The 142463-nt window shown below is 44.5% G+C and overlaps 4 protein-coding genes across 6 annotated transcripts; 1 reads left to right on the forward strand and 3 right to left on the reverse strand.

Moving 5' to 3' along the window:
* The first annotated feature begins 27158 nt into the window (after positions 1-27158).
* On the forward strand, positions 27159-71887 carry ITGAL (integrin subunit alpha L). 2 transcript variants are annotated; one of them, XM_081299821.1, is made up of 31 exons: positions 27159-27296; positions 28366-28468; positions 29152-29246; positions 29359-29426; positions 31516-31633; positions 31762-31892; positions 33082-33227; positions 36701-36833; positions 36975-37125; positions 42528-42601; positions 42695-42827; positions 45441-45592; positions 45856-45993; positions 46447-46644; positions 46762-46892; positions 49456-49616; positions 49705-49856; positions 52087-52176; positions 56327-56383; positions 56478-56548; positions 57057-57198; positions 59019-59129; positions 59520-59599; positions 59690-59776; positions 61419-61494; positions 65362-65475; positions 65710-65766; positions 66353-66451; positions 66852-66947; positions 67534-67644; positions 70247-71887. In XM_081299821.1, the coding sequence occupies exons 1-31, from the start codon at positions 27230-27232 to the stop codon at positions 70415-70417; spliced, it is 3513 nt and encodes a 1170-aa protein (XP_081155947.1). In that variant the 5' UTR covers positions 27159-27229; the 3' UTR covers positions 70418-71887. The 2 variants fall into 2 exon arrangements, with proteins under 2 accessions (XP_081155947.1, XP_081155948.1); XM_081299822.1 differs by having other exon boundaries at positions 56330-56383.
* A 5237-nt stretch (positions 71888-77124) lies between these two features.
* On the reverse strand, positions 77125-80472 carry ZNF768 (zinc finger protein 768). Its single transcript, XM_081297815.1, has 2 exons — positions 79575-80472; positions 77125-79288 (listed from the first exon to the last, which is right to left on the reverse strand). The coding sequence occupies exons 1-2, from the start codon at positions 79660-79662 to the stop codon at positions 77655-77657; spliced, it is 1722 nt and encodes a 573-aa protein (XP_081153941.1). The 5' UTR covers positions 79663-80472; the 3' UTR covers positions 77125-77654.
* Positions 80473-82403: 1931 nt separating this feature from the next.
* On the reverse strand, positions 82404-90485 carry LOC308651013 (zinc finger protein 764-like). The gene is made up of 3 exons (XM_081297649.1): positions 89657-90485; positions 89399-89512; positions 82404-88725 (listed from the first exon to the last, which is right to left on the reverse strand). Exons 1-3 carry the CDS (start codon positions 89850-89852, stop codon positions 87779-87781), a joined length of 1257 nt encoding a protein of 418 aa, XP_081153775.1. The 5' UTR covers positions 89853-90485; the 3' UTR covers positions 82404-87778.
* A 21392-nt stretch (positions 90486-111877) lies between these two features.
* On the reverse strand, positions 111878-114799 carry ZNF688 (zinc finger protein 688). 2 transcript variants are annotated; one of them, XM_081299255.1, is made up of 3 exons: positions 114293-114799; positions 113874-113987; positions 111878-113238 (listed from the first exon to the last, which is right to left on the reverse strand). In XM_081299255.1, exons 1-3 carry the CDS (start codon positions 114486-114488, stop codon positions 112721-112723), a joined length of 828 nt encoding a protein of 275 aa, XP_081155381.1. In that variant the 5' UTR covers positions 114489-114799; the 3' UTR covers positions 111878-112720. The 2 variants fall into 2 exon arrangements, with proteins under 2 accessions (XP_081155381.1, XP_081155382.1); XM_081299256.1 differs by lacking the exon at positions 113874-113987 and having other exon boundaries at positions 111888-113238; positions 114293-114632.
* Between the last annotated feature and the right edge of the window lie 27664 nt (positions 114800-142463).

Here is a 142463-nt window from a genome sequence, read left to right on the forward strand (position 1 = left end):
TATTTATTTAGTGTTGGAAAAACTAGGACTGAAATTTAGGATTCACAGTCCAGACACTTTTATGGGTTGTGATGCCATTGAACCTAGGGCCTCATGCATGTTAAGGAAAGCTATAACCTCAACTCAACTCAATGTCTGCATTGCTTGATAATCAGGCTGTTACCTTGAAAAAGTTATTTCTCTCTGCACTTAGTTTTCAATTCTGTAAAATGAGGATCATAATCTCTGCCTAGGACCTGGCATGAGAACCTTATGAAAACTTCAGCTGTGAAAAGACCTTTGCAGGGCTGTGATTATGGCTCAGCGGTAGAACACTTGCCTAGTATGTATGAGGCACTGGCTTCAATCCTCAGCACCACATGAAAATAAATAAATAAAGGTATTGTGTCCAAATTACAACTGAAAAATATAAGTTAAAAAATTTTTAAAAAGTCATGACCTTGACAAATATTTCATCATATTGTACTGATGAAATATTGCTCATATGACTAAGGGAAAAAGGAACACATTATATAATATGTGTAATTTCCTGAGTTAAAAAATGACTAAGGTCCTGCTGGTTGTTTGCTCTCAGTTTTTTGGACTTTTCCCTCTCAATTGTGATGTGTAATTATTTACTCAGGTGACAATGTCATGATTATGTCTTCCCCACTAGTTTAGAAGCTCCACACAGCAGAAGCTGCTTTGTTTTTCCATTTTATATGGTGAAATAACATTTGCTGAATGAATCAATCATTTTATGCATTTTATGTGCATGAAAAAATCAATCATTTTATCATTTTATGTGCTTTGCTGAGCACATTGGATAAGCCATGGTGCTAAACATTATGCATTGGTTGATCTTTCCATTTCATCTCCATAGCAGCCCCAGAAAATTGGCATTATTCGTTCCATTTTACAGAGAAGAAAACTGAGGGCCCTTGAAAATGAAGAGTCCCAGACAGGGTTAAAAGCTGGGAAGCATGGGCTGGGGTTGGAGCTCAGTGGTGGAGCACTCGCCTACCACCAGTGAGGCCACTGGGTTGGATCCTCAGCAACACATCAAAATAAATAAATAAAATAAAAGTATTGTGAGAAGCAACATAGTGAGATTACAAACCCGAGTCTGACAGACCTACAGACTCCTGCTCTACCTCCCATGCTCAGGGCTTTGGTAGTAATTCTAACAATCCCCACATCACACCCCTCAAGCAAGCAGGGTCTTTGTAGGCAAGGTCTCATCCATCTAGTTCCCTGATGGATAGGGCATTGCTACATGGGAGCAGTGTTCACACAGACCAGTGCAAAGAAAGTGTCAGATCTGCCATGGCCACTGACCAATCTACTGAACTCAGAAAAACAAGTTCATGTGTCCTTGTGCAAGTGATCCCTATGCATGTCCCAAGAGTGATGTTTGTGACTGTATGTCATGAGCACTGGAAAGCATCCATTTTATTCTTTTGTTTGTTTTGCACTGAGAGCTCCTCTGAACTATGTTTCTCATTTGGGGTAAAGCATGTGGGTCAGAGATTGCAAAGTTAAATCTGAGGGTGAGGGTGTCCAGGAAGACAAAGGAGTTTTCAAGAATAAAATGATCTGAGACTCAGCCCCGCATTTGTTTTTCACCCACAAAAAAAGCATTTGGTCTCTGTGCAGTGGCACACACCTGTAATGCCAACGGCTCAGGAAACTGAGGCAGGAGGATCACAAGTTTGTGACCAGCCTTGGCAATTTAGGGAGCTCCTCTACAATTTAGCAAGACTCTTTCTCAAAATAAAAAATGAAAAGAAGGAGAGGGAAGTAGCTCAGTGGTAAAATGTCCCAGTACTGAGAAAAAAAAAAAAAAGCATTTGAGTTCAAAGCCAGCTTCCTAGCTAATAAAGCGTATGACTAATTATGATAATAATATGGAGTCATAACACTTAGATTTTAAGATTCAGTACACTAATTTTTTTACTGTGGCAAAATATATATAACTTCACTGTACTTTTTTGCTTTCATTTTTGTTTGTGCTGAGGATTGAATCCAACCTCTGCAGACGCTAAACATATGCTGTACTACTGGGCTGCATGTCCAAACCAAATATATATATTTTGTGTCATGGTGCTGGGGATCAAAACCGGTGCTTTACACATGCTAGGCAAGTGTTTTTTCACTAAGCCACATTCCCAGCCCATTCCTCCCCAGTTTTTTTTTTTTTTTTTTTGGTGGTACCAGGGATTGAACTCAGGGGCACTTGACCACTGAGCCCCATCCCCAGACCTATTTTTTATTGTATTTAGAGACAGGGTCTCACTAAGTTGCTTAGCACTTGCTCTTGCTGAGGCTGGCTTTGAACTCCTTCTGCCTCAGCCTCCCAAGCTGCTGGGACTACAGGCATGCACCTTTATGCCCAGCTCTTTTTTTTTTTTTTTTTCAATTGTGAGACAGGATCTTGCTAAGTTGCTTAGGCCCTCGCTAAATTTCTGAATTTGCCATCCTCCTGCCTCATCCTCCCCAGGTGCTGGGATTACAGGCATATGCCACCACACCCAGCTTCTCAGTACACTTTTTTTTTTTTTAGGATATTTCTTTTTTTTTTTTTAAGTTGTAGTTGGACACAGTGCCCTTATTTTATTTATTTTTATGTGGTGCTGAGGATTGAACCCAGGGCCTCAGATGTGCGAGGCGAGCACTCTACCGCTGAGCCACAATCCCAGCCCCTCAGTACACTTTTAATGACAATTTTTTCCTACTATAAAATAATCCTGGTGTTTTTATAGACACGCACATCTTAGTAAAAAAGGGAAAGTTAAAATAACCTGAAATTCCACTTGGCAGAGAGACATATTATTAGTGGATAGTATTTTAGATATTTTCCTTCATGTATGTTGACACAGGCACCACCTCACACTGAGCTCCAGGGGGCGCCCTGTATGCTCTGTATTTATATGCACACTTCTTTTGTTTTTTTTTTTCTTTTTTTTTTTTTTAAAGAGAGAGTGAGAGAGGAGAGAGAGAGAGAGAATTTTTTTAAATATTTTTTTTTTTTTTTTTTAGTTCTTGGCGGACACAACATCTTTGTTGGTATGTGGTGCTGAGGATCGAACCCGGGCCGCACGCACGCCAGGCGAGCGCGTTACCCGCTTGAGCCACATCCCCAGCCCTGCACACTTCTTTTGTAGCAAAAATAGTATCTTTGTATTTTTCTCTCTCCCTCCCCCGCCTTTCTTTCTTTCTTTCTTTCTTTTTTGTATCCTTGGTACAAAAAATCCCAGGGACATTTAACCACTGAGCCACAGCTTCAGCCCCTTTTTTATTTTTTGTTTTGAGACAGTGTCTCTTGAACCTGCTTAGGGCTTTGCTAAATTGCTGAGGCTGGCTTTGAACTTGCCATCCTCCTGTCTCAGCCCCTTGAGCTGCTGGGATTATAGGTATCTACCATCATGCCTGGCTATCTCATTTATTTCTATAGTTTGAGAATCTTTTACCTAAATGCTTGGGAGTAGAATTGTTTCAAATTTCAGGTTTTTCTGGATTTTTAGAATATTTGCATATGCATAATGAGATATCTTAGGAATGGGACCCATGTTTAAACAGGGCATTCATTTATGGTTTTTTTTTTTTTTTCATTTATGTTTAAGATATACCTTATACATAAGGTGGAATGTTCTACTTGTGGTTATTGCCAATGCTCAAAAAGTTTCAGATTTTGGATTTTATTTTATTTTTTTGTACCGGAGATTGAACTCAGGGGCACTCAACCACTGAGCCACATGCACAGCCTTATTTTGCATTTTATTTAGAGACAGAGTCTCACTGAGTGGCTTATGCCTCACTGTTGCTGAGGCTGATTTTGAACTCGTGATCCTCCTGCCTCAGCCTCCCGAGCTGCCAGAATAATAAGCCTGAACCACCGCACCCAGCCTGGATTTTTTTATATTAAAGATGATCAACCCACCCTACACAGTGGGGCTCCCCTGGAATCCCAGCAGCTCGGGAGACTTAGGCAGGAGGATAGAGAGTTCAAAGCCAGCCTCAGCAACTGAGAGGTACCAAGAAATTTAGTCAGACCCTATGTCTAATAAAATACAAAATGGGGCTGGACATGTGGCTCATTGTTGAGTGCCTCTGAGTTCAATCCCTGGTACACACCCACTCCAATAAAAAAAAAAAGGATGATCAACTTGTAGTAAGAAATAATAAGAAATAAAATAATGGCCAAAAATAATCTAGCATGTTCTCTACAGTCCTACTGAATTCATTCAAAATTTTTTTCTGAAGATTTCCTCTGTGCCAGGTGTTGTGATAAACACTGGAAATATAACACAATTGGTCTGACTTTGTTACAATTTTTTTTTAAGTGCTGGGGATTGAACTCAGGGGCGCTTGGCCCCTGAGCCACATTCCCAGCCCTTTTTATATTTTATTTATAGACAGGATCTTGCTAAGTTGCTCAGGGCCTCTCTAAGTTGCTGAGGCTGGCTTTGAAGTCTCCCGAGCCACTTGTGTGCGCCACTGCTCTGGGATTGTTACAGATTATTTTTTCCTGGTTCTGGGATTAAACAACCTAGGGCCTCATGCATATCAGGCAAGATGTCTACCACTGAGCTACATCCTCATTCCCCCTTGTTAGAGATTTCAATTTGCAGTCAAACTCTGGAGTTATACACTTCTAAGGTGCTTTTCCCACCAGCCTGAACCCCCATGACCTGATCTCCAGCATCCAGATGAGGGTCCCCATTGTTGGTCCCTGACCTGGGCCTGACTCAGCACAGTCTGTTTCCAACCCCCTCCTCCCCTGTGTTTGCCCATGTGACTTCCAGCAACAGGCTATGCCTCAAGGGGACTTAGGGTTGACACCCAGGACCATGGCCTTCACACCCTCACCAACCTTCCACCAACTTAAGCAACAGAAATCTTCAGTTTGGTTTCTGGGGCTAATGCGAGAAGCTCTCGCCAGTCATCTCCTTCCATGAGAACAGAAGAAAGAGAAAAGGGATGAAAGAACTCAAAGCAATGCAGATGGACACTCAGGGAACAGAGTATACACATATTGAGAAGGAGAGGGTGGCTTTGAGGGAGGTGAGGGATTTGACGGAGGTAAAGAGGGAATTGTGAGATAATCTGGGGGAGGAGCATTTGGGGTGAGAAACGGCCTTGGTGAAGCCCCAGTAGGCCTGTGTGGCAGGTGATGAGGAAGCCAGAGAGAAGATAGGAGGTGGTGTCAGAGAGACCTGCAGGGCAAGGCGGTGCAGGGCCTTGTGGGCCAGGGGATGCCTCTGGTCTTGACTCTGGATAAGATAGGAGGGTTTAGACTAGAAGAATGACCGAGAGCCCTCTGGCTGTGGGTGGGGTCGTGGGGTGGAGACGTGGAAGCAGAGAGACAGTGAGGTCGCTCCTTCAGATGTCCTGGGCTGTGTCCTGGGGTTGTCCAAGGGTGGTCACCCTGGAGATGATGAGAGGGGGTCAGACTGGATATATTTTGAAGGGAGAGCCAACAGAATTTCTGGGTATATTGGATGTGAAGTCTGATGGGTCATGGGAAGGATTTTTAAACTTTGTATGCAAGAGAAAGGTACAGAAAGGCTTTAAGCAGGGGTGTGGCATGGTTGATTCCTGGTTTTGAAAGGTCACTCAGGCTGCTGGGTGAGAGTAGACGGGAAGGACAGGCTGCAGCGGAGATTGGGATGGCTGGAGCGAGTTTGGTAGGGGTAGAGGAAGTGGACAGAAGGCAGCATGAGCTGCTCTGTCACCTGAAAGTCCATGACTGTTTCTGTGCCCAACAAACACTATGGTCTTCAAAGCTCCAGAAAGTCCTTCCTCTGGGATCCCAAAGCTCTGAGCTTTCTTTTGTTTTAGCATTTACCATGCTAGGCTTCCTCTGACGCCTGTGAGCTCTTCATAGCTATAACTATACTTCACACAAGGCCCAGCCTGGGGTCTGGTGCAAAGAACGTCTTAGTGTTTGTTGAATGAATAAAAGAAAGAATGTGGGTAAGGAGAGAGCAACATTCTGATATTTGGAACTGTGATTTCTTTATCATTCTTTTTGATTATAAAATTACTATGTGCTCTTTATTTAAAAATTACATATAATTTTAAAAAATTACATGTAATTAAAAATTTAAATAAAAGAATAAAAATTATATATATCTCACAGAAGTTTCCCCAAACCTCATTTTTTCTACTCTAGAGATAACTCAAGACATCTCTAGAATCTACAAATAACATTTATTTAGAGTTCAGTAAATAGCCTCCTCTTTTAATGTGTACAATAAAGGCTGGGCATGGTGGCACACACCTGTAAACCCAGCGACTAGGGAGGCTGAGGCAGGAGGATTGCAAGTTCAAGGCCAGCTTCAGCAACTCAGTGAGGCCCTAAGTAACTTAGCAAGTTTTATCAAAATAAAAGAGAGAGAGAGAGAGAGAGAGAGAGAGAGAGGGAGAGAGAGAGAGAGAGAGGGAGGAGAGAAGAGAAGAGAGATATGGGACTGGGAGGTTGAGACAGACTTCCTGCCTAGTAGACAATGTGATACCCACGGCAACTTGTTTTTTCCTGCTTACATTATCATGACAATCTTTCTATGCTATTACATGTAAGTCTAACAAATTTTGTTCAAGATTGAACAGTATTCTAGAAAATAGACATATTTCATTGCTTTAACCAACATTTTTTTTTTCCAGTCTGGGGATGAAACCCAGAACCTTGCACATGCTAGGCAAGTGCTCTGCCACTGAGCCACATCCCCAGCCTCTACCAGTTTATTCTTGCTAGACTGATTTTCTTTTTTTTTTTTTTTTTTGTGGTGCTGGGGATTAACCCAGGGCCTTGTGCATTCGAGATGCAAGGCAAGCACTCTACCAACTGAGCTATATCTTCAGCCCTTTTTCTTCTTCCTTTCTGTATCAAAATAGTTTCTTGAGCCTTCTTGTTGCATGCATTTTGAGGCAGTAGATTTTAGGAGGGAAAATGGAACAGTTGTTCCTCCTAGGGTGGCCAGAGGACTTGAGAATTGGTCTTACTGGAAATTAACAGAGGATGATCAGCCTGGAAGAGAGAAGACTAAGGGTGACATGAGCTTTGGCAAGATTTCTGCAGGGGCTGTCGAGATTTCAGAGGTGCAAGAGATGCAATAGACCTGCTTGGAAACTCGTGAGCATCCTTTCTCTGAAGGTGTATAAACAGAGGTTGGTTGAACTTGTATTTGGAGGAACTCGTGTGAGGTAGAGGAGGGTGAAATTAGGTGATATTTGGAAATCCTTTCAACTTGATATTCTGGTTTTGTGTTTTTTTTTTTTTTTTTTTTTTTTTGGTACTGGGAGTTGAACCCAGAGGTGCTTTGTCACTGAGCTTTATTCCCAAGTCCTTTTTATTTTTTATTTGAAATAGGGTCTTGTTAAGTTTCTAAGGATCCCACTAAGTTGCTGAGGCTGGCCTCAAACTTGTGATTCTTCTATCTTAGCCTCCCAAGTCACTGGCATTACAGATGTCTGCCACTGCACCCAGCTCAACTCTGATAATATGTTATTAGGCCAAAGTATATACAAGATTGCACAGTGGGGAATAGGGTGGTAGCTCAGTGGTGGAGCACTTGCCTAGCCCATGTGAGGCACTGGGTTCAATCCTCAGCACCACATAAAAATAAATAAATAAAATAAAGATTTTGTGTCCATCTAAAACTGAAAAAAAATAATTAAATAAAAAGGTATTGTGTTCATCTACAACTAAAAAATTTTAAAAAATATTGCACAGTGAAGTTGTCATGATATTTTAGAGGCTTTGGGATTTTTTAGCAAGTGGTGTTGGGAAATACACATTATAGATTAAGGAGATAGAATGATCAGAGACATTGAGGAAGGAAAGTGGACATAAGGCTAATGAAAAATTTGGGTCAAGTTATGGAGTTATTAGTCAGCTTTCCATCACTGTAACAAAATAACTGAGATAATCAACTTAAAAGGAGAAGAGGTTTGTTTTGGCTCAGAATTTCAGAGGTTTTTCTTTCCATGGTGGCTTGGCCCTGTTGCTTTGAGCCTGTAGCAGCACAGTATTTCATGATACGAGCACATGGCAGAGGAGATCTGTTTACCTTATGACCACCAGAGTGCAGAGATAGTAAGGAGCTACAGTCCCAATATTCCCTTCAAGGACATGTCCCAGATGACCTAACTTCCTTCCACTAGGCCACACCTCTTGAAAGTTCCACTACCTCCTAATAGTGCCACAGGCTGGGGACCACATGGCCTTTTCGAGACATTTCAGAATAAGATTGGAAAATGGAGTATCATTGTGTTTTACCTCGGGTGACAAGTTTGATGTGTCTGCTAGCCCTATAACTTTTTTTTTTAAGAGAGAGAGAAGAGAGAGAGAGAGAGAATTTTTTTAATATTTATTTTTCAGTTTTCGGTGGACACAACATCTTTATTTTATTTTATGTGGTGCTTAGGATTGAACCCAGCGCCCTGCGCATGCCACGCGAGCGCGTTACCGCTTGAGCCACATCCTCAGCCCCTAGCCCTCTAACTTCTACTTAGGAACAACTTCTCCACTCAGGTGAGGTGTCCAGACACTGGATTTGTATAATCATGTGACCCTGTTCTTTTGGCCATAGCAGATTCCCATAAAGTGGACATTTATCTCTATCTGAATCAGTCAGATTTTCCCTCTTAAGGTTGGAAGCTGAGGCCTTGGCCTCCAGGATCTAATCAATGAAGTATGAATGAAGTTAGGAAGGACCACCATCTTCCCCCTTTGTTGAAGAGATGGAGAAAGATGGCCTGAGGAAAGAGAGAGAAGGATGGAGAAGATGCAGTGCCCTCTTCCAGCCACCTAGGAGGTCACATTGTGTTTGGATTCTTCTAAGGGTTCCATAATGTCCTTTAAACAAATTTATTCTTTTGGTTTTGGACAGCACAAATGGGTTCCTATATAGTTCCACAATATGAGCTTTAGCCAATACCCTTTAAAGTAATAGAAAGTCCTACAAGGCTTTGAAAGGAACTGTCACAGCTCCTGAAGGAGATTCGGGAATGTTCAGCAGGAGGAGATGTGGCAGAAAGAATCCAGTAGGTGGCGAGAACAGGCAGGAGGTCTTCCTATTCATTTGGCTATTGGAAAGAGGCTGTGTGCCTCTCCACAGCTTTCCACCTCTTGACAGTGACATCCTAGTGTTGCTGAAACCTTGGTCCTTGTCCCCGATGCCAATCCAATAATGAGAATATGGTTTTGAGAAAAAGGAAAAAGAAGGTATATTATTTCACTAGCAAAGGAGAAATATGGGGGCTCTTGTCCCAGAGGCTGTGATTCTGCCCATCAACAGGAACAGAGGGCTTTTAAAGAGGTGACTCAAAGGCTACAGTCCACGAGTTCTTTGTTGGAGTGGGAATTCTCTTGCTAATTTGGGAGATAGTCATTTCTGAGATCTTCTGGTACAATTCCCAAAGTCTGAATTAATAACTTCGTTCCTACGGTTGGGTGTATGCTCAAGAACAGATAAATCTGCCTGAGATGGAGAAGAAAGGTAATCCTGTTTCCCCTGAGATTAGAGAGGGGGAGAGAGGAAGATAAAGAAACATGTCTATTTTTAAAATAAGTTGCAGTGGCAGAGCTGCAAGGGCTATATTGGAAGCATAAAGTGGACCATGGTTACAATAGTAACAAATCTGCTAGGTTCTTCTTGATTTTTTTTTTAAGCACCAGGAATTGAAGCCAAGGGTGCTTAACCACTGAGCCATATCCCCAGCCCTTTTTATATTTTATTTAGAGACAAAGTCTCACTAAGTTGCTTAGGGCCTGGCTAAGTTTCTGAGGCCGGCTTTGAACTCTCAATCATCCTACCTTAGCCTCTCCAAGCTGCTGGGATAACAGGCATGGGCTACCATGCCCAGCTTCCTTTGTTTTCTAGATAGGATCAAGCTGCATGGTTGGAAGATGAAAAATGCATTTCTTTTTTCCCATTGAGAGAGAGTGGCGGTGGACAGCTCACTGTCCTTGATGTGATGAGATAAAATAGGCAGGGTTTTCCCATCCAGTGTGCAGAGCAGGCCAAATTTAAGTTTGGGTTATTTTGAAAGTTCCAGGATGCCTGAGCATGTTTAGAAAACAAAAGAGGTGACCTTGCAGAAGACCTTTTTGAGAGAAAGCAGAAAAACTATAATGAGCTTGGACCCAGAGAATGACAGGACCCCTTTCTGGGCCCTCAACTCTGGTGAGTCACCCTATCTGTTGATCAGGGAGATTAAGAGGACCCTGAAGAACAGGAAGCCAACCAGAGCACGTTTTTTTTTTTTGTTTGTTTTTATATATTTTTTTTTTTTTTTTTTTAAGTTCTCGGCGGACACAACATCTTTGTTTGTATGTGGTGCTGAGGATCGAACCCGGGCCACACACATGCCAGGCGAGCGCGCTACCGCTTGAGCCACATCCCCAGCCCCAGAGCACGTTTTTTAAAGAGGATCATCACTGGAGACAGAAATGTCTCTGATGCTTGTCCTGGGGTCAACCAGACCCTGACCCATTCTGGCAAGTGGCACCACTGGTATAGGAAAGCTAAAGAAACCAGAAGGCTTCGCACAGGTCCCTAAGAGTGATTTCTGAGGAAACTCTGTTGACTCTTAAAAATAAATAGGAACAAAGTCAGTTTTGACCAACATGGCCTTGAATATCTGGCAGGAGAGTACAGCCTAAAAGCACAGTCCTACATGGACATTTAAAAGGAAAAATAAATTCTTTAATGAACTTAGGATGTACACTTGTTTCAGTCCTACCAAAAGTAAGTAAAGCTGGAGGCTAGGGAAAACAACACAAAACAAAACTACAATGAGCCTTGACCTAGGAGCAAAGTCTTAGTTGTCAGAGGGGAATAGTGATCCTTCTTATGGTATGATAGTTATTAACTAAATATGTGTCTGGCTCAGCCTATGAACATTAATTTGGGTTCAAGAGAGGGAGGGAGGGAGGGAAAAAGAGAGAGAGCTATAAAAACCAAAAGATCTGCATCACTAGCCTGTACATGCAGAAACTCAAGCAGTAGATTTGGGACAACTTTACTATGATGTAATTAATCAAAGCAGAGAGAGCTGATCTCCCCCAACAATCTGGCATTTCCAGGGTTCAGGGTCAACAGTAAGAAGCATGGTTGTCTCTAAAGTCTTGGATTAGAACTGAAGCCAAACTAGGAGAGGTGGCACATGCCTATAATTTCAGCAGCTCTAGAGGATGAGGCAGGAGGATGGCAAGTTCAAGGCCAGATTCAGCAACTTAGTGAGACCCTGTCAAAAAATTTAAAAAATGTAAAGGACGGGGATGTAGCTCAGTGGTAAAGCACCCTTGGATTCAATCCCCTAGTGTGAAAAAGAAAGAAAGAAAGAAAGAAAAAAAAGAATAGCAGTCAAGGTATAACCCCTGGGTAGATTACACACCAGGACATGAAGCACAAGTAAAATATCACTGGAGACTTTCCACAATAGCACAGGGGATTTGCAAGAACTAGAGATCTTGTACTGGCAGATGCGGGGGTAATAAGGCAATAACAAGGAGCATGAAGGTTAATATGATACAATTTGAGCTCACAGATTGGTGATCCCTATAGAAGTCTGTGCTGTATGTGAAGGATGGCATCAACCGTCAGAGAGGGGGAAGACATCACAGTAAGGGTATTACCCATGATTGGTTCCTGAACTGTATGCTCTTTTGGCCAAAACCACCCACAAGATCAGCCTCACGCTACATGTCTTGGATACACAGCCCTAGAGTGAGAGCACACAATGGCCATAAGACCCCACAATGCCCAAGAGATGCCACCTTTAGAAAATCCCTACCTGGAGTGTGCTCAGCTCAGCCTTCCCACAGAAAATCCAGAGTGAGTTTCTAGAACTTTGGAATGCTCAGGCCCACCTGAGATCACAAGGGTCTTGGAATAGGATGGTGGCCTCCACTATGATGTCCCCTGGCCTTTTGTGACTTCCTCTCCTGTGAGGTACAGCCTCCTTCTAACCTCTTGGCAGGGGGAGGCGGAATAAGGGGAAGGAGCACTGTTGTGACCCACATACTTCTATCTCTATCCATCCTGACCAATGTGCCTGTGTCACCACGCCCAGGAGGAAGTGGTGGGTAGGGAGCCTGGGCCAGGAGGCAGCAGCTGATGTCAAGTTCTTTCTGTACCAGCTCATCTTTTTTGGTGCATCTGGGGAGAGACCTTTAGCCCTAATTTGTCCCTGGCCTTTGGCCATCAGACCTGGTGGTGTGTGGGGCAAAGGGAAGTTCCTGCCTGCTTTTCTGAACAGATCTTTTCTGCCATACACTAGTCAGAGGCCCACTGGTCCCCAAGCAGAACAAGAAACTCCCTTCTGCCACACCCTTGCTCACTCAAGATCTAAGAGCCATAAGAAAAGTTCAGTATCAGACTAGGACTGGAGAGACCATTAGGAATGGAGGCTACTCTACAAGTTATTACTCTTCCCATTTATGGATCTCCTGGTTAAGTTTTTGGAACATCTCAACATCTATTTCTCTCCATGTCTGCACTGTTCTCTTCTCACCTTTTTTTAAATTTAGTTTTTAGTACCAGGGATTGAACCCAGGGGTATTTTAACAATGAGCCACATCCCCAGCACTTTTTATTTTTGAATTTGAGACAGGGTCTTTCTAAGTGAGGCTTAGGGCATCATTAGGTTTCTGAGGCTGGCCTTGAGCTTGCCATCCTCCTGCCTTGGCCTCCTGAGCCTCTGGGATTACAGGTATGCGCCCAATAAGAGGTAGGACTTAAAAGAGGTGATTAGGCCATGAGCCCTGTACCCTCATGAATGGATTAATGCCCTTATTGAGGGAGTGAGTTAGTTACCAAGAGAGTTGGCTCCTGGTTAAAAATAAACTCAGCCCCTTTCTTCCCAACTCCTCTCACCCTCTTTCACTATGTGATTCTTTCCACCACGTTGTAAACCAGCAAGAAGACCCTTACCAGGTACAGTTCTTCCATCTTGAACTTCCCAGCCTGCAGAACTACGAGCTAAATAAACCTCTGTTGATTTTAATTTACCCAGCCTGTGGTATTCTGTTATAGCCATGTAAAACAGACTAAAACAACTAGGCAGTGGGGAGCTATTGAAGGGCTTTGAGTAGGAGGAATATGCGATCTATATGTGATCTGTGCTTACATGGAGGACAAAGGACATGGGTATGATTAAGTGCCCACTATGTTTATACCGAAGGGGTTAAGGCATTCAGATCCCCATTTTACAGAGAAGGAAAGAGAGAATGAGATGGTTTGGAGAACTTCCCAGAGTCATTCATGAGATGCCTTTGCAGTGGTGGGATTAGTCAGGTGCCAGAGTCCAGGCCTTGACATGATTGTTCCTTGCTTTGGGAAAAGGATTGTGGAAATAGATAAAAAGAGTTGGAGCTGATCAGCTCTGACTGTAGGGGAGTTGTAACAACAGGGGAAAATCGATGAGGACATGGATCAAGGTGAAGGGTGGTGCTGGAGAGACGGGGTGGGTTTAGGAGGCATTTCCTGGGTGCCAGGCTGCTCTCCCTATGACCATCCCCTCTTTTTTTAAAAATAGATATTTTTTTAGTTATACAAGGACACAATATTTTTATTTTGTTTGTTTATTTTTATATGGTGCTGAGGATCGAACCCAGAGGTCTCACACATGCCAGGAGAGCGCTCTACCCCTGAGCCACAACCCCAGCCCTGACCATTCTCTCTTAATAAGCACCCCCTTAAGTATCCCTAAAAGACATTTGAATCTCATCAGCAATGTTCCCAGTAGCTGGGCCTGAATCCCAGAAATCTCTGCTGAAGGGATCTTTATCCCTATTTATTTATTTATTGTCCCAGTGATGGGGATATCAAATCCGGGGTCTTGTACATGCTAGGCAAGCAATATACCACTAAGCTACAACCTCAGTCCAAAAGGAAAGTTCCAGAAGGACCCTCCTCTGAGTGGGTGGTGATCACCTGGCAGTATCCATTCTAATCTATTTGTTAAACTTTCATGGATCTTCCTTTTGACTCAAGGACCATCTAAATGACTGTACAAAGGTGGTCAGTTGTGGGGAGCCACTCCAAATGCACGCACCTCTAAGTCCTGATACACCACAGGGATATGAAAGATCACTGTGGTGACCTGGGCTTTTCCCTCGCTCAAATAACAAGGTGTGGCCCTAGAAGTAGGTGGCACCCAGAGGGAGTTGAGCTACACTCACCTGTTCCTTTATAATCCTACCCCTTGGGCTGGGGATGTGGCTCAAGTGGTAGCGCGCTCGCCTGGCATGCGTGCGGCCCGGGTTTGAGCCTCAGCACCACATACAAACAAAGATGTTGTGCCCGCCGAAAACTAAAAAATAAAGATTAAAAAATTCTCTCTCTCTCTCTCTCTCTCTCTCTCTCTCTCTCTCTCTCAAAAAAAAATAAAATAAAATAAAATAATCCTACCCCTTGCCTCATTTAAATGGGTTCTCCCCAATATAAGGGTTCAGCACATTCTCCTCTCTCTTTCCATAGATCCTTAAGGTCAGAGGAGCTGTCACAGGACCCAAATTAAAAGACATTTCTCTGTCTCTGTGTGATTATTTCGTGCCAGTTCACCTGGAGTGGCCCTGAGTGTTTTAGTCGAGGAACTCGACAGTCAGTGAAGAACAATGTCCCCTGAGCCCCACTGTCCCGTCAGGAGCTTCTAGTTCATGATGTCATTTAATCCTTTGAACTGAAGTTTGAGACAGTTATTGTTCCTTTTTGCAGATAAAGAAAGTGAGGCTCAGCCTCTTTATTGAACTCGCCTGAAAGGGAAGTGACCCCGACACTTGGAGAGGGACCAAGAGATCTTTATTGCTTCCGTGTCAGATTAACAGGGAAGGAAGGGGGTGGGGAGGAGAGAGAGAGAGAGAGAGAGAGAGAGAGAGAGAGAGAGAGAGAGGAGCAAAGTACACGGACAGAGAGAGAGTAAGAGAAGAAAGAGTGGGGGCGGAGAGGGGAGAGTTTTTATAACCAAAATCTAATTGGGGGCTGGGGATGTGGCTCAGGCGGTAGCGCGCTCGCCTGGCATGCGTGCGGCCCGGGTTCCATCCTCAGCACCACATACCAACAAAGATGTTGTGTCCGCCGAGAACTAAAAAATAAATATTAAAATTCTCTCTCTCTCTCTCTCTCTCTCTCTCTCTCTCAAAAAAAAAAATAAATAAAGATCATTGTTAAAAAAAAATCTAATGGGGTCTCTGGGTGTACAGTGATTGGATCATAAGTAGTTGCTAAGGGTGTCATCTTCTGCCCTTAGGGAGACCAGGCAGGGGCTAGATATGGGTTTCCTTTGCATCATATGGGTGGGGGTCCAGTGTTCAGCCTTGAGTGGGGTTGAGTGTTCAGCCTTGAGGCAAACAAGCGATAAGGAACCAGACAGATGGGGTGGAGTGTTCAGCTCACCCTGCAGCTAACATTTGTTCAGTCTGCTCTGCAACTAATCACTCATTGTCACACAGCTACCAAGTGGCAAAGTGAGGTTTTTGGGGTTTTGTTTGTTTTTGTTTTGAGACAAGGTCTTGCTATGGCTTTTTTTTTGGGGGGGGAATACCATGGATTGAACTCAGGGACACTTGACCACTGAGCCACATCCCCAGCCTTATTTTGTATTTTATTTAGAGACAGGGTCTCACTGAGCTGCTTAGTAGTTGGCTTTTTGCAGAGGCTGGATTTGATCTCATGATCCTCCTGCCTCAGCCTCCTGAGCTGCTGGGATTATAGGAAGGTCTTGTTATGTTGTTCCGGCTGGCCTCAAACTCCTGGGCTCAAGGGGTCCTCCTGCTTCAGACTCTGGGTGTAAACTGGGACTACAAGTGTGTGACACAGGTCCAGCTCAGGGTTAGGATTTAAACACAGGTATAATTAACTTCATTGTCTAGATTGGGCTTTTTTTTTTTTCTTTTCCTTTTTTGGCACCAGGAATTGAATCCAAGGGGCTTTTTATCACTGAGTCACAACCCCAGCCCCTCCCTTTTTGGTACCAGGGATTGAACTCAGGGGAGTTTAACTACTTAGCCACATCCCCAGTCCTCTTTTGTAATTTATTTAGAGACAGGGTCTCACTGAGTTGCTTAGAGCCTTGCTAAATTGCTGAGGCTGGTTTTGAACTCTTAATCCTCCTGCCTCAGCCTCTTGAGCCACTGGGATTAAAGGTGTGCTGCACCTGGTTCCTCTTTTTAATTTTTTTTTTTTTTTTTGAGACAAAGTCTCACTAAGTTTCTTAGGGCCTCACTCAGTTGTTGAGGCTGGCTTTGAACTTGCAGTACTCCTGCCTCAGACTCCCGAGTTGCTGGGATTATGGCATGTGCCACCTGATCAAGCATTCTTAAAGTTTGGCCCAGCAGCAGCAGCACCTGAGAACTTGTTAGGAAAGAATATCCTAAGACTTCATCTAAGACTTGCTGAATTGGATTTTTTTTTTCAGTACTGGGGTTTGAACTCAGTGGCACTCAAACACTGAGACACATGCCCAGTCCTATTTTGTATTTTTCATTTAGAGACAAGGTCTCACTGAGTTGCTTAGAACCTCATTTTTGTTGAGGTTGGCTTTGAACTTGTGATTCTCCTGTCTCAGCCTCTGAGCCTCTGGGACTACAGGTGTGCACGACTGCACCCAACTAGACTTGTATATTAAAAAAAAAAAAATCTCTCTGACTGCTGGTTGGAGCAGAGTCAAGGTTGGAAGCAGGGAAACCTCTTAAGAGACCATCACAAAATCCAGGCAAAAAAATAATGGTGGCTTAAATCAGGGATCACAAGTGAAGTTGAGAAGTAGCTGGACATAAAGTTGTGTGTGCTCTCTTGAGTGGGACAGAAGAAAATCCCCTTTAAGTATTTTCAGGACATGGAGACAAAATTAAGATCATTTTACCTCACTCAGAGGACACAGAGGATTTGAACAGCCAGGATGCGGGCTTCATCCTAGATGCACAGATTCTCTAAACCTTCAAACTTCCCAGTCAAGGATGTCACTTGTCATTCATTCCCCCTGTGACACCATATGATTGGGCCCATGTTCATGATCCTATATGTCACCACTCATATTAAGCAAAGCAAGGAAGCCATTCTGAAGAGAACTAACATTTGTCAGGTTCAGACTACGTGTGGCTCCTTTTGCCTCAGACACTGAGCTGGGTCCTGTGAGCCACAACCATGCAGCCACGCCAGCAGGTGAGTTTCAGACTATTCATTTGCAGCAGGCAAGATGATGTCATGTAGAAAATCCCCTACTGGGCTCTGCAGAAAGAGGACAGTATGGCCAATGCTCCGACTGGACTGGACTGTTCTCCAGGACACGTGGCCTATTTGAACACTGATGAGATGTGTGGTAGAGCTACATGTGGAGTTCAGAGAAATAATGACTGAAGGCCCTGAAAGCCACACCAAGGAGTTTGGACTTGATCTTATGTGCATAAAAGAGAAATCATCAGAGGATTTCAAGAGAAATCTGTTTTTTTTTGTTTTTGTTTTTGTTTTTTTTGGAAACCAGGGATTGAACTCAGGGGCACTTGACCACTGAGCCACATCTCCAGCTCTATTTTGTATTTTATTTAGAGACAGCATCTCACTGAGTTGCTTAGTGCCTTGCCATTGCTGAGGCTGGCTTTGAACTTGTGATCTTCCTGCCTCAGCCTCCTGAGCAGCTGGGATGACAGGCATGCACCATGGTGTCCAGCTCAAGAGAAATCTTGAAATTTCAAGAGAAATCTCTCTCTTGAGAGAGACATGCTCAGGTTTCTTCTCAAGGGTAATCTGGCAGTACCCTTTGGGGAGAAGAGTGAGCAAGGGATGAGCAGCAGTGACAATGAATACTTCCGGTGAGAAGTGGCGGAAGTTCACTCAGAAGGAATGAAATTGAGAGACACCTGAGAACTGACAATCTGAGTTAAAAGGCATCAAGGCCAGTGACTAAGGAGAATTTCTGTGTGTGGGTGGGTGTGAGAGAGAGACATCCTGCCTCGGGACTTCCCCCGTGATCCCAGCCTGAGATCTTTGCAGCCCAGTTCCTCAGGGGAATTACTTACTGTCACACATTTAAGATCCTGACTTCCTTTAATCCTTAGGCTTACTTGAATCTCATAAATTCCTTAGCCGTAAAGTTCTCAAATAGGAAAAAAAAAAAAAAAAAAGAAAAAGAAAGAAAGAAAGAAGAGGTATTTGCTGTTTGAATTATATGTTCCTCCAAAATTTATACATTGGAACTTAAACACCAAGATAATGGTAGTAAAAGGTGAGGCCTAGGCTGGGGATATAGATAGGTAAAACACATGTTTAGCATGCATAAGGCTCAATCCCCAGTGTGCATGGACATGCACACACACACACACAAAAAAAAAAAAAAAACACAAACACATACAGGAGAAATTTGGAAGGTGACTAGGGCATGAGGGATCTACCCTCATAAATGGGATTAGTGACTGGGCATGGTGGCACTCACCTGTAATACCAGTGGTTTGGGAGATTGAGGCAGGAGGATTGCAAGTTTAAAGCCTGCCTAAGCAATTCAGCCAGGCCCTAAGCAACTTAGCAAGACCCTGTCTCAAAATTAAAAAAAAAAAAAAAAAAAAAAAAAAAAAACACAAAAAGGGGTGGAGAGCCAGGCACGGTGGTGCTCACCTGTAATACCAGTGTCTCGATAGGCTGAGACAGGAGGATCGCAAGTTCAAAGCCAGCCTCAGCAACAGCAAGACGCTAACTCTTCCAGCCTCTGTCCCTTACCCAGTTTCAAAGCTGCTTCCACAGTTTTGGGTAGTTGTTAACAGTAGTACTCGACTTCTCAGTACCAATTTCTGCTTTGGTTTGTTTGGTCTGCTATAACAGGATATTTTAGTCTGGGTAATTTATATATAATAGATATTTATTTCTTATATTTGTGGAGGCTGGGAAGTCCAAGGTCAAACAAGGCTCAGTGAGACCCTGTCTCTAAATAAAATACAAAATAAGGCGAGGGATGTGGTTCAGTGGTCAACTGCCCCTGGGTTCAATCCCTGGTGCCAGAAAAATTAAAAAATAAAAAAAAAAATGGAATTAGTGTCTTCAAAAAAGGGCTCGAGGACAGAATCTGTTCCTTTTGGCTTTCTGCTACCCAAAGGATACGGTGAGAAGGAGCCATTTCTTTGGAAAAATAAAGAAAGTCCTTAACAGATATCAAATACCATAGAGCCTTATAAAGTAAGATCATTCTTGTTATAAAGGGCCAAAAAATTTGGCTGAATTGTGTTTGGGACCTAGTGTTTTGTGGAAGGCAAACTTAACAGAGATGAAATGGAATATTTAGTGAAGAAATCTCTATGCAAAGTGTTAAGGATATAGCAAGGCTCCTCTTGACTACAGTAAAATTTAAGAAGAGAGAAATGAATCAAAGGTAGAATTACTGGACGTGGTGGCATGTGTCTGTAGTCCCAGGTACTCGGGAGGCTGGGGCAGGAGGATCCCTTGTGAGTTGGAGGCCATACTGGGCAACATAGCAAGACGCCATCTTAAAAAAAATGTTTAAAACTTTTTTAAAAGACAGAATTTATAATCAAAAAAGGAAGCAGAACTTAAAGATTTAGAAAATTCTCAGCCTGGCCATGTTAAGAATGGAATACCGGGCTGGGGATGTGGCTCAAGCAGTAGCGTGCCCGCCTGGCATGCGTGCGACCCGGGTTCGATCCTCAGTACCACATACCAACAAAGATGTTGTGTCCGCCGAGAACTAAAAAATAAAAATATTAAAAATTCTCTAAAAAAAAAGAATGGAATACCATGTTTATGAAAGAACACTGAAGACATTTAAAAAGGAGATTGATATGGATAGAAGGAGACATGATATTCATCAAGACATGGAAGAAGGATTTAGAAGCCATTTCTGGAGACCTTTGATGCTGCCACTCCTATCGCATGTCTGGCCTTGAAGGCAAACTGGTCTCAAGGGAAGGGCCCAGGGTACCAATGAGACCTCAGGATTTGTTGTTATAATCTCAAGGTCCTGCTTCATGCATTCCAATGCAATTCTCCTTAGCTGCCCCAGCTGTGACTAAAGTGGCTCCAGGTGGCCTTGGCAGCATGCACAAAGTACCATATCCATGGGTGAACAAGGTGCATGAGCTGTGGGGCATGGTTTCCTCCTATCAGATTTCAAAGGGTAACACATAGATCCCTGAGGCCCATGCAGAGAGCAAGCTGAGGGACTGGGCCATTTCAGAGAGTCACAACTAAAGCAATGCCCAGGAGAGTTGCAGGGGCAGGGCTATGAAGAAAACCCCACAAGGGCAATGCCTAATGGGGCTGTGAGGGTAGGTCCACCCCTGAGAGTCCCGACTGGTAGAGCCACAGCATATTGTTTCAGCTGCTATTCCAAGAGCTGCTATTCTTGTGCCCAGCAAAGCCACGGGGCCCCAACATCCACTCCCTGTGTCTGAAAGGTGGCACATGAAGACACAGAAGAATATTCTGCCAGCCAAGCTATCACATGCCTGTAATCCCAGTGACTTGGGAGGGTCAGGCAGGAGGAGCACAAATTCAAAGCCAGCCTCACCAATTTAGCAAAGCCCTAAGCAACTTAACAAGACCCTGTCTCAAAATAAAAAATAAAAAGGGCTGGGATTCAGGGGCTAAGCACCTCTGGGTTCAATCCCTGGTACACACACACACACACACACACACACACACACACACAGAATAATCTGGAACCTTAGGAGTTAATGTTTGGATTTGCTTGGGATCTGTTTTCTCTTTTCTATTTCTTTTTTGAAATGAGAATGTCTATCCCATGCTGTCATTGTATTTTGGAAGCACCTTAATGTTAAACCACACGCAAAGAAATGACCACCGACTCTAACTTAAATCAAATAAAAGCAAGCTTGTAATTGGAGCACAGCTTTATTGCACAGAAAGTTGCAAAAAAGGGGGGTGCCTTAAGAATTTACAGATAGCAGGATTTTGACAAGCATAACACAAAGGCATGTGGTAGGTTAATGGTCTAAATGGTTCAGCACTTGGGTGATAAACCAAGCCTAATTCCCTTTTAAAATTGGAAACCATCTCAAAGGCATGAAAAGCTAATTTCGGCTTTACTATAAATTACTTCGATTTCTAAACTTGCTTGGAATGCCTGCCTGTGCCTTGAACTCACTCACCCATGCCTGGCTTTCCCTGACCAGATAACAACCCTCTCTGAAACATTAGTGGCCCCCATAAATTCTGGCTTTCCCTGGCCAGATAACCACCCTTTCTGAAGCTCTAATGGTGCCTCATAAATTCCGATGTTTGGATCTAAATTTACTCCCTAAGTGCTGGACCATTAATTTACTACCTGCCTTTGTGTTATGCTTGTCAAAATCCTGTTATCTGTAAGTTCTCAAGACAACCCCCCACCCCACCCCCCACTTTTTTGCAACTTTCTATGCTATAAAGCTCTACTCCTAGAGAACTGCGGGGCTGTCTTCTATTCCCAAGGGTTTCAGGAGAGACAGCCCCAGCCAGTGGGAATTTCAAGCTTGCTTTAATTTGATTTAAATTGGAGTTGGTGGTCTTTTCTTTGTGTCATGGTTTAACATTAGGGAGTAAATTTAGATCCCAACATCAGAATTTATGAGGCGCCACTAGAGTTTCAGAGAGGGTGGTTATCTGGCCAGGGAAAGCCAGAGTTTATGAGGTCACTAAAGTTTCAGAGAGGGTTGTTATCTGGTCAGGGAAAGCCAGGTCTGGGTGAGTTCAAGGCACAGGCAGGCATTCCAAGCAAGTTTAAAACATCAAAATACAGCCAGGCTAAATAGAAATCCTAATATTTTACAGAAAACAGAAATGAATCTTTTATAACTTGTGACAAGATGGCTCTTGATCTTAAAAGGGAGTTAGGCTGCGTTTATCACTTAACTTGTTTGATTTCACAGGATGACAGCTGCAGAGGGAATCTGCCTCAGCATGAATTATATCTCAAGTCTCACCCAAATCTGAATTAAATGACATTTAGATGAGACTTTAGAGTTAGACTGTAAAGTTGATGTTGAATCAAGTTAAGACTTTTTAGATTATTGGGATGGAATGAATGTATTTTGAAGTGAAAAGGACCTGGATACTGAGGGCCCTGGGGGTGGAACTCTTTGGTTTGAATGTTTATATCCATCCAAAATTCATGTTGAAGCTTAATCCTTCATGCAATAGAATTTAGGGGCTCAACCTTTGGGAGGCAACAGCATTGTATTGGACACAATACCTTTATTTCACTTATTTATTTTTATGTGGTGCAGAGGATCGAACCCAGTGTCTCACGCATGCCAGGCGAGCGCACTACCACTTGAGCCACATCCCCAGCCCCAAGAAGGCACCATTTTTGAAGCAGAAAAAGCCCTCATCAGACAAAATATTTTGCTACAGCAGCTGAAATGGACTGAAATAGTATTAGTTTTACATTTTGTACTGGGAATTGAACCCAGGGGTGTTTAACCACTGAGATACATCTCCATCCCTTTTTATGTTTTTTTATTTTGAAACAGGGTCTCACAAAGTTGCTTAGGGTCTCATTAAATTATTGAGGCTGGCTTCAAACTTGCAATCCTCCTGCCTCAGCCTCCCGAGCTGCTGGGATTACAGGCATGTACCACCATGCCCAGCGGCTTTTGCTTTTTTAAAATCTGAAACCAACTACGATAAATTTATAAATGAGTACACTTAGGTTAGGGTGTGGCTCAGTGGTGGAGCACACGCCTAAGCACGTGCGAGGCTCTGGGTTCAATTCTCAACACCACATAAAAATAAATAAATGAAGATATTATGTCCAACTACAACTAAAAAATAAATATTTTAAAAAAATGAGTACACTTGCCTGCTATAACATATACTTAAATTGTGATCCACACAATGGATCATTTATTGAATTCCTTTTATCCCAGCTGTCTTATTCATTGCTGCTTAAATGTTTGTAAACATTTGAAGTTAAACACTTAACATTTCTATAAATTCAGAGCCCTAATCCAAGCATTTCAAAGATGGCTTTAAGGAAAATTTTCACACTGGGGATGGCTAAGTTGACTATCAATTCTTGGTTTAGATGTTCTGTGGTGAGATCATTGCAGTTTTCCCAAACAAGTAAAACCTGTAGAGTTAACTATTAAAATGAACCTTTTTTAGTTTTCATGGAGAATGTGTGGCTCCAACTGTTAACAATGGTTATTCTTGGGACTTAGGAATGGTGTGGGGAAGGGCTTTAAAAAGTGTTTTTATCCTTTTTCTCTGCATACTTCCACAGTGTTTGAATTTTAAAATGTATATTCTTTCTGAAATTTCAGCATAGAATTTGGTTAGTTGTAAATAGGAATTGCTATACAGAAAATGAAAGAAATCAATCTGAATCATCTGATCTTTTTTGGCTTAAACCCAGAGGCCTTAACCACTGACTCACATTCCCAGCACCTTTTTTAATTTTTTATTTCGAAACAGGGTCTCACTGAGTTGTTTAGGGCCTGGCTAGATTGCTCATGCTGGCTTTGAACTCGCAATCCTCCTGCCTCAGCCTCTCAAGCCACTGGGATGATAGGTGAGCACCGGCCTGAATCACATAATCTTAACTGAAAAATTTTAAAGAGATTGACATCATTTAATTACCAGGAGGCAACTTGTCATGACATAACTAATTGGCAGTAGAGATTACAGATAACCTGTCTGCAAAACCCTTCTTTCCCCTGGGCAGTGGCCCTGCAACTAACCTTGCTGATTGAATAGGATTTCCTCATAGCACAGGGAGAAACTGAAAGTTCTTCCCATTTGCCCAATAACATATATAGTTCCTGTATTCTGTTGTGTTTTTAATATTTTTGTGCTTTTTTTTAAGAATGTAAAGCTATACATCCTCATTTAAGAAACAATTCAGATGATGTAAAAATGTATAAACCCTGGTGGTAGTGAACATCTATGATTCCAGCTACGTAGGAAGTTCAGGCAAGAGGATTACAAATTCAAGCCCAGCCTGGACAATTTAGTGAGAACCTGTCTAAAAATAAAAATTTAAAAAGGACTGGGGCTGTAGCTCAATGTTGGAGCCCCGGCCTGGCATGCACAAGGCCCTATGTTCAATTCATACACACACACACAGATATGCATAAACCTCATTCTGTAGAAACAACCACTATTTAGAGTTTGGTTGTATATCATTTTAGATTTTTAAAATACATACACATACAGCTTCATTATTATTATTACTTATTAAAATATAATTCACATATAAAAATCTTCATTTCCACTCAGGCACAGGAATGCATACCTGTAATCCCAGTGACTCAGAGGTTGAGGTGGGAAGATCATAAGCTCCAGACCAGAGTGGGCAATTTAGTAAGATTCTGTCTCAAAAATAAAAAATAAGAAGTGCTGGGTGTGTAGCATGGAGGCAGAGCAGTTGCTTAGTATGCGTGAGGCCCTGAGTTCCATCCCCAGTACAGAAAAAGAAAAAGAAAAAAAAAAAAAGAATTTCAAATTGCACAATTTAGTGGTTTGTTTTGTTTTGTTTTGTTTTGTGGGGCTAGGGTTAGAACCCAGGGCCATCTCTATGTTTCTACCACTGAGCCACATCCTTGGCCCTATTCAGTAGTTTTTAATATGTTCATGAAGTTGTACAATCATCCCCACTATCTAATTCCAGAGTATTTTATCACCTCAAAAAAGAAATCCTATATCCATTAACAGTCAACCCTCCATTCTCTATTGTCCCCCATCCCTGGCTACCACTAATCTACTTTCTGTCTCTATGGATTTCCCTATTCTGGATCTTTCTCTTAGATGAAATTATATACTATGGGACTTTTTGTGCTTGGCTTCTTTTACTTAGCCTGTTTTTATGATTTATCCATATTGTAGCATGTGCAGTATTGCATTCAATTTTATGGGTAAATAATGTTACATTATATGGATACATTATATTTTGTTTATTCATTCATTAATTGTGGCACATGAGGATTATTTCCAGATTTTTGACTGCTATGGATAAGGCTGCTATGAATAATTTGTGTATAAGTTTTTGTATAAACATGTGCCTTTTGGGGGGCTGAGATTGTAGCTCAGCGGTAGAACACTCGCCTAGCATGTGCGAGGTGCTGGGTTTGATCCTCAGCACCACATAAAAAAATAAAAATAAAAACAAATAAAGGGCTGGGGATGTGGCTCAAGCGGTAGCGCGCTCGCCTGGCATGCGTGCGGCCCGGGTTCGATCCTCAGCACCACATACCAACAAAGATGTTGTGTCCGCTGAGAACTAAAAAATAAATATTAAAAATTCTCTCTCTCGTTCTCTCCTCTCTCACTCTCTCTTTAAAAAAAAAAAAACAAATAAAAAAATAAAGGTATTGTGTCCAACTACAATTAAAAAATATTTTTTTAAAAAAGTGTGCCCTACGGGGCTGGGGTTGTGGCTCAGCAGTAGAGCGATCGTCTAGCACGTGCGAGGCACTGGGTTCAATCCTCAGCACCACGTAAAAATACATAAATAAAATAAAGATATTGTTTAAAAAAAAGTGTGCCCTTTTGTGTGTGTGTGGTACTGGGGATTGAACCCAGGAATGCTTTACTCCCGAGCTAGATCCCCATCTCTTTAATTTTTTTTTTTTTATTTGAGACAAGGACTAAATTGCTTAGGGCCTCACTAAATTGCTGAGGCTAGATTTGTAATTCCTCTCAATGGGATTACAAGTGTGAGTCACCACACCCAGCTCAGTTTTCAATTTTGGGGGATACATACCTAGGAGAAGAATTTCTGTGTCATGTGGTAACTCTATTTTTGTTCATTTTATGTTGCTGAGGATTGAACCCAGGAGCACTCTACCACTGAGCTACATACAGCCACAGCCCTTTCTATTTTATTTTATTTTATTTTATATTTTAGTGGTACTAGGAATTGAACCCAGGGGCTATCACTGAGCTACAGCCCCAGACTTTTGTATTTTATTTTGAAATAGGTCTTGCTAAGCTGCTAAGGCTGGCCTCAAACTTGGCAATTCTCCTGCCTCAGCCTCCAGAATAGCTGCACCAGGTTTATCTTTAACACATTGTTTTCCGTAGCAGGTATGTCATTTTACATTCCCATTGGCAGCGTTCCAGGGTTCCAATTTTGGCCTCACCAAGAGTTATCTTCCTCCTTCCTTTCTTTCCTTTTTTAAAAATTCTAGTCATCTTGGTTGGTGTGAAGTGGTATCTTATGTGTCTTTGATTTTCATTTTTTTAAATACTTTTTTTTGTAGTTATAGATGGACAGAATGTGTTTATTTTTATGTGGTACTGAGGATCGAACCCAGGGCCTTGAAGGTACTAGGTGAATGCTCTACCACTGAGCTACAACCCCAGTACCTGATTTGCATTTCTTTAATGACTAATGATGCTAAGTATATTTTCGTGTGCTTCTTGGCCTTTTATATATCATCTTTAAAGAAATACCCATTCAAAACCTTTGCTCATTTAAAAAAAATTGGTTATTTGGAGAAAGAATAACAAGGGCTGGAGGTGTAGCTCAGTGATAACGTAATTGTCCAACATGTAAGACCTTCAATTCAATCTCCAACGCCACAAAAAGCCAACCAATCAATTAATTTAATTAAATAAAAATAGATTACTTGTCTATTGTTAAGTTGTGAATCATATGTTCTGGATACAAGTGCCTTATCAGATATGATACATGATATGTGATTTGAAAATATTTTCTCCCAATCTCTGGATTTTATTTTTTGCTTTTTAGGACCAAAAGTAATTACTAAATACTCCATTCTGCAACTTGTGCTATCATGAACTTGTGTATCATGAACATCTTCCAATGTCGAGAAGAAAACGACCTCAAATTTCTCTCTTCATTTATCTTTTCCGCCCCCATTCTTTTTCATGGCTACATTGCATTCCATCACAAACGGTTGTACCACAGTTTGTTTGACCAGTCCTCTGCTGAGCTTTTTGAAGAGTCTTCAGTTGGTGGCTGGTGAGAGACTATGATGCATCTGTTCAACCAAACCACTCTGCTGTCTGCTTTTGGATGATGTGAAAATGCAAGTAGGCACAGGAAATGTCTCTAACCCGCTTACACTTCCTCTCTGAACCTATGAGGTTTCACAACCCCTAAGGCACCCCCTCTCACCCTCCTCCCACCCAGTGTCACCAGCCTGGTGCCTCTGTGAGAAGGTTCCACTGCAAGAGGCCCCTTAGGCATTATCATTTCCCTCTTTCACCCCGTGGAGGTTGTCAGCAAATCCCAAGAGCCTTCGGAGACTGAGCCTGGACCTGGGGGGCCCTCCAACATGGGAAAGATGAAGAATTCCTGCATCATCGTAATGAGGCTGCTGCTGTCTGGACCCTTTTTCTTTGGTAGGAAAGTAGGGAGGGATGGGGGAAGGGACATGTGTCTGTGACCAGGGAAACTGAAAGAGTTTGTGGAAGGGGGGTAAAGAGGAGTTGCTCTAAGGGTGGGATTGGCCATAGGTAATGTGGGACCCAGGAATCTGAGAGGGTGAGAGGGGAAAAGAAAGAGAAATAAGGCCAAAGCCCAAAGTATGAGCAAAATATGGAGACAAAGACAGAGAGAGGTGACAAAGGCAGTCCAGTGAGAGAGGAGGAGAGTGCAGCCTTAGAAAGGGCATGTTGGGTTAAAAGAGACGGTGGAATTCAGTTGCTATGCCTGGTCTTCTGCAAATCCTTTTCCCTATCCCTTCATCTAAACAAAGGTACTAGCCTCCCTGACATCCCAGGATGCTGTGAACTAGTTCTGATGCCCGAAAGTAAAACAGGGTGGGAAAGAACCATTTGGTTTGCAGATGATGCCAAGTTGCCTGATATGGGAGATGGGCTGGGGGGGAATCTGAGACAGAGCATTTCAGGAAGAGACCCATCTCTGGTGGGGTTGGGGAGCTTGAGATGAGTGAGGAGGCAGCCTCCCAAGATTCAGAAGATGTTGAGTTCCTGAGGCTGGTCTTTCTTGGGTACCTGGGGCCCCTGATCATGGGAGAAGTGGGTGTGTGAGGAGGCACAGCCTACTTTGGGAAATCCCCATCTTGGTTCCTGCCTAGAAGCCTAGGCACCCCTGTAACTTGGGGCCTCCTTTGACCTGCTCCTCTCTCACGGGCCTCAACCTCTTCATTCTTCCTTCTTTGCTGATAGGCCAAAAGGGAAGTGGTGTCCTTCTCACGCCTTGGGAAGAACTACCAGAACTCTGGGTGGCAGAGTGTGCTGCTTTCCTGTTCCCCAGAGTCAAGGACTTTGAGGGAAAGTCCAAGAACATTTTCTAGTTCTGTCTGGATATTGGTGGCCTGGGGAAGGTGGTCCGAGTTTTGGGGACCAGAAGTATGATCAGTGGCCAGTCAGTTCCTAGGCTCTTGATGTGTGGGGGACATTGTGGGAGCCCCGGTCAGAAGCAACTGAGCACCCTTGCTTCCCTTAGCTCCGGCCTCCAGCTACAACTTGGACGTGCAGAATGTGCAGCACTTTTCCACCCCACACGCCGGGAGGCACTTTGGGTACCGCGTCCTACAGGTTGGAAATGGGTGAGCTGATATCCCCCCCCACCCCCGCCAAATCCTCCCTGCCTGGCACAGTACACAAGACCAGGTGCTTCTGTGCCCACCAAGAGACTGCCCCTGCCTCTGGGGGATGCTTCACCTACCTCCTGCCGGCCAGTCAATGAAACAAGGCAGGTCTCCTTTCTGAAGGCGTTCTCTGGAGACAGGAGCAAGGCTATCAAATAGTAGGAAGGGGACAATCATTAAGGCTCCACCTAAGTACCTAACAGGGGAGACATTACAGTCCTTAAAACACTTTGCATCCCATCCTGGGCTTTTGACTCTCTCTGACTACACAGTGAACTCCTTGAAGGCAGAGATTTTGTCCCTCCCCCTCTTTCTAGTACATTCTCCAGCCTAGCACACAGTAGGTAAGCCATTAATGACTTTTGAATGGATGGCTGAATGAGTGACACTCTGGGAGATCATTCTCTGGGCCTCAAGTTTTCTAGACTGTAAATGGAAAGGATCTGATCTTCTAGCATTCATGCGTGAGGAATTATTTCTCTGGGATCCAGGAGAGAAGAGGTGGGGGCTGAGGAGTGTCCCCAGAGGGGTGTGGTCACATGGCTTTGAGATACGTAGTGGGATCTGATCCTGCTTAATAGGCAGGAGTGGGTGGGTAAAGACCTGGACAGCTCCATCTCACAAATGCTATTTCTCACCAGGGTTATTGTGGGAGCTCCAGGTGAGGGGAACAGCACAGGAAGCCTCTATCAGTGCCAGACGAGCAGTGGACACTGCGAGCCAGTCAGCCTGAGAGGTGAGTAGCTGGTAAGGGAGCAGGGAAGAATGGGATCTTAGGGAAACTGAGGCTGGCCCCAATACATCTGGATTGCCTGAGTTCCTTCAGACCAACCTTCTGGTGCTTACAGGTTCCAACTATACCTCCAGGTACTTGGGAATGACCTTGGTGACAGACCCCTCAGGTGGAAGCCTTTTGGTAAGAATTTTGTATAGTGGTGATCTCAGAGAATATGTTAGAAGAGAGAGAGATTGAAAAGAGGGGGAAAGAAAATGGATGAAAGATTCCATAAAATGTTAAAGGCATCAGAGATTCAGATCCTATGCGTATTTATCGAGAACCAGTTATAAATCAGTTATTTCCAAGAACCTACTTACTTCAGTTACTTTTACAAAGATGAAATATCTATGCCTATTGATATATAATATGACCTTTAGTGGTATGCCTACTTTTTTTTAAGAGAGAGAGAGAGAGAGAGAGAGAGAGAGAGAGAGAGAGAGAGAGAGAGAGAATTTTAATATTTATTTTTTAGTTCTTGGAGGACTCAACATCTTTGTTGGTATGTGGTGCTGAGGATCGAACCCGGGCCGCACGCATGCCAGGCGAGCGCGCTACCGCTTGAGCCACATCCCCAGCCCTGTATGCCTACTTTTAATGTTTTAGTAGTTACATGTATTTTTTTTAAAAGAGAGAGAGAGAGAGAGAGAAAGAGAGAGAGAATTTTTTAATATTTATTTTTTAGTTTTCGGTGGACACAACATCTTTATTTTATTTTTATGTGGTGCTGAGGATCAAACCCAGCGCTCCACACAAGCCAGGCAAGTGCGCTACCGCTTGAGCTACATCTCCAGCCCAGTTACATGTATTTCAATTGCTTATTAGAAATATATAAACTGGGCTCGTCTGTAATCCCAGTGGCTCTAGAGGCTGAGGCAGGAGAATCACAAGTTCAAAGCCAGCCTCAGCAATTAAGTGAGGCCCTAAGCAACTCAGTGAGACCCTGTTTATAAATACAATACAAAAACCGGCTGGGGATGTGGCTCAGTGGTTGAGTGCCACTGGGTTTAATCCCTGGTACCAAAAAAAAAAAAAAAAAAAAAAAAAAAAAAAAAAAAAATTTAAATAGGATTGGAAATTTTTAAATAAGTTTGTCTCAGTGGCTAAATGCTCTGGGTTCAATCCTTGGTACCAAATAAATAAATAAATAAATATTGGGGCTGGGGATGTGGCTCAAGTGGTAGCGCGCTCGCCTGGCATGCGAGCGGCCCGGGTTCGATCCTCAGCACCACATACAAAGATGTTGTGCCCGCCGAAAACTAAAAACAATAAAGATTAAAAAATTCTCTCTCTCTGTGTCTCTCACTCTCTCTAAATGAATAAATAAATAAAGAGGAGGAAGCTAAAGTTTAAAAAAATTGTAAGTTTAAAAGAAAGCATTAAATAAGTATGCCAAATGTTAGAAATCATAAAGTGTTATACAAATGCCTAAAGGTTGGGAAGCATTGCTTCATTTCTTTTAACCCTCAAGACTTTGGAATGAGATAAGGATCAGTATACATATATATATTTTTTATGTGAGGAAAGAGAACCCAAAGAATTAAGAAATTTACCTGAGATCACATGGCTGCAAAGTAGTAGAGCTAAGATCAATCAAATTCTCAACTGATTTCAATTCTATTGTTCTTTCCGGTTTTTCCTTTGCAGCATCCTTCTGACATGGCTGTGTGAGAGCTAGATAGACTGGTGACATACTGATCCATTATTTAACTGTAGCTAGTTTACTGAGCTGCTATTATGTATCAGGCATTGTGCTGGGTTCTAAAGGGGAAAGGAAAGTGAACAGAAAGTTGACCTTGATATCTGATCCAAGCCCTGTCTGGAAATGTCAGTCTGGCAGGAAAGATAGTCATAAACAAAAGAGGCAGTATTGTATATTCTGGGAATAGTGAGTTTGTGATTTGGGCTTACACAGAATGTGTGATTGGGCATGGGAAGGAATGTGCCTGGAAATGTGCCCAACTGTACACAGCGTGAATGCCAAACTAAAGCTTTTAGACTTTATTTCATAGGTGGTGACTATTCACTGGCATAGAGTATTAGTTATAGGAATGGAGAGATGGACATGAGAGAACTTGCAGAGGGAGAATTCCTTTGCTTTGGAGTAACTATTTGGATGTAGAGAGTGAGGGAGGTGTACTGGATTCTGTAGGCTCTTATTCATTGTGATGAAACCTAAAAGATACATAGCAAGAGGAAACCCCAACCCTTTTGCTTTTGTTTCCTTCAGGCCTGTGACCCTGGGTTGTCTCGGACATGTGACCAGAATTCCTATCTGAGTGGCCTATGTTACCTCTTTCCCCCAAGTCTAGGGGAACCTGTGCTACAAGGGCATCCTGGTTATCAGGGTAAATGAACTGGGGACCCATTGGGTAAAAAAATATCTCTAAGTAGCTGCCCCCCATGGAAACTGGCATGGTGGCCCCAATGCTGGAGACACTTCAACAGACCTCTTTCCATCTGGCCATCTCTGCAGAATGTATAAAACGTAATGTAGACCTGGTGTTCCTGTTTGATGGCTCAGGGAGTTTGCAGCAAGATGAATTTCAGAAAATTGTGGACTTCATGAAGGATGTGATGAGGAAACTCAGCAACTCTTCCTACCAGGTAAATATGCTGGTTAGAATTCTTGGTTATAGGCAGTGGATGCCTACCTGACCCAGCTAAGTCATTAAAGGAAAATTTGGTATGAGTTATCTCTCTATAGCCTATGGGCATGGCTATAACTAGCCTCTGGAAGGCACAAGAACCCAGGAGTAGAAAGCTTCTAGTATTCTGTCTAATTTTTTCTTTTCTTTTTTAAGTTTTTAGTTGTCAATGAACCTTTATTTTTTATTTATTTATATGCAGTGCTGAGAATAGAACCTGGTGCCTCACACATGCTAGGCTCTACCACTGAACCACAACCCAGGCCCTAATTTTCATTCCTGTTTCTTTCTGTATTGTAGCTTCCCTCTTTTCTTTCTTGCTGTCTCCATAAACTAACTTTTTTTGGATCACATGAGCCAATGGGCCTGTGGAAAGCTCCCAAGTCACATGTTAAAGTTCCTCTCAACCAACTCCTCACTCTGAAAAAAAAGAAGAGATTCTGACTGGCCTAGAGTCAGTTTGGTGGCCATATGTTTTAGTCAGCATTGGGGAAGAAAAGTTTATTTGGGGATCACAGTTTCAGAGGTCTCAGTCCACAGATGGCCAACTCCATTCCTCAGTGTCTTAGATGAGACCTAACATCATGGCAGAAGGGTGTTGTGGAGGAAAGCAGCTCAGGACCTGGTATCCAGGAAGCAGAGAAGGAGCTCTGATCAACAAGAACAATATTTAAAGCTCAAAGGCACACCTGCCTATAGTCACCCCTCGGTTAATCCCTACCAGGGGATTGATTCACTGATTGGGTTAAGGCTCTCATAATCCAACATTTCACCTCTAAACACTATTTCATTATCTCACACATAAGCTTTTGGGGACACTTCACATCTAAATCATTATACTATCCCTAATTAATGCATCCACTTTAGCAAGGTTCACTCCACAGAAATATGGCTACCAGGAACCATCCTACTGATGAGGTAGTCAGGACCAAGAACAAGAGTTCATCATACAACACTGCAAAAGAAAGCAGAGGTTTATTTTGTTTTATGACTGCATTTATTTACATATTATTGCTTTATTTCAAAAGAATGATTTTAAGCAGAGGTGCAGAGTTGGGTTACCCAGGTCCTGCATAAGAAGTAGAGGTTAGAGGGGACTAGTGGGAAGGGATACATAACTACATAACATTTCTTCCTTCCTTTCCTAGTTTGCTGCCGTTCAGTTTTCCACAAGTCACAAAACAGAATTTAATTTCTCGGATTATGTGAGACTAAAGGACCCTGATGTTTTATTAGCCCATGTGAAACACATGTGCGAGTTGACCAACACCTTTGGTGCCATCAACTATGTCGCGTGAGTTCGCTTTTGAGGGGAGAACATGTCCATTCATCTGTTCTGTGGGAGCAAGCTTTCAAGGTGTGGGAACTCAATAGATAGGTACAACAAGGGGCAGTTTATTGTAGGGATTCTAGCGGAGCAACTTTAGTCCAGTTTCTTTTTTAAATACACACACACACAAAAACCTTTATTTATTTATTTATTTATTTATTTATGTGTAATGCTGAGAATCGAACCCGGTACCTCATATGTGTTAGGCAAGCACTCTACCACTGAGCTACAACCCCAGTCCTAGTCCAGTCTAGTCTTTGGTTATAAGTAACAGTAATCTACTCTGTACTTACTAAATCCAAAGAAAAATTCTTGAGAGGATACAGGAATAAGAAGTATTTCTAGATCTCATGAGGAACTAAAACCAGGACTTGGAAAATAATTATGAAACACACAGTCATGAAGAGTCACATCTTAGATAGGGATCAGCTTTGGAAATCAATATATGAACAAAAATCTCAAATATTCAAAAAAGAATCCTTGAAGAATTTCTTGAATTGTTCATAAAATTTGTTATACTCAAGTCCCACATTAGAAACTACCATATCTGCTAGGGATATAGCTTAGCAATAGAGCACTTGCCTAGGGTTTAATCCCCAATACCACCAAGGAGACACAAAAGAAAAAAGAGAGGGAGAGAGAAGAGCACAGAAAAGAAATAATCATATCCTACACAGACAAGATGGTGCACACCTGTAATCCCAGCTACTGGAGAGGGTGAGTCAAGAGGATATCAAGTTCAAGGCCAGCGTTGGCAATTTAGCAAGACCCTGTCTCCAAATAAAATTATTTGGTGTGTTGTTCAGTGGTGGAGTGCTTGCCTATCATGTGTAAGGCCCTGGGCTCAATGCTCAGTACTAAAAAAAAAAAAAAAAAAAAAAAAAAAAAAAAAAAAAGACTGAAATTACCATATCCTGATTTCCTGGGTCCAAAGCAGAGATTCTCCACGCAGCTATGACCAGGAACTACTTTATAGTAGTGTGCCAGAACAAATGGCACAAACATGAATGCTAGAGCCCCGCCTCTGCAGGAATTTGTCTTAGAAAGTTTGTCTCTAAATTCTTAGAGAAAGAGATCACCATACAATGAGTAGACCCTCTAAAAGGGTCAATTGTGGGAGCAAAAAGAAAGTCATGAAAATGTCTGTCATAAACACTTTTGTTTTTGGTACTGGGGGTTGAACCCGGGATGTTTGACCACTGAGCTACATATCCAGCCCTTTTTTGTTTTTAGACAAGGTCTCACTAAGTTGCTTAGGGCCTCACTAATTTGCTGAGGTTGACCTTGAATTTTTGATCCTCCTGCCTTAGCCTCCCAAGCTTCTGGGATTAGAGTGGTGCGCCACCACACCCTCCCTGTCATAAACAGTTTTGTCTCATTTAAATCTCACCCCGTTGTGCCAGGCAGTGTTCTATCAGGAATCTGACGACTCTCTGGAAAGGGCCAGATAGTAAATATTTTAAACATTTTCGGCTACATATGGCTTCTGTTGAATATTCTTCTTTGCTTGATTTTATAATTCTTTAAAAATATACAAACCAGGGGCTGGGGATGTGGCTCAAGCGGTAGCGCGCTCGCCTGGCATGCGTGCGGCCCGGGTTCGATCCTCAGCACCACATACCAACAAAGATGTTGTGTCCGCCGAGAACTAAAAAATAAATATTAAAAATTCTCTCTCTCTCTCTCTCTCTCTCTCTCTCTCTCTCCTCTCTCACTCTCTCTTTAAAAAAAAAAATATACAAACCATACAAAACAAGGTGCAGGTTGAATTTGGACCACAGATTATTGTTTGCTGTGTTCTAAATACTGGGAAACTAGCAGTGAATGAAACAGCGAAAAATCTCTACTCTCCTAGAGCTACCCTTTTAGTAGGCGAGAGAAATGTCACAAACAGGATAAATAAGCAAATTAGATAATACAGTAGAAGACATAAGTTATTCAAAGAAAAATAAAGCAATATTCCATAGGCAGATCAAGCAGGGTTACTTCTGAGCAGAGACTTGATGAAGGAGAGGAAGTGAGACATGTGGGTACCAGGCGCAGAGAATAACAAAGGCTCTGAGATGTACACAAACTTTGTATTACTCAGTTTTCTGTCACTTTAACTGTGACAAATGCCTGAGATAATTAACCTATAAAAAGAAAAGTGTGCCTGTAGTCCTAGAAGCTCAGGAGGCTGAGACAGAAGGATCACAAGTTCAAAGCCAACAGAGGGGACCAGGGTAAAAGAAGAGAGGCCCGGTATGAGCCTACTGAGAAATCCAGATAAGTGACATGTGGATGAAAGTTGAAAAACATTTTCCATCCAAGATAGAACGAGAGGTCTTGAAGCACAGGCATCCTCAAGTCAAATGGTTCACAAAGAGCTGCTATTGCAGCAGGAGCTGTGGGCAAGCCGACTTGTTCAGAAGGAGGCTGTGGATGTGGCAGAACTTTGAACTTTGCCAAATATATAATTCTTTCTTTTCCTTTTTGAAAATGTGCCTCGAAAGGATGGGGTTGTGGCTCAGCGGTAGAGCACTTGCCTAGCAAGTGCAAGGCCCTGGGTTCGATCCTCAGCACCACATAAAGATAAATAAAATATTGTGTCCAACTACAACTCAAATAAATATTTAATGGGCTGTGGATTGAATCCAGAGACAGTGTTATTACTGAGATACATCCCCAGCCCTTTTTACTTTTCATTTTGAGACAGAGTCTTGCTAAATTGCTTAGGTTCCTGTTAAGTTGCTGAGGCTGACTTTGAACTTGCTATCCTCCTGCCTCAGCCTCCTGAGCCGCTGGGATTACAGGCGTGTATCACCACACAGGGCTCCTTTCTTTGATTCTTTGATCTCACACACATTGAGCCTCTGTGCTGTACTGGGAGCCATAAATAGGGCAGTGGATGAATATGGTCCTTTCCATGAATATTGATGGTGCAGGGCGAAAGCTGACACAGAAACATGTCACTAAATTCACTAGGTTATCTGCTATGGTAGAACTTTCTAGATAGCCTGGGGGAGGTAGGGAAAGAAGGCAGCGGAACTGCTTGCTGTGTGAGCTTGCTCGTGAGAGTGACTTCCCAATTTTCTTTGTGCAGCTCTTTTGTCACATGGGATATCACCTAGATCAACGTCTTTAGCTGATGAAAGGGTGGTTGCTACATGGTTGAAATGGAGGGTAGGAAGCCCTGAGTCACCCTGCACAAAACTTCCCCTGTGGACTCTGGAACACCCACCAGGCTGCCCAGAATAGAGCAGTGTAAAGATCACTAGTCTTAAAGAGAATGGGTGGCAGGAAAGACGAGGTCAAGGTTTAGAAGAGAATGTTGAATGCTTGGGTACCTGCCTGGGAGATTCAAGAAGGGCTTTTGCATAACTGATGAGCAGAACAGTGGGGAGACCTCAAGCTCTGGTTTGTGGGAAATCTCTAACATTCCCCTCTCCTGGACACAGGACACAGGTGTTCCAGAAAAAGCAGGGGGCCCGTCCAGATGCCACCAAAGTGCTCATCATCATCACCGACGGGGAGGCTACTGACTTTGGCAACATTGACAAGGCCAAAGACATCATCCGCTATGTCATTGGGGTATGGGTCCTGGGCTCTATCTGCTTCTTACATCTCCCCTTTCCTTTTCTACTCCTGACACCTGATTCCTTTTCTCCCTGGGGCCAAAGTCTTGGTCTGAGGTTTGGGGGTGCCAGCTCTTCACTCTACATTCCCTTGCAGATTGGAAAGCACTTCCAGACCAACAAAACTCAGGAGAGCCTCCACAAATTTGCCTCAAACCCCACAAAGGAGTTTGTAAAGATTCTGGACACATTTGAGAAGCTCAAAGATCTATTCACTGAGCTGCAAAAGAAGATCTATGACATCGAGGGTGAGTGATAGACCCTGGGAGAGAATTTGAGAGGATGTATTCAAGAACTCCCCAGGACATTAGATAAAAGACCCTGAACAATAAAGAGCACTGAAGATCCTACAGGGTGCTGGGAGTTCTCCTAAACCAACAAGCAATTAACAGCCACAGGAAGGAATTTAGGAGACCGCAATTTAGGAGCAGGCTCTGATAAGATAGTTCTCTCTGAAATTCCATCTTCCTCTGGGAGCTCAGCTTGATTCAAAGTGGAGCCCAAATCTGACCTATATCTGGGGTCATGGGAGCCCTGAAGGATTTCCATCTAAATTCTTTCTCCTCTTGGTCAACTCTTTCATTTTCACCTAGCGTAGGCCCCACCTTACTTAAGATGGGCAAAGTGCGACATGGTGGCACACACCTGTAATCCCAGAGGCTCAGGAGGCTGAGGCAGGAGAATCACAAGTTGGAGGCCTGCCTCAGCAATTTAGCGAAGCCCTAAGCAACTTAGCAAGATCCTATCTCAAAATGGGAAAAAAAAAAAAAGTGCTAAGGATGTGATTCAATAGTTAAGTATCTTAGGATTCAATCACTGGTACCAAAAAAAAAAAAAAAAAAGGTTAAATTAGTAGAAACAAAGTGTGAGGAACCCACAGATGCTCTTCCTTGGCCTAGAATAAAAGAAAGTTCTTATTGCAGTAATTAGATGGAAGACTGGTCATAAAAGGGCATTACCTCAGGAAGACTACTCTGCCTCCAGATATATGGTTTCAAAGGGGAAGTCCCCTAGGCCAGGACACAGCCTTGGTGTCTGACTCACTTGAAGATGCAATATGATGGCTAGAATGGAGCTGGGCAGACTTGATCCAAAATTCACTCTGCCTAAAGCTGGGTGCAGTGACTCACAGCTGTAATTCCAGCAGCTCAGGAGGCTAAGGCAGGAGGATTGCAAATTCAAAGCCAGCCTCAGCAATGGGGAGGCGCTAAGCAACTCAGTGAGACCCTGTATCTAAACAAAATACAAAATAGGTCTGGGGATGTGGCTCAGTAGTTGAGTGTCCCTGAGTTAAATCCCCTGTACAAAAAAAAAAAAAAAAAAATTCACTCTACCTCTTACCTGCTGTGTGACCTCAGTCAGGATACTTCCGTCTCTAAGGCTTGTTATTGTTTGTTAAATGGGGGGATAATAACACCAGTCTTACAGTGCTCTAAGGTTTAGTTGCCGTAATGAAGTACTAAAAACCAGGTGGCTTAACACAACAGAAATTTATTGTCTGAATATTCTGGAAGCTTGAAGTCCAGAAGAGCAGGGAGATGCTCTTTCTGATGGTTCTAGAAGAAAGCCCTTCCTTAACAATTTCACTTCTGGTGTCTGCCTACAATCCTTGGCATTTCTCCATTTGTAGGTACATCATTCCAATCACATGGCCACCTTCTCTTGTGCCTCTTCATGTCAATTTTCATCTCTGCACATTTCCTTTTTAATAAGAACACCGGTCATATTGGATTAGGTTCACCCTAATGTCCTCATTTTAACTTGATGACCTCTATCAACACCAAATCAGCTCACATCCTGAGGTACTGGGGATTAGGATGTCAATATATCTTTTTGGAGGACATAATTCAACCCCTAACCTCAATTTAGTAATGTACCCAGTACATTATGGGCTTTCTGTAGATTGTACCTCCTTTTTTCCATTTATTATTATTATTATTATTATTATTATTATTATTTGGTGCTGGAATTGAACCTAGGGGTGCTTAACCACTGAGGCACATCCCCAGCCTTTTTTATATTTTATTTTGAGACAGGATCTAACTAAGTTGCTTATGGCCTCACTAACTTGATGAGGCTGGTTTTGAGGTTGCAATCCTCCTACCTCAGCCTCCTGGGTCTCTAGGATTACAGGCATGCACCCCAGATCCCAGCCCTATATTTTTTCTTATGCATAAGTCATAGCTCTTATCACTAGTTGTCATCGTCTATCTTAACCTGCTCCTGCTCATCCTTCTGCTCTTGTTTAGATTTCACTTCCTCCTATTAGATGTCACAAGTGTGGGTTATGTGCTGTGTGCTACTGTAACTGCTGCATGCTCCCTGCCTTGGCCCCTGTAGCATATGTTGGCTTCTAAATTTGTGGATTTCTGTCTTCGACACTGCCCTCTGAGGTACTCATGGCAAATGCTATGTCTGCTTTCTCACCACTGATATCCCTGGTGCCAGATACTTAGTTTTGCTAATTACTTATTCAATTAATGAGTGAATGATCATAATATTTGCCATGTTTCTTGAAAATTTACATGAAACAGGCCCTTTGGCTACAATATTTAAATATTTATCTCAGCATCATTGTAAGGCTGATGTTATTATTTCCATTTTATTGATTCATGCTTGCAACAGCTATATACCAGACTCTGTGATTAAGACAGGGATTTTCTGAAAGTAGAACTCATATTCACATTGGATAAAGAAAAACAGTGATCAATTGAACAAATGAGATCATTAAAGGTTGTGATAACTGCTCTATAAAGGATGAATAAAGCAATGGAATAAACTGGGTGTGGTGGCGCATGCCTGTAATTCCAGTGGTTTGGGAGGCTGAGGCAGGAGGATCACAAGTTCCAGGCCAGCCTCAGCAATTTAGCAAAGCCACAAGTAACTTAGTGAGACCCTGTTTCAAAATAAAAAAAATAAATAAATAAGGGCTGGGGGTGCAGCTCAGTGGTAAAGTGCCCCTGGGTTTAATTCCCAGTACTTCCAAAAAAAAAAAAAAAAAAAAGCAATGAGATAGACTTATATATAGGAAGCTGGGCTCGGGTAGAGCTCTATGGTAGAACACTTGCCACTTTGGATTTGGCTTTTGGAGATGTTGTAGGGACAAATGAGGCAAGGCACCGAAGATAGCAGGAAACAGTTGTATTTGGCTGCAGCCAGGTTCAGAGGACACAGCTTTTGCTGTAATCAATCAATCCCCTGAATCCGAGTTCAGGGAATTTCAGAATTTTATACCCAGTGTGTAAGGGGAGGGGTTCAGAAGTTCACAGTCTGCAGAAGTTCACATAAAAGCAGCTTTTTCTTTCACTGTTCTGGGCAAGTTAACTCTTCAAGGACAACACCCGAGAAGGGGAGAGCCTCTTTTCCCCTTTCTTTCCTCCCCCTGCCCGCTGTTACCATGGAGCCCATTTGTAACTTATCTTAAAAATGTAGACATCTTGGGCTGAAGATGTGGCTTAAGCGGTAGCACGCTCGCCTGGCATGCGTGCGGCCCGGGTTCGATCCTCAGCACCACATACAATCAAAGATGTTGTGTCAGCCAAAAGCTAAAAAATAAAATATTAAAAAATATTCTATCTCTCTCTCTCTCTCTCCCTCTCTCTCTCTCACACTCTCTCTTTAAAAAAAAAAAATGTAGACATTTCTGTGAAGCCCAGCTCCAGGCCAGAGGCCTTGTTTGCACATTTCTACAAAGAACTACTGGATATGTTTGTGAAAAACTAGTAAGGGGTGTCCAGCACCTGGAGTGCTGGTATTTTCTCAGCCAGTGGCCAAATAAAACAGGGTGACACGAAAATAGGAAGTTTATCTACATTGAACTCTTTTGCAGAGACTCTTTTGCTGACAGTCCTAAAGGCAGCCATGGTGAAGATTTCTGGAGAGGTCCAGTTAAGACTTTTCAGTGAAGAAAGGGGGTGCAACTTCAGAGGAAGGCCTGTTCAAGATGACTTTATTTATTTATTGTTGATACTGGGAATTAAACTACTGAGCTACATTCCCAGTCCTTTTTATTTTTTATTTTGAGACAGGGTCTTGCTAAGTTGCTGGGGTTGGCCTCAAATTTGCAATTCTCCTGCCTCAGCCTCCTGAGTTGCTGGCATTACAGGCATAGCTTAGATGACTTTTTAAAATTGTTTAAAATACACTCTGAAATGACTTTCAAGCTGAGACATGAAGGATGAGAATCAAATGGCAATTGAGGAATGTAGGTGAAGAGCATTCTAGTTAGAAAGAGGAGCAATCACAAAGCCAGGAGATGCGAAAGGACTTGGCATGTTGGAGGAATAGAAAAAAGGTCGACTGTCTGGAGCTGACACATAGGAGCTGAGCACCCTTAGTCTTGAGCTATGGAGGTGTGAGACTGGTTTCCACTTTGGCAGAAGCAGGTGGATCTCACCTCCGCTTGGCAGGGAAATGAAGCTCTGGGAGTGGGTGTCACCCAATGAGATTGGGCTACACCACCCTGAAACCCAGTCCCTTGCCTCATTTGGATGGAACTTTCTCCTCAATAAAAAGAGTCTCAGGTCTGCTCTCTCTCTCTTCCCACTCAGAAAAAGTTTGGATTTCAGTGTGACAAGCAATGGCACGATTTTATCATATATCAAGATAGGGTCTGATATACATTTTTGAAAAAAAAATAGATTACTCTTGCTTGCTCTGTGGAAAGAAAACACAGAAAGAATAGAGTCAGAGACCAAATCAGTAAGGTGTTACATAATTTTTGGGGGGTGTACCAGGGATTGAACTCAGGGGCACTTGACCCCCAAGCCTCATCCCAGCCCTATTTTGTATTTTATTTAGAGGCAGGGTCTCACTGAGTTGCTTAGTGCCTCACTTTTGCTGAAGCTGGCTTTGAACTTACAATCCTCCTGCTTCAGCCTCCTGAGCCATTGGGATTATAGGCATGCACCACTGCACCCAGCCACTGTTACATCATTTAGGCAAAAGATGAATATGGCTTGGACCCATGTGGTGTCAGTACAGACTTTTCAGAGGGGGAGGTGTTATCTTGAGGCAGAACCATCACGATTTGGTGATTCTTAGAGATGATACAGGGGGAAAAGGAAGAATCAAGGTTGATTCCTGGTTTCTTAGCATTATTCCCTAGGGAGTTTAGGAATGCTCATCATTGACTGGGGGAAGCCTGAGTAAGAGCAAAGTAAGACAAAGTAAGAGCTGACTTTATCCAGCAGCAGTGGGTCTGTGATCCCAGCTACTCAGGAGCATGAGGCAGAAGGATCGAAAATTCAAGGCCAGCCTAAGCAACTCAGTAAGACCCTTTCTCAAAATAAAAAAATAAAAAGGGCTTGCGATATAGCTCAGTGGTAAAGTGCCCCTGGGTTCAATACTAATAAAACATATATATATATATATATATATATATATATATATATATATATATATATATTTTTTTTTTTTTTTTTTTAAAGCTGTACCAAGACATGCTCAGGTGGAGTCACTAGGCTCCTGGCATTGTACAGAGAGAGCTGACTCAGAGCATCAGGCCACTTCCCTAATCTGTCCCACTTTGATGTTCATGCTTTCTACTTTGCACTAAGGTGAATGCTGGGCTTCTTCTGAGTCCTCCCGAGTGTCACTGTTTTTACTGCTCTTTGGGTCTCAGCCTGATCTCCTCTACTTTGTCCTTCAGGCACAAACCAGCAGGACCTGACATCCTTCAACATGGAGCTGTCCTCCAGTGGGATCAGCGCAGACCTCAGCAAGGTGCTTGGTGGCCTGAAGCAATGAACAGAGGGATGTGGGGATGGAGTTGGATCAGGGAGGGTCCTGACATGATTCCCCTCCTTCCCTGAGCAGGGCCATGCAGTTGTGGGGGCAGTTGGAGCTAAGGACTGGGCTGGAGGCTTTCTAGACCTGAAGGCTGACTTGCAGGATGACATATTTGTTGGAAATGAACCATTGACACCAGAAGTGAGAGCAGGATATTTGGGTAAGTATTTCTCTTTTTTGATGGGTTCTTCTGTTTGAGATGCTGAGAGTAACTCAGATTGGCTTTCCAAATAATAGTGAAAGCAATTAAGCAACCAGCTTGACCAAACTCAGGGTTTAAGTATGATTATAACACTCTTAATTTCCCCCTTAATAACCTTTTACCTGTGTATTAATTATGGTTTTTTTTTTCTTGATTTTTTTGGTGCTTTGACTTCTTGGGGCCTGGATAATCCTAAAGAAACTGCCCCTCCCAGGGCTGGCTAATTCCTAGAGCTAGTGAACTCTTCTTGCCTGTGAACATGACTTTCATATGCATACCAGCCATCCAGGGCCCAGAGCACCAATGACTTATTTTATCCAAATTCACACACCAAGCCAAAAGTTCCCCTGCCCTAAATTGCCTCAGTCAGGTACCAGACCACTAGAAAATACCTCTACAACCCCTGAGCTTACCAAAATTCTTCAGTCTGTCCAATCCTAAACCCTTCTTCCCCTTCCTTCCCACGAAAACCACAATCTTGGTCCTTCTGCCTCCTCACTGAGCTGATGCTTCTCCACTGTCTCTTTTGTAGGGAGCAGTACCTCCTGCTTCTGAAGAAACGAATAGGAAACTTCTTTCAATGTCAGTGACTCTCTGTCATCATTCAGTAGTAACTAAACATTAAATCCCAGGTCTATTTTAAAACAACCTGCCTTATTAATAGGAGGACTACTTGTTCTTTTTACAAGAATTCCTTTTCTTGATTTGTTGAAGAATTCTAGAGTTTTACTCAGTTTCAAGATTTTTTTTTTTATTATACTAAACAGAGGAAATGAGTCTGCTCAATCCACAATTGCTGCTGCTTATCTCTGCCACGTGGTGTCACTGTTGAAGTCTGGGCCTGCACAGTTCTGTATGTGCAAGTCTACCTAAGTGATGCCATTTTCAGACTTAATCCCTGGGCTCTGAGGTTATAGTTTTGTTGTTGTTGTTGTTTTGTTTTGTTTGCTTCATGTAGTCAGCGTGCCCCAAGGTATGAACTGGCTCCAAGAGCCTGGAATAGGACTGCTTCCAAGTTTGATCTTCTCAGGGATTTAGAACCACATTCTTCCACACTCTCTCATCCATGTCCTCTGCTTAGAAATGGATCCATCCTTGTTAAAGTCTCAGAACACAAATGTCTTATTAAATTTTTCTCAGAAAATTAGTGCTATTTATCTTATATCAGGTTACCTGCAGTGATTATTTTTCTTTCATTTTTTTGGACGGTCTTTACTGAGCAAATATTATGTTCTAAAGGTTTTACCTGTGTTAACATACTTTATGTCATTTCATCTTCACAACAACACACTGAGAAGAACTTATTAAGGGCTGGGGATGTGGCTCAAGAGGTAGCTCGCTCGCCTGGCATGCGTGCGGCCCGGGTTTGATCCTCAGCACCACATATAAACAAAGATGTCGTGTCTGCCAAAAAATAAAACTAAAAAATAAATATTTAAAAAAAAAGAACTTATTAAGTGAGTTTTTATTTTGGAATATTTTTTGTTTCTTGTGGTGCTGGGGATTGAAAGCAGGGACACACACACACACACACACACACACACACACACTGAGCTACCTCCCAAGGCCAAGAAAGTATTTTTATGATTTCTCGATGAAGAAATCGAGTCAACAACAGTTTAAATAACTTGCTCAGGGTCACATTACTAGTAAGGGAACTCAAGTAGATTGTTCTATAAACCACGACACATTACTGCTTTCAAGGGGATTTCCTGTTTTTCAATATACTGTAAAATCCTTGGCAACTTTGCTCACTAAAGAAGAGGCAGTCAAATTGTACACAGTGGTGAACTCCCATGATTCCAGGGACTTGGGAGACTGAGGAAGGAGGATTGCAAGTTCAAGACCAGCATCTGCAATTTAGCAAGATCCTGTCTCAAAAACAAAATTTAAAAATGGAGCTGGAGGGGCTGGGGATGTGGCTCAAGCGGTAGTGCGCTCGCCTGGCATGCATGCGGCCTGGGTTCGATCCTCAGCACCACATACAAACAAAGATGTTGTGTCCGCGGAAAACTAAAAAATAAATATTAAAATTCTCTCTCTGTCTCCCTCTCTCTTTAAAAAAAAATGGAGCTGGAGATGTAACTCAGAGGTAGAGTGCCCCTGAGTTTGATCCCAAGTAACATTTTTTTTTAAAAAGAAGAAAAAGAGGCAGGCACATCACTAGTCTCTCTCTCTCTCTCTCTCTCTCTCTCTCACACACACACACACACACACACATACACACAAACACACACACACTCATATATATATATATATATATATATATATATATATAGCATTGAATGTTTATTCTGCTACTCACCTTTATCTCTTATTTTAGTTATTAGCAAAGTGCTAGCATTTTATATGCTTGGCCTGATTTCATGCTCAAAATTACCCTATGAAGTTGGTACTTTTCCCATTTTTATTTATTTGTTTATTTTTCATTTCAGGAGAAGGTCTTCTGGCCACTTTGATGCATCTTTGCTTCAAGTTCAATTTCTATGAACAGCTTCTGCCCTTTCCTTGGGGTTATTTCCTGACTCCAGCTTCCTTTGCATTTCCATGCTCCTCATTCTCTCTCCTCAGGTTACACTGTGACCTGGCTGCCCTCCCGGGGGCCCACATCACTGCTGGCTGCTGGAGCCCCTCGATACCAGCATGTGGGGCGAGTACTACTGTTTCAAGAATCAAAGGACAGAGGACACTGGAGCCAGGTGCAGAAAATAAATGGGACCCAGGTGAGCATGGGCCAAGAGGCATCTTCAGGATAGGGACATGAATGATGTTCTTTATGTCCTTTCAACTCTCATCCCCTTATTGTGTGGCGGACCCTATCATAAAACTCTCTGAGGTAAGCCCTGTGTCTCTACAGTTTAAGAAATTGAACTTTCCAAAACTCAGCTTGTAAGAAGATGGACATGGTGCAACTACAGGGGGAGGTAACCTGCCACCTCCTGCTGTCCCTATGGGCTCTTCCTTTAACATCTTCCTCTCCCTACAGATTGGCTCTTATTTTGGTGGGGAGCTATGTGGCATCGACATGAACCAAGATGGGGAGACAGAGCTGCTGCTGATTGGAGCCCCCCTGTTCTATGGGGAGCAGAGAGGTGGCCGGGTGTTTATCTACCAGAAAAAAAAGGTGAGAATCATGACCCTGAGCGAGGTGGAAGTGGAGAGGCAGAGATTCTCAGGCCTACTTGGGTCCTAATTATTCCAAAGGGCTTTTCCTGTCTGATCATGTATAAATCAAACCTTTAGAACAATAAACAACAGCTAGCACTACTTGGGCGTAGACAGTGTGCAAGGCCCAGTGCCAGATGTTTTATATACATGACCTTATTTCATCACCTCCTGAGATCCTGCAAGCCTTATTTTATAAATAGGAGGCTATTTCAGGGAGACCAGGGAACTTTCCAGAGCCATGAGATCACACAGACAACACAAGATCGAGCTGGCACTAAGGGCCAGATTAGTTTGACAGCATCATTCTGACTGTGAGGGACCACATCTCACATTTCTTTAGTGTTTTCCACTAAACTCTTCTTCACAATGCCGTGATGGAGTTGCGATTTGTTTCCTTGTTCCTTTCCAGCTGGAGTTTGAAATGGTCTCAGAACTTCAGGGAGATCCTGGTTACCCGCTTGGGCAGTTTGGAGCCACCATTGCTGCCTTGACTGACATTAATGGGGATGGGCTGATGGATGTGGCTGTGGGAGCTCCTCTGGAGGAGCAGGGGGCTGTTTACATCTTCAATGGGAGGAACAGTGGACTCAGCTCCCGGCCGAGTCAGGTGAGATACCGACTTGCCCATCAAACTCTGTTCCCAGGCACCTTGAAGCCCTGAGCCCCCAGCCTGCCTCTACAGACCCTGTTCCCATTTTAGCATGAATTTTTTTCTTGCTTACAGCGTATAGCAGGGTCCCAGATGTTCTCAGGAATTCATTGGTTTGGACGCTCCATTCATGGGGTGAAGGACCTTGGAGGGGATGGCCTGGCAGATGTGGCTGTGGGGGCTGAGGGCCAGGTGATTGTGCTGCGGTAAGATGGATTCCTGAGACCCTCTGATAACTTCAGCTCTTATCCTTTGAGTAGTGAACTGTGCACTATGCTGAATGCCTGACAGCACCGGCCCATTTGGTCTTCACCCCAACCCTGGGAGATGGGTTCTCCATTTTTTCTCCCTGTACTGAGGAATTGAACACAGAGTTGCAGCCAGGTGTAGGGGTACATGCTTATCTATAATCCCAGCAGCTAGAGAGGCTGAGGCAGGAGGATTGCAAGTTTAAAGCCAACCTTCACAAATTTAGCAAGTCCCTAACCAGCTTGGTGAAAGCCCATCTCTAAAATAAAAAATAAAAAAGGCTGGGGATGTAGCTCAGTGATAAAGTACCTCTTGGGTTCAATCCCCAATACCCCCAACCGAAAAAAAGAAAGAAAGAAAGAAAGAAAGAAAAACCAAGGGTACTCTACCACTGAGTTACATCCCCATCCTTTTTTAAAAAAAAAAATATTTCTTTTAGTTGTCAATGGACCTTTATTTATTTATATGTGGTGCTGAGAATCGAACCCAGTGTCTTGCACATGCTAAGCAAGTGCTCTACCATTGAGCTACAACCCCAGCACCCCCATCCCTTTTTATTTTGAGACAGGGTCTCACTGAATTTCCCAGGCTGGCCTGGAACTAGTGATCCTCTAGCCTCAGCCTCCAAAGTCCCCAGAATTACAGGCATGTGCCACTGTGATTGGCTGGGTTCTGTTTATAGAGGCTTCACGTCTTACTCCAAGTCAACAGCTGCCGTTCAGCAACAGAACCGATTTGAACTCAGTCCTATCTGACACTTCCTAGGGAAGACCTGTCTATCTAAAACTTCCTAGAGAAGCAACACATGTGATAGACAAAGGCATGGCTTCAGGACCTGGTGTCCTGGGTTTCTGGGACCTAACTTTTCTCACATTTGAAGTGGTGGTGACATTTTCTGCCTTATCCTCTCTTTGTGTTGATGGTAGCTATTTATTGACCACCTGCTATGTCTTGAACAATGAGCCTGACATTGGGTCCAGAGTTTCTGAGTAGTGATAGATATGATAAATTAAACAAGCCAGGTGTGGTATCTCATGCCTATAATCCCAGCGACTCAGGAGGGTGAGGCAAGAGGAACACAAGTTTGAGGTCACTCTGGGCAACTGAGAGACCTGCCTCAAAACCAAAAATAGAACATGCTGGGAGTGTAGTCCAGTGGTAAAGCAGCCCTGGGTTCAATCCCCAGTATTGCAAAAAAGTAGTAAACAAATAAATAGATAATTACAAATTGTGGTAAGTGTAGTGAAAGAAATGAACAGGACACTATGGGAGAAAATAGTGGAGGAGGCCTCTTGAAGATTGGATGGCCAAATAAGGCTCTCTGAGAAGGTGATATTTGAACCTGGAATTGAAAGGTGAGAAAGAACTGGGCTTGCAAAAATCTAGGTTAAGAGCATTCTGTGTAGAAAGCCCAGGGTGTGTCAGGGCCCTAGGAGGCAAAAGTGGACTGATGTGGCTCGAATGTGGTCAGCCCAGAATCAGGGGACATAGGGTTAGAGATAAGAAGAGGGAGATAAGATTGGTGATACAGGAAGTATGGCTGTGATTGTAAAATATCTGAATTTTTTTCTAAATATCACATGTCATCATTGGACAGTTATACGCATGGAAGTAGCTCAATATGATTTCTCTTTTCATTTTGTTTTTATTTTTGTAGTGCTGGGGATCAAACCCAGGACTTTGTACATGGTAGGCAAGCACTTTACCACTGAGCTACATCCTTAGCTGCTGTGATTTCTCTTCTTATAACTCACACTTTTTGGGGGCTGGGGATGTGGCTCAAGCGGTAGCACGCTTGCTTGGCATGCGTGCGGCCCAGGTTCGATCCTCAGCACCACATACCAACAAAGATGTTGTGTCCGCCGAGAACTAAAAAATAAATATTAAAAATTCTCTCTCACTCTCTCTTTTTTTTTTTAAGAGACAGTGAGAGAGGAAAGAGAGAGAGAGAGAGAGAGAGAGAGAGAGAGAGAGAGAGAGAGAATTTTCAATATTTATTTCTAGTTCTCGGCAGACACAACATCTTTGTTTGTATGTGGTGCTGAGGATTGAACCCAGGCCGCACGCATGCCAGGCGAGCGCGCTACCGCTTGAGCCACATCCCCAGCCCCTCTCACTCTCTCTTAAAAAAAAAAACAAAAAACTCACACTTTTTTGTACTGGAGATTGAACTCAGGGGCACTTGGCCACTGAGCCACATCCCCAGTCCTTTTTATGTTTTATTTAGAGACCGTGTCTCGCTAAATTGCTTAAGGCCTCAATAATCTGCTGAGGCTGGCTTTGAACTTGTGATCCTCCTGCCTCAGCCTCCCGAGCTGCTGGGATTACAGGGGTGAGCCACTGAGCCTGACATAACTCACTTTTTTTTATAGAAAATGGGTCACAGGGCTACCAGAAGCAAACTAGGGAGGCCTAATTAATTGTCATGGTCATTGTTATCATTGAGAGGTGACAATGACATAGAGTTCAGTTTAGGGAAGAAGAGTCCTTTGAGAGACTTGGTGGCTTTCTGTCTGTCAGCTCCCGGCCTGTGGTAGACGTTATCACTGTGATATCCTTCTCCCCGGCGGAGATCCCAGTGCACGAAGTGGAGTGCTCCTACTCAGCCAGTCACAAGAAGAAGGAAGGTGTCAACATCACAGTCTGCTTTCAGCTCAAGTCTCTCATCCCCAAGTTCCAGGGTCAGTGCTGTTCTCCCGCCCGCCCCGAATCCCAGGTATGACCTCAGGATCCTCTATAGTCTAACTCCTGCCTCTTTTACCCTCTCAGGTCCCCTGGTTGCCAATCTCACCTACATTCTGCAGCTCGATGGCCACAGGACCAGGAGCCGGGGTTTGTTCCCAGGAGGGAAACCTGAACTCACTGGGAACACATTGGTTACCCCAGCCAAGTCCTGCATGAACTTCTGGTTTCACTTCCCGGTAAGGGAGCTTGTGCTGGTGTTCTGGAAAGGTGTGGATGAGCCTACTGTGGTGAGAGGGTGTGCGCTCAGCTCTGCTATTGTCCAGCTGGGTGACAAGTCGTGCTGATCCTCAGTAGTACCATTTCCTATGCTGTACAATAGCGGGGATAATACCCTAACACATATTTGCTTCTGGTCCTGACTATGTTCACATAAGCATTTTTGACATGGTGATGACTGTAATGCACTTACCATTTTTCCCTGTTCTTTTCTCACATCCTATATTCATGCTGCTACTCAGCTTTCACAGTTTTTTTTTATTGTTGTTTGTACTAGGAGGGGTGCTTTACCACTGAGCCCCATCCCCAGCCCTTTTTTGTATTTTATTTAGAGACAGGGTCTTGCTGAGTTGCTTAGGACCTTGCTAAGTTTCCCAGCTGGCCTTGAACTTCACCTCTGTCTGCCTCAGCCTCTCAAGCCTCTGGGATTATAGGTGTGCACCACTGCACCTAGCTCTTTCATATTTTTAATAACTAGAGAACATTCGGTCATCATGGTATGTCATTATTTGTCAGATACATGTAATAATTTATTAACGTCTATCCAAGAAAAAGATTCTTTGTGTTTTTGTCTCTGTTTATTTTGTTTTTAGGATTGAACCCAGGAGTGATCTACTACTAAGCTACATCTATGGTCCTTTCTTTTTTTTTTTTTTTTGCAACATCTCACTTAGTAGTTCAGGCTGTCCTTGAACTTATGATCCTCCTGCCTCAGCCTCCCCAGTAGCTGAGATTACAGGCACTGCATGGGGCTGCAGAAAGTTTTTTTTTTTTTTTATATTAGTTTGAACAAGTACTGAAATACTCAAATGCAGTTTGCTTATAGCTGTCTTGTGCAAAAATGGAATTGACATCAAATTATTATATCTCTTAAATGTTTCAAAAAGGGCTGAAGATAGGGTTGGGGTAAAGAGATTTTTAAGTTTGTTTTACATTTTTTATTATGGGGAGTGTCTAACCTGAAAGTAGAAGCAAATAGTTTAATGATCCCCCGGTAGCTTTCCAACAGTGTCGACTCAGTCTTATTTCACTCATGTCTTGCTCCTCCGCCTCCTCACCTCCCAGCCCTTACAAGAGCTGAACACTTGAACTTTAATTTGCCAGAGAAGATGGCATAAAGTCCTTGGCTTTGGTTTTGGACAGATGTGGATTCATATCTTGGCTCTGTCACTCCATGTTCTAGACCTTTGAGCAATTGGATCACCTTTTTAAGGCTAATTTTCCTCATTTTGAATATAAAAACAATAATGCCTACCTCTCAAAATTAGTAAGAATTTTAGGAGAAGTATGATTTACATCCTGTGAAGTGCCAGTGTCAGGCACTGGTAATTACAAACAACTAAAACGCATCCTTGGAACTGGGGCTGCAGTTCAGTGGTAGAGCACTTACCTAGCATGTGTGAGGCACTGGGTTCAATTCTCAGCACCACATATAGATAAATAAAATAAAAATATTGTGTCCATCTACAACTAAAAAAATATAAAAAAAAACTTCCCAAGGGACTAATATTCTAGAATTAGGATAGTCCTATTATTCTAGAATAGTGTCTCTCTCTCTCTCTTTCTCTCTCTCTCTCTCTGTCTGTCTTTTTGGGGTGTGTGTGTGTGTGTGTGTGTGTGTGTGTGTATGTGTCTAGAGATTGAACCTTGAACCCAGGGATGCTCTACCACTGAGCCACATCTACTCTTTTTATTTTTTATTTTGAGACAGAGCCCCACTAAGTTGCTTAGGCCTTGCTAAATTGCTGAGGCTGGCCTCCAAGTAGCAATCCCCCTGTCTCAGCCTCATGAGTGGAATTACAGGTGTGTTCTACCATGCTCAGCTTATTCTAGAATATTCTTGTGAAAACATTGATAATGACTACCTAGAACCGTTTGACAGATTCAGTAGCTTTCATTAGGACTCAATGGCAAACAGTGCTGTGACTGATTAGTGATGTCTCCATGGAATTGGGGTTAGGCAATTAGAAATTTGTGCTGAGAAGTACCCTGAGCACAATATCAACATATGCTATATGGCATATTTATTTATTACTAGTAAGCAGTGAAAAAAAATGTTGACTTCTGTTAAGGTCTTAGACAACTAACTACTAGCATTTGATTCTTGGTAAAATGCAAACAAGGCATGTAAATGCACTCAATTGAAATGTTAGATTCAGGACAAAGATTGTGCTCTTTTTTCACTTGCAGGTGTGCATTCAAGACCTTATCTCCCCCATCAATGTCTCCCTGAATTTCTCTCTTTGGGAAGAAGAAGGGACACAGAGGAATCAAAGTGTGGTAAGAAGAGATTGGCTGGGGACATTAATGGGTAATATGGAAGAGAAGAAATTCTATTTAGCAAGAAGTCACTGGATTATATAGGAGTTTGTGATTCTAAGCAACATAAACCAAATATGGCTTACTCAAGCAGGAAAAAAATTTTAAAATAGATATTTAAAAAAATTCAAAACACAACTCTGGGAATAAGGGGGGCCTGGGTAGTGACTCTGGGTGCTCTCAAGAGGAGAAGATAATGGATAGACTCTCCAGGTCCCCTTCAATGAATCTGCTCTGGGTCCCTACAAGGTATCAGCTCCAGATTACACCAGGTTCCAACACTGTTCAACCTATAAATTCCGGGGAGAGAAGTTCAGAAGGCCTAGCTTTGGGCCCAGGCTTGTCCCTTATTGGTGAAAGAACAGAGCACCTTGATTAACCTTCTCACCTATGCATGTTCAGTTGGGGACAGACAGTTTCCTCAAAGTCAAATTGGGAAGTTGGAGGCAACAATATCCACCCTCCATTCCCAGATCAGACACTCCCTACCCAGTGCCAAGAGCCTGATGTCCTTTTCTGAGATCCTTGGCACTCAATGGATGGTTTGGTTGCATCTAGAGGATAGAACCTGGGCCTGGTAGCCTGAACATGTGGCTTTCTTTCCTGGTACAAGCATGAGCAGGTTCTGTCCCTCCTTGGGACTGTTTCCCCACCTATGAGGTGAGTCCAGCCTTGTGAGGCCCCTTCCAGAGCTGGAGGCCTCTCGTTGCTGACTGCAAGTTCCTGTGGCTTTTGGCAGCAGTCAGCAGAGCACCCTGCCCACTTGAGATTTGAAGATACCGATGGTGTGATCACTAGAAATAAAGCCCTGCCTACCGGATGCTCACCACGCACCTAAGCAAAGCTGACTGAGCCCCTTTCCTGTGCTAAGACCTTTTCTGGGCACTGGTTCTACTGAAACCAATAGGCATGACTCCACCATTGAAAAGCTCACAGTCCACTGTTGGAGAAGCTGGGGGATCAGCAGTGACAACATACTGCCATGATGCCACAGTCAAGTTAGGTTCAGGACAGCAGATTTGAGGGGACAAGAAAAGTCTGCCCACAGAGGTGACTGGGAAGTCCCCAGGTAGAGAGGTGGGCATTCAGGAACTGTTTTTCTTCATATCATCACTTACTGTCTTTGTGTTGGTTTCATTGTTTGATGTTATCTTCACTACTTGGCAACTCCAAGTAGAAAGCAGAGATCTTGTGGTCATAACCTTGGCCGTAGTCACACCCCTAAACTAATCTGTTGGACCAGGCCTGGGTAGAATGTGTACCCAGTAGGTGGATATATGGGGACAATCAAAGCCCTTGCAAGGACTTGAGCCTGGGATCAGGGAGACTGCTCTAATGATTGGTCCCACTGGGGGATGGTAAGCTCTGACCCAAGGCATTTTCTGTGGAAGTAGAGAGGAAGAGATGCATTCAAACGAGTTTAAGAGGCAGAATTGTCAGAGACTGAGATGTGGGGAGAGAGGCAGAAGATGATACTCATATCTGACTTGCATCTGGGTGGATGACGGAGCCCGCCCCACAAAGGAAACACTGAAGGGAACACAGATTTGTCAGGAAGGTGAGCTGCAGAGTTCAGCTTTGAACTTCTTTGAACTTGGTGCACTTGGGGTCTGTGCATCATCCAATAGGCAACTGGATTCATTATCAGCAGAGGCAAAGTACCATTAAATTAGCTCATCTGCAAACACAGAAATTTACATGGAAAGTAAATCTCTGGTTCCACTGAGATCAAGAGCCCCTTTTAAGGGGCTGAGACTGTAGCTCAGTGGCAGAGCACTTACCTAGCACGCTTGAGGCACTGGGTTTGAGCCTTAGCACCACATAAAAATAAACCAATAAAATAAAAGCATGCTGCCCATCTACAACTACATAAAGAAAAAAGAAAGTACCTTTTAAAAAGTCTTTTTCCTGTAAAAGACAGGTTGTAGTTGGTTTGGCAGTTCTGAGTTTCTAAATCAGGAGTTTAATGTGTCCGTCATCTTTTCATTACTGTAACAAACACTTCTCAGACTTTATCTGGGAAGAGCCAAACCATCAATGTCCTTGGCTTTGAAAGCTAGGTGGTTTCTGTTGCTATTCCATTCTGCCCTTATAGCATCAAAGCAGCCATAAACAACAGGCAAATGAGTGGGTGTGTCTGTGTTCTGAAGCACTTTATTAACTGAACAGTGAGGGCAGGAGTTGGCCTTCCTGTTATAATCCAGTTACTCCTTCTCTAAGTCAGCATCCTCGGTTCCTTCTGAATTGCTTCTTCATCTTCTTTCTTCGTCACCTTCTTTGTGCCTTCACGTGCTCAAAGTTGCATGGACTCTATCCATCCCATTTGTGACTTGCCAAGGAAGACAGAAGAAATATGTCTTTAAGAACAGTTCCTCAAAAACCACAAAATACTTTCACTTACATCTCATTGGTTGGAACTAGGCCATGTGATCTAACAAAAAGTGGAGGCTCTGTTTGAAAAGCAACAGGTGAGGAAGGATATGTGGGTACCACCAGCAGCCTCAGCCATAGGTATTAATTAAATGCCAAACTATGTAGTATAGATACTCAGGGAAAAAGAGACATGAGGTCAGTCAAAGTCAAAAAAAAGACTTCCTGGAGGAAATGACATTGGTACTAGGTCTTGCAAAATGAGTAAACTTTAGGTAGATGGAGAAGAGAGGAAAGGTATGGTGGAGATATCAGAGGACATGAAGAGATGGACTTCACTTCTGGCACAAAGGCGGCTGGTCAAGTTCAAGGTCTGGACTACCATTTGGCGCATGGCTCAAATGGGTGGTGGAGAGCTGTGTGTGAATGTTGAGGGTATATGGGGAGCAGTCAGCAGAGACCACTAGGACCCCAGACCCTCAAGGAAGAATCTAGAGATTTCATAGCAGGTGATCTGAAGTCAGAGGAGGCTGACTTTCTGGGGCCCCCATTACCTTTAGAATGAAGTCCCAACTCTACCATAGCCCACAAGGCTCAATGGAACCTGGACCCTGCTCTGCCTCCCTGCCCTTCCGATGCACGGCGCTCCAGCAAGTCTGAGCACCTTTCCGCTCCTTGAAGGAGCACAGTCTGTCTTGCCTCTGGGCCTTTGTATACACTATCCTTTCTTCCTCTCCATTCTCTCCATCTGGCTCCCTCCTTTAATGTGTCAGTCATCTTTCCATTACTGTAACAAATACTTGAGACAATCGACTTATAAAGAGGAAACGTTTATTTTGGCTTGTGGTTTTGGAGGTTTCAGTTCCTGATCCGTTGACCCTGTTATTTTGGGCCTGGGGTGAGGTACCACATCATGGTAGAGCACACAGCAGAGTGACCTATTACCCTCATGATTGCCAGAATCAAAGAAAGAGAGACAAGGGGCTGGGATCCTAATATCTCCTTCAAAGGCACACTCCCAGTGACCTAACTGCCTCCAACTAGGTCCCACCTCTTAGAGGTTCCACCGCCCCCCAGTTGCTCTATGGACTTTAACACATGGCCTTTGGGGGACATTTCAGGTCTACACTATAGAATTTAGATTTCAGTCAGAATGCAAGTTTCAGGAAGTTTCAGGAACTTCAGGAAGTTTCCTTGATCCCCAAGTCTGAGATAGGAGTCCTTTCTCCACGCTCCGAACATACCCTGAACTTGTCTGGTCATAACTTTGACTCATAGTTAAAAAAGCGGGGCGTTTCTCCTTCCAGAACAGGAGGACGGGCAGCATGTCTGTTTGTCCTTTGGTATATAACCAGTGACCAGCATGGGGCCAGGTCTGGAGTAGAAATGCAGAAAATGTTGGAAAAATCAGCCTTGAACTTCTAAGAGCTGGAGAGTCACTTTAGGGGGAGAAGGAATTGGCAGAGGAGAACCCCAAGAAAGGGCCATTGGCAGGCAGGTGAATTCTGGGGCTGTGCAGCCAGGATCCCCCTGTCAAGGAAGAAATGGTGAGGCTGCTTTGGCCTCGATTTCTTGTCGGTAGGAGGGAACAGGTCACCCCGAGCCTCTGGCTCCCATTAGGTAGCTGCCGCCAGACAGCTGCACACACAGGCAAGGGCTGAGGCTGGAGTGAGGCCAGCCCCGCCTTTACTAGTCCTGCTGCTTCAACTGAGCTCCCCTGTCCTCCTCCCTCTGTGCACAGCAGGACAAGGACTTGCAGCCCATTCTGAGACCCGCCCCACACTCTGAGACCAAGGAGGTAAGAGGGAGGAGGGGCAGATGCCAAGGCCTGGGGTGGGCTCCAGCTGGGTCTGGAGCCAGAGCCTCCCAATCCTTTCTTCTCGGCCTTTCAGATCCCTTTTGAGAAAAACTGCGGGGAGGACAAGAAGTGTGAGGCTAACCTGGAGCTGTCCTCCGCTGACAGGTCTGGAAGACTTCCTCCCACTCCCACCTCCAGCCTTCCCTTCAATTCCGTCCGTGTCTTTCCTTTTCTTGGTACCAAGGAGTGAACTCAGGGGTGCTCAACCACTGAGCCACATCCCCAGCCCTTTTTAATATTTTATTTAGAGACAGGGTCTTGGTGAGTTGCTTAGGACCTTGCTAAATTGCTGAGGCTGGCTTTGAACTCGCCATCCTCCTGTCTTAGCCTCCGGAACTGCTGGGATGACAGGTGTGCACCGCTGCGCTCTCCTGGGCTCATTCTTGATCTTTCTGATGCAGCAGCTCCCATGTGCTGGGAAAAAACACTGGACTTAAGACACCCCTCTTCCTGCACACTGCCTCTGAGAAATGCGGGTACCTTGTGGAGAACTCAAGTGCATAGGAGCTCATTTTGTGTGGCCTTACAAATCTTTCAGTTCTAAAGTCCCCACCCCGATCCTATTTCCTTCATCTTGGTTCCTATAACTTTTCCCTGATCCCCTCACCCTCAGACCCACAGTCCTGCGTCTGACGCCGTCTGACAGTCTGACTGTGGGGTGGACACTGAATAACTCCGGAGAAGATGCTTACTGGGTCCAGCTGAATCTGAGCTTCCCCAGGGGACTCTCCTTCCGGAAGGTGAAGGTGCTCAAGGTGAGCCTGAGGGCAGCACCTACCTGCTGCTCTGATTCCCACCGCCTCTACTCCATCCTACATCCTGAGCAGTTGGTAGCAGCTTGCAGAGGAGGAAGTGAGTGTCATATCTGTGTCCCCAGCCTGATGGTCCCCCTTGAGCTCTGTGATCTGAGGTACAAAGTTTACCCTCTCTGAACCTCAGATTCCACAACCAAAAATGAGACTGGGGACACTCAGGGGGTTAGTGAGAGGGTCATACAAAAGGAGCATGTGGAAGAGACTCAGGGGCCATGTCCCCCATGCAGTCGGTGAGCAAGATGTACAGTTGAGTGAGATGGATCCGCCTCCCTGGTAGAGGCAACCAGAGTGATTTTGAGCAATGTCCTGGAGTGTTTGACATATAATGTTTACTTTTTAAGGACTACTATAAAAGTAATATATGATCACAATGGAAATTTGAAAATTACAGAGAAGTTTAAAGAAGACCATGATATGTACTTCTACAACTCAGCAATTGCTACCCTTCCCCTGCCCCTTTGTCCCAGGGATTGAACCCAGGGATGCTTAACCATTGAGTTACATCCCCGGCTCTTTTAATTTTTTTTATTGGTTCTTTTTAGTGAGACATTTTGATAAAATTATACATTCACAGAATATATCTTATTCTAATTAGGACCGATCCCAGTCTTGTGGATATACATGACGTACGTCACTGTGGTATATTCATATATGTACATGGGAAAGTTATGTCAGATTCTTTCCACTATCTTTCCTATTGCTATCCTCCCTCCCTTCCTTTCATTCATTCCCCTTTGTCTAATCCTCTGAATTTCTGTTCTTCCCCTCCCCACATTGTGAGTTAGCTCCCACATATCAGAGAAGATATTCACCCCTTGTTTTAGGGGGATTGGTTTATTTCACTTAGCATGATAGTTTCCAGATTCATCCCTTTACTGTCAAATATCATAAAGTCTTCTTTATGGCTGAGGAGTATTCCATGGTGCATATATACTACATTTTCTTTCCTTTTTATTTTTTATTTTAAGACAAAGTCTTGTTAAGTTGTTGAGGGTCTCACTAAGTTGCTGAGGCTGGCCTTGGAACTTGTGATCCTCCTGCCTCAGCCCTCCTGAGTCACTGGGCTTACAGGTGTGTGCCACTATGCCTGGCCAATTAATACTTTAACCTTTTAGTGTTCACCCTTTTTACTTTTCTATATATAGTTTCATATATGCATATGTACATAGGTGTATATTATATATTATCTGTTTATTTATACACATACAAGTGCTGTGTACTTATTCTTTTTTTTTTTTTTTTTTTTTTTTGTGGTACTAGGGATTGAACCCAGGGCATTCTGCATGCTATGCAAGTGCTCTCCCACTGAGCTACACCTCGACATTGGGTACTTTTTCTGTATTTGTTTTAACTAATTGACATTTTTGCCCTCCACATAGTTATTCCCCCGCCCATGTTTAAAAAAATTTTTTTATGGTGTTAAATGTACACAATATGACTCTGCCCTTTAGGTCTGGGTTATTTCACTTAGCATAATGTTTTTGTTTGGAGTTGGTTTTTGTTTTTTCGAGGCAGGAGCTCACTGTGTTGCCCAGGCTCGTCTCCACCTCCTGGTCTCTAACAGTCTCCTGCCTCAGATTCCTGAGTAGATAAAACAAACAAACAAACAAACAAACAAACTACAGCACACACCACCATCTGACTCTGCCCTGATTCTTTGGCTCTGCCTCTCTGGGAATGTGCTATGACAGGGCAGGGGTCCTGGAGGAGGTTGATGACCCCTGGGGACCCTGACCCCTGGTCTCCCTTCTCACTCCCAGCCGCACAGCCAGATGCCTGCGAGTTGTGAGGAGCTTCCGGAGGAATCCAGACTCCTGCCCAGGACCCTTCTGTGCAACGTGAGCTCTCCCATCTTCAAAGCAGGCAGCTCGGTGAGTGAAGTGTGTGCTTGAAACCCAGCAGCCAGGGGGCCCTGAGCTGGAGGAGGGGAGGTAGACTTTGGCTCTGAGGAAGGGGGCAGGTGATTAAGCAGGAAGCCAGTCCCTACCCCAGGGGGCATGTGTAGGAGCTGTTCTCTGTCATGTTAGAAAGCCTGGACCTTGGACGCAGACAAAAAGGGACTGGGTTATTCGTTTTGTGACCATAGACATTTTGAACCATCTAGATCCTTGGTTTTCTCATCTGTACAATGGGGATGAAATCCTTAGCCAAGTGTTTGGGATGTAGGGAGCACCTGCGGGGGTCACTGCAGTCGTGGTGACTATGCTGGGGGCCATGAGGTGCTCAGACTGCTCCTGAGGCCCCCTGTCCTTCCCTGCTAGGTTGGTATCCAGGTGATGTTTAATACGCTGCTGAACAGCTCCTGGGAGGACTTTGTCGAGCTGCACGCCACTGTGAACTGGTGAGCAGGTCCTCAGTGGGTCCCTGCCAGCATCGCCACCACCCAGGCCTGGCCAGCCCATCTAACTCCCTCTGCCTTGCCCTGATGTAGTGAGAATGAGGACCCGCTCCTCCTGGAGGACAACTCGGCCACCACCAGCATCCCTGTCCTGTACCCCATCAACGTGCTCATCAAGGAGTGAGTCCTTCTGTGTTGTGTTGACCCTACTCCCACCTCAGCCTCCCCACCCAGTCTTGATGCCCATGAGCTCCCTGCCCACGCACCCTTCCTTTTCTTTTATTTATTTTTTCTTTTTTGATTCTGGTGATAGAACTCAGAGGTGCCCTACCACTGAGCTACATCCCCAGTTCTTTTTATTAATTTGAGACACCGTTTCTCTAAGTTACTGAGGCTGGCCTTAAGCTTGAGATCCTCCTGCCTTAGCCTCCCAAGCTGCTGGAATTACAGGCATATGCCACTGTGCCTGGCTTCTCTTCCTTTTCTAGAGCTTGGGGCAGCACAGTAATTAGAACTGATCCCAGCCACAACCCCTGTGGTTTTCCACATTCCAAAAATGGAGGGTCCTCTAAGAACTCAGGTCAGCATTAATTGATGGAATTTAAAACTCCACAGCAGCTGCCTGGTGTCAGATGCTATGCCAGAGGCACTGCATGGCTGTTTGCTTTCCCTGGAGCTTTTGACACCTCCATGGGGAAGCTGTACCTCTCTCTCCATTGGACTAATAAACAAACTGAGGCTCAGAGAAGAAAGGCACTTGCCCAAGGTCATATAGCCAGGAAGCACTAGAGCCAGGGTCTCAACTTTGTCTGGCTCCAAAGCCACAGCTCTTAGCTGGCATTAGCTGTGCTAGAGTCTCTCTCTTCCCGGGCTCAGCAGTGCTGGAAGAGATTAAAGTCCCCACCATGACCCCTGCCCTCAGGGAGCTTACAGTCAAGCCAGAGAAACCAAACTCCTGCACCCCTAGAACCAGTGACTCTTAGAATGCTGGGGCAGGAAGGACTCACAGGGAACTCTAGTTGGACTTTCTAGTTTATAGAGAAGAAGATTAGAAAAGTTGAGGGGCTTTTTCAGATTGGCTCAATGAGATAAGGACAGGTGCAGTATCTAAGTTCAGGTCTCTGAGACTTTTGGCCATCAATTCCAACTTGATATAAAATTATGAGCCACTCAAGGTCAGGGTAAGTGGGGGAGAGGCAAAAGATTGATGAAGATGAGGCCTGGACTGGGGTCTGGAGGATAGGGCAATTTGGATAAGGGCCAGAAAGGAGGCAAAGATCACAGCATAGGCAAAGGGATGAAGGCAGGAAGCAGAGGGACCCATGTTGGGAATAGGGACTGGGCACGTGCCACCAAGGGCAGGTGTGTGCAGGGGAGCAGAAGGAAGGCAGTCTGGACATGGGAGCTTGGCCCTGATCCTCCCAGGCAGCAGGGAGCTATGGACGGGTTCTGAGTAGTAGCATCAGGATCAGAGAGATATCAGGAAGAGCCGGCCACATGCACTGGAAACATGGGGTGGAAGAGGAGGGGTACAGAGGCTGACGTGGTTATCAAGATAAGCAGAGCTCAGAGGATTGGGGAGACACTGATGAGGTGACACTCAGCACAGAGACCACAGCCCCCAAAGCATGGCCCTGCCCACCTGGCACCTGTCCTATCTCTCCACTGTGGGGCTTTGGGCAAGAGGCTGGCCTTAGTTTCCAAAGAACTCAATGAGATGGTGCCTTTGTAATCCCTAGCCCCGTGCTGACAGTTTAGAGGCTTCCTAGAGTTCTGGATGACGTCTCCTCCACCCTCAATTTCTGCTCTTCTCTCTCTACAGCCAGGAAAACTCTACACTCTATGTCAGTTTCACCCCCAAAGGTCCCAAGATTCACCAAGTCCAGCACATCTACCAGGTATGAATCTCAAAGGGTCCTTATAGACCTGAACATATTCATTCAGGCCTGCCCTGGGGATGAAGGTTGCGTAAGCCAATTAGACACAGTCTATCCTCAGTGGATCCAAGTCTGTCATCCTGCCTATAGAGCTTCACAGCCTCTACTTAAATGCTTCTACCAGGAGCAGGCTCACTACTGCCTTTCCATCACTGGACACATCATTTATGAGATCAGAACTTGAGAACTAGGACTCTGAGAGAGAACCTATATTTTTGCTCAAGCATTTAATGAACTGCTGTTCTACTTTAGGTACCTCGCTTGGTGCTGGGTCCCTGCCCATCACCAAGCCTAAGTTCTGCGACTGGTGCCTTATTCATACACCTGTGTCACTCCCACTCCAACCTGTAAGGCCCTATTTGATAGTCATTGCCATTTTTATTGAACAGATGAGACAGGTCAGTACTTGCCCAAGTCACACGGCTCCTAGGGGAAGCAATTGGATTCAGGCTTGCATTTGAATACCCAAATCCATGTGCTAAACCTCCAAATTCATGATTTGTCATTGCTCCTGCAATATGGTCATTGCCGGGCAGTGATTCCCACCCCGAACCCTCACCACCCCCCACCACCCCCATTTAGGGTTTCCTTATAGGTGACCTCAAAGGGAGTAGGAGGCATTGACTAAGTCAAGAGCATTTTCATTTTACTTTTTAGGATAAATATAATCCAGTATAGTACAGTGCAGAGGAGTGTAGTAAACTTTGCATACAATTGCTATCTTGCAGCTTTGGTCTCCACATGTTCCAAGCCAAATTTGTCATCTTCCCCTAAGTCAGCATTTCCTCTGACTTGCTCGGAATCCTTTTAAAGCACCAGCTTTTCCTCAAGTAGATTTGCCAAGTCTGCATGAATTTCTCTTCCTCTGTGCCTAGTCCCACTGTTCTATAGTCTGTATCCCTTTTCTCTTTGCCCCCTTATACTGCTCAGACTCAGTTTCTCATCTTCTTGCAACTGGACTGTTGAAACAGGCCCTAAGATTTGAGACAGGGAGATAGAGCTGTATGGTAGAGCACTTGCCCAGCATATGCTGAGCCCTGAGTTCTATTCCCAGCACCTCAATAAAATAAAATAAATAAAGTTGCATACAATTTCAATGTGGCTAGTAAGGCCTAAATAGCCCAGCATTAAGAGTTATTAAAAATTTTTAGAATTTGAGGGGCTGGGGATGTGGCTCAAGTGGTAGCGCGCTCGCTTGGCATGCATGCGGCCCGGGTTCGATCCTCAGCAACTCATATAAACAAAGATGTTGTGTCTGCCGAAAAAACTAAAAAATAAATATTAAAAATAAAAATAAAAATTTGAGACAGGCCCTACATGGGGCCTGACCTGCCTTTCTGAACTTCTTCCATTCTATGCCTCTTTCAATCTACTCTTTCCTCAGCTACCACCATGATTCTCCATCATCTAGTTGATAGTACCTTGGCTCCTCATGCTCAGACCTTCTGGGTCCCATAGTTGGATCCCAATATGATGGCAGGATTCTCCCCATGTCTCCTTTCCACTCTCCAACCAATCACACTCACCTGGTACAGTTCTAACTCTCCGTATCTTCTCCTTCTGGATACCCTCCCATCTTTACCTGTGAAAACCCTGGCAGACTCTCAGAGTTAAGTTCAATTGCTGCCTCTAACATTAGGCCTTTTCAAGTTACTTTAACTGATAATTTAAGTGCCCACCAATGTTTGTTGAATGAATAAACAATAGAACCCTTCATACTGGATATATATTTCCCTGCTTGACCTCCCCGAGACATATTGGTGCCACTTCTGTGTCACTTTCTTATACATTATGGGTCTCCAGCCCTAGTACAGGTAGCTTTTTTAAATAATAAGTATCCAAGAGCTGGTCATGGTGGCACACACCTATAATCCCTGTAATCCCAGCAACTCAGGACACTGAGGCAGGAGAATCACAAGTTCAAGACCAGCTTGGGCAATTTAGCAAGACCATCAGCAAATTAACACCTGGTCTCAAATTTAAATTTAAGTTTAAATTTTTTAAAAAAGGACCAGGGATATAGCTCAATGGTAAAGTGGACTTAGATATTCAATCCCCAGGACCTAAAAAGTAAAATAAAATAATTAAATAAAAGCCAGATATTTTAGTCAGCATTTTTTGGTGCTGTGACCAAAAGACCAGACAAGATCAAAGTGGAGAAGGAAAAGTTGATTTAGGGTTCACAGTTTCAGAGGTCTCAGTCAGTAGACCGCCAACTCCACTGTCCTGGGGCCCAAGATCAGGCAGAAGATCAAGGCAGAAAAAAGGAAAGCAACCCAGGACCTGACAATCAGTAAGCAGAGAATGCTCTGCTCACCGAGGACAAAATATATACCCTGAAGGCACACCCTCAGTGAACCACATCCTCCAGCCACACCCTGCCTGCCTATTGTTACCACAGTAATCCCTACCAGTGGATTAATCCACTGATTAGGTTAAAGTTCTCATAACCCAATTATTTCACCTCAAATTCTCTTGTATTGTCTCATACCTGAGTTTATTTGGGACCCGAAATCTAAACCAGGCAGCTCCTGCCTATAATCTCAGAGACTCAGGAGGTTGAGGCAGGAGGATTGCAAGTTTGAAACCAGCCTCAGCAATTTAGTGAGGCCCTAAGCAATTTAATGAAACCCTGTCTCAAAAAAAAAAAAAAAAAAAAAAACCAAAAAACAGATTTGGGGATGTAGTGTTAAACCATGATGCAAATATAAGACCACCGACTCCAATTTTAAATCAAATTAAAGCAAGCTTGTAATTCTGACTATCCCGAAATCAATGGGATAGAAGACAGCACTCCAGCTATCTAGGCACAGTTTTATAGCACAAAAAGTTGCAAAAGGGGGTGTCTTGAGCACTTACAGATAACAGGATTTTGACAAGCATAATACAAAGGCAGGTAGCAAGTTAATGAGTAAATGTAAATCCTAACATCAGAATTTATGAGGGGCCATTAGCTTAGCGTTTCAGAGAGGATGGTTATCTGGCCAGGGAAAGCCAGAATTTATGAGGCGTCACTAAGGTTTCAGAGGGGGTTGTTATCTGTTCAGGGAAAGCCAGACCTGGGTGAGTTCAAGGCGCGGGCAGGCATTCCAAGCCAGTTTAAAACATCAAAATACGGCCAGGCCAAATAGAAATCCTAATATTTTACAGAAAACAGAAATGATTCTTTTATAACTTTTGACAAGATGGTTCCTAATGTTAAGAATGAATTAGGCTAGGTTTATCAATAGCTCAGTGGTGAAGTCCCTGGGTTCAATTCCCAGGATTCCCCCCCCACACACACCAAAAAAAATAAAACTACTTTTCTGGCTGGGGTTGGCTAGCTCAGTGGTAAGAACATATATTTTAGCATGTGCAGGGCCCTGAGTTCAATTCCCAGCACCTAAACAAAAGCACAAAACTACCTTTTTTTTCAGCCTGCTACGTACTAGACACCACGTCAAGCAATAAGTAATAGGAGATGAAATAAGACATTGCCTCTGTAGTCAGGTCTAGTGGAGTTTGAGACACAGAAACAGAAACTTTGCCATCCTGCCAGGAATGACCAGTGCTGTGGGACACAGGAGAAAGAAACTGCCCTCTCTTGGGGGCAGCAGTAAAACCTTCAGAGATAATGATGGGGCAGGGCCTAGCAGGTGTGTGAGGGTTTGCCATGTGAAGAGCAGAGAAGCCACACTGAAAAGCTGTGAGGGCGGGCCAGGTGTGGGTCATCAGTGCCCAGTGCCCACAAATAGTGGACTCATCCAGTGAGGACTGCAGGGCACTTGGGTGGAGTGGCAGTTGGCGTGGTTGGTATTCAGTCTCTGAAGTCCCCGTCCTCTATGCCAGGTGAGGATCCAGCCTTCTGTTCATGATCACAACATGCCGACCCTAGAGGCCTTGGTTGGAGTGCCACAGCCTCACAGCGAGGGGCCCATCACACACCAGTGGCACGTGCAGATGGTGAGTGCTGCCCGGAGAAGGGGGCTGCCCAGGCCTGTGGGTGAACTTGTCCTGGGTTCAAAGCTTGGAGCTGGATATGGGAAGCGGGTGAGGAGGAGGGATCCAAGTCCCATAGACTTAGTGATGTCTAAAATAACTAAGGGCCAGTGGGGGAAGAAAACTGGAATGCTAATGTCTTTACTCGGGTGGAAAGAGGCCCCAGACCAACTGGAGACCCCACATCTTCATTCCTAGGATCCTCCTGTCTCCTGCCATCGTGAGGAACTGAGAAAGTTGCCCAGTGCAGCTGAGGTATGAGCATGTGAGCTAAGAAACTGGGCTGGGGCCAGGCACAGAGGTGCACTCCTGTAATCCAGGAAGCTGAGGCAGGAGAGTCGCAAGTTCAGAACCGGCTCTCAGCAACTCAGCGAGATCCTGTCTCTAAATAAAATGTGAATACAAAATGTAAATAAATAAATATAAATTTATAAATTTTACAAATATGAAATATAAATAAAATAAAACATAAAATAGGGCTGGGGATGTGGCTCAGTCGTTAAACACCCCTGGGTTCAATTCCCTGTACTGCTCCCCCACCCCTCCAGAAAAAGAAAGAGCAAGGGAAAGAAAACAAATTTAAAAGTTTTTAAAACTTTAAAAATAAGAAAGGCTGGGGATATAGCCCAGTGGTAGAGAACCCCTGAGTTCATCCCTGGTACCACAAAAATGGGGGTGGGGTAGGGGTGTAGCTCAGTGGTAGAGCCCCCTGGGTTCAATCTCTGGTACAAAAAAAAAAAAAGAAAGAAAGCAAAAAAAGGAAAGAAATCAGTCTGTGGTTGGGTAGTATGCAAAGAGACAATAGCCCTCCCTGATACCCCTGTATTCCTGACCCCGTCAGCCTTGTCTCCCAGGAGTCCTGTTCCACTGCCCATTTGTCTTCAGTCAGGAGATCCTCGTCCATGTTACCGGGACCGTGGAGCTGGTGGGCGAGATTGAGGTACCACCTACTCAAAACTGGTGATGGGGAGTAGTCAGGGCCTAGGAGCCTCCGTGGGTGGTAGTGCATGGGAACTCCCCCAAATGTCTACTTCTATTTTTTTTTTTTTCTGTCTGGATGAAAAATTCCCCAAGTTTAGACAGTTGCAGATGAAAGAGAACTATGATTTGCTTGATATTTGCAGGGCTGTTTTTGTGAGTCTACGGAAGGGGATGTTCTTGATGGGAAAAACCTCCCTTCCAGCAATGAGGAGGTGCCCATGGTAGAGGACTGGGTAGAGGAGGGTCACCCCACTGATCCCACTCCCCTATTCTCCCCTTTGTGTTGAAGTGGGGGCAGAAGTCAGTGAGTTCTCCGTCCTTGTTCTCTTGGTCCTGATGTCTCCCCACCCTTCCAACAGGCCTCTACCACGTTCAGCCTCTGCAGCTCGCTCTCCATCTCCTTCAATAGCAGCAAGCACTTCCACCTGTATGGCAGCAACGCCTCCATGGCCCAGGTATCTACCTGCTTAGAAGTCCCAGGAACAGGCAGCAGAGGGCTTTCAGGCCAGCTACACACACCCACAACCCCAGTCAAAGTCATCTGCCCTGGAGAATCACCCATCCCACTTGGGTGCAAGCAGACCCCAAGGTCAACCCTCTGAGATGAGGTAGACTCAGGTGTCAGCTAAAGATCAATCAGATGGCAGTTTAGCAAAGGGTCACCAGTCCAGCAGTGAACATAGAGAGGGTGTTCAGAGCAGTACAGAGGTTCAGAGAGTGATCAATGAGAAGTGTAGACAGCCCCACAGATGAATCTTAAAGCAGAAGCAGAAGTCAGATTCAGATTTGAATGCTGAGCTGAGATTCTGGCACTGTGTGCTGGGGCTAATGGGAAGCCATATAAGTCTTTGGGAAGACTGTGGTGTGGGTTGACCAAGCCACTGTGGTGACTATAGTGGGTGACACATTTGAGAGAGGGGGTCTAGAGCCAGAGTCCAGTGCTCCAATAAGCCCAGATGGACATGGTAAGACTGGGGACTGGGTGGTATGGGAGCTTTTAGGGATGGGAAGGCTTGCACTCAGCTGCCCCTCCTCCCCCAGGTCCTCATGAAGGTCGACGTGGTTTACGAAAAGGAGATGCTCTATCTGTATGTGCTGAGTGGCATTGGAGGGCTGCTACTACTGCTACTAATTTTTGCAGCGTTATACAAGGTAGGAACTTCTGGGAGGAATGGGCATTGCCAAGACTGGGGGATGCCCTTTGGCAGGAGCCAGGGAGGAGACCACTGTGTTCAGGGAGCATTAGAGCCAGAAAAGGTGTCAACTTATCTCCTCTTTCTGCGGATAAGGCTACTGAGGTCTTAAAGAGCATGTGAGGTTTTTTTCCCACTATTGCTCAGTCCAGCACTGGCAGAGCCAGGACTAGGTACCCTAGAAAGGAGGGACAAGGATGCCCATGTAGCAGGGCCTCCTGGTGCCAAGTCCCATAGTACAGAGGCATATGCCAAAATATGGTCCCTGTCTTCCCAAAGGGGAGGCATAATGAGTGCCACACTGGGGACCTGTGTACTCTGGAACCTGTCACACAGGCACCTCACTCAGGCTGGGAGGGCCTGGGAAGTCCTCCTAAGAGAGGTGGCATTTTGTTGGGATTTGAAGAATGACTAGAAGATAGAGATGAAGAGTGAAGGGCATATGATCCAGGTAAAGAACCTCAAATATTACAGAAAAGAGAGCACAGAAAATCAAAGTTTCTCTCTAATTCCATTCCCAGAGGGTTGTCATAAACTCCCCATTTTGTTTTTATTCCTTCAAATTCCGATTTCATTGTTAATATATGTGTGCATGTGAGTGTAAGAGAAAAGAAGGGCTGGGGTTGTGGCTCAGTGGTGGAGCACTTGCCTCACATGTGTGAGACATTGGGTTTGATCCCCAGCACCACGTAAAAATAAATAAATAAGTAAAGGTATTGTGTCCATCTACAACTAAAAAATATTTTAACAAAGAGACGAGAAATTTTATGTGTGTATAGGTGAAGAACACAAATGGAGTAATACTGTAAAGACTTCTTGGGAGCTTGTGTTTTCCACTTAACACTCTCTCTCTCTCTCTCTCTCTCTCTATATATATATATATATATATATATATATATATATATATATATTTTTTTTTTTTTTTTTTTTTTTGGCGGGGGTGGGGGTACTGGGGATTTAGCCCAGGGGTGTTTACCACTGAGTCACATTCCCCCAGCCCCCAGCTCTTTTTACTTTTTATTTTGAGGCAGGATCTCACTAAGTTGCTTAGGGCCTTGCTAACGGATGAAGCTGGCCTTGAACTTGCAATCTTCCTGCCTCAGCCTCCCAAGCCACTGGGATTACAGGCATGCGCCACTGTGCCTGGTATCTACTTTATACTACATCTTGATGTTCATCAGCTTTACCTCCTGCTTTTGAACTTGGCTAGTTTTCTAATATCTGGATGTCCCATTTTTTATTTAACAAGTTCCTATTTTGTTTTTTAGTTTTCTCATACTGGGGATTGAACCCAGAGAAGCTCTACCACTGAGTCTCCCAGCCCTCTTTGTTTTTTTTTGTTTGTTTGTTTTGTTTTGTTTTTCAATATTTTGAGATGTGGTCTTGCTAAGTTGCCCAGACTGGCCTTGAACTTATGATCCTCTTGTCTAAGCCTCCCAAGTCACCAAGATTAAACAAGTTCCCTATTGATGAGCAATGAACATTTGGATTGTTTCTCATTCCCGTCTGTTTCAACCAATGTGACAAAGACTGTTTTTACCAATATCCTTGCACATTCATTCAAATATTTTTTAGACTTAATTCCTAGAAGTGAAAGCACTGGGGAAAATATATGTATGTTTTGAGCTTTCAACAAGTGTGTACATATAATAAGCACTATATAAGTGTTGGCTCTTCATGTTTGTTACTAAATACTGTCAAATAACTGGTCAATGGGCTGGGGAATAGCTCAGTGATAGAGCACTTGCCTAGTGTGTGGGGGGCCATGGGTCAATCCCCAGCACTGGGAGAAAAAAAAGACACTCATTTAAAAGATTGAAACATGACATTTTGATGAGCCAAAAGAATGAACTACTAGTGCTGGAGATGTAGCTGTACTGTAGCTCAATGGTAAAGTGCTTGCCTAGAACTCATGAGGCCCTGGGTTTAATCCCCAGCACTGCAGAAAAAAGAGTGAACTACTAAACTTAAAGCTTTTAAAAGTATTTCCAGCCAGGCAGGGTGGCACACACTTGTAGTCCCAGAAACCCAAGAGGCTGAGGAAGGAGGATCACAAGTTCAAGACCAGCCTGGGCTATTAACAAGACCCTGTCTCAAAATAAAAAATAAAAATTAGGCTGGGGTGTTTAGGGTTATGGCTCAGTGGTAGAACACTTGCCTCACATGCATGAGTTACTGGGTTCGATTCTCAGCACCACATATAAAATGAATGAATAAAATAAAGGTCCATCAACAACTAAAAAAAAAAAATTGGGCTGGGGATGTGACTCAGTGGTAAAGCACCCTGGGTTCAATCCCCAGTAACAAAACAAAACAAAACAAACAAACAATATGAATGGCTGGGCATGTAGATCAATGGTAAAGCACTTGCTTAACTTGTGAGCCCCTCGGTTACATTCTCCAACACACAAAAAAGTTTTTTCAAAATTAATATGTACATATATTTTCCCCCACCAAAGAACCAAGCTTGCAGATGACAGAATGTCTTCACACGTTGTTGGAGCTGACTGGTCCAAAATGCTGCCTGGACTTTCGCTCACTCAATATCTGTCTTCCTTCAGGTTGGATTCTTCAAACGGAACCTGAAGGAGAAGATGGAAGCTGATGGAAATGTTCCGAATGGAATCGCTGGAGAAGACTCTGGAGAAGCATCTCAGGAAAAGTCCATAGATCTGGATTGTTTAAAGCCCCTCCAGGGAGAGGAGGCTCAGGATGGAGGTGACAAGGACTGAGGTCCAGGCTTGATGCACAGAGGACTCAGAACTGAACTTAAGATTCCTGGGGCTAGTCAGCCTCTGCCTGCATTGCAGGCCTCAGTTTCCTGGTTTTGAGCATGGATCTCATTCCTGCCTGTCTCTTCTGCAGATTCACGGTGAGAATCTACAGAGGTGAGGCCTTGTGGTCCTCAGATGGTCCTGGCTCCCACCATCCTGCCTTAGTTTCCTCCCCTGGAAGAGAATATCTGATTGAAATTGAAATTGAAATTTGAACCACAGTCTCAGAACCTAGTGATACTCTGGCCTTCACCTTTGCCCTTGGATGTCCAGAGGCCTCGGATTGCCAGAACTTGCCCCTGTACTCTCTCCTCCTAGTGTTAGTCCCCCCCCCCATTCTGTTGCCAGAGAGCAAATGTGATCCGTGTAACTGCATTGCTATAGCAAATGACAAAGACCACCTTCCTTAAGAAGACTTTCAAGGTCTTGCAGAATTGGGTCCCTACAGTTCTGGAGATGTCCTACCTCCCTTTCTAGGGCTTTCTAGGCTTCTGTTATTCCAGCCTTTCTTGGCTGCCAAGCTCCTTCCTCTCTTGCTGCATCTGCCCAGACAGCCCCCTGTGCCTGGAACATTCCTACCCTTCAGATCTCTGCCTACTTGTCATTTCCTCAAGGCAGCCTCCATCCTGGCTCAATCCAGCTCTACATTGTCCACACTTACACTGGCCTGAACCTGTTCCTTGTCCCCCAGGTTGTATGTGTTCACTGCTTAATGATTTATTTAATTTTTATCTCTCAAATAGTGAACTCCATGAATGTAAGGAGTGCAGTAACTGTCCCCGTTCACCTTAGAATCACTGATGCTATCTCAGGGTAGGGCACACAGCAGGTGTTTGTCACAATTTCATTAAATTCATGATGGAACCTATGGAAAGATGTAGAAAATGTTTAGACAGGCCCTTGGGAACCCTGTCAAGGCTCAGCCTTCACAGGTTCCGTCCCTCTCCTGGTTCCACAGCGCCTGCTCAGAGGAAAGCCAAGCTCAAAATGGAATGGGTTCCACTGGTGCCTTGCCACCAAGCACAGTGCCTGTACATATTTGCCCAGTAAATGTGAGATTCGGTCCAATTTTGTGATGTTTTTTATGCTGGTGCAACATTCCAGACTGGTTCAATTAAATAAACATTCCCCTTTCAACCTAAGAGGTTGCAGTTCTCCCTAAGAGGAACCAAAATGGTCAGCTCTGCCTCTTCCTTCTCTGTGACTCTCTCCTTCTCTCTCTCTCTCTCTCTCCCCCTCCCTCCTTCCTATCCTCCCTCTTTTTTTCTTTTACCATGGTGACCCTCAGATACTGATCTGTGCCTGACCTTGTAGGTTTTATTAAAAAGAGAAGGAGAGGGGCTGGGATTGTGACTCAGCGGTAGAGTGCTCCCCTAGCACGAGCAGGACCTGGGTTCGATCCTCAGCACCACATAAAAATAAAGGCATTGTGTTGTGTCCATCTACTCCTAAAAAATAAATATTTTTTTTAAAAAAGGAGAGAGACTGGTGGTGTAGCTCAGTGGTAGAACACTTGTCTAAAATGCATGAGGCCCTGGATTCAATCCCCAGCACCACAAAGGACAAAGAGAGAGGGGGTGGGAGGGAAAGACTGAATCAGAGAAAAGGTAGACAAGGTTAGGGGCATTTGATAATTTATTAAGATGGGAGTATAATCCAGTAATAATGGTGCATGCCTGTAATCCCAACTACTTGGGAGGCTAAGACAGGAGGATCACAAGTTCAAGGCCAGACTGAGCAACAAAGTGAGACTCTGTTTCAAAATAAACATTAGAAAAGGATTCAGTGGTATGTTTGTGCATGCTTGAGACCCTGGGTTCAGTGATCCCCCACACCTTCCTCATCTTTTATTTAGAGCAAGGATGGAAGAGGTATGGCCCTCGAGTACCTCCTTTAGAGGAGAAAGAGGGAGCCAGTCACTGCTGTCTTCCTGTGCTCAGTAGGACCCCAAGGAAATATTGAGTGACTAAGATCAGCTCCTGGTCTAGCACTGGGAAGAGAGAACATGGTGCAATATTTTAGTTCCCCAGGCAGTGACTGCCCCCTTCTGCCTAGAGAAGATGACATAAACATTCCCAAGCCTGGCATGCAAGACCCAAGATGGTCATTCAAAACCTCCTAGCCTCTCCAACCTTACCACTCATTCTCCTGGTCAAGACCCCAAAGAACCTGGGGCTGGCCCATAAACAAGATAGCAGAAAGGAAGAACTGAGACCCATTTTCCCAGAGTGGAGAAAATATTTAACTGCCCAGAATATCGCAGAACTAAGAATAGCACATGAAATGATCTGTAGGGCTCATGAAAGGTAAGTCAGGTTCTTTTCATTCAGTAGGTCTTGAGGGCTTTGTGTCCAGCTCTGTCCTGGGATCTGAAGACGAAGTGATGAAAAAGGCAAATCTCTGCTCTCAAGAAGTTTGTTCCAGTGGGAAAATAGTACGGTGACTTCAGGTAGTGATTAGGGCTAGGAAGAAAAGAAAGCAGGATAACAGGTTAGGAAGTGATGCAGAAGGCCGTGGGTGGTCAGGGAAGTATCTCTGAGGAGGTGATATTTTGAGACATACTTGCACACACACACACACACACACACACACACACACACACACACACACGATTGTTTTCATCGAGTCTGGAACCAAAAAAGCAAGTCTCATTTCAGGATGAGAACTGCCATCATTTGCATCTAGGAATCTCTTCTAACTGGTCCTCCCTACTTGCCTTTCTCTGCCTTTATGACTTTACACAAAATGCTCATTCCACCTCTCCTTTTCCTTTCTTCTTTTTTTTTTTAATTTTTTATTTTTTTGTTTTGTTTTGAGATGGGGGTCTCCCTATATTTCCCAGGATGGCCTTGAACTTCTGGACTCAAGTGATCCTCTCACTTTAGCCTTCCAAATAGCTGGGACTATGGGCACACACCACCACACCTGGATTCTACCTCTTTTCTGTCCAATACGATTTTCCTTACTTCAAAGCACTTGAGCTTTCTTCATTCACTCGATTCCATTAGCACTGAGCTTCCTCCTCACTGGGGCCCATCACGCTGCCTCTGAGCAGGCTTCTCTCCAAACTGTTAGGTCCTGCAAGGAGGATAAAGCCTCATTTGTGTCTTAGCAACACCTGCTCCTCCCCAGGGCTGGCACAAGGGGCTGTTCCATAAGTGTCTAATTCTGCGGTACTTAATATGAGGATTCTTTTATGCTTTTAAAACTATTGAGGATTCTCCAAAGAACCATTTTTATATGGGTTATATCTATTGTTATTTATTAAATTAGAAGATAAAAATGGAAAAAAAGTTAAAACATAAGAACATCCAAGCCCATACTCCACATGAACCATCAGAATAATGATATATGTCATTGCAAATCATAACTAGAAAATGCTATATTTTCAAGAGAGAGTGAACAAAGAACATCTTAATATTGTTAAGGAAAATAGTCAAACTTCAGTCAGACCTGGTTTGAATTCAGGCTCTTCTGCCTCCTAGTTGTGTCCTTGGGACTTGTTTTTTCATCTGTAAAATGGAAATAAAAATTATACACACACACACACACACACACACACACACTTCAGAGCTTCTGTGAGCATTAAATGAAATGACATTTGCAAACTGCTTAGCAATGTTCCTAGCCCATATATGCTTATTAATGGTAGTGGATGGCAATGGTTTTCCTTGTGCAGGCTGTAGCAGAAAGCCAAATAGAGAGACCTAATCTGGAGTTGGAGTTCTCCCACTAGCTTGCTGTGTGATCTTGGGAAAGAAACTTGCCCTTTCTGGTTTTTTTTTTTCCCTACTCTGGAAGTTTCTCAGGAGCTGTCATAGAAGAGAAGGGTGGAGTTTGATCACCTAAATCCTCACCCTTATTTGATCTGCTTTTATATACAATGGACCTTTTATCCACAAACTTTATCACACCTGCCAATTCAACTAATTGTGGATTGAAAATATTTAGGACACTGGGGATGTAGCTCACTGGTACAGCATGTGTCTCACATGCATGATGCCCTGGGTCTAATCTCCAGCACTACAAAATATATATTCAGAAAAGATTGCATTTGTACTGAACATGTACAGATTTTTTCTTGTCATTATTCCTTAAAACAATGCAGTTTAATGACTAATTACATATGTAGGTATTACAAGTAATCTAGAAATGATTTAGAGTGGCTGGGCAAGGTGGCACATGCCTGTAATCCCAGTGGCTCAGGAGGCTGAGGCAGGAGGATCATGAGTTCAAAGCCAGCCTCAGCAACTTAGCAAGGCCCTTAAGTAACTCAGCAAGACCCTGCTTCAAAATAAAATACAAAAAAGGACTGAGTATGTCGCTCAGTGGTTAAGCACCCCTGGGTTCAATCCCCAGTATCAAAAAAAAAGTGTATGGGAAAATTATATAAGTTATATGCAAATAGTATGCCATTTCATATAAAGAACCTGACCATCCTCAGATTTTGATATCTTCAGGGGGTCCTGGAGCCAATTACCCATGGATACTGATGAATATTGAGGGTCTGTTCATACAAGCCACTTGTAATTAAATGTCACAGGTCTTGTGCCCTGGGTCTTCCAGTTTTCAAGGGTCTACAGACATGTTTGGGAGCTGAATACAAAATCAACTTCAAAATACAAAAATAAGGGGCTGGGGATGTGGCTCAAGTGGTAGCGCGCTCGCCTGGCATGCATGCGGCCTGGGTTCGATCCTCAGCACCACATACCAACAAAGATGTTGTGTCCGCCAACTAAAAAATAAATATTAAAAAAAATCTCTCTCTCTCTCCTCTCTCACTCTCTCTTAAAAAAATACAAAAATAAAATTATAGAATTGAAATTGAAGGGTTAAGTAAATGCACAAATATGTCAGGTAGTCAGGTGCAGTACCATTAAACATTTATAGTTATTTTACATGTGATAGCTGGAATATTTTAATATTTGAAATTATGTGTGGTAGAATGTCAATACAAAAAGTCTGCATCAGGGCTGGGGATGTGGCTCAAGCGGTAGCGCGCTTGCCTGGCATGCGTGCGGCCCGGGTTCAATCCTCAGCACCACATACCAACAAAGATGTTGTGTCCGCCGAGAACTAAAAAATAAATATTAAAAAAAAATTCTCTCTCTCTCTCTCTCCTCTCTCTCCTCTTTCACTCTCTCTAAAAAAAAAAAAAAAAAAAAAAAAAAAAAAAAAAAGTCTGCATCAGCTGGGCCCTGTGGCATGCACCTGAGGCAGGAGAATCACTGGAATCCAGGAGTTTGAGGGCTGAGTGGGCAACATTTAACCCCATTAAAAAAAAAATATTCATCAGGTTCATAAAGGTGGGGCTGAGGAGGTAGCTCAGTGGTAGAGTGCTTCTCTACCATGCACGAGACATCTTAAGTTTGATCCCCAGTTCCCCCCCCACACACACACACAAATTCATAAAGATCTTGAAATTATTATTAAGATTTCATTTGACAATGATGTTTTACGTTTTGTGTGTTTGTGTGTGTGTGTGTGTGTGTGTGTGTGTACATGCGCACACACACACTATGAGGATTGAACCCAGGGTGTTCTGCATGCTAAGTAAAAGCTCTGCCTGGGAGCTAAAATCTCCAGCTCCTACTTCCAAAAATATTTTAGTTTGAAAACCAAACAAACTGAACTGCATAACTCTAGAGCTTGCAGATAATGAGAGACTGGTCTGAAATGTGCTCCAAGAAGTTATTTGCTCTTTGCAAGTTATAAGGCCCTGAGGATGGGTAAGGGGTTGGATCCAGAGACCCAAGAGATTTAAATATGCCTGTGTAACCAAGCTGCTGGAGAGAGTCAGAGCCACATAGATATAATCTGAATGTCACATCTGCCTCTTAGCCACAGAGTAACTTTAAGTCACTTAGCTCTATGAGTTCTTTTCTTATCTGTGAATAAACCTTCGGAGAGAACTATCAGGCCCTTAGTAGTCTTTATCTCAAAATGTGTCCAGCAGCAAGTGATTCCCCGAGTTGTGACATCTGTCCTCTCCAGCAAAGGTCACAAGAGGCCACACTTCAGATGGCACTTTCCATCCATTCCTGAGGGGCCAAGTGTTAAGAAGGCGAGGACTGGATGGAAAAGTAACACAAAAGTGGGGCAGGGACAGGGTGGTCCCAAACCAACTGGCATGGGGGCATTAAAAAGGAAGCAGAATTGTGGCAAATTCAGCCCAGTGTGGTGGGAGGGTCATGAGAGTAAGAAAAATGGTCCAGTCTTCACACCTACTCAAATATACACTGTGCTTTGGGTGCCCATTCTGGTCTCAGAGCCTGGACAAAGGATCTGCACAACATAGTGGCTGGAGATTGCAGCTTAAGGGACAGAGCAACTGAGTGCTTGGAACCAAGGAGAGATGACAATCAGGGTGTTTTCTGGCCCAAGGGGAAACCCTGTGTTTAGGAAGAGCAATCTCCATAAAGTTGAAGGCTTCCTCACACCTCCCACACTGGGCCACTCTATTTGTGCAGCATGCAAAGCATGGAACAAGAACTTAGGTGGAAATCATGCCTCCTGAATTTTAGATAAGATTCCAAGGAAACACTGAACTTTATAAAAGCACTTCCCAGACAAGGCCCTAGGGCTTCACTGGCTGTTCATATTCATGACTAGTGGCTCATGATGCCCAGGGCACTGTCCACACACTCATTTTAAGGACAAGTCTCTTTTATCACATAAGGTTTTTATTGAACTCAAATTCAGGGGCTCCAAAGCCTGAGGAAGACAAGGCAGGCTGGGGTTTGCACTCAAGAGGCCCAGGCCCTACCCCAAGGCCCCAATCCCCACCCTACCTACCCTTTTAACCCCTTCCAAACTCAACAGGGTCTCAGCAGCTACCAATCTAAACTACCCCACTCTAATTAGCCCTCCCTCTCCCTCCCCCCCTCCCCATCTAGCACTTTGCCAAGCCAGGCACCCACTAAGGAGCATGCTGCTGAGGCCAGTTCTCTGCTGACCTCTTTCTGGATCTCTCCCAGTGCCTCCTGCTGCCTGTTTGGCCTCCCTCCAATCCCTCTTCATAGCCCATTTCCCATAAGTCTCTAGGGCATGTAACTTCCTGCACCCTGGCTCTCTTGTAAGATGCTCAATTCTTCCATTCTCCTTCAACCCTTCCACTAACCTCTCTAAAGGTTTCTCTAGCTCCCGGTCCCCTTCTCCTCTGCCCACCGCCTCCCCACCCCTGATGGGTCCCGGGTTAACGCCGGCCAGCCGCGTGGGTCCGCTGGTGGCGAATGAGGTCGGAGCTCTGAGAGAAGGCCTTTCCACAGTCATCGCACTTGTAGGGCCGCTCCCCGCTGTGGACCCGGTGATGCTGCAGCAGCGTGGAAGAGCGGCAGAAGCCCTTGCCGCACACGGCGCACCTGTAGGGCCGCTCGCCCGTGTGTGAGCGCTGGTGTTGAATCAGCGTGGAGGAGCGATTGAAGGTCTTGCCACAGTCGGGGCAGCTGTAGGTGCGGCCTGGCAGGTGGGTGCGGGCATGAATGGCCAACACAGAGCTTTGGCCAAAGCGCTTGCCGCACTCCGGGCACTTGAAAGGCTTCTCACGGGCGTGACTGCGGGCATGGGGGATAAGTGCCGACCGCTGGGAGAAGCTTTTGCCGCAGATGCCACAGCTGAAGGGCCTTTGCCCGGTGTGCACCCTCTGGTGGGTACGCAGGGACGAGTTCTGGCTATAGCACTTTCCGCACTCAGGGCAGCTGTAGGGCCGCTCGTGGCTGTGGGTGCGCTGGTGCCGCAGGAGGTAGGAGCTGTCGCCGAAGGCCTTTCCACAGTGGGGGCACTTGTAGGGCTTCTGGCCAGAGTGGGTGCGCTGGTGGCGAAGCAGGTAAGAGCTGTCAGCGAAGGCCTTGCCGCAACGGGGACACTTGTAGGGTCGCTCGCCCGTGTGGGTGCGCTGGTGTTTGATGAGGTCAGAGCTCTGGGAAAAGGCCTTGCTACAGACCTCACATTTATAGGGCTTCTCACCGGTATGGATGCGCTGGTGCTGGATGAGAGTGGAGCCCCGCCCAAAGCTCTTCCCGCAGATTCCACAGATGTTGGGCCGAGGGCCCTGCCCACCCCTGGCCCGGCCGCCCCGCCGGCCCCGAAGGGTCCCTGTCAGACCCAAGGGATTCTGAAGCATCTCAAATTGGGGTGTTGCCAGTAGGGCCCCCGTAGGCATTTCAAAAGGTGGCCCCAGGGCCAGGGCTCCTGTAGGCTGTTCCCCAAACCCCTGAGTGAAGGAGTCCAGGGGGTGAATTCCTAAGGGGATACTCAAGGAATTCTTTTCCTCTGGGTTCAGAAGAATCTCTGCACCTTCCTGGAATTTAGAACTTTCAGCCTCAAATTCGGGGCTTTGGGTTTTGAACCCAGGGTTCTGGGGTTCAATTCCAGGGTTTGGGGGTTCATATTCCAGGCTCTGGGATTCATACCTGGAGCTCTGAGATTCAAATTCAGGGCTCTGGGATTCATAACCAGGACTCTTGGGTTCATACCCAGGACTCTTGGGTTCATAGCCAGGACTCCGGGGTTCATAACCAGGGCTCTTAGGGTCATAGCCAGGGCTTTGGGGTTCATACCTAGGGCTCTGGGGTTCAAACTCAGGGCTCTGAGGATCTGATTCAGGACTTCTGGGTGCAAACTCGGGGCTTGGGGGCACAAACCCAGGGCTTCGGGACTCGAACCCCGGGCTTTCAGGCTCAAACCTGGGGCTTTGGGATTCAAACTCTGGGCTTTGTGGCTCAAACCCGGGGCTTTGGGGTTCAAGCCCAAAAGGTATCTCTTCAACTTCATAGTCCCCACTGCCTTCGTGCTGAGAAATTTCCTCTTCCTCATTCTCACTCGAGTTGCCTGCAGGGTCAAGAGAATTACAGAAAATCCAGATTGTGTGGGGAGCTGGAAGGTCATTTGGTCCATTAGTTGCCACAAACCTCTCCCCGCGCCCCAAGCAGGGTCGCTGACCCTTTGGCAGGTGCTGAAATTCCCAACCCTTCAGAGAAGACCCAGAACATCCAGTCCCCAGCACCCCCCTACCAAGTCCCAGGTGTCCAAGCCCCCGACCCTCTTTCCCTCCCACGGACCAAAGCCCCTTCTCCCGCTCCCGGTACAATCCTCGGAGGAAAGGTCCCTCCCTCACCTTTGAGGGACCCTTCGGGGCTCCCCATTTCGTCAGGACTTTGCACATCCCGGGGCTCGAGACCCCACGGCGACGCCTCCCGCTCCATCCCCGCCAGCTCCCAGTGCAGCAGCGGTGGCGATGGTGAACGATCCTGAGACCCTGCCTGAGTACCCTGGGACCTGGGCCCTCGCCACTCGCCTGCTCAGCGCCGCCCAGGGCACCCAGCTGCCCAGCCCTGGCCCCCGAGGCCGGACGTCTTGACCCTGGGCCTCTCCGACCCGCCGAGCCCCTCCCCTACCCGCGGCCCCGCCCCCCTCCCAAGGTCTCGACTTGTCCCGTGGCCCTCACCAGCCCCCGCGCGTCGGGGCCTCAGAGATGAGGGGCTTCACGACTAGCCCTGCCGCCCCTGGCCACCGCTCCCCGCCCGAGACCCCGCGGTCTGGCCCCCCGGCCCGGGGCTGGGCTGCGGCTGTCCGACCCCCCTCCCCCCGCACAGGAAGTGTCCGTCCGCGGCCAGTTCCCCCCGCTGGCTAGCGCGGCGGCCTCTCTAGGAGCAGCTGGAGGTGGAAACTCGTTGGCATTAACCCTGGGCTGGATGGCCCCGGCGTTAGGGCGAGGGGAAACGCAGCGTGCTGGAGCCAGCGGAAGGGGTAGGGCAGTTGTGTGCCTATATCCTGGGTCTCCGTCTGTCCACGGGCCTGTCTGTCGATCTCCCGAGCCCTGTGTCCCTCAGTGCGTGTGGCCAAGGGCGAGGCGACAAGCGAGACCAAGGTCAGCGAGAAGGAGCGACGCTTCCCGGCGCCAGCGGGGGCGGTGTCTAACTCCCCTCCCCTCCCAGGCCTTCGGGTCAGCTCCGGCCGCACCTCGGAATCCTAGACGGACTCCCCTTTGACCTCATCGCGGCTCTTGAGCCTGGGCCTCCCTCGTCGAACTCCGTGTCCCCACACCAGCGCGCCCACCCTCACTCCTCTTCAGCCCCCTCCCCATTCTTCCTAATCCACCCCTCTCCCCTACTGGGAAGGCTAGGATCGTTGCCAAGGAGACAGCCCCGCCTCCGGCTTCCAGAAGCACCTCCCCTAACTTCCCAAAGAGCTCAACGATTGGTCAATGTGGCTAGTGCATTCGCCGCCCCTCCTCCTCCGACTTCGGTGGCTGCCTTGGCGTTAATGGTCGCCAGGGAACCAGAGGCATCTTTATGATTGGCTGAAAACACTCAGGCCGGTTGCACCTCTGTCCGCCAGAATTGCCCGGGGGAGTGAGTGGGAGGGAGATGCCCGGCGCCTCGGCCCGTGCTTTCAAAACTTTTCCACCCCCATTTGCCCTCAATTATGTTTTATCTTTTTGAGGAATGAAAGCCAAGGGATGTGAGGATAGATACACTTCCTTACCCTCTCTCCCTGCAGTCCTTTCTCAGCAGTTTCCTTCTTCCCACAGGTTCTAAGTGCTGAAGGAACCAGTCCAGAGATCTTCCTGCAGAGAGGAAGCCTCTTTCTTTTTCATTACCCTGTCTCTTCCCTTTACTCTCCTCAAAGCCTGAATTTAACTCAATCCCTGGGAACCTTAGTCCCTGGTACCTGAATTTTCTCACAGGGAAGCAGGATTTCTTGCAGGGGAGGATGACAATGAAGAGTTCAGGAAGAGAATTGACAGACAGAACCACAGGACCGTTTAAGTGATCTAAGAACTTTCTAGTCCTGTCTGGCTTGACTGGATGTTTGTGGAGGAAGAGAACCTGAGAATACTGCCCCAGGTGTAGCTTTGAATGCAGAAGAAAGTGACCCTGAAAAGACAACTTAATATCATCCAATCTTGTCCTTTTTCTGCCCTTCTTGCTGAAACAAGTTAGGTAACATTCTTGACAATTAAGGAGCCAAATTGTCCTGTGTGAATGTTACAGTGGCCATGGATTGTGTGTTTTCTTGCCTAACCGAACAAATAAAGGTAAGAAACTTGTTGGGAAGAAAGATGGCATCTTCCAATATTCCTGAAAAGAGATGAGAACAATTATTTAGATAATACCAAGTGGTAATGATAAATTCCTTCTTAAGACTGGGAGCCATCTTGCACAAAGGCATGAAAAGCTAATTTCGGCTTTACTATAAATTACTGCGATTTCTAAACTTGCTTGGAATGCCTGCCTGTTCCTTGAACTCACCGGAGCCTGGCTGTCCCTGACCAGATAACAACTCTCTCTCAAGCTCTAATGGCCCCCATAAATTCTGATGTTGGGGCCAACTAAAATATTAACTAGCCTTTGTGTTATGCTTGTCAAAATTTTGTTATTTGTAAGTTCTCAAACCCCCCTTTGTGTAACTTTCTGTGTTATAAAGCTGTGCTCCTTAGAAAGCTTCAGGGCTATCTTCTGTTCCCACGGTTTTTGGAAGAGACAGCCCGGCCAGTCAAAATTATAAGCTTGCTTTAATTTGATTTAAATTAGAGTCGGTGGTCCTTTCTTTGTATCATGGTCTAACAATAAAAGACTAGAGAGAGGGCTGGGGTTGTAGCTCAGTGGCAGTGTGCTTGCCTTGCATGCGTGAGGCCCTGGGTTCGATCCTCAGCACCACATAAAAATAAAGATATTGTGTCCTTCTACAACTTAAAATTAAAAAAAAAAAGACTAGAGAGAGAGACTTACAAATAGAATTACAGATCTTTTCACAGTGAAGTTGAGGCACCTTTCTGCCCTCCAGGGAAACAGTAACCAGTTCTATGCTTCTGTCCTATCACAATATCTGTTTGTTCTAAAATCTTTGCTAAGAGTGATATGTGTGGTGCATCACTAGAGAGCCCACATAGCCAGAACACCCTACAAAGTGCACTGATTGTGGGAAGAGCTATACATGAGGCCACCTCTTGTCCCCAAAGCACGAACACAGGTAAGAAACAAAAGTTTCCTTTACAACTTTTCTCTGACTTCTAACTTGTTTATTCACCAGAAGATTCACAGAAGAGCAACCAAATTCTACAAAATGTGTGGCAGGTCCTCCAGCCACAGCTCTGACACAGTCCATTGCCTGCATTCTTCTTATCATGAGTCACAAACCCAAAGTGTGGCAGAAGTCAGGCCAGGACTTCCAGCTGCTCTGGCACCAGCATTTCCACAGGGAAATTCAGCCACCTTTGTCCCTAGAGGAAAAGAGTGGCTGACTTCCAGTTCACCTCCCCCAACACTGGGTCCTGTCTATGCAAAGGGCCTTCAACGGGTATCCAGCCTCCACTTGCCACACACCCACAGAGTGAGAAGTTCTAGCAGATGGTGCAGTCCCCTCTGATAAGTAAGGGTTACAACTTCACTGCAAGGCATAGAAAACTTAGGAGTCCACTGGACTTGTTCTACCACTGTGTCCATAGTGAGGAACCCTGTGCACGTCCTGAGCTGAGTGGCCACCTTGTCCACTCAGGGTAAAAGAGCCTGGGGCAGAACCATTCAATTTAGGGACAAAGTATTGGACAATATTTCAGGGCCCATGCTAGAAAGAGTTTCTCAATGTGTGAAGGACTTCTGCGTGAACTGTCTCTTCCTGCAAGCAAAAGACAAGTCCTCTAAAAGGCCTCTGTCAGGCATGAGAAGAGATGCCCCAATATAGTCAACATGATTTGAGGTGCCCAGGAGAGACCAGCTAAGGCACCGGAAAAATAAAATGTGGTCTTTGTACCAGGGTAGGTCATCCCCTGGCCTGACACATTTGGGATAGATCCTGGAACCAGCCACTATTCTTGCAAAACTAAGAACAGTGAGGGGCTTGGGATGCAGTTGATGGTAGGGTGCTCACTTAGCAAATACAAAATTCCTTTTAAGTGATCTAAGAACTCTCCAGTCCTGTCTGGCTGAGAGGAAGAGAATCCAAGAATACTGCCCCAGGTATAGTTTTGAATGCTGAAGAAAGTGATCCTGGAAAGACAAGTTTAATCTCCAGCACTACCTCAAAAAAAAAAAAAAAAAAAAAAAGGGGGGGGGTAATTGGAAAATGACCTTTTGTTCAGAGGAGTAGTTCTCTTGAACTTTAGCAGGCATAAAATTCCATCCCTGGAGATTCCGATTCAATAGGCTAGAGGCAGAGCCCAGAGCCAGGGAACCTGCTACATTTTTAAAAAGGTACCCCATGTGATAATTGTGACAGGGATCCCTTATTTTGGAAATATAATCCGCCCTCTGTATCTGTGGGTTCTGCATCCACTAATTCGACCAAATGTAGATTTAAAATATTTGGGAAAAAAAATACATCTGTTTTTGTTTTGAATATGTATAGACTTTTTTTTGGTCTTGTCAGTATTCTCCACATAATAAAGTATAACTGTTTATGTAGCACTTGTTGTATTAGGTATTTAAGTAATCTAGAGATGATTTAAAGTATACAGGCAGATGTGTGTAGGTTATATGCAAATACTACACCATTTTATACAGGGGACTGGAGCATTTGTGGATTTCAATATCTATGGGGATCCTGGAACCAATTCCCCAACCCTGAAAACAACTGTACTGGCCTAGAGCAAGGTTTAGCTTCTTTGGATCATAAATTTCTTTATGTGTCCTATTCCTAGAAAGACAAATGTTCTGAGGAATTTTAGGGGGTCTTTGGAATTCAAGCTCTTACCTGCCCTTATTTTAAGTGGTCTGGTCAAGCTAGGGGTGAGTGATGTGGCTGTAGCTTTTACTTCTCACCCTGGTTGGCTTTTCACAGAGGGCTTATCTTGTCTAGTGCTGACAAGTGTTTCTTCAAATGCACCTGTGAAACCTTGGGAAACCCCTCAACTCAAGATGTTGAGGCAGAGCGCATTTGAGGCCAGCCTTAGTAATTTAGCAAATCCCCAAGCAATTTAACAAGATTGTATCTCAAAATTAAAAAAAAAAAAAGGGCTGGGGATGTGGCCCTGTGGTAAAGCACTGTTGGGTTCAATTCCTAGTAAAAACAAAACTAAACAACACCTCTTCCTTGTTTAAATTGTTTCTGAAGCTGAGCCTCAAAGACCCACAAAAGCAGAAAAGGGAGCCCTACTTTTGGTGGAAGTATTTGTGCCAAGAAATAAGCAGCTGAGAATAAGATGGGGCTGAGGCCCAAGGGTTTCATGACCCTAAAGACTTGATTAAACAGTGGAAAATCGTGTCATGAGGGCAGGAAGCAGAGGAGTTGAGTCTGGTTTCTTTCTCAGTTGAGCTCTGAGCAAGCTTTGCAAACTTCAAAGCACTCAAACATGTTTAAGTTGCAATTATGGCACCTTTAATTGGCAAGCTGAGGGCAGGGGCCAGATCTGGCTTGAATCTGAGCTGAGAACTGGTGTTGCAAACTGGGATTTCCCCAGGCAGCACTGAGCCCCAGGGAGGGGCTTGGGCTGTAAACTGGGAATTAAAATCTGGTTTAAAGGTAGCTCCTACTGCCAAGGTGCCTCTTCTCACCTCTGGTTCCCCTTGTGATAAGGTGACACATAAAACAATCCTCCCCAGAAAAAGTTAGGATTAGGAAGACCTTAATGGAGTCAGATTTGAAGATTAGGTGGGTAGAGTTCATTACTTCACCAGAACAGTGCCTTTTCTCCAAATTTTCTACCTTTTCAGAAGTTTCTTGAAGTTGACAGGCCTGCTTTCTTCCTCTCAATCACAGGGCTAAGACAGGTGAACAAGCAAGTGCATATAGGATAGCTAGGACATAAGCCCTTGTCATGACTCCATGAAGTGAAGGGTCTTCCTGACCAAGGGAAGTTAGGATTCACCCATGCTGGCTGTTCCCTGCCACATGCATGAGGCTGGACCTGAACCACAAAGGAATTGGTGGTAGATGGATAATGGAGTCACAGGGCGATCAGGAAAAGTTTCTGCAAAGCTTGGAAACAGATGGTACAGTTCCTTCATAATGCCACATGGCTTCTGACCCCATCCCCCTTTGTTCATTATGGCAGGTACCAAAAGAATGAAGATGCAAGATTTGCTTTTGTTGATTTGCAACTCTCATCTTGGGCTGGGTTTTCTCTTGCCTGAGTCTGTCACATGACTGTTCTCTAAGGCCCATCTTATAACTGGGATCGACTATCCCCAACCAGGTCAGTGCCTGGGTGTTATCACAAGGAACAGACAGATGACTCTAAACCCTGACTGACAAGTTGGCAAGGAACACATGAATGGTATGGTGAAAATGTCCACAGTCAGGCACAGTGTGTACATCTGTAGTCCCAGCTACTCTGCAGGCTGGGGCAGAAGATTGCTTGAGCCCAGGAGTTCAGGGCCAGCCCGGACAATATAGTGAGACCATATCTCCCAATCCCAGTGGCTTCGGAGGCTGAGGCAGGAGGATTGCCAGTTCAAAGCCAGCCTCAGCAACTTAGCAAGGCCCTAAGCAATTAGCAAGATCCTGTCTCTATAAATAAAATATTTAAAAGGGCTAGTGATTTGGCTCAGTGGTTAAGTGCCCCTGGGTTCAATCCCTAGTACCAAAAAAATAAAAAAAAAGAAAGAAAGAAAAAAAGGACAATTAAGAACCTTGGAGTTTCACTGTGTATGTGTGACATTGGGGGCAGGGTGCGTAGCCTCACCCGATCCCAATGTCCCCAATTGCAAAGGGTCAAGAAAAATAAATCTTCAATTAAAAAGTGTGAGGAGGGCTGTGGATATAGCTCAGTTGTAGAGTGCTTGCCTTGAATGCACAAGGCCTGGGTTCAATCCCCAGCACCACACACACACACACACACACACATAATAATAATAATAATAATAATAATAAAGTGTGAAGAGGCCTTCTAGGGTAGCTAAGAAGGCTTGAGCCCCAAGGGTTTCTCAGAAAGGTCCAAGGAGGACTAGGAAGAAATCTCGGGGCCTTCCCCTTCAAAACCAGGACCTGCCAGGTGTGGTGGCACATGCCTACAATCCCAGTGACTCTGGAGGCTGAGGTAGGAGGATCAAAAGTTCAAGGCCATTCTCAGCAACTTACTGAGGCTCCAATCAACTTAGCAAGACCCAGCCTCAAAATAAAAAATAAAAAAGGGCTGGAGATGTGGTTCAGTGGTTAACACCCCTGGATTCAATCTGTGGTACCAAAACCAAAACCAAAAAACCAGGAGCTGCTGATCACCTGAGAGTGGTACTGTGGCATGGCAGATGTCACACTTGGTTTGATTCGCCCCTTACTGCCTCATCCTGACTAGGCTGTCTCCTTCAAGCAAGATGCTTCCCTTCCTAGGCTGTTAAAAGAGTGAAATGAGTTTATGGACGAGATAGTACTTTGTAAACCATAAAACAGGAGAGAAGCAGAGATCTGATACAATCCTTGCTGTTACTTCCCACTTGCCACATTCTCCCATATATACTCATTCCTATTCAAGAAAACCCAAACACTGTAGACCTTGGTTTGTAAACTCAAATGGCTCCTTGGGGGCTCAGCAGGTCCAGAGGGAGAAGACCTGCTTTGTCAAAGACATTGATTGGTTCAAGAAACAATTTACTTTATCTTTTTGCTTTAAGAAAAACACTGAAAACACTAAAAAGCAAGCCATGGTTAATGGCTTATCAGCTGTCAGGAGCTGATAAGGAGTGTGGGCTGTGCTTATAGAGAGCTCTGGCTTCACTGAGGAAGCAGCTGTTGATCTGCTTCTGCCAGCTATGGTTTAATGGGAACTTAGGTTAGGTCAACTTGCCAAATCTTTGGACTTTTCAAGAGAAGCTAGAAACCTAGGTTTTTGTGTGAAATACCCCGATTTTTATTATCATTATTATGTGGTGCTGGGGATTGAAACTAGAACTTTGCCCATGCTAGCCCTTTTCAATTTTTTGTTTGAGACAGGGTCTCCCTAACTTACTGAAGCTGTCCTCAAACTTGCAATCCTCTTGCCTCAGCCTCTTGAGATTTAAAAATCTTGGGTTGCTAATTTATAACACTGAAAATGCTGCCTGGGTCAGCCCTGATTCAAGATGCAGCCGTGAGTTTTAACTTCTACATTAAAGAGACAATTGGTCAAACAAAGTTCTTTTTGACTTCAATCCTCTTGATACTTCTGAGCTGAAAAAATGCCTTTTTTCCCCCAGAGGGAGGTCCAGTGAGGGTTATACAGCCCTACCTCAAACGAGAGGGGGAGAGCTTCTAGAACCTGGGGAGCAGGGAGCAATGCATCAGCAGATGAAGCTGGTGAGGCCTGTAAGACCATCCTCAGTCCCCAGGTTCAGCTTTTAATTACAAATTCTGTGACTTCCCTGGAGGTCACCAGAGAAGTTCATGCCCCTGAGCTCATCTGGGGCTTCAGACTAGGTCTAGATCTTCACCCTCTGCCTGTCCCCCACACTCCTGGAATATCTCTGGATAAAGCTGAAAGCTTACAGGTGGGTCCAGGTCCCCTGGGCCAGGATCCAGGGTCACAAGCAACCCACTAGCCCCCCGACCCCTGCGGACCCCAGCTCCTGGCCGATGGACCCACTGATGCTTGGCCATGGCTGACTTCTGGCCAAAGCACCTGCCACACTGAGGGCAGGGGTAGGGTCGCTCGCCACTATGGGTACGCCTATGGGCTGCCATTTCAGAGCTCTGCCGGAAACATCGCCCACAGTCTGGGCATGGGTAGGGCTTCTCGCCTGTGTGGGTGCGCAAATGGCGCCGAAGGTCTGAGGCGTGGGCAAAGGCCCGGCCACAGTCTGCGCAGGGGAAAGGGGTCTTGCCGCTGTGCACCCGCTGATGCTGGTGAAGGGCAGAGCTCTGGCTGAAGCAGCGGCCACAGTCAGCACAGCGGTAGGGCTTCTCGCCGGTGTGGACGCGCAGGTGGGTAGTGAGGGCGGAGCGCTGCGTGAAGGCCCGGCCACAGTCAGGGCAGCGGTGGGGCCGCTCCCCTCGGTGGATGGCCCGGTGCTTACTAAGGGAGGAAGCCCGGCCAAAGCCCTTGCCACAGTCAGGGCAGCAGAAGGGCTTCTCTCCTGTGTGGGTGTAGAGATGCTCCACCAGTGTGGAGCGCCAGGCGAAACTCTTGCCGCACACATAGCAGCCATGACGCTGATCTGCTCGTGGGACAGATGGGTGGGCACGGAGCGGAGGGCGACCCCGGTGACGGACCTTGGACCGCCTCTCTAAGCCGGAAAGGAACCCAGCTGAGGATGGTTGGGGGACCTTCTGCCCAGGAATTCCAGAATCCACAGAAAGTGTCTTCTCCAGCGCGTCTGGCTCTTCCCTTTCCCTTTTTATTTCCTTGTTTCTGGAATCTGATGGAAGACAGGGGCAAGAGCTCAGACTCAGGCTCATCCTAGTCCTTGAATCCCACACCCTGCACAGTGACACGCCTCTCAGTTACACCACTTTCTGGACCCACGGCTGTCTCTGAGACTTAGTGAAGAATGGGCAGAGGATCTTGAATGAACACCTTTCATCAGCTTTAGGGACAGAAAGGAGGGGAGGGAAGAGCAGTATATTGTCCCTCGGGGATAGGGAAATGGCACTTGGGGACAGGAGAGGTACCATTTGGACTGGATCAAGAAAAATGAATGGATGCTTATGGATGTTCCCAGAGGCAGAAACAGCTTAAAGAAAGGCATGAATGAGGCCAACAATGACAAAGTAATCGAGGCTGAGCCCTTGAAGAACTAAAGAAATACAGCAATAAAAGCTAAGAGAAAATGAACTGCAACACACAGGTAGTAGAGAAGCCAGAGTAATGATGTGCGTGTGTGGGTGTGGGGGGGGTAGCAACAGAGTTTAGTGACCAAATAGGTGTGAGAGCTCAAAGGAGTGGAGACAGGTGGGCCCAGCCGCCTCTTTCTAGGCTGAGTCCAAAAGCCAGGCAGGGGCCAGGACAGGAATGATGGTTTCGGCTGAGACGCAATTCAGGGAAGAAAATGCTAAGCAGGTAAGTCCCCTTGAGCCTGAGTACATATTCACCTGTATCTGCTTCTGTTGGGCACTTGGCGACCTCGGGATCCTGGGCATCCGGATGCCACAGTTCGGCCTCTTCCTCCACCCAGGAGATGAGCGCTGGCTTGGTGCCTCCGCCTCCTGGAAAAAAAGAACGCAAACCCCGCGTGGTGGAGAGGCCACCCCACACTGTCCCGACTTCCCCGACCTGGGGCCTCCCACTCCGCGGGCAGAATCCAGGGTACAGGGGGCATGTGGGCGCCGGCGGACAGGCAGGGCTCTCACCGAGAGCGCTCAGGTGGAGGTAGGTCTCGCGCATCACGTCCCGGTACAGCGCCCTTTGCGCCGGCCGCAGGCACCCCCACTCCTCCAGGGAGAAGTACACGGCCACGTCCGCGAAGCTCACGGCCCCGGGCTCCCTGCACTCGGTCCCGGCCCCATTCGGTTCCCGGGCGGGGACAGGAGCCAGAGGCGGCGCCATGGAAACTGCCAGCTCCGGCGACAGGCCAGCCACCTCCCCCTACCGAACCTGGCTCTGCCGAGCGTCCCGCGCTTAAGAACGCCTCCCCAGCCCGGGCTCAGGGTTCGGAGGGCGGGAATTAGGACCCAGACAGGGCAAGACCGGGCCTCTCCTGGGCCCACTGGAGTGGATGAGAACAGAGAGCGACGGATACATAATCAGAACCGGGAGATGCCTTCATAAAAATGGCGGCAACACTTGGCCTCTCGAACTTTGCTCCCACGCCGTCATGCCCACGGTGATGCCAGCCGGGTATTTCCCCGTCGCTTTGTCTTCCAGCCCTCATCCAAAATGGCCGCGGCGGCTGCAAGTGCCAGTCCGAGAACCCGCCGCGCGCCCCTGGGCCGGGTGGGCTAGGACTCCGCGAGCCGAGGGCGGAGCTGCTGCCCTGTCGGGGTTCAGGCGGGGTCCCTTGCGGAGAATCGCTGCGGGCCCCGAACTGATGATCGCTGTGCTTTTGGAGTTGGGAAGTTAGTTTGCTTTTCTGGGCCGTTCTTGTTGTGTTATTAGCTCAAAATTGTATGATAGCAGCCATTTCTCAATGTTGACAGTTAAAAATTAAAAAAAAAAAAGATAAAAGAGAATCTTTTCTATTGGAAACTTGTTCAAGACTAAAATTCTGGGCACACTAGGTAATGGGGCCACTAGGGAGCCTAGCCTAGTGTCTCAGAAAGGACAGAAGAACCCTCTTGTGCAAGCTGATACTCCCCCCACCTTCCCTGCAGGACCCACCTTTACAGGTCGACTGCCTTCCTGGCTAGGCCTGGATGTCATTCAAGCACCTGGAATTCCACATGCCTCAAACTGATCTCTTAGAGAATGGGTATGGCTCAATGGTAGAGGGTTTGACGGTATGTGTGCCACTCTGGGTTCCATTGTTAAACCTTAATGTAAAGAAAAGACCACCCACTCCAATTTAAATCAAATTAAAGCAAGCTTGCAATTCCCATCAGCCCAGGCTGTCTCTCCCAAAACCCGTGGGAATAGAAGACAGCCCTCCAGCTCTATAGGATCGCAGTTTTATAGCACCAAAAAGTTGCAAAAGAGGAGTGTCTTGAGAACTTACAGATAATAGGATTTTGACAAGCATAATACAAAGGCAGATAATAATTTAATGGTCTAAATGGTTCAGCACTTAAGGAGTAAATTTAGATCCCAACATCAGAATTTATGAGGCCACTAGAGTTTCAGAGAGGGTGGTTATCTGGCCAGGGAAAGCCAGAATTTATGAGGTGCCACTAATGTTTCAGAGAGGGTTGTTGTCTGGTCAGGGAAAGCCAGGCATGGGTGAGTTCAAGGCAAGGGCAGGCATTCCAAGCAAGTTTAGAAATCGAAGTAATTTATAGTAAAGCCGAAATTAACTTTTCATGCCTTTGTGACGAGTTGGCTCCCAATCTTAAGAGAGAATTAGACTGGGTTTATCAGCATCCCCAATACTGCAAAAAGCAAAAACAAAATAAACTGACAAACTGAACTCACTTTCTTTCCCAAGCACACTCCCAACCTCAGGTCTTCTATTTAAAGTGTCACCATCTCTAACCCTAAAACTCCCTCTTGTTTATTTCTTAAAATATTTTTTGTAGTTGTAGATGGACAGAATGCCTTTATTTTATTTATTTATTATGTGGTGCTGAGGATCAAACCCAGTGCCTCACATGTGCTAGACAAGTGCTCTGCCACTGAGCTACAGCCCCAGCCCTCCCTCTCATTTATTGACTGCCAGCTCTGCTCCCACATGCCTTCATACATATACCCTGCCCTAGGGAGACTTGGTATTTTTCTCTGGGCAGGCTAAATCAATCACAGCATTTCGCGTGCTTCATGAAAAGACTTCATCTCTTCAACAAGTCTGCTGTGAAGCTTTCACCTGACATTTTGCTTAGTGGATGCTTTTCCCCACACCCAGGGTAGCTGAGCAAATAAAGAGTTGATCACAGCAGACTGAGGAGGAGACAAAAGAGCTTGGGCAGGGAAGACTGACTGAAGAGTGGGCTGGAAAGGGTGAGGGTGTAGAGTTGCTCCCAAGGGTCTACACCCCAGCCCTGGTTCTCCCAGTCTCTCAGGCCCCAGAAGGACACAGAGAACATTGAAAACTTCCCTTAAGAGCAATGGCATTTTGTCACCTCTCAGTGCCCACTCCCTGAGTGACTCATCACCCACAGGACTAGGAAGACTTATGGGGGGTCTGGACCCTTCTAGGGAAGAACCAGGAGCAGAGTTCACACCCCTGGAGGTGAGCCCCTAAGGGCCATGGGACCACAACATTGGGTCCCCCAGTAAGCCTCTGACTGAAGTATGGCCCACTAAAGGAAGACATAAAAACACTGTTCCAATGTTACTCCCTGTTCTACCACGCGGCCTGCGCAGTGGTTTCATTAATGAGGTTCTAGGGATAAAGTTAGTTAGAAGAGATCGAAATAAAACACACAGACAGTACCTTATTTATATTGCTAGGTCCGAGACGGCTCACCTCTCTGGTTCCCACCTCTAGCCGCCCAGCAGGGCAGCGAGGATTACTCAGGGCTAGCAGGAGAGAGAGAGAGTGAACACGCCGGGGAGTAGCCTTTTATTTGGGGAACAAGAGATTCAGGGGAGAATTCCATCCAATGAAGGTTGAGGGGGGCTGCACTCCAAGGTCAGGGTCAGTGATTGGGTCCCCGGGGTCAGTGGTCAGGCACACCCCCACACGGATGGGCTCTCTCATCAGGAAAGGGTTGGGAAAGCTTCGACAGAGCCAAAGCGCCTCAGGCCCTTAACGGGAGTCACCCAATCACGTGTCAGAATGGCTCCCCACACCCTGTGGTAGAAACAGGTGCTACAGGCAAAAGGTCATTCCATGCAGTACCAACTGGGCCAGACTGAAGATTTTGGCAAATCATGACTACACTTGGGAACAGCCATGAGGTTGCTGGGTGAGTGCCAGGTGTTTGAAACCTGGCACAGATTGAGGGTTTGGGGAAGGCTTGGGATACAGAGAGCCTTGGCTAGAGGCTCAGAAACCACATCAGTGTCTCTTGAGCCCAAGGGCTCATGACAACTCCCAACTAGCTCCCTTGCTGGCCTCTTCTAAATGTATCTTTTTTTTTTTTTTTCCTTAGTGGCTACTCAGAAAGAAACAAAGTAGTTTTTTTTTAAACAAAGATTAAAAATAAAAATCTATTTTCCATTCCACACCCTGCTCTGGGACCTCCCCAAGGGTTACTTACATTTAGGTAACAGCATCAAACTTCACAACAGCAGAAGGATTCAGATGGGTAGCTAGCCCCTGGGAGCCACCCCACCCCTGAACTATGCTGGGCAATTGAGGGGCTTACCAGGTAGGGCCAATCACACATTTTAGGATGGATCATAGGAGCAACTATTACAGTGCTTAGGGAAGTGGAGATGGAAAGGTGTAACACCTCCAACCTAAATTTGAATTCACACTCTGCCACTGACCTCAAGTTTGAATGATTCATATAGTGTGGCCTGATCATGGTACCACTGGATGCCTCAAAGCCAATTACATGAGAAGAAGGTCAAAATCTCAGGCTCTAGTGTGTGTTAGAAATTCAGGTCAGCAGAAATTAGTAACACTGGCAGCAAAGAATATGTAGATGATGTTTCTTGCTCAACAGAACATCCTCTCTTCTAGCTGGAGCCAGTACACTGTCCCTACTGGCTTTCAGGTTTCTGCCTTCCTATTGATCCTGAGTATCTGTGCCTCACAGCTGAGATTCTTCCTTCACCCAAGAGATGAAGGTGGTTTGGGGTCTAAGAATCCTGGGGAAAACACTCATTACTCAAGAAACCTATCCTAAGATTACCTGTGCATAGCGGAACATGGTTGCACATGCTTATAATCCCAGCAACTCCAGAGGCTAAGGCAGGAATTCGAGGCCAGCTGGGGCAATTTAGCAAGGCCCTAAGCAACTTAGTGAGACCGTTTCAAAATAAAAAATAAAAAGGGCTGGGGATGTGACTCTGTGGTTAAACTCCCCTGGGTTCAATCCCTGGTACCACTCCGCCCCGGACCAAAACTACCTGTGTACTAATTGAATGAAAGTGGAGCATCTCTTCCATTCAGGGCAGATGTTCTGCGTGTTGGAGTCACTGTTGAATCAAAATGAAGTTTCTGCTCTAAGTTTACAATAAGCTGAGGGAGAGAGACACCAGGTATGAGTTTCTAGAAGATCTTCTGGGCAGATTGTATAGAACTTCATGACTATACAAATAATACACAGAGCCATGGTTCTGAGTAGGGTTCTAGCATAGGGTAGAAGGGATTCATAAGACCCCACCACCACCACCACCAATATTGAACTGAGGGCACTCTACCACTGAACTATATCCTCAGTCCTTTTTTTCATTTTTTGAAACAGGGCCTTGCTAAATTGCTGAGGCTAGCCTTGGACCTGAATGCTCTTGCCTCAGCCTCTAGAGTCGCTGGGATTTAGAGGGGTAAGCCACCAAACCTAGCTCCAGGGGGAATTTCTGGTGGTAGCATTTGAGAGCATTGAAGAATGAGTTAAATTTGGAGGTGTAGGGCTGGGGATGTGGCTCAAGCGGTAGCGCGCTCGCCTGGCATGCGTGCGGCCCGGGTTCGATCCTCAGCACCACATACAAAGATGTTGTGTCCACCGAGAACTGAAAAATAAATATTAAAAAAAAAAAAAATTGGAGGTGTAACCTAAGTGGGACGGCCTCTCCGAAGGTAGAGAGCTGGCTGGAATTCCAAGTGATGCAGCATGCCGGCCACTGTGGTATATACACTCCCGAACTTTTTACAGTGGGTTCTGATAGGCCATTGGAGGAATGTGGCAGGGGGAAGCAGCTAGGAATTTCAGTGAGGTTGACCTGGAGAGGGAGGAATCAATCTGGGGTAGGAGTGAAGGCGAGTCAGACACAAGGCCCTGCCCATGCCACCCATCTTTTTCCTTTTTCAGAAATCCCCACCAGCTAACGAACACGTGTGCACCCCTCATAACGGAGACACCCCACTGTCCCAGGCCACGTCTGCGAAGCTCACAGCCTTCGATCTCTCCCCTTCTCAGTTCTTCACTGGCACATTGGGAGGGAAACAAAAGAGTTCCGCTAACCCAGAGAGCGACGCTAAGGAATCTGGGGGCCAAGGCGGGGGATAGGGAGCTCGGCGACCGGAAATACCTTTGGGTGCGTCCGCTCTAGGACCGCGAGAAACTCAGGTTACACGAACTCAGTGGTGCGGGGGCTAGAAAACTAAGGTGACCTCAGAAAAGATGGCTGCGTCCTAGGCTCTATTCATTTTAGAGAAAGTCACTGAATAGCTTGAATGTCAACCTGGTGTCAGTAACCTGGATTGTTCCCCCTAGAAACACTCTGTCCTCTATTCCTGAGGGTCCCTTGGCGGCTCCACTTGCCCATAGTTAATATGGCCCCGGTTGCTTCGGGTTATGAGCTCAGGGCGGGCGGCGGCGAGTGATCCAGAAGTGGAAAAAGATGGGGTCAGGGAACCTGGTGCCCCCCCCCCCCCCGCCGCCGCCGCCTCAATTTCTGCAAGAAGGTATAACCAGCGATCTTTTTTTTTTTTAAACAATCTCATTTAAAATGTTATTAAAAATTTCACTGGGCTGGGGATGTGGCTCAAGCGGTAGCGCGCTCGCCTGGCATGTGTGCGGCCCAGGTTCGATCCTCTGCTGAAAACTAACAAATGAATATTTTTTAAAAATTTAAAAAAAATTTCATTGACCAGGTGCGGAAGAATATTCAGTGATGTCACTTCCTATTCAATTCCTTTTTTTTTTAAGATAGAGGAGAGAGAGAAAGAGAGAATTTTTTTTTTAATATTTATTTTTTAGTTTTCGGCGGACACAACATCTTTGTTTGTATGTGGGGCTGAGGATCGAACCCGGGCCGCACGCATGCCAGGCGAGCGTGCTACCGCTTGAGCCACATCCCCAGCCCCTATTCAATTCCTTTATTATCAGTTTCTTAAGTATTCCTGAACAGAAGTCATATTTACTAGCTCTGAGGACACTGGGCCGAATATCTCTCAATGCCTTAGGAGTTCAACGTCGTCTTAGAAAAGAGAAAGCTGAAACCCGGCTGTTAGCCAAAGGCAGATACCCCTTCAGTGATTGCAGGTCTTCAGCCTTTCCGAGCGCCTCACACTGCCTCCTCCAGGTGTGTGCCAGAAAAGCTACGTGAACACTTTGAATATGCTGACCCCTGCTGACCATATGAAAAGGAGCTGGATTTTAAGTGTATTAAGGTATGATTGTGTAAAAAATTAGGTGCATTAATGGATGACAGGATTCATTTGTTTCATTTATTTATTTTCAATTTTTTTGTGGGTGATACGGATTGAACCCAGGGCTTTGATCTTGTTAGGAAAACGTACCGCTGAGCTACATTCCCAGCTCCTTGTTTGTTTTTAAAGCTCCACTTCCTTGAATTTCCTAATTCCAGGCTCTCCACACAGAAGATAATAGCCCACTCTACAAAACTGCACTTGGTTCTGTGATATGACTAAAGAGATTAGTAGTATTTGTTTACCTTAATTGGTCATTTACTATGTACAAGACTTTAAGTGCTGCAGGGCACGGTGGCAAAGCCTGTAATCCAGCAGCTTGAGAGGCTGAGGCAGGAGAATCGTGAGTTCAAACACAGCCTCAGCGAAAGGGAGGTGCTAAGCAACTCTGTGAGACCCTGTCTCTAAGTAAAATACAAAATAGGGCTGGGGATGTGGCTCAGTGGTTAAACACCCCTTGGTCCAATTCCTGGTTTAAACACACACACACACACACACTTTAAGTGGTCTTCTTTCTGGTTAACTCATTAAACAACTCTTCAGAGATAGGTAATCTCGTTTATCAGGAAGCTAAGGACCAGAGATTATCTTCTTCAGGCTACAGAACTAGTGAGTAGTGGAGCCAGGATTGAAATCCAGGCAATCTGACTCCAGAACACATGCTGGAACACACAGAATTGAGAAGGCATTTTTTTTTAAGGGGGGGGGGAGAAAGAGAATTTTAATATTTATTTTTCAGTTTTCAGCGGACACAACATCTTTCTTTGTATGTGGTGCTGAGGATCGAATCTGGGCCGCACACATGCCAGGCAAGCGCGCTACCGCTTGAGCCACATCCCCAGCCCAAGAGAAGGCAACTTTTCAACAGCCAGAGAGAAGTGGAATTTGAGGCCAGATAGAGTAGTAACATGGGGTAGTGCAAGAAGCAGGGACCTAGAGATCAGAAAAGATACTTTGGGCCTCATACACTGTTCCACAGTCCTATAACCCTGAAAAGAAAAGCTAAAAATAATAGGCTATGATAAGCCATGAAAAGTAAATAAGAAAGATATATTTAGGGGTCATGTAAAAGAGGAAGAAAGTTGTTTCATGTGTATAGGAGGTATGTGAAATTGCCCAGGAGGAAGGATGACAGGAACAAAAGGTGCCCTGTGGGCTTCTCTGATTCAGACCCTTACAGATTTAAGTCTGGGGTCTCCTTGCTGGTCTCTGGGCGCCTAGCCTTTTGCCTTTCCCATCCATCCTTTGTGACAGTCTGTTGTAGTGAAAAGAAATGAGAAATCAGGAGGTTTAGGTTTCAGACTTGTCTCTGCCACTGACTCAACTGTGTGACCTTCAGTAAGTTCCCTCCTATCTCTGGGCCTCAGCTTTCTCTGACTATATTCTGTGGGACGGTATTCCCATGAAATGCCCTATGGGGGAAAAATAAGAATTTTCCTCCATGTCCCTTAGAGAGTCCCTTTAACATATTTAAGATACAGGGCAGTCTTCAGAAAGAAACCTAAGGCCAGATGTGGTGGTATATGCCTGTTGTCCCAGCTATTTGGGATGCTGAAGCAGGAGGATCCCTTGAGCCCATGATTTGGGGACCAACCTAGGTGAGACTCTTACTCCAAAAAAAAAAAAAAAAAAAAAAAAAAGAAAGAAAGAAAGAAAGAAAAGGGAAGAAGAAAGAAAGAACCAGGTGTAATGGCACATGTCTGTAATCCCAAGTAGGAAGCTGAGGCAGGAGAACTTCAAATTCAATGCCATCTTGGGCAACTTAGCAAGACCCTATCTCAGATTAAAAAAAAAAAAAAATAGAAAGGGCTGGGGATGTACCTCAGTGGTCGAGCACCACCGGATTCAATCCCTAGTACCAGAAAGAGAGAATGAGGCTGAGGATGTAGCTCAGGGATAGAGTGCTTTCCTAGCATGTCTGAGTCCCTGAGTTCCATCCCCAATACTGAAAAAAGAAAGGAGGGGAGGGAGAGGGGAAGGAAAGAACTGCATCCACTGCTTACCAAACCGTGCTTAAAACACTGACCCACAGGAGTTTTAGAGGCTTAAAAGCCCACCCCAGGGCTACCCAGGAACTGGCTCCTCCATCTTCCTCTTCACTCGACCAAAACCTGAAACCATCATTCCAGCCTCCTTTGATGCTCCCCACGCTTAGCCAAAGAAGGAAGCAGGTGCTTCTTGTTAACCTCTAGCCTCATCTGCAACTCTCCATCTCTACCCTTCCTCTATCCTCCTCTGTAGTTCATTCTCAGAGCAGCCAAAGTGTGTTTGTTTGTTTAATGCAAATCAGATCTAATTAACATGCTGCCTAAACCCCCAGTGGTTTACACGAAGCACATACAGGAGTCAACTTCACACACAAAAAGGGACAGTGGTTGCCAGTGGTTGTGGGGAGGGAGGAATATGGAGTCAGTGTTTCATGGGTGCAGAATTTTAATTGGGAAAAATGAAGAAGTTCTGGAGCCTGATTGGGTTTTTGCTGAGGGCCATTACCAAGTAGAAATGACGCATCAAAATTTCCTTGCTAGCGTACCCCATGTTAATGATTTCGCTGTTGACATTGCATGTAAGGTGACCTTGCTCAAAGACCAAGGCGGATCCGGGTTTAGAGCTGATCAGGTTTGAGGAAGTATCCCGGTCCTTGGGTTAAGGGCGTTCCCAGTTTTAGACCTTGGATTTTAGGGAAGTTCGATGTTGAGAATTATTGCTGCTGGAATTAGGGCGTTCCTGCTGCCTGAGCTCCCATTGAGCTCTCGTGAGATTCAGAGAGCATTTTGGGAAAGAAAGCCTCGTGGAGTAGGTGAATTGGGTGGCAGCAGAACTGGGATTGCCCCAGAGCGTGTGTGGAGGCCGGTGTGAGTTCGGGAATAAAGAATTGCTGTTTGAATCTACAAAGCTGTGTGGTGGCTCGTGATTCTGTGCCCAGCCGAGACTGTGGCATTTGGTGGCCCGTACGCGGAGCGTCTGAAACTTGGAGGTAAGTGAAATTCCTCGCCCCTGAGGGAAGGCGAGAGAATGGGTGACTATTTTAAAAAACAATGTGTTCTTGTTTTGATTTATTTCGTTTTTGTTTCAAGCTGCCTGTCCCTAGAAATTTCTCAGGCAAACTGGGAAAAATGGATGGCTCAAGGTTTGAAGTTTGTCAGCCCAGAGAAAGAGAAATTTGATACAACGATTTTTTATTTAGTTTTTGTTTCATTCAGTTGCGGTTTTGTTTTGTGTTATCTTATTGGGTTGCGTTATCTTTATAGAAGATTAGAAATTAGTAAAAAAGAAACTGAAAAGGTGTTAAGTAAATTGTTAGAGATTCAGGCCATGGAGAAAGACATTTTAGATCAAGCAAAAGAGATCTCTCGAGCTAGTCAGAGAGAGGAAGAAAATTGAAAGGAAAAGGGGTTATTAGGAAAAAGGCCACAACAAGAGGCTGTTACTAACTCCGTTTTATTACCAGAGGGCGTAATTCAACCAACAGCCCCACCGATGGAAACAGCTGAGTGGCCCTCAAACCCCGTAGTTGATAAGTGGGATCCTGAGACAGGACCTCAAAGATTAGCATGCCCTGTACTTGAACAGGTAGGAGGGCAGCGAATTCACTGTGCTTTAGATTTTAAAACAGTGAAGCAGTTAAAGGAGGCTGTAACAACCTACGGTCCCCAAGCTCCCTTCACGGTAAGCATGGTCGAATCCATTACTAACTTGGACATGACGCCAGCAGATTGGGCTAGCATGTGTAAATCTGTGCTAAATGGAGGACAATATTTGTTATGGAAAGTTGCCAATGAGGAATTTTGCACGGAGACAGCTAGGCGAAATGCAGCAGCCGGTTACCCTCAAAGAAATCTAGATATGCTTTTAGGAAAAGGACCTTATGAGGGTCAACGGCAACAAATTGAATATGATCCTGCTATATATGCACAAATTGCTGCAGACGCAGTTAGGGCATGGAAGACTTTACAAGGACATGGAGATTCACAAGGTCAGCTATCTAAGGTAATACAGAGACCTAATGAACCTTACGCTGACTTTGTAGATAGGCTTATTCAAACAGCCGCCAAAATTTTTGGGGATACAGATCAAGCAATGCCATTAATAAAACAACTTGCTTTTTTTTTTTTAATTGGTTGTTCACAACATTACAAAGCTCTTGACATAACATACTTCATACATTGGACTGAAGTGGGTTATGAACTCCCAATTTTACCCCAAATGCAGATTGCAGAGTCACATCGGTTACACTTCCACAATTTTACATAATGTCCTATTGGTCATTGTTGTATTGTGCTACCTTTCCTATCCCCTACTATCCCCCCTCCCCTCCCCTCCAAAACAACTTGCTTATGACCAAGCGAATCGTTGCTGCAGAGAGGTTATTAGACCATGGAGACATGAAGACTTAAATACATATATTAAACTATGTAGAGATATTAATGAACAAGGGCAAGTCTTGGCAGCTGCAGTACAACAGGCTTTAGATGCCAGGCCAGAAACATGCTATAATTGCGAACAAACAGGACATTTTAAAAGGAGTTGCCCTATAAGAGGAGGTTTTAACAAAACTAGAAATCAAAGGAATAGAATACCGGGTATTTGCCCACGATGCCGTAGAGGGAGACATTGGGCTAATGAATGCCGTTCTCAAACCACCATAGAAGGTACTCCGTTATCAAAAAACAGACAAGGATCAGGTATTTACCCACGATATCGTGGAGAAAGGCATCAGGCTTCATTGCCAAAAAAACGGAGTGAGGGGCCCAATGCTCCGGGGCCCAAAACCACAAATATACGGGGCAGTGGAGGAACCCAGCAACACCATCAGGGTGGTGCCCAGGACACATTGTCCATTAAATCCCTCATCAGACAAACCCGAGGGAGTGCAGGGTTGGACATCTGCGCCTCTGCCAGAGCAGTATTAACTCCAGAGATGGGAGTTCAAATCATTCCTACAGGAGTAAAAGGACCTCTTCCCCAAGGAACAGTAGGTTTATTATTGGGACGTAGTTCATCTACATTAAAAGGACTTATGATAAGTCCTGGGGTAATTGATCCCGATTATGTAGGTGAAATAAAAATTATAGCTAGTTCTCCAGGAGGTATATCAGTAATTTCACCTGGAGATAGAATAGCACAGTTGTTAATAATACCCAGCCTACATAATAAGTTCTCTAGTCATAATGTAGAAAGAGGTTCTAAGGGATTAGGCTCCACAGGTGTAGATTGGGCTATGTTGTCTTTAAATTTAGATTCTCGCCCGATGCTAAAACTAAATATTCAAGGTCACGAGTTTAATGGGCTACTGGACACAGGTGCTGACCTTAGCATCATATCTCGTCGAGAATGGCCAAAACATTGGCCATTACAACAAGCCACTCAAACGCTTAGAGGCCTAGGAGTGGCGACTAATCCCCATAGAAGTTCTATGGTATTAGATTGGAAGGATCCTGAAGGATGTGAAGGAACTATACAACCATATGTTTTGGATCACCTTCCTATTAATCTATGGGGACTATGGGGACGAGATGTCCTGGATCAACTAGGTTTGATGTTAGCAAATAACATCAATTCTAATGCGCCCACTACTAGGGCTAGACAAGGTGTTAAGAAAGAAAAAAGATTAGGAAAACAAGAACAAGGTTTAGCAGCACCAATCCAATTAGATCTAGGAACAGACAGACATGGGTCGGATTTTCAGAAAGGGCCACTGAGACAATCAAAATTACTTGGAAATCAGAAAGACCAGTGTGGGTTCCTCAGTGGCCCTTGACTAAAGAAAAGATACAAGTAGCCCATGATCTGGTCAAACAACAATTAGAGGAAGGACATTTACAACCTTCCGTATCTCCCCATAATACTCCCATTTTTGTCATCAAAAAGAAATCGGGTAAATGGAGATTATTGCAAGATTTAAGAGCCATTAATAATGAGATGGTTATTATGGGACCTGCTCAATCAGGGATTCCTCAATTGTCTGCTTTACCAAAAACGTGGCATGTTTTAGCCATAGATATTAAAGATTGTTTTTTTTCAATTCCAATTCATCCCGAGGATAGTCCACGTTTTGCATTTACTATCCCTGCATTAAATCATGAAGGTCCTGATGAGAGATATGAGTGGAAAGTACTCCCTCAAGGTATGGCTAACAGTCCAACTATGTGTCAAATCTATGTAAATAAAGCAATCCAGCCACTTAGAAATCAAAATCCTGAACTAAAAATATTTCACTATATGGATGATGTATTATTAGCACATAAAGATAAAAACATTGCTGGAATGTTATGCCACACTTACGAACTTATTAAAAAATTATAATCTAGAGATAGGAATAGATAAAGTACAATTAAATTTTCCAATTAATTATTTAGGAGTTCTATTATCCTCAACCATGGTCCGTCCGCCGAAAATTCAAATACGAGTAGATCAACTCAAATCACTCAACGATTTTCAAAAGTTATTGGGAGACATAAATTGGATAAGGCCTTATCTAGGCATACCAACAGGAGAGTTGGGACCTTTATTTGATATTCTAAAGGGTCCATCAGATCCAAATTCACCCCGAATGTTAACTCCTAAAGCTAGAAAGGCATTAAAAATTATTGAAACATATATGGAAAATATGCATCTAGATAGAATTGATATAAGTTTGCCTTTATTATTTATTGTACTACCAACAAAAAATATTCCTACAGGAGTATTTTGGCAAGAAGGTCCATTATTTTTCCACTATACAAAGTCTAATATGGGACAGAAAAGATCCATTCTTTATAGGACATATTAGGGCACATACAGGATTGCCTGGAGCCCTTAGTTTGGGCAACGATTTAGCAGATAAAACTACACATGACGTACATATTTTCTCTACATTAGAAGAAGCTACAAATTTTCATAAAAGGTTTCATGTTAATGCTAATACTTTACAAAAGCGTTTTAAAATAACTAAGGAACAAGCCAGGCATATAATAAAACAATGTCAAAATTGTGTGACCTTTCTACCACAAGTTAATCTTGGAGTCAATCCTAGAGGACTGATACCTAACCATATTTGGCAGATGGACGTCACACACTTGCCAGAATTTGGAAAATTAAAATATTTACATGTTACAGTTGATACTTCTTCTGGATTTTTGATGGGCTCCCTTCATGCCGGAGGAAAAAACTAAAGATGTTATAGCTCATTGCTTACAAAATTTTGCCACTGTGGGTGTTCCTAAACAGTTAAAAACTGATAACGGTCCTGGTTATACTTCTGCCTCTTTTAAACAATTTTGCTCATCATTTGGTATTACTCATATAACAGGAATCCCATACAATCCACAGGGACAAGGCATAGTTGAAAGAGCTCATCAAACTATTAAAACGTACCTATTAAAGCAAAAAGAGGGAATTGGTAAGGGGTATATATCCCCCAAAGATAAACTTAAAATAACCCTTTTTACTCTAAACTTTTTAAATTTGGATTCATCAGGACTTAGTGCTGCAGAAAGACAGATGTACCCAAAAAATGTACATAAGCCTAAGGTACTTTGGAAAGATATTCTAACAGGACAATGGAAAGGCCCTGATCCAGTTATTGTCTGGAATCGGGGTTCCCTTTGTGTGTTTCCACAGGGAGAACAGCAGCCGATTTGGATTCCAGAGAGATTAACGAAAGCAATTTCTACAGAAAAAGAAGATGATTTGACTCAAATCCATAACAGCTGATATCCAGAGCTCCAGCTTGGCTATTCTTACATCTTCGACAGTGATTAACCACGGTGCTTTTTTTCAATATCTATTTTATTATTGCATTTTTCCCACATTGTAAAGTTCTATTTTATTTTTTGAGCTCATACAAACCTAGGTTAATGTTTTTCTGATCAGTTTTATTTTTTGACTGTGTTTTATTTTTTGAATAGATTTTTTAAACATTGCAATGGAGATTTCACCTAGGTAAAACTACAAGGCCTTTATTGTCTTATGTGTTGTATGTTATGTGTGCACTGTTTTGTGTTGTATGTCTGTATGTGTGTATGTCCATATTTCATATATGAGGAGCGCTCATGAAAAAATGGATCCGAATTTTTTTTTATTATTCACGTGATTTAAATGGTTTAATTTAAATTAGGTAAACAGCTGTTAATGATTGTTTTTAAAGGTGGTTAACAGATCTATTTGCTTACTAATTTAAATTAGGTAAACAGCTGTTAAGGATTGTTTTTTAGGAGGTTAACAGATCTGTTTGTTTACTTTCACCTTTCCTTTTCATTATATTTAATAATTCTGTTCAGGATAATGTCTCTTTAGCATCATTGCCAGAATTTCCATCTCCATCCCAGTGCCGGTGAAGACTAAGATAAAACCAAACTACAGCTTCTACAATAGCCATCACAGTAACTGTATAAACTGATGCATCAATGAATATAACTCAACAAGTTATGCTCAATCAAGGACTTGATTTACTTTGGGAGGAAATGGACATATTGATAGACTCCTCTGATTTGAACTGCCTGCAGAACTTGCCTGGACTATATATCAGTTGCATGCATTGTGAAATATCGTCTGATGCAGCGAATTGTGGTACTGCTGGCATATCTTTGCTGATGGTGTCACCAGTGATGCAATTTCCTTGCCAGCGCACCCCATGTTAATTGTGGTAATGCTGGCATATCTTTGCTGATGGTGTCACCAGTGACGCAATTTTTCCAAAAGAGCCGTCAATTGCCTTGGTGTCGTGGCATTTCTGTATCTTCCTCCCTTCTACTAGTGATGGTCTAAAATTTGGGGGCCAACAGAGGTGAGGCAAGAACCTCACCCCCCCACTGGTGCATAGGCCTATCCACAAGCATGGCTGAATGCTGGACCGGTAGTCAGTGACGGGTTGATCTGATTGCAGTGGATTCAACCTAAGACAAGAAGCTGACGCCTAAATGTCAGTTCTCCCATGACGGGTAAGAACCATATGTTGAATTGGACAACCTACCAGGCACAGTCCTTAAGCCACATTGCTTGTTGTTTAATTAATCAGAAGGGGGGATATGCTGAGGGCCATTACCAAGTAGAAATGACGCATCAAAATTTCCTTGCTAGCGTACCCCATGTTAATGATTTCGCTGTTGACATTGCATGTAAGGTGACCTTGCTCAAAGACCAAGGCGGATCCGGGTTTAGAGCTGATCAGGTTTGAGGAAGTATCCCGGTCCTTGGGTTAAGGGCGTTCCCAGTTTTAGACCTTGGATTTTAGGGAAGTTCGATGTTGAGGATTATTGCTGCTGGAATTAGGGCGTTCCTGCTGCCTGAGCTCCCATTGAGCTCTTGTGAGATTCAGAGAGCATTTTGGGAAAGAAAGCCTCGTGGAGTAGGTGAATTGGGTGGCAGCAGAACTGGGATTGCCCCAGAGCGTGTGTGGAGGCCGGTGTGAGTTCGGGAATAAAGAATTGCTGTTTGAATCTACAAAGCTGTGTGGTGGCTCGTGATTCTGTGCCCAGCCGAGACTGCGGCAGGTTTTTATTTCTTTGTTGTGGTTTTTGTTAATTTTTTGTTGTAATTGTAGATGAACAAAATGCCTTTATTTTATTTGTTAATTTTAGGTGGTACTAAGGATCGAACCCAGTGCCTCATGCATGCTAAGCAAGCGCTTTGCTACTACTGATCTGCAGCCCCAGCCCATGATGGTTTTGATAGTCTGTGGGGAGCCATTCTGACACGTGATTGGGTGACTCCCGTTAAGGGCCTGAGGCGCTTTGGCTCTGTCGAAGCTTTCCCGACCCTTTCCTGATGAGAGAGCCCATCCGTGTGGGGGTGTGCCTGACCACTGACCCCGGGGACCCAATCACTGACCCTGACCTTGGAGTGCAGCCCCCCCTCAACCTTCATTGGATGGAATTCTCCCCTGAATCTCTTGTTCCCCAAATAAAAGGCTACTCCCCGGCGTGTTCGCTCTCTCTCTCTCCTGCTAGCCCAGAGTAATCCTCGCTGCCCTGCTGGGTTGCTAGAGGTGGGAACCAGAGAGGTGAGCCGTCTAGGACCTAGCAATATAAATAAGGTAACTGGTTTGTGTGTTTTATTTCGATCTCTTCTAACTAACTTTATGCCTAGAACCTCATTAATGAAACCACTGTGCAGGCCTCGTGGTAGAATAGTCATAAAACAATTTGAATGTATAGCCACATGATGAGGTTTCAGTCCATAGCAAGTACAACAACTGTCCCAAGGGATTATGTTGCCAGGTGATGTCAAATCCTTCTTAGTTTAAGTACTCTATGATATTCACACAACAATTAAGTGGCCTAAGGCAGCATTCCTCAGAATGAACCCCTGTGCTTAATCAACACATGACTGTATTTATAGCCACTGTACTGTATACTTAAAAATAGTTTAGGTGGGACTGGGGAGTATGGCTCAATGGTAGAGCAATCGACAAGTATGTGCAAGGCCCTGGATTTAATCCATAGCACTGTACAAACACAATCCTGGTATATTTAGAACCAAGTCCAAACTTTGCATTCTTGCAACCAGAGCTTCTGTGACCTTCCCCTTCCCCTTCTCCAAACCATCTGTAAATCTCTACTCTGCTCTTGGGTCCATGTGGGGAGCCATTCTGACACGTGATTGGGTGACTCCCGTTAAGGGCCTGAGGCACTCTGGCTGTGTCGGAGTTATCCCGACCCTTTCCTGATGAGAGAGCCCATCCGTGTGGGGGTGTGCCTGACCACTGACCCCAGAGACCCAATCACTGACCCTGACCTTGGAGTGCAGCCCCCCCTCAACCTTCATTGGATGGAATTCTCCCCTGAATCTCTTGTCCCCCCAAATAAAAGGCTGATCCCCGGCGTGTTCGCTCTCTCTCTCTCCTGCTAGCCCAGAGTAATCCTCGCTGCCCTGCTGGGCGGCTTGAGGCGGGGACCAGGGAGGCGAGCCGTCTCGGACCTAGCAATATAAAATAAGGTACTGTCTGTGTGTTCTATTTTGATCTCTTCTAACTAACTTAATGCCAGAACCTCATTAATGAAACCACTGTGCAGGCCGCGTGGTAGAGGTCCAAACACAAGTGTCTTTTCTGTACCTCTCCCAAACTCATTCCTAGTTCAGAAGGTTCATTTGCTGTTCCCTGTACCCCCTACTCTTTCCATCCCAAAACCCGCAGCCCCGAGACCCTTTCCTCTCCAACTCCCATGGCTCCTCAACAGATCTGTAGGGTCTAGGCTTCTTCCACAAATCTCACTTCACATGCTTTGCAAAGACATCTTCTGACAACACCTATCAAACAGTCCTGCTTTTGTTCAGGAACTTCCTATGGTTCCTCAGTCTTGCAAAATAAACTTCAGACTCTTCTGCTGGGATGGGTTGCTCTCTCAGATTGACCTGTTATAGCTTAGATATGAGATGTCCCCTAAGGTCATGTGTGAGACAAGGCAAGAAGGTTCAGAAGTAAAATGATTAGATTATGAGAGCTTGGATCTAATCAATGGATTAATCCACTGATGTGGATTAACTGGATTATAATTGAAGTGGCACCCTCTTTCTCCCTAGAAAAGACTTTAGCTGGGCTTCTCTAGAAATCATCACCCAGACTGATTTTAGGACTATCAGCAAAAGAGTCTCTGCAAAAGAGTTCAGTGTAGATACACTTTCCATTTTCCTGCCGCCCTATTTTACTTGGCCACTGGCTGAGAAGATACCAGCACTCCAGGTGCTGGACACCCCTTATTAGTTTTCTCAAACATATCTGTTAGGTGCAGGGCAGGCTGAATGAATGTTAGCTGCAGGATAACCCACGCACTCAAACCCCCCTCTGTCTGGTCCTTTATCACCTGTTTGCATCAAGGCTGAACACTCAACCCCCACCGGTCTGGTGCAACGGAAACCCACATCTAGCCCCTGCCCCGTCTGCCTGAAGGCAGAATATGACACTACTGTATGATCCAATCACTGTAGGCCAACAAGGCAGCTTGCAGACCCAGAGACCCCATTAGATTTGGGCTATAAAAACTCCCTCCTGCTGGGCCCCTCTCTCTTGCTCTTGCTCTTTCTTCTCTTGCTTCCGTTCTCCCTCTCCCTCTCTCCTCTCCTCTTCTCTCTCTCTCTGCTCTCCCCCCTTTCTTCTCTCTTTCGCCACTCTTTCTTTCTCTCTCTTTTTCTCCTCTTTTGCACTGCTGCAATAAAGATCTCTTGGTTGCTCGAGTGTTGTGGTCACTTTCCTTCCAATATCCAGCATAGTACTTTGAAGAAATGTGCAAACAAGGCCTCTGCCCTTGAGCTAGGCTTCACAGAGATGTCTACATTTTTAAGATAAGAGAAGTTTCCAACTGGGCTCCATGGTAACAGCTGGCAGGAGGAGAAAAGAAGGGGAGAAGAAGCTCTCCCCTTCTCAGGTGTTGTCCTTGAAAGGTTAACTTGCCCAAAATAGTGAAAGAAAAAGCTGCTTTTATGTGAACTTCTGCAGACTGTGAACTTCTGAGCCCCTCCCCTTACATGCTGGGTATAAAACTCTGAAACTCCCTGAACTCGGGGTTCAGGGGGTTGATTGATTACAGCAAAGGCTTTACCCTCTGAACCTGGCTGCAGCCAAATAAAAGTGTTTCCTGCTATCTTCGGTGCCTTGCCTCGTTTGTCCCTGCAGCATAATGATAGGTAGGATGTGGCTGCAAGATATAGGTCACTGGGTGCTTAACTTTAGGGTATATACTTTGAACCTGAACAGAACACTTCCTCTTCCCTCCCTCTCCCTCTTTCTCTCCCCTGCCCCCACTTCCCCTTCTCTCCTTCCTGGCTGTCATGTCTCAGCTGCTGTCCTCCACCAGACCCTTCTCCCTTAACATTCTGCCTCACTTGGGGGAGAGCTATGGAGTTGGTCAGCCATGGACTGAACCTCTGAAATTTTCAGCCAAAATAAATTTTTCCTCCTCTACATTGTTCTCTTCGGGTCTTTCAGTCACAGTGACACAAAGCTGACTAAAACATGACCCCATCCCTCAGCTGCGTGTTTTCCCTTATTCCACCCCTAGGTCTTCATGTTTTAGTCAAGTGGAACTGCTGACCATTCCACATGCAGGTCTACCTAGTCTATTGAAAACTTTGTCATTCTTCAAGTCCAGTGTGCTCCACCTCCTCTGGGAAGCCTTCCTAGATTCAGAAGACCTGCCCAAGTCTCTTCGAGGTCCTCCCACATATTATTTTATAATAACAATAACTAATGTTGATTAAACACTAATGTGAAGCCAGTTCCTGGGGAAGCTGGGTCGGAGAATTGCTTGACTCTAGGAATTTGAGACTAATCTGGGCACAGTACTGAGACTCCACCAAAAAAAGGGGGTAGGGGTTAGGGGTATAGCTTGGTGGTAGAGCATTTCCCTAGCATGTGCAAGGACCTGAGTTTGATCCTTACTACTGCAAAACAAAAACAAATCAAATAAAAACAAAACAAAAAAACACTAATGTGCAAGACTCCATTATTTATAATCTTTTTTATTTTTATTTTTTTTGTAGTTGTAGATGGACAGAATGCCTTTATTTTATTTGTTTATTTTTTATGCGGTGCTGAGTATCAAACCCAGTGCCTCATGCATGCTAGGCAAGCGCTCTACTACTGAGCTACAGCCCCACCACCTATTTGTAATCTTTATACCAATTTATCACAGGGTGACCAGCACCCTGACAGTATAGTTTTCTGCTCAAGAGATGATGAGCCACCTGAGAAAATGAAAGTCTTAAATAACTAGTGAAGAATTAAGAGACCCAGAGCCAGAAATTAGTTTTAAAAAGCAGAGCACCTGATAGGTCTTCCAGTCCTGGTAGGAGCTGGAACTGAAGGACTAGAAAATGGCTCTGGTCCTTTGTTTAAGGGAGAACATCAAAAGCAGGGGATACGGTTTCAGTGAGGGAGTGTGGTGGCAGGGGATTTGCAGCAAACAGGTTGACTGGCATCTTGGCAAGTTACACCCATCTCTGAGAGGCTGTGTGGCTATGTAGCTCCAGCAGATCACCCAATTCCAGAGCAGTGCTGAACCTGGTAGAGCTAAGTAGGAATTTCCATGTTTTGGGCAGTCTCCGAACCAGCATGAGTGCCTCTGGGAGTTCCCAGATTCCAGACTTTCCTACCTAGTGGCTTCCATGATGATTGGGTTCACACACATTTCAAGGATGACTCCTGGCACCAATTTGTTTGTTGTTGTTGTTTTGGTTTGGTTTGGTGTTTTTCTTTCGTTTTGTACCAGGGATTGAACCTGGGGGCGCTTAACTACCGAGTCACATCCTCAGCCCTTTTTATATTTTATTTAGAGATAGTGTCTCACTGAATTGCTTAGGGCCTCACTAAGTTGAGGAGGCTGGCCTTGAGCTTGCAATCCTCCTGGCTCAGCTTCCCTAGCTGCTGAGACGACAGGCATGCATCACCACACCCGGCTCCTTATACCAATCTTATGAGATACGTGTTGTTATTTCCAGGTTTTTAGAGACAAGGAAACTGATGCACTTGGGCAAGCAATGATTTTCCCAGGATTGCCTAGCAAAGAGCAGGTGAGTCAAAAGCTGAACCCAGTCTGCCTAGAGCCAGTGCTCTTAACCTTGCCCCATATTGTGACCCTTTTCTATCATTTTTGTGAAACAAGCCTCCTTTGCTGCTTCCTCTGATGGAGAACCTCTCCCCACACCAGTTCTTCCTCATGCCATGGTAAGCAAGGACAGTTCTCCCTGCAGCATTTCCTGGCTTATCATCAGCTAGGCTGAGTTAGGTGGTATCTGCCCCAATCACTTTCTTCCACATTCCAACCTGGGTGAGCTGTGACCCCAGAGCCCAGCACAAAACCCACAGAGGCCTCAGATGACCTTTGCTAAATGAATGAATGAATGAATGAGTGAATGAATGAGGTCTGCTTTCCTCATCTTGGAATTCCCTTACCACCCAGTCTCTCCAAAGAAAGCTTTCAACACAGTCACTGAATATTGGCTGCATCTTTGGAGTGAAAATGGCACTAGCTTTGCTGGCGTGCTTAATTTTCTGCACACACTCCCCAGGCAGGTTGGGCTAGGTCCTGTATCCTGAGTCTCAGATCTGACTTCTCAGAAGAAGTGGTAGAAATACTGGGGCTCAATGTCAGTTTCCAGCCTTGCTGTGGAATAACAGTCAAACCTGGAGAGCATCACTAAATCTGACTTTAAGTTTACATATTTGCAAAACATGGCTGTTGGTATCCATACCCTCCTTAGCAAGCTTCTTCTTCTCCCACCCTTCCTCCTTCTCCTTCTTTTGGTATTGGGGGTCGAACATGCTCTATTATCTCCAGACTCTTAAAAATTTTTTTGAAGAGTTGGGAATGTAGTTTAGTGGTAGAGTACTTACCTGGCATGTGGGAGGCTATGGGTTCAATCCCTAGTACTGCAAAGAAAGGAAGGAGGAAAAAAAGAAAGATTATAGGCATGTACCACCATGCCTGACTTCTTTCTTTTTTCTTTTTATTTCCTTTTATCCCCCACCCCACTAACCCCCTTACTGGGGATTGAACCCAATGGCAAGCACTTTACCAATGAGCTACATTCCCAGTCCTTTTTACTTTTTGAGACAGGGTCTCACTAAGTTGCTCAGGCTGGCATGGAACTTTACATCCTCCTGCTTCAGCTTCCTAAAGTTGCTAGAATTATAGATGTGTGCCATTTTATCCAATCCTAGCTCCTTTAAAAAAAAATATATATATATTTTAGTTATAGATGGTCACAGTGCCTTTATTTATTTATCAATATGTGGTACTGAGGATCAAATCCAGGGCCTCACACATGCTAGGTGAGTGCTCTACTGCTGAGCCACAACCCCAGCCTTCTTTTTCTTTTTTTCAAGACAGGATCTTGCTAAGTTGTCAAGGCTGGCCTCAAACTTGACTTCCTCTTGTCACAGCTTTTCAAGTAGCTGGTATAGCTGGCATTGCAGATGTGCACCACCACAACCAACTCTTCTTTACACTTTGTAAAGTGTAAAATGTTGACAATAATTCAGTCTTTTCAACAAATGTTTATTGCACATTTACTATGTCATACATATTATCTTGTTAAAATTTCAATCTTCACAGCAACCCTTTGAGGTAGATATTAACCTTCCTCTTACAGATGAGGGAACTGAGGCTCAGGAAGGGCATATGACTTACCAGAAGTGCCCTGGGGCAATTTTTTAGAGAACAGATTTGGGCCACATGCATCTGTACTCATGCACCAGTCCACCTGCCCTACATCCTGGGGTACCATGTGTTCCTGCAGGCCTCTCTCCCCAGGCCTCAGCATTTACCTCTGAAGTAGACAGGGAGTCAGTGGATGTTTCCTGAGATGATGGCAAGGTTTCAGTTGCACCTGCTACTGAGATAACACTGAGAAAAGTCCAGCCTCTAACTCTCCATCCCCCCCCCTTTTTTTTTTAACAGAAGACTGGGAGAGGGATATCAGTTTTAATGTGTTTAGATCTTTACAGGCACTTTTCTTATTTACAAGTTTGGAAACTTGAGGGATCCTTGAGGGAAGCACAAGGGATGAATATCAGTTCCCAAATCCCTGACTCAGGGTTCAGTCAGTGCCAAGGTGAAGTTGAAGTCCAGCTGGTGGGAGCTGCTCACCCGCACTCCTCGAAGATGTCTGGGTAGTGCCGGAAGAGCACTGGTGGATCCCGGTCACCTCGGACTGGGGCCCGAGGCACAGCCCGGATGCCAGGCCTCCGGCCCCGGCGCCCCCCAGAGCAGGAGCGGTGGATCCACTGGTGGGCTTCCACTGCGAACTTCCTTTTGAAGCGCATGCCACATTCAGGGCAGGGGAAGGGCCGCTCGCCCGAGTGCATGCGCCGGTGGCTGACCAGCAGCGACGGGTAGGTGAAGCGGCGGCCGCAGTCTGCACATACATGACGCCGCTGGTTTGCCTGAGCATCCACACTGGGCACGGGTACTGGGGACTGTGCACGTGCCGTCTGGTCCCAGGCAGCTTTCATGGGCAGCTGTGCTCTCGCAGAGGCCTTGCTAGTAGTGGAGTCAGGGTTGTGTTTAACTAACTCTTCATGCTGCTCCTTCCCAGGAGTCATCTCTCTTCTGGCCGCAGGACCTTCCTTGGGTTCCAACTTCTCCTTGTTTGGGATGTCTCCTGGGAAACAGGTATTAAGGTACATTTTAAAACACTTTTGCATAAACCATCTCAGGTTATAGGTTGCTTTTTACTTATGAAGTGCTGAAAAAAAAATACTGCCAGTAATTAACCTTTGGTGGAAGGTGAACAGATCTCCTTCCTCATGTGTCAAATGGAAACAATAATGGTTTCTTGATTTCAATAAGATCCATGGGAGAGTTAAATGAATAATGCATAGTCAGCAGTTTGCTCCAGTTCACTTCCCTAGGGGTTGATGAGGGGAAAAGACCCAAGTTAATCAATTACCAGTATTTTCTCTGATACCACTTTGCCTTGCTTGAGAAATGTGAAAAGTAGATCGGAAGCCACTTCCATTGTTAAGGACATTGGAGTTGTTCTTGAAAAGGGGAGAATGGTGCTTTCTATCAGAGGGACTTGGAAACCTGAGTCTTGGACTTGGGCTCCTGGCGTCAACATGACTACTGACTCAAGTTCTGCAAACTTTGTACTAGGTCTGCCTTCTTTCCTCTTCTAGTATCCAACATAGGTTGGTTCTTTCATTAGAGATGTTGGGATTGAGGACCTGAAAGAAAACTTTGCTAGGAAGAGTATCAAGGGGGGGTGGTGGGAGGAGACCTGGGACAACCCCTCACCTCTCAGAGCTCCTCCCAGGCTTTCCCCCTCCTCAGGATCCTGGGCGGCGGAGCTCCAAGCCTCACTCTCCTGTTCCATCCAAGAGATGAGGGCTGGTTTGGGGCCTGGGAATCCTGGGAGAGAACAGGGATCACAGTGCCGGCCTGAGAGGCTGTCCTGGAAGATGGCATCCCCCTGCCACAGTGAGGGTACCTCCTCAGAACTTATGCTCAACCTGGACAGAGTCTGCAATGCTCTGGATGAAGCGGATGCGGAAGGGTAAGACTCCCGGGGGAGTACCTGAAGCCCCGGGAATGGGAGGTGGCTGGTGCCGTTGGTGGACTAGTGCGGGGTGAGGGCTCACGATCCACTGGGTCCTTCTGTATCATGTCCCCCAGGAAACCCGGTGAAGGAGGGGGGCTCTGGCCAGGGGCCTCACCGAGCGCGCCCAGGTGGCCGTAGGTCTCGCGCATCACGTCCCGGTACAGCACCCTCTGCGCGGGCCGCAGACACCCCCACTCCTCCGGGGAGAAGTACACGGCCACGTCCGCGAAGCTCACGGCCCCGGGCTCCCTGCAACCTGGCCGGGTCTCCCTGGGTCTCAGCGCCAGGAGCTGGGCTGGGGGCGGCGCCATGGGGTTTCCAACCCCGAGTAGCGGCAGCCTAGTCCCTGAGGCCACCGCCTCCCGGCTCCTGGCCTCAGCTTTCTTCGTCCACGGGAAGGGTTGCCCAGGCCCGGGCCCCGCCCAGCCTCGGCGTCCGAACGCTGCCGGGAATGGGAACTGAAATAGTAGGTACTGGCTACTAGGGATTCGGGGATGGGGACAAATAAAACTCCTTGGTGTTTATTCACTTCATGGCCGCTTGGACATAGACACCCGGGTTAAAGGACCCGGAAGGTGCCTTCAGAAAATATGGCGACAATTTGGCTTCAGTTACCACTGGTTGTTCTTGAGGGCGCCGTTTCTTTTAATCATATCAAATATGGCGCTTTCTGGCTTCTCTGGCATCAGCATCTCATTTGCCCTTAAATATGATGGCTGCTTCAGGAGTTTTCCCCGCCCTCCTTGTCCCCGGGGCCCCTTCTTTTGGTGTGGCAGGAGGACTGACTGGAAAGTCGAGGAAAACTTTCTTGCCCTCAAGAAAGATGGACGCAGCTCACTCCACCTCTCTTTACCCGCAACACACAGCGGTTGATGATTGGCTGTAACCGCAGGAAGAAGCTGCGCTGTGATTGGTCCGGATCGGCGGGGCGTTTGAAACAGAACCTGAATCCTCCGTGGCCGACTGGAGCTCAAGAAGAACCTTGGCGGCTTTGGTCCCTAAGAATTGGTCCTCCACGGTTTCCCCCGTGCCTTTCGGCGGCGGGATCTAGAATCTGGGCCCCAGCTCTTGCGGGAAGACACTGTGGCAAAACCTGGGTACGGCGGTCCAGGTAGAAAACAGTACGTGTTTACAGCTGCGGAGCCAACAGGACACTTTGTATATGCGAGATTCCGCTTGCCCTGGCTCTGGGATACGCCTGTAATTCCAGATACACAGGAGGCTGGGGCCGGAGGGTCGCAAGTTCGAGGCCAGCCTCAACAACTTAGCGAGCTCCTGTCTCAAAGCAAAAAATAAAGGGGCTGGGGATGTAACTCAGTTGTAGAGCACCGGTGGGTTTAACCCCCAGTACTGCAAAAGAAAAAGTAATATAACGAGGTTTGTTATGTAAAGAGGAGTACCTTAAACTCCCCGTATTTCTTTTCTTTTTTTTTTAATTTTTAATTTTTTTTTACTTATAGATGGACACAATATCTTTATTTATTTTTATGTGATGATGTGATCAAACCCAGTGCCTCACATGAGCAAGGCAAGCGCTCTGCCACTGAGCCACAACCCCCATTTCTTGAAGGAAACTACTTTTAACTCTTTATTAATTTGAGTTATAATGTACATACAGTAAAATACCCAGATCTTAAATGTAAGATTCCTAGAGTTTTAACAAATGTAACTGTTACCCAAAACAAGATTGGGACATGGATGTCACCTCTGAATGTTTCCTTGTGTACCCTTTCCAGTCTTTTTTTTTTTTTTTAATATTTATTTTTTAGTTGTAGTGCTTTACCACTGAGCCACAACCCCAGCCCCACTTTTTAAAATTGACACGTTAATATTGCACATTTGGGGAATACAGTCTGATGTTTTGATACATGTAGACATTATGTAATATTCAAATCAGGATAAGCATATCCATCCCCTGAAGTAACTATTGTTTCTTTGTAGTGAAAACATTCACAACAGTGAATTATTGTACTGCATATTTCAAAAAACCTAGAAAGAAGAATTCTTCTTTTTGAAACATACAGTACAGGGCTGGGGATGTGGCTCAAGCGGTAGCGCGCTCGCCTGGCATGCGTGCGGCCTGGGTTCGATCCTCAGCACCACATACCAACAAAGATGTTGTGTCCGCCAAAAAGTAAAAAATAAATATTAAAAATTCTCTCTCTCTCTCTCCTCTCTCACTCTCTCTTTAAAAAAAAAAAAAAACATACAGTACAATTATCGTTATCTGGAGTTAACATGCCTTGAAGAACACCAGAACTTATTTCCCATACAGTCAAAACTTTTATTGTGGTAAAATACATAGATAAAATAGATAGACTAACCATTTTAAGCCTTCCTGTTCCGTGGTACTTAGGACATTCACGATATACCACTATCATCACTTTGGTGTTTTTATCACCCCATAAGGAAACGTCCCACCCATTTAGCAGCCTCTTCCATCCTCTCCTTCCCCACTCAGCTCCTGACAACCACAAATCTGCTGTCTCTATGGAATTGCTTTTTCTTGATATTTCATATAAATTCATTCATACCACACCTTATTTTTTCGTTGTTTATGGGAAGCCATTCTGACACGTGATTGGGTGACTCCCGTTAAGGGCCTGAGGCGCTTTGACCCCGGGGACCCAATCACTGACCCTGACCTTGGGGTACAGCCCCCCTCAACCTTCATTGGATGGAATTCTCCCCTGAATCTCTTGTTCCCCAATAAAAAGCTACTCCCTGGCGTGTTCACTCTCTCTCTCTCCTGCTAGCCCTGAGTAATCCTTGCTGCCCTGCTGGGCGGTTAGAGGAGGGAACCAGAGAGGGGAGCCATCTCGGACCTAGCAATAGAAATAAGGTAACTGAGTCTGTGTGTTTTATTTTGATCTCTTCTAGCTAACTTTATGCCTAGAACCTCATTAATGAAACCATTGCGCAGGCCGCCTGGTAGAGTTGTTGATGGACACATATCTTTATTTTTATTTATTTATTTTTATGTGTGCTGAGGATCAAACCCAGCGCCTCATGCATGCAAAGCAAGTGCTCTATCACTGACCTACAACCACATGACCGTTTGTGTTTGGTTTCTGTCATTTAGAATATTGTTCTCAAGGTTCAGCCACGTTGTAGTATTTATCAGTATTGTTTTTTATTCCTTTTGATAGCTGAATAACATGCTCTTGTATGTAGGAACACCAATCCCCACTTGCTCCAGATTTTTTTTTTGGGGGGGGGTCCTGGCAGGAACACCGGGCCTCACTGAGCGCGCCCAGGTGGCTGTAGGTCTGCCGCATCACGTCCGGGTTCAGCGCCCTCTGAGCGGGCCGCAGACACCCCGACTCCTCAGGGGAGAAGGACACGGCCATGTCTGCGAATCTCACTGCCCACATTCTCTACATTCTTCAGGGGTGGCGCCATGAGAAATCCCTTCAGTGCTTGGCTAAGATAGGCTTCCGAAACGCAAAGACATGGTGTAGCTTTCCTATCAGAAAAGCCCATCAGGACCCATTGTCCTGCCCTTAGCCAAGATGGCGCCTCTCCGGCGTCAACATCCTTGCCTTTCCCCTCTGACCTTACCCTACGGGAGTAGAGAAACCGGAGGGGAGATTGGACTCCTGGGCGCAATTTACTGAGAGATGGCCTATGTTGATTGGACGGCGCCGGGAGACAAGGGAGGCTGTGATTGGTCCTTCTGGAGCGGCCTATTTGAACGAATGAGGATGAAGGAGCGACTGGTCTGAAAGCGGCCGGGGCTGGGGGCCTGCCCTCACTCGCTTTTCCCGGACAGCAGCCTGGGAGAAAGGTTCTGACTGCCTGGCGCAGTTCCTTCCCGCTACTTAGGTGAGACTACCTACTGATCGGTGAGGTGAGTAGAAGCCGAAGGCGAAGATTGGAGCCGTTAAGCGACTCAAGGGAGCGAGAGGCGGCCGGAGCCACCGGTGCTTGAGATCTCGGCTGGACAGGCCCGACAGCGGCAGGTTCCCGCCTGGCTTTGATTTAGCTCTGGCTGTGGTCACGTCTACCAGGCGGCCTGCGCAGTGGTTTCATTAATGAGGTTCTAGGCATAAAGTTAGTTAGAAGAGATCGAAATAAAACACACAAACCAATTACCTTATTTATATTGCTAGGTCCGAGACGGCTCACCTCCCTGGTTCCCGCCTCCAGCCGCCCAGCAGGGCAGCGAGGATTACTCTGGGCTAGCAGGAGAGAGAGAGGGAACACGCCTGGGAGTAGCCTTTTATTTGGGGAACAAGAGATTCAGGGGAGAATTCCATCCAATGAAGGTTGGGGGGGGCTGCACTCCAAGGTCAGGGTCAGTGATTGGGTCTCCGGGGTCAGTGGTCACGCACACCCCCACACGGATGGGCTCTCTCATCAGGAAAGGGTCGGGAAAGCTCCGACACAGCCAGAGCACCTCAGGCCCTTAATGGGAGTCACCAATCACGTGTCAGAATGGCTCCCCACATATTCCACCTTTCTTTTCTTAACAATGAGGCGGTGGTTCACTCTCTGGAGTTCTTGGATTCTTGATTGGAAGAATCGCCATCCTATAGTTACAATACAAAAGAGAATTAACAGCAAAGAGAATAATCCAATAAGGTACCAAGCGGAGTGCTTAAGAATATTTCCAGGGTTGAATCCATTTAACTCCTTCAATATTTGGTTAGCCAAAGAAGAAGGATCTGAAAAATCAGCTCTATTATTTTGAATGTCTTGGATATGGTGATGAAGTTCCAGAATATCCAAGCTATTATTACTATTTTGCCAAATACCTAATAAATGGTTTTTAATCTTCTCCCAATCCCAGAGAGAAGCATTGTACTTGGCAGCTGTAACACATACATACTTATAATTAGCATGGCATTTAAGCCTTTCCTTAAATTTTAAGGCTGAAAGTTCATTACCTATGTTTATGACAGTCGCCTCTAAGGCGTTTAATTTAGTCTCAATCCTTTCATCAATATTTACTTGATTACGCAGAGCCTTGGAAGTATTTTGAGCTAAATTATTAAGAAATTTTGCATGCTAATTATTCTGAGACAATATCAGAGATGCAGAGACAGTTGAGGCAATAAATGAGACTAGTGCTAAGACACCAACAATTATGACTCCAATAGCACGTTTAGGTCTGGTTAGCTGGGCATGAATTTGCTGCAAGACTTGTAAACTAGCATCAGCATACCATGGCTCTGAAATATTAGCAGGTAATAAAACAAAAGAGGGCTGATGAAGTATCAGCACTCCTTTTCTTCCATTATACCTAGAAATACAATTAGTTAGGTTGCACTTATTACAAGTAACAATATATCTATCTTCCATCCATTTAACTTTTACATTTCCAATAATTAAAACATAAGGAGATTGGACACAGGCTCTTAAGCCATAGCAAGATCCCTCTTTACAGTTCTTGCCGACAAATTTTGGTAAAGGTTTATCTGTAAAATGTAAATATTCTGAGGCAGCAATTAAACACCAAATATCTCTTTGAACACCTCCTTCACTATAAGTCAAAATATTACTAACAAATCCTGCAGGTGGCATAGCAGAATTTCTTCGTAATTGTCTCTTATCAATTTTTGGAGACCAGTCTAAAATATACCCACTAGCTTTAGACACCTTATTGTGGGGAGCCATTCTGACACGTGATTGGGTGACTCCCGTTAAGGGCCTGAGGCACTCTGGCTGTGTCGGAGTTATCCCGACCCTTTCCTGATGAGAGAGCCCATCCGTGTGGGGGTGTGCGTAACCACTGACCCTGGAGACCCAATCACTGACCCTGACCTTGGAGTACAGCCCCCCCTCAACCTTCATTGGATGGAATTCTCCCCTGAATCTCTTGTTTCCCCCAAATAAAAGGCTGATCCCCGGCGTGTTCGCTCTCTCTCTCTCCTGCTAGCCCAGAGTAATCCTCGCTGCCCTGCTGAGCGGCTGGAGGCAGGGAAACAGGGAGACCGAGCCGTCTCGGACCTAGCATTAAAATAAGGTACTGTCTGTGTGTTTTATTTTGATCTCTTCTAACTAACTGAATGCCAGAACCTCATTAATGAAACCACTGCGCAGGCCGCGTGGTAGACCTTATGTTGTACAGGAAAGGTATTTACACAATCCATCCATTTAGGAAAGGTGCCAATTTCAATTATAGAACTATTTGGACAGTGGGGTACCGGTGGAGGTTTTGTAGAAATGACTGGCTTGTTATGGGAAAGTCCCATCTTAATTACTGATCTAGTATTAGGTTTTAAGTCCCCATAAATAGAATTATTTGTCAGTCTAGGTTTACCAATCGCTGTCTTTTCTTCAAATGATACTTTCAGACAGCCAGCATGTTTATCATGTGTCCAACATAAAGGTAATTGGGCATTGTAGCCAGAATAATTAAATCTAGTCACATGATTGGGAGTAATATGAGTATCTGTGGGGAGCCATTCTGACACGTGATTGGGTGACTCCCGTTAAGGGCCTGAGGCACTCTGGCTGTGTCGGAGTTATCCCGACCCTTTCCTGATGAGAGAGCCCATCCGTGTGGGGGTGTGCGTAACCACTGACCCTGGAGACCCAATCACTGACCCTGACCTTGGAGTGCAGCCCCCCCTCAACCTTCATTGGATGGAATTCTCCCCTGAATCTCTTGTCCCCCCAAATAAAAGGCTACTCCCCGGCGTGTTCGCTCTCTCTCTCTCCTGCTAGCCCAGAGTAATCCTCGCTGCCCTGCTGAGCGGCTGGAGGCAGGGAAACAGGGAGACCGAGCCGTCTCGGACCTAGCATTAAAATAAGGTACTGTCTGTGTGTTTTATTTTGATCTCTTCTAACTAACTGAATGCCAGAACCTCATTAATGAAACCACTGCGCAGGCCGCGTGGTAGAATTGGCGCCCAAGAGGGGGGCATTCCGAATTAGTTAGATTGAGTGGGAGCGCGCGCTAAAAAGATTAAGGGAAAGAAATAAAGAAAAAGGAAGATAAGGAAAAGAAATAAAGAGAAAATAAAGGAAAGTAAGGAATAAAGAATAAAGAAAAGGAAGAGGTGACATTTGGATCACAAAAGTAATAAAGAGGATAAGGAAAATAAGAAATAAGATAAGAGAAAGGAAAAAATGACATTTGAGTCACAAAAGTACCGGGAAATATTGAAGGAAAGAGACGTTAATTTACTTAAAATGGGAAATTCTACTTCTTCGGATAAGGAAATGTATCTAACTATTTTAGACAGTATAATTAATCAGAAAGGAAAACAGATAAAGAAAACTCAATTATTGCAATTCTTAAAGATTGTAGGTGAATATTGTCCTTGGTTTTGTGACCAAGAGTCTCCAAATTTACTTACTTGGGAGAAATTAGGAAGAAAGTTACAGAGAGTTTGTCTTTCTACTGAAATACCTGGAGGCATAAAGAATATACAAAAAACTTGGACGGCCCTAGACCAGAGTCCGTGGCCGCCAAAAGAGCTTCTGAGAGGTATTCAAAGAGCCATTAGGTCTATTCAAATGGAAAATCAGCCTGAGGCTAAGTTAATTACCTTTCCCTTGAGAACAAAAGCACTAGGGACCAAGGTTAGAAATGTGAACTTAAAGTCGCAGCCCCATGCGGAGAATTTAAATGGCGCGGATCAGCCCGCGGCATTCCCTCCTAGTGGGAGCCAAGGAATTCCAGGAACGGTCGCACAGTGTGACGTCATCGCGCCGGCCATGGGGGCCGCCATCTTTAGATTTACCGGAGCGGAACCACAGTTTCCGTACAAACCCCTAATGATTTTCAAGGCTTTTAAGAGAGATAATTCAGCCTATGGGATCATTACAGCCAGGACTTCCCTCCCCCACAGCCATTCCTTTAGATTATAGCTTGATGGTAATAGATTTAAAAGACTGTTTTTTCTCTATAAGGTTACATCCTGAAGATTGTGAAAAATTTGCTTTCACTGTCCCAGCAGTTAATTTTAAGGAATCTGTTAAAAGATACTGCTGGAAAGTCCTTCCTCAGGGAATGCGTAATAGCCCTACACTGTGTCAAAAATATGTTGATCAGGCAATAGATCCCATTAGAAATAGCTTCCCTGATGCATACATTATTCATTTTATGGATGATATATTATTGGCCCATGCTAATTCAGAAGTACTTTCAGAAATTTTTACTCAGTTAGAGACCTCACTTACAACTATGGGTTTAAGTATAGCTCCTCAAAAAATTCAAAAGGTATCTCCTTTTCAATATCTAGGTCAGATAATTCAAGGGAGTACAATCCGTCCTCAAAATCTTCAGATAAGAGTCAAGGAGTTACGTACCCTTAATGATTTTCAAAAACTATTAGGAGATATTAACTGGCTAAGACCATCCTTAAAGTTAACTACTTCTGAGTTAAGTCCTTTATTTCAGATATTACAAGGAAATCCTTCTCCAACCTCTCCACGTCAACTAACTTTGGAGGCCAAAGCAGCCTTAAGGAAAGTGGAAATTGCAATTAAAAATGCACAGCTTACTAGAATAGATCCTAAAGAAATAATATATTTATTAATATTTCCAACTGAACATACCCCAACAGGAGCCATATGGCAAAGATTAGGAGTTATTGAATGGATCTACTTATCTCATTCCCCTCAAAAAACATTACTTCTTTTTCATGATTCTACAGCTCAATTAGTGATTAAGGGTAGAACTAGGATTTTACAATTGATTGGATCTGAGCCTGATATCATAATTGTTCCATTTTCTGTTCAACAGACTAATTGGCTTTTTCAAACTTCTACTTCATGGCAGATAGCTTTTGCAGATTTCCCTGGCCAGATAGATAGCCATTATCCTCGTGATAAGATTGTACAATTTGCATCATTAACATCACTTATTTTTCCAAAGATTGTACTTTCCCATCCAATAGAGGGAGCCTTATCGGTGTTCACAGATGGTTCCAGCTCTGGTAAGGCAGGTTTCTTCAGCCGTGTTCACACAGAGGTAATACAAACTTCTTATACTTCAGCTCAAAGGGCAGAACTTCAAGCCCTGATTTTGGCCTTAGATTATTTTTCAAATGAGCCTATTAATATCTATTCTGACAGCTTATATGCAGTCAGAGTTACCAAAAATATTGAAACCTCAGTTATTGGGTTTACTTCATCACAGGAGTTATTTGAATTATTTCATAATTTACAAAAGACAGTGCTAATGAGGAAGTACCCATGTTTTATTGGACATATCTGAGCACATTCTAGCCTCCCTGGACCTTTGGTTGCAGGTAATGATAATATTGATAAATTAGTAGCTTTTTGTCAACAAATGTCTTCATCTGACTGTGCCCTAGCTTCCCATTCCTTACATCATCAAAATGCTTCTAGCTTACGTAAAAAATTCAGTATTACCAGAGAACAGGCTCGTCAGATTGTAAGCCAATGTCCTAAGTGTGTTATTTACACTCCATCTCTGCCATCAGGGGTAAATCCCCGTGGTTTAAAACCAAATCAAATATGGCAAATGGATGTAACTCATATTCCTCAATTTGGTAAGCAATGTTATGTGCATGTCATAGTGGACACTTATTCTAGATTTATTTTTGCCACAGCACGTACTAAGGAAAATACTCAACATGTAATTTCTCATTGCTTAGCAGCTTTTTCCGTTTTAGGGTGTCCTATGCAGATTAAAACAGATAATGCTCCAGCTTATGTAAGCTCTGCTTTTCAACAATTTTGCCAAGAATTTAAAATTAATCATAAAACAGGAATTCCTTATAACCCCCAAGGTCAAGCCATTGTGGAACGAGCTCATTTATCTATTAAGCTTCAATTACAAAAATTAAAAAGGGGGAATAAGATAATGACTCCCCAAAATAGCCTTAATCATGCCTTATTTGTTTTAAATTTTTTAAACTGTGACACAGAAGGTCACACTGCTGCTGAGAGACAAATGTCTCCCTCAGTGACAGGCCCTTTAGGCAGAGTTCTGTGGAAAGATTTACAGACTGGTCAGTGGAAGGGCCCAGATCCGGTAATATCATGGGGCCGAGGGCATGCTTGTATTTTTCCAGAAGGTGCTTTTCGTCCTATCTGGGTGCCTGAACGTGCTATCAGACATGGAGGAGATAGAACCCAGACTCAAGCGACTGAGGATAGACACGGAGGAGCCACAACCCAGAAGGAGGAGATATCGGAAAAAGATGAAGAAAGACCAGATTGAACCAGCCGAGAAGCTGATTTCATGGAAAGATGTGAAGAAATTGACAACCCAGGCTTCCCAAATACTTCGACGCCTAGGAAAGAACAGGACACCAGTCTTGATGGTAGCGACAGTAATTGCCCTACTGGGTTGTCAGGTAAAAGGGAATCAAGTAGACACTTATTGGACATATTTCCCAGATCCACCCCTGGTACACCCAGCTGTGTGGACTGGAGAATCTATTCCAGTATTTACTAATGACTCATTCATGATGGGAGGATTTACAGATGCTCATATTACTCCCAATCATGTGACTAGATTTAATTATTCTGGCTACAGTGCCCAATTACCTTTATGTTGGTCACATGATAAACATGCTGGCTGTCTAAAAGTATCATTTGAAGAAAAGACAGCGATTGGTAAACCTAGACTGACAAATAATTCTATTTATGGAGACTTAAAACCTAATACTAGATCAATAATTAAGATGGGACTTTCCCATAACAAGCCAGTCATTTCTGCAAAACCTCCACCGGTACCCCACTGTCCAAATAGTTCTATAATTGAAATTGGCACCTTTCCTAAATGGATGGATTGTGTAAATACCTTTCCTGTACAACATAAGGTGTCTAAAGCTAGTGGGTATATTTTAGACTGGTCTCCAAAAATTGATAAGAGACAATTACGAAGAAATTCTGCTATGCCACCTGCAGGATTTGTTAGTAATATTTTGACTTATAGTGAAGGAGGTATTCAAAAAGATATTTGGCGTTTAATTGCTGCCTCAGAATATTTACATTTTACAGACAAACCTTTACCAAAATTTGTCGGCAAGAACTGTAAAGAGGGATCTTGCTATGGCCTAAGAGCCTGTGTCCAATCTCCTTATGTTTTAATTATTGGAAATGTAAAAGTTAGATGGATAGATGATAGATATTTTGTTACTTGTAATAAGTGCAACCTAACCAATTGTATTACTAGGTATAATAGAGGAAAAGGAGTGCTGATACTTCATCAGCCCTCTTTTATTTTATTACCTGCTAATATTTCAGAGCCATGGTATGCTGATGCTGGTTTACAAGTTTTACAGCAGATTCATGCCCAGCTAACAAGACCTAAACGTGCTATTGGAGTCATAATTGTTGGTGTCTTAGCACTAGTCTCATTTATTGCCTCAACCGTCTCTGCATCTCTGACATTGTCTCAGAATATTCAGCATGCAAAATTTCTTAATAATTTAGCTCAAAATACTTCCAAGGCTCTGCGTAATCAAGTAAATATTGATGAAAGGATTGAGACTAAGTTAAACGCCTTAGAGGCGACTGTTATTAACATTGGTAATGAACTTTCAGCCTTAAAATTTAAGGAAAGGCTTAAATGCCATGCTAATTATAAGTATGTATGTGTTACAGCTGCCAAGTACAATGCTTCTCTCTGGGATTGGGAGAAAATTAAAAACCATTTATTAGGTATTTGGCAAAATAGTAATGATAGCTTGGATATTCTGGAACTTCATCACCATATCCAAGACATTCAAAATAATAGAGCTGATTTTTCAGATCCTTCTTCTTTGGCTAACCAAATATTGAAGGAATTAAATGGATTCAACCCTGGAAATATTCTTAAGCACTCCGCTTGGTACCTTATTGGATTATTCTCCTTGCTGTTAATTCTCTTTTGTATTGTAACTATAGGATGGCGAGTCCTCCAATCAAGAATCCGGGGACTCCAGAGAGTGAACCGCCGCCTCATTGTTAAGAATAAAAAGGGGGAATATGTGGGGAGCCATTCTGACACGTGATTGGGTGACTCCCGTTAAGGGCCTGAGGCACTCTGGCTGTGTCGGAGTTATCCCGACCCTTTCCTGATGAGAGAGCCCATCCGTGTGGGGGTGTGCGTAACCACTGACCCTGGAGACCCAATCACTGACCCTGACCTTGGAGTGCAGCCCCCCCTCAACCTTCATTGGATGGAATTCTCCCCTGAATCTCTTGTCCCCCCAAATAAAAGGCTACTCCCCGGCGTGTTCGCTCTCTCTCTCTCCTGCTAGCCCAGAGTAATCCTCGCTGCCCTGCTGAGCGGCTGGAGGCAGGGAAACAGGGAGACCGAGCCGTCTCGGACCTAGCATTAAAATAAGGTACTGTCTGTGTGTTTTATTTTGATCTCTTCTAACTAACTGAATGCCAGAACCTCATTAATGAAACCACTGCGCAGGCCGCGTGGTAGAAGTATCTGTAAATCCTCCCATCATGAATGAGTCATTAGTAAATACTGGAATAGATTCTCCAGTCCACACAGCTGGGTGTACCAGGGGTGGATCTGGGAAATATGTCCAATAAGTGTCTACTTGATTCCCTTTTACCTGACAGCCCAGTAGGGTAATTACTGTCGCTACCATCAACACTGGGGTCCTGTTCTTTCCCAGGCATCGAAGTATTTGGGAAGCCTGGGTTGTTAGTTTCTTCACATCTTTCCATGAAATCAGCTTCTCGGCTGGTTCAACCTGGTTTTTCTTCATCTTTTTCCGATATCTCCTTCTTCTGGGTTGTGGCTCCTCCGGGTCGATCCGCAGTCTCTTGAATCTGGGTTCTATCTCCTCCATGTCTGATAGCATGTTCAGGCACCCAAATAGGACGGAAAGAGCCTTCTGGGAAGATACAAGCATTGCCTTTTCCCCGCATTATTACCGGGTCTGGGCCCTTCCATTGACCAGTCTGTAAATCTTTCCACAGAACTCTGCCTAAGGGGCCTGTTACTGAGGGAGACATTTGCCTCTCAGCAGCAGTGTGACCTTCTGTGTCACAGTTTAAAAAATTTAAAACAAATAGGGCATGATTAAGGCTATTTTGGGGAGTCACAATCTTATTCCCCCTTTTTAATTTTTGTAATTGAAGCTTAATAGATAAATGAGCTCGTTCCACAATGGTTTGACCTTGGGGGTTATAAGGAATTCCTGTTTTATGATTAATTTTAAACTCTTGGCATAATTGTTGAAAAGAAGAGCTTACATAAGCTGGAGCATTATCTGTTTTAATCTGCATAGGGCACCCTAAAACGGAAAAAGCTGCTAAGCAATGAGAAATTACATGTTGAGTATTTTCCTTAGTACATGCTGTGGCAAAAATAAATCTAGAATAAGTGTCCACTATGACATGCACATAACATTGCTTACCAAATTGAGGAATATGAGTTACATCCATTTGCCATATTTGATTTGGTTTTAATCCACGGGGATTTACCCCTGATGGCAGAGATGGAGTGTGAATAACACACTTAGGGCATTGGCTTACAATCTGACGAGCTTGTTCTCTGGTAATACTAAATTTTTTACGTAAGCTAGAAGCATTTTGATGATGCAAGGAATGGGAAGCTAGTGCACAGTCATACAAAGACATCTGTTGACAAAAAGCTACTAACTTATCAATTTTGTCATTACCTGCAACTAGAGGTCCAGGAAGGTTAGTATGGGCATGGATGTGTCCTATGAAACATGGGTACTTTCGCATTAGCACTGTCTTTTGTAGATTATGAAATAATTCAAATAACTCCTGTGATGAAGTAAACCCAATAACTGAGGTTTCAATATTTTTGGTAACTCCGACTGCATAGAAGCTGTCAGAATAGATATTAATAGGCTCATTTGAAAAATAATCTAAGGCACAAATCAGAGCTTGAAGCTCTGCCCTTTGGGCAGAAGTATAAGAAGTTTGTATTACCTCTGTGTGAACACGGCTGAAGAAACCTGCTTTACCAGAGTTGGAACCATCCGTGAACACCGATAAAGCTTCCTCTATTGGATGAGAACGTACAATCTTTGGAAAAATAAGTGATGTTAATGATGCAAATTGTACAATCTTATCACGAGGATAATGGCTATCTATCTGGCCAGGGAAATCTGCAAAAGCTATCTGCCAGGAGCTAGAAGTTTGAAAAAGCCAATTAGTCTGTTGAACAGAAAATGGAATAATTATGATATCAGGCTCAGATCCAATTAATTGTAAAATCCTAGTTTTACCTTTAATTACTAATTGAGCTATAGAATCATGAAAAGGAATTAATGTTTTTTGAGGGGAGTGGGATAAATAAATCCATTCAATAACTCCTAATCTTTGCCATATGGCTCCTGTTGGGGTATGCTCAGTTGGAAATATTAATAAATACATTATTTCTTTAGGATCTATTCTAGTAAGCTGTGCATTTTTAATTGAAACTTCAATTTTTCTCAAGGCTGCCTTAGCTTCTACAGTTAGTTGACGTGGAGAGGTTGGAGAAGGATTTCCTTGTAATATCTGAAATAAAGGACTTAACTCAGAAGTAGTTAGTTTTAAAGATGGTCTTAGCCAGTTAATATCTCCTAATAGTTTTTGAAAATCATTAAGGGTACGTAACTCTTTAACTCTTATCTGAGGATTTTGAGGACGGATTGTACTTCCTTGAATTATCTGACCTAGATATTGAAAAGGAGATACCTTTTGAATTTTTTGAGGAACTATACATAAACCCATTGCTGTAAGCAAAGTCTCTAACTGAGTAAAAATTTCTGAAAGTACTTCTGGATTAGCATGAGCCAATAATATATCATCCATAAAATGAATAATATATGCATCAGGGAAGCTATTTCTAATGGGATCTATTGCCTGATCAACGTATTTTTGGCACAGTGTAGGACTATTACGCATTCCCTGAGGGAGTACCTTCCAGCAATATCTTTTAACAGGTTCCTTAAAATTAATTGCTGGGACAGTGAAAGCAAATCTTTCACAATCTTTAGGATGTAACCTTATAGAGAAAAAGCAGTCTTTTAAATCTATTACCATCAAGCTATAATCTAAAGGAATGGCTGTGGGGGAGGGAAGTCCTGGCTGTAATGACCCCATAGGCTGAATTGCCTGATTTATTGCCCTTAAATCCTGTAGTAATCTCCAATTTCCTGACTTTTTCTTAATAACAAAAATAGGGGTGTTCCAAGGACTAAGTGTTGGTTCAATATGACCAGCCTGAAGTTGTTCCTCAACTAATCTATGAATTATTTTAAGCTTTTCCCCTGAAATGGGCCACTGAGAAATCCATATAGGCTCCTCTGTGAGCCACGTGATTTTTTCAGCTGTCTTAGGGATTGGGGAAGTACTCAGGACCCCTAGTAAAAATTTTGGTCTGGAGTATTTACTAATCTTTGTCATGGAGATTGGCTTGTAAACAGATATTCTTCCTGAAAGGTCTCCTTATCATCTCCAGGAAAATACCTCTGATTAACTTCCTCAACTGATCTTATAGAATTTGGAGTAACTAATAACAATCCCATTTTGGCTAATATATCTCTTCCCCATAGGTTAGCCGGTAAAGACTCTAACACATAAGGCTTAAATATTTCACTGTTCCCATCAGAATCTTCCCAACGGAGATAGTTGGCACTTTGAGCAGGCTGTGAAACCTGTCCCGGTAAAAATCGCGGACTGTCCTGGTTGGCGCCGCTAGTGACGTCACACTGTGCGACTTTTCCTGGAATTCCCTGGCTCCCACTAGGAGGGAACGATGGCGGCGAGAAAGCGGGCTGATCCGCGCCATCTGAATCCTCATCCTCCGCATGGGGCTTGGCCCCTAGCGCTTTTGTCTTTAAACGGCTCAAGGGAAAGGGAATTAACTTAGCCTCAGGCTGAATTTCCATTTGAATGCTGATTTTCCATTTGAACAGCTCTTTGAATGCCTTTTAAAAGGTCTTCAGGGGGCCACGAACTTTGGCCCATATATTCAAAAAGACAAACTTCTAGGGCTGTCCAAGTTTTCTGTATATTTTCTATACCTCCAGGTATTTCAGTAGAAAGACAGACTCTCTGTAACTTTCTTCCTAATTTCTCCCAAGTAAGTAAATTTGGAGACTCTGGGTCACAAAACCAAGGACAATATTCACCTACAATCTTTAAGAATTGTAATAACTGAGTTTTCTTTGTCTGTTTTCCTTTCTGATTAATTATACTGTCTAAAATAGTCAGATACATTTCCTTATCCGAAGAAGTAGAATTTCCCATTTTAAGTAATTTAACGTCTCTTTCCTTCAATATCTCCAGGTACTTTTGTGACCCAAATGTCACCTCTTCCTTTATCTTTATCTTTATTCCTTATTTTCCTTTATCTTTATTCTTTTCCTTATCTTTTTAGCGCGCGCTCCCACTCAATCTAACTAATCTAGAATGCCCCCCTCTTGGGCGCCAATTCTACCACGCGGCCTGTGCAGTGGTTTCATTAATGAGGTTCTAGGCATAAAGTTAGTTAGAAGAGATCGAAATAAAACACACAAACCAGTTACCTTATTTATATTGCTAGGTCCGAGATGGCTCACCTCCCTGGTTCCCGCCTCCAGCCGCCCAGCAGGGCAGCGAGGATTACTCTGGGCTAGCAGGAGAGAGAGAGGGAACACGCCTGGGAGTAGCCTTTTATTTGGGGAACAAGAGATTCAGGGGAGAATTCCATCCAATGAAGGTTGGGGGGGGCTGCACTCCAAGGTCAGGGTCAGTGATTGGGTCTCCGGGGTCAGTGGTCACGCACACCCCCACACGGATGGGCTCTCTCATCAGGAAAGGGTCGGGAAAGCTCCGACACAGCCAGAGCGCCTCAGGCCCTTAACGGGAGTTACCCAATCACGTGTCAGAATGGCTCCCCACAGTCACGGATGCCGTCCCTCTTAGAGATGCAGAGGCCAAGGTGCTGTTTGCAGGCGGCAGAACCAAGACCCAAAGTTCTGAATCCCGGATTCCGTCGAGTGCTTAGTGTAGGGTCCCTACACAAAGTGTCCAAGCCCGGCGTGACACACGCTTATCATCTCAGCGACTCGGGAGGCCGAGATGAGGATCGCAAGTTCCAGGCCAGTCTGGGCAACTTAGCGAGAACTGTCTCTAAATAAATAAAGAATAAAAAGGACTGGGGGTGTATCTCGTTGGTAGAGCATCCCTGGGTTTAATCTTCGTACCTAACAATAATAATAATAATGTTGCGTTACCTCACCCCACAGTCTCCCTTTTACTGTATTAAAAAAAAATCCTCTGCTGGGTGCGATGGCGCACGCCTGTGATCACAGCGGCTCAGGAGGCTGAAACAGGAGGAACGCAAGGTCGAGGCCAGCCTCAGCAATTTAGCGAGACTCAAAGAAACAGCCAGACCCTGTCTCAAAATTAACAAATTAAAAGGGCTGGGAATGTGGTTCAGTGGTAAAGTGTTTCTGGCTTCAATCTCCAGTGCCAAAAAAATAAAAAACAGCCTTCCTCACCCTTGATGAAATGCTTTGAAATACTTGTTTGGTTTCTTTTTTTCTCTTTGAGGTGCTGGGTGTTGAACACAGGTCCCCTGCATGCTGGGTAAACTCATACCATGAGCCACACTCACAGCCCTATTTGTTTGGTTTTCGAAGTGAGCCTGATGTAGGATATGGGAACTTTGACTTAGTAACAGCAGAAAGGAAAGCAAGTCAGGGGAGAGAACATATGGACAAGGCTTTTATTAGGGTTTCTCCTAAGAGAAGGTAGACAGAACTGACCAGTGTTGCCAGGAGCCAGCCATGGGTGTGTGTGAGCTGTGAGCATTTGAGCACATGAGGGTACTGGCCTGATGGTGCTGCTCTGATTGGGTTGTGCCACCTATGTGTCCTTTTCCTTTGCTCTGCCTTCCATCCCACACAGCACCTGAAATGGGTGTGGCTTTCCTAGATGTCAGTCAACCTGCTGACTGCAAGACATCACCAAGCAACCCCCTGAAACCCAATTCTTTGCTGCCTTATTTGGGTTGAACTTTCTCAAATGTCTTTCCCCCCAATAAATAGGGTTTCAGGCCTGCTGTCTCTCTCTTGCCTGCCTCTCTTGCCTCCCTTGTGGGAGCTGGGGCAGAGGAGCTGTCACTGAACCTCAAGAAAAAGGTACTTTCCGTGTCTGTGTGATTATTTAGTGCCCAATTCACCTGGAGTGACCCTGACTGATTTAGTCGAGTGTCACAGCACAGTGTCAGGCTGGCTCTGATAATAAAGGGAGAGAGTTATTCATGTGAAAGTGCTATTTGCAAGGAAGGGAGTTAAGATTTAGGAATGTTGATTGTCTTTAAGTATGCTTAAAAGTGTGCTTTTCTTTTCATTTGAGGACATTTTAACTTCTGGGGAAGGCCCTGTGGAGCCAAGTGTTAGTTTCTCACATTGGGACAATGGTCTGTATAAACATCTTGTGGTAAGTATGGGCTGTTGAAACTGTTAAGAGAACAGGCAGGTGGGAAATGGAAGAGAACACATATCATGGCAGGTAACAAGTTAAGGTCCCTGGGAATTTGCCATTTTGATGGCTTCTCAACAGTTTTTTTCCTTTATGTTGTCCTTGGAGAGTCATGGCAAGATCAACCTGCCCCTAATGGTGCACCTGGTGTCTGAAGCTGGTAAAGTTGTTTAAGGGGTAATTAGGCATACCAAGCTTTTGCTACTTAACAAGCTATGAGTTGAGTAGGAGAGCAGAGGAGGGGGAAAAAGAAAACACATTTTGCTATTTGGGGGGGCAGGATACCGGGAATTGAACGCTATCACTGAGTCACATCCCTAACTCTATTTTGTGTTTTATTAGCAATAGGTTCTCACTGAGTTTCTTAGCACCTCACTAAATTGAGGCTGGCTTTGAACTCACAATCCTCTTGTATCCATCTTCTGAGCCACTTGGATTACAGTTGTGCACCACTGCACCCAGCTATGTTTTGCTGTTTCTAAATGGCTGTTTGGTCATATTTGTGCAGGAATGCATTTGCCCTTTGTCCCTATGATGGTGTCTGTCTCAAACCTACACCCCTGATTTGCAAACCTATTCTGTATCTGAATTTAAAAATCTTTGCTTTTATTTTAACTTTGTCTATGACTTCTTGGTTGACTTCTCTCACACAGGAGGGTCCGGAAGATATACCTTTGTCCAATCTACTTTGAAAACTAGATATGTGATGGGGCTGGTGTTATGATTCAACAGTAGAGCACTTGCCTAGCACGTGAGAGGTTCTGGGTTTGATCCTCAGCACCACATAAAAATAAATAAAATAAAGGTATTGTGTGCAACTACAATTAAAAAAATATTTTTTAAAAAAGGAAATAAAAATAGTTATGTGAGGGGATCCCCAGCATCCCCGTAGAACTCCATGATATTGTGCTTCTCTATAAACCAGACATTACAATGGGAACCACAGTAACTCAATTGGACAACTTAAATGCATTGGGAATAATTAGATCCTAGCAAGGCAGGAACCAAGTGACAGCACTCAACCATCAAATGCAAGATGAACAAAGGTATTGTAACAGAAAGTAGAGGCAGGGCTGGGGATGTGGCTCAAGCGGTAAGGGCGCTCGCTTGGCATGTGCGCGGCCTGGGTTCGATCCTCAGCACCACATACCAACAAGGATGTTGTGTCCGCCGAGAACTAAAAAATAAATATTAAAAAAATTCTCTCTCTCTCTTTAAAAAAAAAAAAAAAAAAAAGAAAGTAGAGGCAAAGTAACAATTAGAATAGTCTGATTACTGTAGATCTGTGATGTTGGCTGCTTGTTCCTAGGAACTCATGGTGTTCTTAGAAGTAAAATAGATAGGAAGGCTACTAAATTCTTACCTCATTTGTATAACTAGAAAATTTTCAGGTCGGGTGAACAAGAAGAGTCTAACTTGAATCAGGAAAACAAGCACGTCTGAAGTGCAAAGTTTGATCATCCTTACCACTTGTATGTATAATCATTTGCTATGCATCTAACAATGTAATTGAACCTTTGAAATATTGCAGTTTTCAAGTTGCTGTGATAGGGATTTGAGGTTTCCATACTTTTCACTGTTTTCAGAATCCGTCAATAGTTTTAACAAGTGCCAATCAATAATGTGATACATGTGCTATGCACATTGAGATGCCTGATAAAATGAGAAGCTTTTAATTATACATAAATGAGCCCTACTGAATGTGATATAAATAGTAGGGAAACATAGTAAATGTGATAAAAAAAATACCTTGAAAAAATAAAATAAATATAAAAACAGAATCATGGCCCTTAAGTCAATTTTCCCCTTGAATGAGGTGTAGGCCAGCTTGCATCCAGAAAGGACCCTGGTATATTACTAAAAACTTATACTATTAATCTTCCTCCCATCCTTCTCCAAAGGGACTTACAGCCTTTTATGAGTGTAACTGTACATTGGGTAAACAGAAATAAAAAGGCCTTTTGGGGGGAATTAGTGAACACTGGCTCTGAATGGACACTGATTCCAGGAGACCCAAAACATCACTGTAGCTCTCCAGTTAGAGTAGGAGCTAATAGATCCAACTCACAGAGGGTCCTGAACCCCTCCTTTAATCATTTCCCCAGTTCCAGAGTACATAATTGGAATTGATGTACTTAGTAGCTGGCAGATCCCCACATTGGTTCCCTAACCTTTGGAGTGAGGTGGGTATTATAAGTGTTCCCCAAAGATTCATATGTTGAAGGCTTGGTCCTCCATGTTGTGATGTTCAGGGGCTTTTAGGAAATGATTAGATCAGGAGGACTTTCAACTTAACAGTGGATTAATCCATCTGATTAATAAACTAAGGGGACTACTAGGAGGTGGTGGAGGCAGGCAGGGCATCATTGGAAGAAATAGGTCACTGGGGGTATGCCTTTGAGAACTATATCCTGCCCCTATATCATTCCTCCTCCACCCCCTGCCTTCCTGGCTACCAGGAGCTGGCTACCTGTCACACCCTTCTGCCATCATGTTCTGCCTTGCCCCAGGATCAAAGCAGTGGAACTGGGGACAACAGACTGAAACTTCTGAAATTGTGAACCAAAATAACTTTTCCTCCTATATATTATTTTTCTCCAGTATTTTCTCCAGTGACAAAAAGCTGACTAACATTAATTAGGAAAAGCCAAATGGAAATTATTAGAAATGCCTCTACCTAAGAAAATGGGAAATTGCAAAGATTATTGTCGTGATCAAGGACTTGAAAGATGCAAGGATTGAGATTCCCACCATATCCCCATTCCTACTTTGCCTCTGTGGAAGACATGTGGATACTATAGAATGAATGGATCATTGTGAGCTTAAGCAGTAGATGACACCAATTGCAACTGCAGTATCAGATGTGGTTTCATTGCTTGAGCAAATTAACATATTTTTGGTACTTGGAATGCAGCTATCGATGTGGCAAGTGACTTTTTTGCCATCCCTGTCCATAAGGCCCATCAGAAGCAGTTTACTTTTAGTTGGCAAATCCAGCAATACATCTTCACTGTCTTACTCTGTATCAACTCTCCAGCTGTGTATCACAATTTAGTTTTCAGACATCTTGATTGCATTTCCCTTCTACAAGGTATCACACTCATCCATTACATTAATGATATTATTTTGATTGGACCTAGTGAGCATGAATAACAAGTACTCTGAACTTATTGGTAAGACATTTGTATATCAGAAAATGGGAAATAAATCAGACTAAAATTCAGGGGCTGTCTATATCAGTGAGATTTCTAGGGGTCCAATGGCGTAGAATGTGGCTTAGTTGTAGGGTGCTTCCTGGAACACATGAGGCCCTGGGTTTGATTCCCAGCACTACAAAAGAAAGAAGAAAGATATCCCTTCAAAGGGTTTATACAACTGAGAAGAAGGTACAGTGCCTAGTTTGGATTTTGGAGGCAATACTCTTCCCATTTTGATGTGCTACTGTGGCCCTTCTATCAGGTGACCTAAAAATTACTAGTTTTAAGTGGAGAACTGGAGACAGCTGCAACAGGTCCAAACTGCTGTGTAAGCTACTCTGCCACTTCAGCCATAGATCCAGCAGATCCAATAGTACTTGTTGCTAACACTTGAGGTGTTACTGGCAGACTCCAGTTATTTGGATCCTTTGGTAGGTCTCTATGGGTGAATTATAGTCAGATCCTTAGGATTTGGGAGCAAGAGCCTGCCATCATCTGCAGATAACTACTCTCCTTTTAAAAGACAGCTCTTGGCCTACTGGACCTTGGTAGAAACTGAGTGCTTGACCATGGGCTACCAAGTTACCATGCAACCTGAACTGCCCATCATGAACTGGGTGTTATTTGACCCACCAAGCCAAGAAAGTTGTTCAACAGGGACTTGAAGTTGCCTTTCCTAAAAGCACTGACTCTTTATGGAGTGTTGACCTAAAAACTAGTAATATAGGGTCTATTAGCCCTAAGTTTACCTAACCAGTTTGCCCCCCTGAGATGAGATTTTCAGGGACATGCAACTGTCGGCTTATATAACATCCTGTTTCAGATTCCTGGAGTGGTGCCTAGAAATCTTCAGTGATTGTTCTACACCTTCCAGGAACAACAGAATCTTATAGACAAATTACCCCACCGTGAGACTGCCATCCTAAACAGGAACAATCATTTCATTCCATGGGAACTGAATTGTACTTGATGACAAGTCTGGTAGATAAATATTCTGAACAACAAGTAGAAATTGTCTTCTCAAGCAGTAAGAACTCCAGAGCACATCACAGAACCAAAACTGTAATAGTGATCAGCCCAGACAACAGTCTAAGACTGCTTAATTATGCATACCTTTTACCTCACCTCAATTCTTCCTCTATTTAAACTTAAGCTTCTGTCAGCACGCTGAAGACGGGGCTAAGATGATGGATCTCACTTTGCCATCTCAATATGGCCATATTGTTTAAAGTTCTTTTCCTGCTTTTCACCATTATCTTTTTTGTTTGGTTCTCTGGACAAGTGGCTAGACCTGGTTTCGCAACCCCTAGAGTCTGGCCTCTGGCCCAGGACTCCAGTAGCAGATGGGCATGTACAGAAGCAGTCCGTTATCAAATTCATACATGATCAGGCCCAAGCAGATCCTGAAGGAACAAAGAAGTTACATAAAGAAATATCCCCAAATCTCATAGTTTCTGCTTCTGAATTGTGTGCAGAAGGCAAATTATATCTGGAGTGTCTATTCCAATAATGACAAAATACTACCCCTGCCAAAACAGAAGCAGTACAATGTAATCGACCTGCCACCAGTTAGCTGACTGGTCACCCCAGAGACTTATGGTGTCACATCAGAGGTTCAGTGTTTTGTTACTTCTACCAGCAGATTGAGCACTCAGTTGGTGACATAGCCAGGTTGGCCTTGGTAAATGGAAGTCCATGTTGCTTAGTGCATCTTCATCCCTGCCACCATGGTCACTTAGTTCACAAGGCCATTTGGTGATGACAAAGTTGGGGGGAAAAAACTGACTAGTATGAATTAGACAGTTCATCCTATCCACCTGATTACTACTAAAAGTCATCCTTTGGTGAGCATTCACACAGGACACATCCTTTGCCTTAGAGAGATCAATCTACATACTTCTGTCAAATTCTTTGTCACCAGTTTTCCAATCTTGTTCCTTCTAAGTCCCTGACTATCCAGCCAAAACAATGTTTCTGCCAAAACTACATCTGTGGATTCACAGAATGCTTTATCCACTACCATGGTGTTACACATAGCATTGCTTTTGATCAAGGAACACACTTTGTAGCCAAAAAAAGTGAGATAATTGCCTCATGCTTGTGGATTCACTGGTCCTAACATGATCTTCATCATCTTGAAGCATCTGGAGTAGTGGAATGGCTCTTTTAAGGGTCACATCACCAGGTAAGTGACAATACTTTGCAGGGCTGGGGCAAGATTCTTCTAAAGCCTGTGTTTGTTCCAGATCAGCATCCAACATAGAGGCTTCTGGACTTATGATAGGGCTATATCCTAATAAACCCATTGTAAATTGAAAATATCAAATTGAAAGTACATTTAATATAATTAACATTCTAAATATCATGACTTAGCAACACAGTACTATCATTAGAGACTATTGTTGGTTTACTTACCTTCATGATCATGTCGCTGACCGGGAGTAGTGACTTGCTTCTACTGTCCAGCATTATGACAAGGGTATCACACTGCACATTGCTAGCCTGGGAAAAATCAATATTTGAAATTTGAAATATGGATTCTACTGAATTCATAATGCTGCTTTTGCACCATTGTAAAATTGAAAAATCGAAAGTTGAGTCATTATAAGCTGGGGACTATGTATACAGTACTATAGTATTCCCATAGCCAGGATTCACAAATCCAGGAACCAAGGGATACAAATGGGAGTGACATAATTCACCATTATCTGTAGTGACCAAGTAATTTTTTGCTTCCTGCTTCTGTAGCATGTCCTTCTGGCCTAGAGGTCTTAATGCCAGAGTGGGGATTCTTCCACCAGGAGACACATTGAACTGGAAGTTAAGACAGCTATCAGGTCACTTTGGGTTCCTCATGCCTCTGAGTCAAAGGTTAAGTTGGCTGGGGTCACTTATCCCGACTACCAAGGGGAAATTGGACTGGTCCTCCACAATGGAGGTAAGGAAGAATATGTCTGGAATGTAGGTAATCCTTTAAAGCGTCTCCTAGTATTACTATGCCCTGTGATTAAGATCAAGGGGAAATTAAAACCCAATTCAAAGCAAGACTACAAATAGCCAAGACATCTGGAATGAAGATTTGGACCACTCAGGAAGGTAAGAAACATGACTAGCTGAGGTGCTTACTGAAGGTAAATGGAGTACAATATGGTAGTAGAGGGTAGCTGTGGGGCTGGGGTGTAGCTCAGTGGTAGAGCACTTACTGAATGTTTATGAAACTACATTCCATCTCCAGCACTTGGGGGCATATATAAATTGTGACTAGTTTCAGAAATGAGGACTGTGATTATCAAGAGTATTTTCTTACACTGTTAAGAATTTGTGTTTTCATATGTTAAGCAGTATCTTTGTTTTCAATTCCTCTCATTATTTTATTGTGTAACAGTAAGATTTATTGGAGCCAAGCATAATGGCGCACACCTGTAATCCCAGCAGCTCAGGAGGCTGAGGCAGGAGGACCCGGAGTTCAAAGCCAGCCTTGGCAAAAGCAAGGCCCTAAGCAACTCAGTGAGACCCTGTCTCTAAATAAAATACAAAATAGGGCTGGGGATGTGGCTCAGTGATCAAGTGCCCCTGAGTTCAATTCCTAGTACCAAAAAATTAAAAAAAAAAAAAAAAAAAAAGATTTGTTGGGTTTGTTTCAGTGCTTAAGGGTTGTTAATTTATATCATAGTATTTAAGATAAAAGATATCAGGAGAAGAATAAACATTACCCAAAGACTTTACTTTCCCTTTGAGGGAAGATAGAGTAGTGCGCTTTTTGTTGTATATAAAACAGTTGCATAATCTTGGATAGAACGACTACCTCATTATTTATTGGGAGATACCAAATTGGCAAGGGCTGGACTTGTGATGGTTAACTTTAGGTGTCAATTTCACTGAATTAAGGAATGCCTAGAGAACTGCTAAAGCATTATTTTTTGGCATGTCTGAAGGGAGTTCCAGAGGAGATTGGTGTGTGGGTCTGAATGAACTAAGTGGGGAAGATCATGCTCATTGTGGGTAGGCACTATCCAATCAGCTGGAGGCCCAGAGAGGACAAAAAGTCAAAGGTCTCTTTCTCCTGGAATTGGTAAATGCTTTTCTCCTGCCCTGGGGCATTAGAATTCTAGGATCTCCAGTTTTGGACTTCAGGACTTACATCAGTGACCCCCCCCCCACCTTCATGTTCTCATGCCTTAGGGCTGGGACTGAGCCATCCTTTTGGCATTCCATGGCCTCCAATTTGCAGAGGGCCTATGGTTGGACTTCTTAGCCTCCTTATCATATAAGCCAGTTCCCCTAATGAATCTCTTCTATCTATCCATCCAATTGGATATTAAAGGAAAATAATATCTACTATCAGGTCTGGAATTTGAGGTCTCCTTACAAGTTAATAAATTAGTTATTGTTTCATGGATATTGGTAGAAAACAAGAGATATCTGGGTCAGAGATAAAGAGACCTTATAATTCAAGTCTCAAGTAACACAAGCACATATGCCTTGGTTACTTGTTTGCATTCTCCCAAGTCCCCCAGAGCCAATATGGAGGGGACCAGATGAATGTGAGGCATACAGGAAATTGAATTACAGGGGGAAAACAAGGAGCTTGGGACCTAATATTTTATAGTAAGTGGTGAGTAAACTGCTCTTTTCCCCATTTGGAGACATTATGCATCCCTCAAGATTGCCTACTACAAACACAACTCTGAGAAAACGGCCTGCGTAGAGTTGTTTGCTTATTTATTTAAATGTTATATTTATTTTGTGTTACTGGGGATTGAACCCAGGGGTGCTGTACCACTGAGCTACATTCCTAGTCTTTTTGAGATAGAGCCTCTTAGTGAGATCCTATCTAGGTCAGTGAATTAGCTTAAGTGTGAGAATTTGTGGAGGGCAGAGTCTTGCATTTTAGGTATATTCACCAGAATGTGAAGGAACATGAGGGACCCATGGGGAAGTATCGCCTAACACCTACCTCATGGGGTTCTTGTAAGCATGAGATCAGAATGCATACCAAGTGCTTAATACAGTACATTGCACACCATAAAATCTCAAATCAAGCCAGGTGTGGTGGTGCATGCCTGTAATCCCAGCGGCTATTAGAGGCTGAGGCAGCAGAACTGCAAGTTCAGAGCCTGCCGTAGCAACTTAGAAGGCCCTAAACAACTTAGTAAGACCTGTCTCTAATTGAAAAAAAATCTTAAAAAGGGCTGGGGATGTGGCTCAGTGGCTAAGTAGCCCTGGGTTCAATCCCTGGTACCAGAAAAACAAAAACTTGATCAATTAACAATATTGCAGTAGGTCAAAGAATAACCAGAAGTGGACACATGAGTGTAGGTTGTTGCTGCAAGAAATTGAGGTGAAGCCCAGTGTGATAGTGCGCACCTGTAACCCCAGCAACTTGGGAGGGTGAGGCAGGAGGATCACAAGTTCAAGACCAGCCTCAGCAATTTTGCAAGGCCCTGTCTCAAAATTTAAAAAATAAATAAATATAAAGGACTGGGGATGTACCATGGTAGTAGTGATCCCTGAATTCAACCAAAGGAAGGAATAAGGAGGGGAAGAAAGAGAAATTAGGTGAAAATAGGAGATGAAAACAAAGGCCTGAAGAAAGTTCTTTAATATTTTAAAGACAGATCTTAGCGTGTTTATAGAGCTGGACTGTGTGTGTCAAGATGAGAGGAACTCTGAAACTATAAGTCTAAAGAAAAAAGAGGGGGCTGGGGTTGTGGCTCAAGCGGTAGAGCGCTGGCCTGGCATGCGTGCGGCCCGGGTTCGATCCTCAGCACCACATACAAACAAAGATGTTGTGTCCACTGAAAACTAAAAAAAAATAAATAAATATTAAAATTCTCTCTCTCTCTCTCTTTCTCTGTCTCTCTCTCTCTTTAAAAAAAAAGAGAGAGAATAATAGATGGAGTAAAGTCTGAGCTTTGGAATAGGCACAGCTATGTCAAGTAGCATTGCATATGAGGAACTTGCCCTGAGATGACATGAAAGCAAGTAAATCTGATTGGGTACTTACACTGGCAAATTTAGAGTCGGGATGAAGGAGTTCCTGTTCAACACTTACTGGTGGTTAATATCTGGAAGATATAAATACTAGAAAATCAATTGAGGTTGGAGATCCGGAAAGGAATTCTGGCTTCTGTCAACAGCACAGTGATTTTTTTCATTTACAGTTTACATATAGGCATGAAGGCAGAAGGGAGGTTAACCCATATAGTTAATTATTTTGCTTGCAAGTAAGAGAAACTCAAACTATCTTAAACAGAGAAAGAAATTTATTAGAAGGATCACATGCTGAATAAGTTCAGGTCACAGCTGGAAAGGACCCTGGGACAGAAGTGTCTTAGGGAGTCTAGGAAGTTGCTCTTTCTGTTCTCCACAAACCACATGATGGAATTTAGCTATTGATGGATCCCAAGTTTTGTGAATTACTATCCAGGCTCAAAGGAAGTTCCACCAGGCATGGTAGCACAGGCTTTATGATCCCAGCTACCCTGGAGGCTAGAGAGGAAGAAAGCAAGCCTGTCTAAAGTTAAAAACAAAAGGGTTGGAGGCGCAGCTCAGTGGTTAAGTACTTGACTAGCAACTATAAGCCCTGGATTCAAGCCCTAACATAAATAAGCTTCCTACATGAGGAAATACTTGGACTAGCCTGGTGATAATAGGTAGGGAAAAGAGCTGGTTTTAACACAGGAGACTCAACAGCCATTTCAGTTGGTCTCTGCTAGG

The sequence above is a fragment of the Spermophilus citellus genome (assembly GCF_964194105.1).
Source record: "Spermophilus citellus genome assembly, chromosome: 6".
Lineage (NCBI taxonomy): Eukaryota > Metazoa > Chordata > Mammalia > Rodentia > Sciuridae > Spermophilus > Spermophilus citellus.

What these genes read in the sequence shown, in the direction of transcription:
- ITGAL (XM_081299821.1), top strand. Translation starts at nt 27,230, where the DNA reads ATGGGAAAGATGAAGAATTCCTGCATCATCGTAATGAGGCTGCTGCTG. An exon ending in GTCTGGACCCTTTTTCTTTG is followed by an intron (nt 27,297 to 28,365) that starts GTAGGAAAGTAG and finishes TGCTTCCCTTAG; the next exon opens with CTCCGGCCTCCAGCTACAAC. An exon ending in CGAGCCAGTCAGCCTGAGAG is followed by an intron (nt 29,247 to 29,358) that starts GTGAGTAGCTGG and finishes TGGTGCTTACAG; the next exon opens with GTTCCAACTATACCTCCAGG.
- ZNF768 (XM_081297815.1), bottom strand. Translation starts at nt 79,662, where the DNA reads ATGGAGCGGGAGGCGTCGCCGTGGGGTCTCGAGCCCCGGGATGTGCAA. An exon ending in CCCCGAAGGGTCCCTCAAAG is followed by an intron (nt 79,289 to 79,574) that starts GTGAGGGAGGGA and finishes TTGACCCTGCAG; the next exon opens with GCAACTCGAGTGAGAATGAG.
- LOC308651013 (XM_081297649.1), bottom strand. Translation starts at nt 89,852, where the DNA reads ATGGCGCCGCCTCTGGCTCCTGTCCCCGCCCGGGAACCGAATGGGGCC. An exon ending in CCTCCACCTGAGCGCTCTCG is followed by an intron (nt 89,513 to 89,656) that starts GTGAGAGCCCTG and finishes CTTTTTTTCCAG; the next exon opens with GAGGCGGAGGCACCAAGCCA. An exon ending in CCCAACAGAAGCAGATACAG is followed by an intron (nt 88,726 to 89,398) that starts GTGAATATGTAC and finishes GTCTTCCATCAG; the next exon opens with ATTCCAGAAACAAGGAAATA.
- ZNF688 (XM_081299255.1), bottom strand. Translation starts at nt 114,488, where the DNA reads ATGGCGCCGCCCCCAGCCCAGCTCCTGGCGCTGAGACCCAGGGAGACC. An exon ending in CGGCCACCTGGGCGCGCTCG is followed by an intron (nt 113,988 to 114,292) that starts GTGAGGCCCCTG and finishes GTTCTCTCCCAG; the next exon opens with GATTCCCAGGCCCCAAACCA. An exon ending in CCTGGGAGGAGCTCTGAGAG is followed by an intron (nt 113,239 to 113,873) that starts GTGAGGGGTTGT and finishes CCTGTTTCCCAG; the next exon opens with GAGACATCCCAAACAAGGAG.